The 144,179-nt window shown below is 42.9% G+C and overlaps 2 protein-coding genes and 2 long non-coding RNA genes across 5 annotated transcripts in view; 3 read left to right on the top strand and 1 right to left on the bottom strand.

Annotated features, from left to right (window-relative positions):
* Positions 1–1,923: 1,923 nt before the first annotated feature.
* On the bottom strand, positions 1,924–35,103 carry pdia4 (protein disulfide isomerase family A, member 4). The gene is made up of 10 exons (XM_055657131.1): positions 34,876–35,103; positions 18,277–18,445; positions 15,410–15,615; positions 11,862–12,000; positions 11,276–11,481; positions 9,022–9,180; positions 6,252–6,403; positions 4,887–5,043; positions 3,841–4,074; positions 1,924–2,603 (listed from the first exon to the last, which is right to left on the bottom strand). Exons 1-10 carry the CDS (start codon positions 34,955–34,957, stop codon positions 2,188–2,190), a joined length of 1,920 nt encoding a protein of 639 aa, XP_055513106.1. The 5' UTR covers positions 34,958–35,103; the 3' UTR covers positions 1,924–2,187.
* On the top strand, positions 35,088–47,700 carry LOC129710268 (uncharacterized). Of its 2 annotated transcripts, none has more exons than XR_008725650.1 (3): positions 35,088–35,222; positions 45,246–45,428; positions 47,393–47,700. It is a non-coding gene; the product is annotated as an uncharacterized LOC129710268 (long non-coding RNA). The 2 variants fall into 2 exon arrangements; XR_008725651.1 differs by lacking the exon at positions 35,088–35,222 and adding an exon at positions 35,236–35,311.
* An 8,803-nt stretch (positions 47,701–56,503) lies between these two features.
* LOC129710277 (uncharacterized) lies at positions 56,504–73,062 on the top strand. Its single transcript, XR_008725653.1, has 3 exons — positions 56,504–58,231; positions 58,881–58,951; positions 72,876–73,062. It is a non-coding gene; the product is annotated as an uncharacterized LOC129710277 (long non-coding RNA).
* An 18,834-nt stretch (positions 73,063–91,896) lies between these two features.
* Positions 91,897–144,179, top strand: part of LOC129710262 (receptor activity-modifying protein 3-like) — a 52,650-nt gene continuing 367 nt past the window's right edge. Inside the window, exons 1-4 of the mRNA XM_055657144.1 lie at positions 91,897–93,313; positions 94,684–94,713; positions 95,730–95,907; positions 141,688–144,179. The exon at positions 141,688–144,179 is cut by the window's right edge and continues 367 nt beyond it. Coding sequence (XP_055513119.1) covers positions 93,262–93,313; positions 94,684–94,713; positions 95,730–95,907; positions 141,688–141,943 — 516 coding nt within the window. The 5' untranslated portion in view covers positions 91,897–93,261 and the 3' untranslated portion in view covers positions 141,944–144,179. The remainder of the gene's footprint in view (positions 93,314–94,683; positions 94,714–95,729; positions 95,908–141,687) is intronic.

Here is a 144,179-nt window from a genome sequence, read left to right on the forward strand (position 1 = left end):
GGGGTATAACAGTCCGTATCTCAAATTTTTTATGTTCTTCAGTATTCTACTTGTTTCTGTAAACAACGCTCCCTTCTTGGCAACTTCCACAGGATAATCTCTAAATATACTAATCTTATCTCCTTCAAATACGAGATTTCTGCTTTGGGCAATTTTCTTCATCATATCATCCAAAACATGGTCATATTGCACCTTCACTATCAGTTGTCTTGGAGGGGCGCCCTCCCTTGGGCGACGTCTCGATACTCTGTGCGCTCGGGCAAGTAATGGTGCTTGATCCAGGTTCAAGACTTTTTTCAGTAGCTCTGCAGCAAATTCACGGGGGTCACGACTCCCCTCTCTGCCTTAGTGGACGCCCACGATTCTTAAATTCTGACGCCTCTGTCATCCCTCCAAGTCAGTACATTTTTTGGTTATTTGATGCAATAACTTTGATAGGCGTTTGTTCTCGGCGATAAGTTTTTTTGTAGTTTCGGTGCTTGTCTCAGCAATTTCCTCTAGTTCCTTTACAATCTCTTGGTGTTGATTTAATGTCTGGAGGATAGGTTCCAACTTAGAATCAAATTTAGATTCCATCTAAATTTGATTCTATCATTTACTTCTTCAATATTTTGAATCAGATTTTCTTCTATATTTAATTTCCAGTCTTCCAGAACTTCATGTACAATATCTGCAACCTCTTCTTTAATTTGTTCTTTAATTTCATTTTTTAAAGATTTCAGCTCTTCCTTGAAGTTCTGTTTAAGATTTTTTAGTTCTTCCATTAAATTAGAGATTTCCTGTGCAAGAACATTTTTTAAATCTTCCATTTCAGTCTTTTTCTTTTTGAGATATCTTCTTGGGATGCTGTTAAAACTGAGGCCGAGGCTTCCGTTGGGCCTACCTCTTTAGCCTTGCCGGTTTTTCTCGTCTTGGGAGGGGGAGTATGCTGTGTCGACATAATGCCGGTGTCGCGCGCCTGATGACGTCACAATCGGTGCCGTTTTCAGCAGGTAGGACCTGTCATTTCCCCCCGTTTTTAGCATTTTTTTCCCGGAGCTAGTTGGCGCGAGTCTCTCCTACTCCATAACGCCACCGGAAGTCAGACCATTTTAGATGGACATTTTATAGGGTAGAAATTCCATTATACTTGTCCACAGAATTTCACGCAGTTAATCCAGAGCATTAAGCATATTATGGATCTTGGATTGGCAAGGCGCAGGTTCTTCTCACTGAGTCCACTCATTTACTGAGGCATCATGAAAATGAACAGTTTCCTGAACGATGGTTGGGTCCAGCCAGGATAAAATGAGAGGGCTAGAAAACTCTACACATAAAAGTAATGTAGAAATAAAATAACAAAGCTACGTTATAAAAGAGCAGAATCTCCAGTTTTGGCTTCTGGAACTAGGGCCAGCTTGTTGGTAATCTTCACTTACAACAGCTTGGACACACTAGAGGCAGGAAACATGTTCCCGATGTTGGGGGAGTCCTGAACCATGGGCTACAGTTTAAGAATAAGGAGTAAGCCATTTAGAACGGAGACAAGGAAACACTTTTTCTCACAAAGAGTGGCGAGTCTGTGGAATTCTCTACCTCAGAGGGTGGTGCAGGCAGATTCTCTGGATGCTTTCAAGAGAGAGCTAGATAGGGCTCTTAAAAATAGCGGAGTCAGGGGATATGGGGAGAAGGCAGGAACGGGATACTGATTGGGGATGATCAGCCATGATCACATTGAATGGCGGTGCAGGCTCGAAGGGCCAAATGGCCTACTCCGGCGCCTATTGTCTAACAGGATAGTTAATATTGAGTGAAAGTACATCAAACCCACTTTTCAGCATCATTTTAAGAGGAGGAACAAACTAGTCCAACCCAAGTTTCTTCCATTATTCAAGCAGATAGGAGATGGAAAGGACTAGTAAATAAATTCAAACAATTATTCCCTGGATTACCTTTATTGAAGATTTTTTACCAAAATATAAAGATGACAAGCCATACAAACTTCACAAAAATTGTGATTTCATACATTCTCAGCAATTACTTTGATTACACTGGTTGTAACAAATCTCTTGTGGACAGGTTTTAATCTCAGATTGCCAGTGATTGCTTTAAGGAATTGTTTTGAAACTAGTCATTTCATCTTAATTCCCATACTGTTGGAAGTTCGTCCTTCCAAGTCTCCCTACTTCTGGATTTGGTACAGAATCCTTATAGCTCATCTTTGCTTCGCGACAGCTTGGTTGCATGTTCTTCCACAAATTTGCTCAAAGAGTCAAGATCCCGCTCACCCTTGTCATATTGAATAGGATTATTTTTATTGTTGCTTGGTGCAAAGTAAATAGTGGGGAAGCCTCCAGTTTTATATTTATCACTTGGTACATCATTTGCTGTTGCATCCATCTTTGCAATGATCAGGTTCTCCTCATTCTTGTACTTCTTACCGAGTTCCAAATACACAGGTTCCAATGTTTTGCAGTGTCCACACCAAGGTGCATAGAATTCTATTAGTACATCTTTCTTTTTGTCCATAACTATTTCATTAAATGTCTTGCCCACTACAACTTTTACCGGTCCTTTGTTACTCTTTGGGATTGGTTGAGATTTAACAACAGGTTTTAATTTACCTGAAAGGGAAAAAAAAAATGATATGAATGTATATGAAAAGATTGCAGTTAGCATTTCCAAGTGCAAGACCCCGATCACCAACTGTAGAATTTAAAATAACTATACAAGTAATGAAGTCCACAATAAACTTTTAAAAACCATGAACCAAATGTAATTTTGCAAGAATATTTTCCCACAGGATGGGTATTAATAAGTGATGTAAACAAGGTTAACTACTTTTTAAAACTTCAATATTAGTGACAAATACATAGAAACATAGAAATTAGGTGCAGGAGTAGGCCATTCGGCCCTTCGAGCCTGCACCGCCATTCAATATGATCATGGCTCATCATCCAACTCAGTATCCCGTACCTGCCTTCTCTCCATACCCCCTGATCCCCTTAGCCACAAGGGCCACATCTAACACCCTCTTAAATATAGCCAATGAACTGGCCTCAACTACCCTCTGTGGCAGAGAGTTCCAGAGATTCACCACTCTATGTGTGAAAAAAGTTCTTCTCATCTCGGTTTTAAAGGATTTCCCCCTTATCCTTAAGCTGTGACCCCTTGTCCTGGACTTCCCTAACATCGGGAACAATCTTCCTGCATCTAGCCTGTCCAACCCCTTAAGAATTTTGTAGGTTTCTATAAGATCCCCTCTCAATCTCCTAAATTCTAGAGAGTATAAACCAAGTATATCCAGTCTTTCTTCATAAGACAGTCCTGACATCCCAGGAATCAGTCTGGTGAACCGTCTCTGCACTCCCTCTATGGCAATAATGTCCTTCCTCAGATTTGGAGACCAAAACTGTACGCAATACTCCAGGTGTGGTCTCACCAAGACCCTGTACAACTGCAGTAGAACCTCCCTGCTCCTATACTCAAATCCTTTTGCAATGAAAGCTAACATACCATTCGCTTTCTTTACTGCCTGCTGCACCTGCATGCCTACCTTCAATGACTGGTGTACCATGACACCCCAGTCTCGCTGCATCTCCCCCTATCACAATCGGCCACCAATTAGATAATAGTCTGCTTTCCCGTTTTTGCCACCAAAATGGTAACCTCACATTTATCCACATTATACTGCATCTGCCAAACAAAATCCACAACTTCGCTATCTAGATAGTCTCCTTACTCGTGTTACTGTTTTGAAAGTGCATGTTTTTAAGAAATATAGGATAGTGCAACTCAACAAATGCCAAAAACAAAATTGACTGCAACAGTTTCCTTCATAATCACATTTAAATACTGTACCTTTTTTAAATGTTATTACAAATTCTCTCAGTGTATCCGAATCAAATTCATCTGGTTCCATTGCATATTTTTTGCCACTGACATCCAGAATTGCCACATTCACATCTTCACCACTGTCTCCAAGTCCCAAATCAATTAATTCTGTGGAATAGTCCTCTTCATCAGCAATTGCAAAAGTATACTCGGGGAAATCCCTTGCCACCTCCAATACCTTTTTTCTCCAGAACTGTGTAGCTGGCAGAAAAATATGATTTAACAATGATTAATATGCAAGTTGTAAACAATCCTCAAGTACACCAAAATCTACAAAATTTGGATGACACTACAAAAATAGCCGTTAAATTTATTGTCAATGACAACCATATGGTGCCTTCCACATAAATGCACGATGAAACAAAACCCAGAGAAAATTAGTGTGCACAGGAGATTTGGATAGGGCAATAATGGTTGGAACATGTTACTGAGGTAGAGTGAAACCATAATTAAAAAAGTAGGGACAGCAGGTACTGACAGTAAACAGATTGCACTGAGAAAAGTACTTTTCATTATTGCAGCACTGGAAAGAATGTGGTGTGTGGAGAGCAGAGTTTTAATGTAAATGAAAAGTTATTATGTGAAAATGTTTGTCCACCTATCTTCCCCCCCATCAAACAGCAATCAAGCTTTAAGTACACTATTGTAAATTCATTGGATCTCAAAATAAAGTTTTCAGTTTTTAAATATGGAACCTTTACAAGCGTTTAAATTCAGGCCAGTAAAACCAACATCCCAATTATGTTGGGGAAAGTTGATTTATCACTGAATTTATCACAGCCACTTTGGAATTGATGGCAAATTGCACATACATCGGAAATCCAGAGGAATGTTGTTTTGAAATGGACTGAAAGTTTGGGGCTGTCATGTAACCATTTTACACGAGGGCCATCTCAATTTTGTTTTCTCTTTCGTAGAGTAATAATGTGAACAGCCAGTTTTGACGTTACAAGATGAGAGCAATTATCTCCAACATCACAAAACTACTTATAAATTCCAGTCCCAAAACTTACCCACACGATAATCGAAACTGAAGTCCACACCATAGTATACCACAACTAATGGGCGCTTGCTGTATCTTTTTGCATCATTGCTTTGCTTACGATGTCCAACTAAAGGCACATTATTATTTGCAATGAAATCAGTCACATCTGACTGGGACATGTTCTCCTGTAATAAGAAGTTAAAGGACTGTTCATCTATCTATATAGGCTGTGGGCCGAGCATCAAAAATGTGTCTAGAAATGAGATTTTGTGACCCAAGTCACCAAACTACATGAAATTTTCACATATTGTGTAAAATAAATTATATAAATCACCTTTGAAACTCGATAAGAAGAAGACTTGCACATTTTTATTAAATTAGAGAAAAAACAGAAACATTTTGGGTATTTTTTGGTCCAATCAAAGCACGTTTAACATTGAGTTGTCTGCCAGTTGGCCAATCACGCGCTTTGTTTCAGGCTAGCACACAAAATGGCTGAGGGGGCTTCACAGATGCCTGTTTTACTGGAGATTCCGATTTGTTGTTCTGTGGAATAAATGTCGTGGAAACTTGCAGCAGGTAATTGTATTTAGTGGGAAAAGCATTAAAAAGGCTGAAGAAAGTGCTGCGAAGTGGATTAAAATGCAAGAAAGCCTTGAAAGCAAAGTCCCCGCTGAGGTCCTGGAACACAAAGATTTAGACAGCCAGGGACCAACTCTAACTAAAAGGTAAGATCTAAAGTCTGAATTTATGAAAATCTATCTGTATGGAGTTTAATTAATTTAATTGCACCCTTTTATAATGTGAATAAATTCATTCATTCACTTACTTCATTCATTCATTCATGAAGTTGAGGACCTAAACTATATGTATCCAAAACACAATAAACTAAACATTGTCACTAATGCCAGCCTGTTGTAGAGTAATAAGTTTAACAGCTAATCTCGGAGCTGCCTGCGAAACTTACCGGGAAAAAGTGCTCCGACCGCGGGACCTAGGTACTCGCGGTAAAGTGAAGCCGCGGTCTCAATTAATAAGCTGCCGATTCTTGAACGCGGAGCCGCGGACCATCTCCGCAGGCGGGCGGGAGGCTGTACATAGTGCCGTCTATAGCGGCCGTTATCAGACCCCGACAACGGGAAAAAAACGGAGGGATATCGATCGCTATTTATAGGCTTCCATTGCAGTGAGAAATGGTCAGATATCCCTCCGTTTTTTTCCCGTTGTTTGAGAAATTTGAGAAAGCAATCGTGGGCGGCAAAAGACCAATGCCTGTGGTGGGATTAAGTTGCCTTGTTGATAAGACAATGGTAGTTTGATGGACCAAAGTGAATATCCAGAGTCAGAGTCAAGCAGGCTCAGCAACATTTGATAGAATCAAGGGAATATTTACCGTGATAGTTAATGATTGCATTTTTGGTTCATATTGCGAATGAAATTTTTCAGGTTGCATAACAACTAGCTGCCCAGATGCTGCTTTTAAGAAATTTCGTATTTCACTACTGAAGGTATGATGTAATCTGTAGTCTTCACGGATGGAATTACCTAAAATAAAAAACATTTAAATTTATTCTGATACTAGTTGATATGCATTCCAGGTATCTTTTAAGACCTTCGAGTTTCTTGCTTACTAGCAATGCATTCAGAATTAGAATTTAGTTTAGAGATACAGCATGGAAAACAGGCCTTCATCCCACCAAGTCCACACTGACCAGGGATGACTCGTTTGCACTAGTTTTACGTTATGTCACTTTCATATCCACTCTAAGAAGCCTTCCTGACGGGCCGCGCAGCTGTGGACTGGAAACACAGCAGAAGCTTTTAACGAGGCGCTGCGGTCTCAACCCCTCCCGGATCTCCGTGTAGAAGCCTGGGTCAAGGCTCGGCCATCAGAGCCTCGCCTCGCAGGTCGAAGACTGGGTCTGCGGAGCGGCCGCGGCCCGGGTTGGCACCAGAGGCGTGAAGTGGGGTGTCGACAGTGGAGAGGCCTCAGCGGCAAAGGCTCGTGATAATGGGGCCTCAGCAGTAGTGAAGCTTCACGGGGCGACCCGCAGGGTGGGGGTAGGACGACGACAGTGGAGGACCCGGCGTGGGGGGACCGGGAGGGGAAGAATAATGGAGGACCCAGCGTGGGGGTGATCGCCACGAGGGAGGTCAATTGGGTAGGGAGAACAAAGGACAATGGGGACCCGACATGGGGGAGGAAGGTGAGGGGAGAGAACAAAAGGAGCCGGAGTGCTTTGTAACTTTGACAGCGCCGTAGGTGGCTGCTATTTGTATACATTGGGTATGCAAACAAAAAAATTCACTGTGCCTAATCACATGTGCCAATATTCTTATTCCCCTACATATTAGGCACAATTTACAGGGGCTAATTAACCTACAAACCCACACATTTTTGAAAAGAAACTGGGAGAATGTGCAAACTCCACACAAACAGCATTCTCTGTAAAGAGAAGGAATACATTACTCAAAATGTCCCATGGTTTTAGGAAATTCCTCCAGCCCAACAAAAGAAAAAAAATACTAAAGCACCTGTTCATTATTTTTTTCACAGGGGAAACAATTGAACACCTCATATCATTTTGTTGTCTTAACTTTTGATACGAATATTAAACATTCATTGAAACATTTGGCTTTCAATTATAACCATATAACAATTACAGCACGGAAACAGGCCATCTCAGCCCTTCTAGTCCGTGCCGAACGCTTACTCTCACCTAGTCCCATCTACCTGCACTCAGACCATAACACTCCATTCCTTTCCCGTCCATATACCTATCCAATTTATTTTTAAATGATAAAAATCGAACCTGCCTCCGCCACTTCCACTGGAAACTCATTCCACACAGTTACCACTCTGAGTAAAGAAGTCCCCCTCATGTTACCCCTAAACTTTTGTTCCTTAATTCTCAAATCATGTCCTCTTGTTTGAATCTTCCCTGCTCTCAATGGAAAAAGCTTATCCACTTCAACTCTCTCTATCCCTCTCATCATTTTAAAGACCTCTATCAAATCCACCCTTAACCTTCTGCGCTCCAAAGTATAAAGACCTATCTTGTTCAACCTTTCTCTGTAACTTAGGTGCTGAAACCTAGGCAACATTCTAGTAAATCTCCTCTGTATTCTCTCTCTATTTTGTTGACATCTTTCTTATAATTTGGCGACCAAAATTGTACACCATACTCCAGAATTGGCCTCACCAATGTCTTGCACAATTTTAACATTACATCCCAACTTCTATACTCAATGCTCTGATTTATAAAGGCCAGCACACCAAAAGCTTTCTTTACCACCCTATCTACATGAGATTCCACCTTCAGGGAACTATGCAGTTATTCCTAGATCCCTCTGTTTAACTGCATTCCTCTATTTGCTACCATTAGCACCATTAAATCTGTAAGCATACATTCACTCCTTCCAATTAAGTCAGGCAACTGAAGTGATTCTTTCAAGGTTATTACAGAATAACGGGATATACAAAATTTGCCTTGATTTCGACAGATAAATTGTATTAGACATGCAAACCACATATGTATAAAACAGTCTGAAGAAAGGTTTTGGCCCGAAACATTGCCTATTTCCTTCGCTCCATAGATGCTGCTGCACCCGCTGAGTTTCTCCAGCTTTTTTGTGTATCTATGTATAAAACAGTATACTTTGCATAATATTTGCCAAAAATTGCAGCTGTGGCAAAGAACCTATCAACAAAAAATCCTGTAACTTTAAAGGCAGGGGAGTACTTTTATTTATAATATAAGAAATGGAAAGTGTTTACTCTCATTCGAGCTTCAGAAAATAATAGTGCAGTGAAAATAATAATGCTAAACCTCTTCCCCATTACCACCCGCCCATCCTCACCAACTTCACCTCTCCCTTTTGGGTTTCATTAAAAGCTCAATACTCAGCCTCTCTTCCTTTATTTTTGAGCATTTGGCCACAGCAGATTAAAGTAAACATTCACCTCCCATTTTATATTTAAACTAAGAACATCTATTCAGTTCAGATGAAAACTAAAACAAATATTAAATATTTCTCCACCCATATAGCAATTGATCTGTATATTTCCGCATTTTCTATTTTGTTTCAAACTATCTAGGTTTAAACCAGAATTGCCATAGCATTTTCAAATAAACAATTCTACCACACTTCAAATTACTCACATGCATCTTGATAGATGGTATATGCTGGGTCTTGTTCTCCATTAAAAATTCCCACAATCACAACATCATCTCCATCCTTAATGAATTCCTGAATTTGCTTTACAACTTGAATTTGCTTGGAAGGCGGACCGGCCTGTTCAATCATATGTTCTATGATACCTGCATTTGAAAGATAAACATGAACATTATTTAAATGCTGATATCAGTAGGACGTTGAACATGTTTGTTATGATTGTGTTTATAATTTGTTTTGTTGTTTTGTTGTTTGTCTTTTGCACAAAAGTCCGTGAGCATTGCCACTTTCATTTCACTGCACATCTCGTATGTGTATGTGACAAATAAACTTGACTTGACTTGACGTACCGTACTCAAAAATTATGTATTCCATTTTCTCCCATAATGTTTCCTTGAGATTGTTGTGCAGTGGTAGAATGTAACACTTCCAGTAGAAGAAAAAATCTGGCATTGAAATTAAGTACACAGTGGATCTAAAGCTTTGCCATTGGTCACTCAATAGCTAGGTTTCTCATGGCAGAATTGAAGCCAAGTTTTGTACCACCCAAATTGAGATTAGTTAATCCATGTTAATTCAAGGACCTCATTTTGCAATGCATTTTAAAATAATGAAGTGAGTTAGGGTTAGAGCATGGTATTCTAAGTTTATTTATAACTAGAAAATATGTGACTTTACGTCAATTTGAGCTCTTGGTCAATCCGTAGCACTAGAATTACAAGTTCCAGCTAAAGGCATAGTATTTTCACAGAAATCATCTTTTGCCTTCTCAGAGCTCAACATCCAAATCTACAAGGGCCTCCTATCAATCTATGTTGAGAGCAATGGTGTATTAGTTAGACCCATTTCTTGTACTTCAGGATACTTTTGTCACACCTTACCTCGTACAACCGCTACAAAAGTTGGAGCAATTGGGGATTGATGCTGGCACACGTAACTGGGTCCTGAACTTTCTATCGCAACAGCAGCAGACAGTCAGGGTGGGCAGAAGGACATCAAAAACCATAGCCGTGACCACTGGCTCGCCCCAAGGCTGTGTCCTAAGCCCCCTGCTATTTAGTCTGCTTACACACGACTGTACTGCTAGACTCAACAACAACTTCATCAACAAGTTCGCAGATGATACAACAGTGGTGGGTCTCATCCGTGACAATGATGAGTCGGCGTACAGGATGGAGGTGGAGCTGCTCACAGGATGGTGCAAATCCCGCAACCTCATTCTCAACGTGGGAAAAATTAAGGAGATGGTGGTTGACTTCAGGAGGGCGGGAAAACAACACCATAAACCTCTGCACATCGATGGAGCTGATGTGGAAATGGTCAGCAGCGTGAAGTTCTTAGGACTCCACCTGTCAGATGACCTGACGTCCACGACCAACACCACAGCACTGGTCAAGAGAGCCCAGCAGCGACTACACCCTCTCCGAAGACTACGGAAAGTAGGTCTCCCCACTACACACCTACGAACTTTTTATAGGGGGACGATCGAGAGCACATTAACCTACGGCATCACTTCCTGGTTCGGGAGCTGCAAGGCTTACGAACGGCACCAACTAGACTGGATTGTGAAGACCGCCAGCAGGATTATTGGTGCTCCACCCCCTTTGCTGCTGGACATATACAGGAAGAGATGCATCAGCAGAGCCATCTCCATCATCAAAGACCCCTACCACCCATCGCATCACATATTCTCCATCCTGCCATCTGGGAAGAGGTACATGAGCATTAGCTGCAAAACCAGCAGGATGCTCCTCAGCTTCTTCCCGCAGGCTATGACTGATAAACGGACTTTGCCCCCTGCCAAAGTATCGCGCACCAACCACCAACCTGGACACACTGCAGCAGAGCCACTGTCGTGCCGCTGCCGATCGGAACGCCTGTTGATGTTTAGTAGAGAGTAGAGTGTTTAATTTGTTCATGATATATGTTTTTTTATTTCTATTTATTTTTTACTTCACACTGAATGGACACTGGTTGAGCAACGTTTTTTTGTTTACTCTGGGTATGTGAGTACTCAGGAAAATTACAATAAAGATATACTATACTATACATGGACAAAATCTGAACTGACTGATTCCTTGTTTAAAAAATCAAGCTCAATACCAACTATAGAGTGGGATGAATAATTAGAGCCGTCATCCGGCAAAATTAAGTTTAATTGATGATAATGAACATTCTCGTAGAGTAAACTCATACATCCATTGTTAATAATATTTAGTTGCGGTTCAGTTTTTACATTACCTTGTGTATCCCTTGGTCCATTATATTCAAAAGGTTTTCCCTTGCGGAAAATTTTCAGAGTAGGATAGCCAGTGACCTCATATTTGCTAGCAAGCTTTGATTGAGCAGTCGCATCCACTTTAGAAAGAAGAATGGGCACAGAACGCTTGCTGAGTTCCTGCGCAGCCTCCTCATATTGTGGAGCTAGCTTTTTACAGTGTCCACACCTGTAACAAAATGTGTTCAATTAGCATGCGACTTTATGATAGAATGTTTCTAGAATTGCAAGTTATTCACTGTGGATGTATCTTCAACAGTTCAAGGTGGGGGGGGGAGCCTCTGCACCAACTTCACAGGCAATTAAGGATGCCCAATAAATACTGGCTTTGCTTATAATACTGATCCCACAATAATTTAAAAACGCTTTGTTGTAATGGATTACGGAGTTATTTTTTTATACTATATACACCATTTATCCAAAATGCACGAATTACTAAAAAACAACTAGGTAATACTAAAACGTGTCAATTCCTTGTCTTGCATCGATTTCAAATAATGTCACTCTTTACACATAAAATATTAACTTTAAACAGAAGCTTGTGCTTACCACGGAGCATAAAACTCAACTAGGATGATATCAGCATCATTCACAACATCATCAAAGTTTTCCTCTGTCAAAGTGATGGTTGCTTCTGGCGGAGGAACCCAGTCGGGTGAAGTAACTTCTTTAACTTTAGATAAAATTCCTATACAAAGATTGAGAATATCAGAACAGAATTAAATGGAACTATGTAGTCTCAAAACAAAAGGTATAATTTATAAAATTGGAAATAGTAAGAACAGAATTAAATCAAGTCTACAAGGAGAAATTCAACTGAAGTTTCTTTAGCTGATTCTATAACTGGCTTCACAAAAAGATTAATCTCGAAAGGTGTAGGTGTTAACTGTGCTTTAAAAATAATTTATTTTAAATATGTGTGTTTTTACAATACTGGGTACAAAAAGTGTGACATCATACATAAAACTGAAGTTCACAAATCAATTATGTCAACATGATTCAGATTAATCAAAAACCCTCACAGCAGCAGTGCATGACACGGAAAGATAGTTCATGAAGTTTCAATTATGAACAAAATTCCTTGTTTAACGCGTTCCTCTACACTTTAGGTTTGGTGTCCACCATAACATGAAATTTAGAAAGTTTTAATTTTCTGAAGTACAATAGTTGATTCCTGGTGCTTCCAGTATTTCTTTTTTTGTAATTTATAGACAATAGACAATATGTGCAGGAGTAGGCCATTCGGCCCTTCGAGCCAGCACTGCCATTTAAAGTGATCAAGGCTGATCATCCCCAATCAGTACCCCGTTCCTGCCTTGCCCCCATATCCCCTGACTCTGCTATTTTTAAGAGCCCTTTCAAGCTCTTGAATTTTTAAGAGCCCTATCTTGAAAGCATCCAGACAACCTTCCTCCACTGCTCTCTGAGGCAGAGAATTCCAGATTCACAACTCTCTGTGAGAAAAAGTGTTTCCTCGTCTCCGTTCTAAATGGCTTACTCCTTATTCTTAAACTGTGGCCCCTGTTTCTGGACTCCCCCAACATCGGGAACATGTTTCCTGCCTCTAGCGTGTCCAACCTCTTTAACAATCTTATATGTTTCAATGAGATAACCTTTCATCCTTCTAAACTCCAGAGTGTACAAGCCCAGCCGCTCCATTCTCTCAGCATATGACAGTCCCGCCATCCCGGGAATTAACCTTGTAAACTTACGCTGCACTCCATTAATAGCAAGAATGTCCTTCCTCAAATTAGGGGACCAAACCTGCACACAATACTCCAGGTGCGGTCTCACTAGGGCTCTGTACAACTGCAGAAGGACCTCTTTGCTCCTATATTCGACTACTCTTGTTATAAAGGCCAACATGCCATTCGCTTTCTTTCGCATGTTTTAAATAAATTTTGTGTAAGTAATTGTCCATACAACTGCAGGTACAAAATTTGATGCTAAATGCTGGTGTTACGCGTGTGATGGAGGACACCAAAAATATTCACTAATTTTGGCATGCAGCAGCTTTTACAGAATCTTGATATTAAGGTTACTTTCTTCTCAAATTTCATTAACTATTACGTTCTTCAAACTAGAAAATGTTCAATCTTCTCGGAAAGTTCTTTGATCTTAATTTACCATTGTGGTGTAACGGTGGTTACTCTAAAATAGGGTGGACACCAAGAGTAACCACCGTTACACTGTTTGAAATATGGCCAGAGCACAATGACAAATTCATCAAAAGTTGTGCTTATTATTGTGAAACATGCAACAAACTTGAACATGTTTTGAATTATAATGAAATTAATGCAGAAATTGCCTCTATTTAATTGTGTCAAAGCATGGTCATATTTTTGGTGTCCTAAAAATTAATATTTTTGAGATATAAACTGGTTTAATCAAGGAATTAATTTAATTCTCAACTTGATTTTATCTCTACTATCTCTTGCACATTTGAATAACAATCCCTGAAAAAAATAACACCATACTACTTGAAACAGTGGAGCTATATGATATTTTTAATGTTCAGTGCTAAAGTCTCTCCGGTATTGTAAAAATACACATGATCCCCATCTAACATCCAAGTAATATTCACATATACTTCTGACCCTGCATCAAGAACAGGAATCAATGTACACAAAATGAAACAATGTTTACAAAATCACCATAATTCCTAAACATCTTCGCCTCTCTCAATAATCTCTATAGTAGGGATATTTGCTGATATTTACTAATGTTTAATTAAATCCACTACTCCTCAGAAAATGAAGCATTCCACCCTTGCATGTAACACCACCAACATTCAGGAACAGGACGCTAAATGGCAAGTTAAATATCCACCATACAAAATGTCAGGCAATAACTCACAAAAGGAGTCTTAACATTCAACTTCCGAAATTCAAAAGCATTATTATCTCCCCCTTCATTACCATTATTTGGTATTGTTACTCAAACACAAAAACAGTGGTGGGGCAATCAAGTTACAGTTACTAACCAAGAGATCTTAACCAACAATCCACAAATAAAAAATCATTTCGTAAAAGCCATTAAATTCAGGCCAATAACCTGGAAATTTGAAATATTGTTGCTAAGTCCACCTTGTGGGAGGAATTGTGCCACCTTTGCCAACTCTAGCTCTAGACCCATAGCAAGGAGGCAGCTATTACCTGCCTTTTGAATTCACCCAACAAGCCACTCAGCTGTTTTATAAACATGTTAAAAATTTATAAACGTTAAAAGTGGAAATGAATTGGATAGCCATGAAAGTGAATAGATAGATGCAAAAATGATAAAATATGGAATCTGGGGGTAGTAGTTAGAAAATAGGTCAGGCCAAGCCCTTGTGACAGTAAATCCCAAATCATGGATACCCCAAATTAATCCTGCTAGTAAAGCTAACCTAGCAACAGGTCAAACTTAGACTAACAAAGTCACTCAGATTCAAAAGATAGATCTGGGGTACTGAGTGTAAAGAGCTAGTGGGGGGGGGGGGGAAAGCAAGTGTAAATGGGACTCTGCTAACTCAAGCATTTTCTGTTGTATCATTCTATATTTTTATAAATCAGTTATTTTCTTTTCCCCTCTCATTTACTCCACACTTCCTATTCATATCCTACCATCAATTTAATCTCTATTCATGCTCAGGTGTATTGCTAGTTCTTGAAACATTAGCTTATGGCACAAACAAGAAATTCCACTGAAGGATCATAACTATAATAAAGATACATTGAGTAACATCTGTAGACGTCATTATATTAAGCATTAAGGAACGGAATATGATGTGTCAAATCTTTAGTGTCCTTAACACAAAAAGAGGTGCTCAAGTAAACAATTTATTGACCTTGGTTGGAAAGTGTAAAAATCATGGGAATATTAACTAGTAGGGGTTACTAAATTAAGAACTTAAAAACATTCATCTCAAAGGTTGCTATAGCAAAATAACTTTCCTTTGTATGAGATAACACTAAAGAAATGTACAACAATTAACGTGATAAAAGCATAAGATTAGCCCACATAAGTAGGCTTCACTGGTAACTTTGGTTAACCACTATTAGCAAGCACATTTTATAAAGAGTTAATGAGATCAAGTGATTAGAGTATGTTCTTACCTTCTTTGTCCAATGTTCCTTTATAATCAATTGGCTGTCCATTCTTCACAATTTTGAAAGTGGGGTACATACCAATATCAAACCTTTGGCCCAAACTAGTTTGTGATGTGCCATCAACTTTGGCAACTGGAATGGGAGGTTCATTTTCTTTTAGCTCAATGGCAATTTTTTCATATTCTGGTGCAAACCGTTTACAGTGTTCACACCTACAGATCAAAAGTTACAAAGATAAAAGATTTTTAGGCTGGTAAATGAAAGCAAACGTCATATATCTATACAACACTCAAAACAGCTAACGATATTTTAAAAAATCTCAAAATTATTTGAAATGTATAAAGAATAATTCGTTCAGAAAAATGTAGGTTTTCAATGTCCATATCGTCACAGAAATCCAAAAGCTATTTTTCTGAAAAGAGACAGACAGCAAATAAAATTAAATGCAGGAACTACAAAGAGTAAACTATAGTATTAAAATCCGATGGGTGATATAAACGGGGAAATTCTAAAAATGGCGAAGAAACAAAAACCCGGGAGTTAACAGACAAATTTTGTACAAAGTGGTTAGATAAATGAGAAGAAATTGCTTAATAGTCATGGGACCAGGCTTTATAAGTGAATGCATAGTTCAGAAAGAAATATTAAACAATGACAAATTTGCACTTCGATTTCAGCTAAAACATGGTGTCCTATTCCGAGTATCAGAAAACAGAAAGGATGCTGAACATCTTAAAATATGGGGCAAAATTTATCAGATTGGAATCAGGGTTAAGGGAATCAGGTGGAATTCAGTTTTCAAGCAAAATTGGAGCAAACGCAGAGCTGCCAGTATTCTAGTATCTGAAAATCAGTATTTTGCTGAGGAAATCAGTATTTTTACACGGTGCCATTTTGCTGAAATGTTTTTTTTTAATGTGCGGTCATACCCATGTAAGAGTACAAGAATGCATAACTTTATTATGTATTTGTAATACAGTTTATTGTATATTTAAAGACAGGATTGGATTCTAAGCCACCTGAGAGTCCATAAAAACAACAGAATTATCTATGGTAGACCATCATCCTCGACCACAAGGGATAGCCATGCCGATCGTGTATTATATGTCAGCTGCATTCTTGCATCTTTTTCTCTCTGTGTTGGCTGCAGCCATCGTCTGCTTCAGTAAGGGAAGATGGTCAGTGATTGGTCGCAACGCCCCTCGAAGACTGCATCTGATTGGCCGTGGAGAGACCAGGGCATAATGTGATTGGACACAATGCCCTTGGAGACAGCGGCTGATTGGACGGTAGAAGATCGATTTGTGGATTGGATGGGAATTTTTTTAAGGGAAGCTTGTCAGTGATTGGACGCAACACCCTTAGAGACAGCGGTTGATTAGCCGCCAAATAATCGGTCACAAAAAATTGACAAATACATAAACAAAAAAAAACAAAAAAATCGGAATTCCGATTTAAATCGGAAGAATATAATGTCTGATCTGCAGTTCCTTCCTATTGAAGAAGAAACAACTCCTAATCCATTCCCTCCACAGATGCTACCTAGCCCGCTAAGTTTCTCCAGCACACTTTTTTTATTCAACTCTGAAATTGAAGATGGACATAAACCTGGAGCAACTTAGCAGGACAGTGTAGTGAAATGCTTCTTGCCAATGCAGCACATAAAGAAAGAATACAGACATAACAATAATAAAGAAATTTAAACATAAAAACATCCCCCCACAATGGTTCCCATTATGAGGGAAGACACAGTGTCCAGTCCCCATCCCATGTCCACCCATAGTCGGGCCTATTGAGGCCCCCACAGTTGCCTTTAAGGAGGCCCGATGTTCCAGTCCGTTCTCGCCGGGTGATGGTGCTCCGGCGTCGGGAGAATCCTCTCAGCGGCATGGGAACCCTGGAACGGCCGCTTACCTTACTGGAGTCCGCGGCTTCCGAAGCCAACAAGGCCGCGCCGGTTGGAGCTCTACCACTGGCGATCTCATCGAGAGATCCCAGGCTCCCGATATTTCTGTTCAGCGCCGCTGCCCGCAGCGGGCCGCTCCACAGACCCGCAGCTCCACAATGTTTATCTCGGCATTCCGGAGTTCCAGCGTGGCGACCCGGGCAAGGCATCGCCCGCTCCGCAATAGTGCTCCAGCGTTGTGCCGCCGCCGAAGCCAAGGTACTGGGCGGTCCCCTCAGGAAACGCCGATCCAGGCCGCTGGTAGGCCACGAGAACGGGTCGAAAGTGCAGCCCGAAGAAAAGCTGCCTCTCCGACCAGGTAGGGACCCTGAAAAGTAGTTTCCCCCCCCCCCCCCAACATACAAAAGACTAGAACTCCAAAAACAAAACACTAAAACTCACTAAAAATTAAAAAAGAGTGAAAAACGAACAGCTGCAGGCTGGGCAGCCATACCACAGGACGGCGCCCCCAATATATGATCCCAAGACAACTCCACCGATCCACCACCCCTCCATTGGCGAGTGGCATGGTAACGAAACAGGAAGGCGGGCCAATCCCGGCCTTTCCCACTTGCCCGGTGCACCTCGTTGTTACGATTATCTATGGTCGATTTTGCGTTGTTAAATACGAACTTAACAATCTGTATTAACAATGCAAACCGTACATCCGTATTCTTATCGCATTTCCGTACAAAATACGTAAAATGCCTTCTACTTGGCAGCTCTGCAAATGGAACTGGTCTCCTTGTTGTAAAGAAGTTTTTGGAAACATACAAAAAAAATCTATTTTTATTTTAAGCTGGCACAGGTGAATGCTGAATGGTCTTTGTTGAAAAAAAGATTATGGCCAAAACATTAGCAACTTTTTAGAAATTATTCATATCCTGATACAAATAAATAGCCTTTTATCATATAAATACATACTTACCAGGGGGCATAAAACTCAATCAGCACAATATCTTTGTCTGTCATGAAGGTATCATAATTTGCATCTGTCAAAATCAAAACTCCATTTTCTTCCTTGACTGACTCATCATCCTCTTCTTCCTCCTCGTCATCTTCCCCCTCCTCCTCCACCTCTTCTTCTCCATCAAATTCTAGAAAAGATGTGAAGTACTATGTTAAGACAGCATTGCAATATGTCCATTTCCCTCCATAGATGCTGCAGTTCCTTCAGCAGTTTGACTTTTTGCAGCTCTTTCAGCAGTTTGACTTTTTGCTGAAGATTCCAGCATCTGCAGTTGGTTCTGTCCCGGTACAATCATTGGTTTTGCTCTCAATTCAGCACAGAAATGGGATGTTCAGTCCAACATTAATACAAGATTAATGGTCAAACTATTTTAAATCATGTGATCCCAAAGTCAATGTTAGAAAATGTAATGCTTATGACACCATTATAGCAATAGACATCTACCTTATCAAAAAATACACCATCTCAAATTTGACCTCAAACTAATTGCCTGAATATGCACTACAGTCATCACATTTTTGTTAAAAGATAACAATAAAGCATGGGAACAGGCCCTCTAACCCCAAATGTCTGTGCCAAACATGATGCCAAGACCAACTCTTTCTTATCTGCCTGCATATAATCCACATCCCTCCGCTCCTTACATATCCATGTGCCGAACGAAATGCTACCATTGTATCTGCCACCACAATCACCCTGCCAGCTTGTTTCAGGCACTCGCCATCCTCTGTTTAAAAAGTGCCATGTACATAATCTTTAAACTTTGCTCCTCTCACTTAAAGCTATGCTCTCTAATATTTGATATTTCCACTATTCTGACTTTCTACCCTATCTATGCCTCAATTTTTATATACTTTCAGGTCTCCCCTCAACCTCCAGCATTCCAGAGAGAAAACATTCCAAGTCAGTCCAACATCTCCCTGTAGCTAATACCCTCTGATCCAGACATCATTCTGGTAAATTTCCTCCACAGCTTTTCAAAAACCTCCACATCCTTCCTGTGATGGGACAACAAGGATAACCAATTATAATAACAAGACTCGAAATTAACGGTTGCCCGGGTGCCAATGACCACCCAAAGTGCCGCCGGGCAACCTAAACGCCGAGTCATTTTGTCCGGCTTGGCACTGCAGATACTGGTTTATACCGAAGATAGACACAACAAATTGGAGTAACTCAGCGGGTCAGGCAGCATCTCTGGAGAAAAGGAATATGACGTCTCGTGTCGGCGACGGCTGTAGTGTGGGGCAAAGATATTAGGTGCATGGTGACGAATGGTCGGAGCGAATGAGGGCCCCGCACAGCAGCAGCGATAGAAGCTCCACCTCCTCTTGCACCACGCCCACCCTGATGGTGATCGTTGCCTTCCACTCTGCCAACGGCGCTTTCAAAACAAACCCTCTCGCACACCGAGGTCGGGAGGCTTCCTTCCGCCGTTTGAAGCAGCTGCACCGCTCGGCCTCGCACCTTGCTGTTGGCTGGTGGCGGGGAGACATTGGCGAGGAGATCCCAACTGCCTCCTCCTTTGGCGGCGGCACTTGGCGGTGGACAGGGACGGCCAAGGCAGCGGGGCGATGTTGGCCGAGGAGCACTGACCTTCCTTCCTCCCCACCTCCCCTCTATATCTCTCTCTTGTACGCCCCCCTCCACCCCTCTTATCCTGAGACCCCTCCTCTCCACCCCGCACTGATCCCCATTCCCTCCTCTATTCAGTCCTCACTGACATCCCCTGTGTTCCCCTCCCCATCTACCCCCCCCACACCCCCATGTATTCATTCTGCGCTGATCACCCTATCCACCTCGCATTGATTCTCCTGCCACTCCCTATTCATCCTACACTGGTTCCCCAATTCATCCGGTTCTTACCCCCCTTCCCATTCATCTTGCACTTCTCCTCCATTCATCCTGCGCTGAGCCACCCCCCTCCATCCTGGACTGACCCCCCCCCCCCCATTCAAGAAGAATGGGGGGGAACAGTCTCGACCCGAAACGTTGCCTATTTCCTTCGCTCCATAGTTGCTGCTTCACCCGCTGAGTTTCTCCAGCACTTTGTCTACCCCATTCATCCTGTACTGATCCCCCCCCATCCACCCCGTGCTGATCCTTCCCATTCAACACCACTGACATCCCCCGTGCTCTCCCCTCACAATTTTACATACTCCAACCAACACGGACTAATTCACCTGCCTCAATCCATCCATTCCACACCGATTACCTTCTCAACCATCCCCCCCGAAAGACATTTCCAGCACAATAGGGTCGGGAGGGGGGGGGGGGGGATGGGGGGGGGGGGTTGTATGAATCAGTGCAGGATGGATAGGTGGCAGTGGTGGGGGGGGGGGGGTGCTTGAGAAGGCAATCGGTGTGGATTGGATGGATTGAGGCTGGGGAATTAGTGAGTGTAGGTTGGAGTAGGTAAAATTATGAGGGGAGAGGCAGAGCTGGGTTTTGCGCTGGCTGTGGGCCTGGGGGCACCGCGCCAGTTTGACTCCTGACGCCTCTGGCCACCTGGCTGCAGTGCAGGTCTGCCGAGAGTGTTTTGGCACGTCGTCCTCCTCCAATCATCCCCCCCCCACCCCTACTCTACTTCCGCCTCTGACAGACACCTCCCTCCTCCAAGGGTCTGTTTTGAAAGCGCTGTTGGCAGAGTGGCAGCAGCTGCTGCTAACAGGCCGGGGGCGGGGCCGGGTGTGGGAGGAGGAGATGGAGCCGTCGCTGCTGCTGCGCAGGGCCCGACATTCGCTCCGACCCTCCGTCACGCCACACTTAGCATCTTTCCCACAACTGTCACCGACACAAAACGTCACGTTCCTTTTCTCCAGAGATGCTGCCGGACCCGCGGAGTTACTCCAGTTTTTTGTGTCTATCTTCGGTATAAACCAAATTGCCAAGCCGGGCAAAATGACTCGCCGTTTAGGTTTCCCAGCGGCACTTTGAGTGGTCATTGGCACCCGGGCAACCGTTAATTTCGAGCCCTGGCCAGCACTCCCAAAAGCTTCTAAAATCCAAGACAACTAATGATAATTAACACTATTATATTAGAATGAAAAATGTCCAGGCCTACAAGAGGTAGCGACCAATGTCAATTTTATTAGAATATTATCATTGTAAAGCTAAAGCCTTACATAAACGTTTAACTGTCGGAATATACACTTGAAATAACAAGGATAACATATGGAACTGGGCATTGTGTACGATAATCAGAAAGTCATGCTGTATAAAATTTTGGCTGGACAACATTTAGAGTATTGTGTGCAATTATGGTCGCTGCAGTACAGGAAGGACTTGAGGGGGTGAAGAGGTTCAATAAGCGAGTTCGGTATTCCGAAAAAATGCAAGGAATCATGGGATTTGTCAAAGGTCATAAGCTGTAATGGTAAATAGATCTCAGCGCTATAGATACAGCGAGTATACTTTTGATCTGATTTTTTAAGCTTCTATTTGTCATGGCTGATTCAAAGTACCAAGATATGAAGCTGGAAGATTTTATGTCACAGAAAGTCGATGCTTTGAAGATTTTTTTTTAGTGCAGAGGGGTTAAAAAAAAAAAGGAAGAAATGTTGACCTTACAGCTCTTGCTGTAGCTGCAGCAGCCATGAGGAAGCCTGTGCTGCCAAATGCAGGTGAAGGAAAAAGGAGCAATTAAAATCTGTACAAATATATCGTTAAAGTCTATTGAAAGTTATAGAAATCGTCCATTTCATTCCCCCCCCCCACCCTTAAGGAAAAAACTAATTTATCTTCGCGATCTCGTTCACTTCCAGAGGCATGAACCAATAAAAGCGAGAAAAACATTGCAGCTTTGTACGAAGGCAAAATAAATGCAACTAATTAATAACTTAAAAAGTTATTTCCTTACCTAGAATGAAAGTGAAAATGGAGGAAATAAAGCCCTGTTTGCACAAAGCAGCTCAGCACAACTAAAGAAACGGGGGGATGGGGGGGAAATAAGGAGACCGGGGGGGGGAGAGAGGAGACTGGAGCGGCTCTCATTTGCAAACCGTGCCTCATTCGCAGCCAGGAACCCGTGGACAGGCAGAGCCGCTACAAGCCCGGGCCGCCTCGCCAGCCCAGGGCCACCCCGGGGAGGGGACGGCCCAGCAGCAACAAGAGCATCCCCACCCCGACAACGGACGAAATACAAGCCTGCACACAATGCAGCACCACTGTTGCCGAGACTTTACAACTAGTGAGCTATGACCTGGGCATGCTCAGTCAGAATACCAAACTCGCTTATAGAGGCAGGACAACTTTGAATGTTTTTTCTGGAGCAGATAAGTTTTGATAGAAGTATATAAAATCATGAAGTGCATTGATAGGGTAGATAGCAACACTGGTTTACCTCAGGGTGAAAATTTCAAATACCAAATAGGGCTTAACTTGAAGGTGAAGAGGGGAAATTTAATGGAGATTTATGCAGCAAAACAGGTGCCTGGAATGAACTGCCAGGAAATGTAAGAGAAGCAGATACAATAGCAATGTTTAAGAGGCATTTGGACAGGAACATACACGGACAGGGAATGGAAGGAAATAGACCATGTGCAGTTTAAATTGGCACCATGGTCGGCAGACATTATGGGATGCATGGTTCATTCTAGTGCTATATTTAGTGTTCTAAAAGATTGATCAGTTCAGGTTAAATACAAGTTAAAAGGATTCTTAAACATATCACAATCCATGCTACGCCAACTTTGTCATTTCCATTAAAGAAGCTATTAATAGCTTTGAAATTCTCAAAATATTAGAATTTGCAGGTTAGCGATAAATATGCTACAATTAATTTCCCATGCATGTTCTCAACTATACAGATTTTCAGCCTCGGGAACTTCCTACCTTCTTGCCAGGGCAAGTTGACAAGGCTGTTAAAAATAAAATGCAAAAATGGAACTGGAGAAATGTGGAGCCATGTAAGTGCAATTAATCATAATAGCTTCCTTCAATGCCGAATTACAATGATATTCACCTTGCCAGCATCCGAGTACTGAGGATAAAGATAAATTGCTGGAGTAACTTAGCAGGACAGGCAACATCTTTGGATAGAATAAATGAGTGACGTTTCTGGCCGAGACCCTTCTTTGGGCACTGAGTTATGTACAGATTGCAAATTGGTTTGGCTGACTGAATTTAAGCAAATTAATTCCAGCAACAATTTTTTTAATTTTAGAAATTCAAAGAGTATACTTTCTAGTTAAGTGTGTAAATAATCTTGAGTTACAACTTTAAATCTCAGACAATCTATGATGTGAATAGTTATAATTTTGAAATAGAAATTTAACTCATGAGAACATCAGAAGAAATTCTAATGGTCCAAATATCTGAAACCCTGCTCCTTGCACCACTCCTCAGCCTCATTTATCTGCCCTATTTTCCTATTCCTACCCTCACTAGCACTTGTATCCAGAGATTATGACCCTCAATGTCCTGGTTTTGTCTATACCCCTATATTTACTCTGCAGGACCTCATCCTTTTTCATACACGTTATTTGTGCCAATACGCATAACTTCTGGCTGCACCCCATCCCTCTTGAGAAAATTCTGCAGCCACCTTCGAGATACCCTGGGCCCCAGCATCAGGGAGGCAACACACCATCCTAAAGTCCAGTTTACTACAACAGAATCTCATCTGTCCCTCTGAGTAATATCTCCTGCCACTATAATCCTGTCTCACCTCACCCTATCCCATTGCACCTCATAGCCAGACTTGGTGCAACAGACCTGATAGATAAGAGCAGCAGTCATCCTCCACCCCAAACAATTTTGTTGTTCGAGGGGAATGGCTACAAGGAATTCATAAACTCTTTGTCTACCCCCTTTCCTGGTGGTCATCCGTCAATTTTCTGCAACCACTTTCCTGAGTCTTCAGACGATCACATGGTCATCCAACTGCAGTTCCAGTTAACTCATGCGGACAGTCAGGAGCTGCAGCTGGGCACACTTCCCACAGGAATAGTTCTCAGGGACAAGAAGTTTCCCAAACATGTCATATCTTGCAGGGGGAGAACACCAGTTTGCTGTCATCCCTACTGCTCCCAGTTACAAAAAATACTTAACTTATCATGCCTCCTAGCCAAACACTCAAGACTTGCCCACAAACACGGCACCTTAATACACAGCCTCTCCCAAAACTCCCAAAGGCCACTCCACTAGTGCCTGCTTTCCTCTTACCCACAACTAGGATCAATTACTCCACTACTGCTTTTTAAATCTGCTGCGCTGCTCCTCCTCACAGCTGCTCACTGGCAAGTGAAAACTAACCTGGCCTCAAGCTAGCAATTGTTTTCTTAAGATGGACACAAAGTGCTGGTGCAACTCAGCAAGCCAAGCCCCATTTCTGGAGAACATGGATAAATGATGTTTTGGGTCGAGATCATACTTCAGACTTTCTAAATCTGCTTCAGGCTTCTCATCTCAGTTCCTCACACACAAGTGAAACAGCTCTTGCTCTGAATTGTGTGTTCATATAAAAGATAATCTTGCAAGCTTACGTGGTCTTTAAAGAGTTTGGACTGTGGAGATTGTACATATTGTATTCTGTTACAAATAACAAGTATAGTTTAAAACAAAAGTCTGATTGATATATACTACCAGCCAAACAGTCCAAAGATGCACCACCACAAGAGGCTATGAATGACTCTTGGTTACAGGAATTCTGAATCTTTCCAAATATAATTATTGATTAAAGATGAAGTCTACTTGATAAATGTGGGCTAGGGAAGGTCAACTTGGTGCTTGATTTCTAGGGTGTGCTTTGTAAATCCCGAAAAGATAATTGCAAGTGATTACGGCCTTTAAAGGTGAGGGAGCAAACATTGAATGTTTTATAATTGCACTCTGTAAAATCAATCGACAGTCCTCCATAATAAATCATATGGAGCATAAAAATAGGCAGCTCACTAAGTAATGATTAGTAATGCAGCAACTCCCTACATGGCTCTCTATTGAATACGAACCATAAAACCAGAATGTGTAAATGAATAGATTATAACAAATTGTGAGCGTTACAAATAGATTATCAATGGAAAGAATCTAGGGAAGAAGTTCTATAATAACAGACCTTGCAGTGAGATCAACAGTGAGATCTTTTTAAATTTCCTTTGTTAGTCTTAAAGCAGTTAGTACACCTGTTAGGGCAGTTGGTATACTGCTCCTGCACGATGTGTGAAATCTGGAAATCTTCCAGTGTTGCCGAGGACTACACCTGTGTGAGGTGTGTCCAGCTGCAGCTACTGTTTGATCACGAGGGAACTGGCACTGGTCAAAAGCAAAATGATCCGGGAGGCTGTGAACCTCAGAGGAGTTTGACAAATGTGGTCACAGGCAGAAAGTAGCTGTGTGACCATCAGGAAGGAAAAAGGGGACAGGTAGCGAGTGAAGGAATCTGCTGTGGCAATTAAAAAAAATCAAGTATAGCCCTTTGGGTACTATGAGGGCAGGTGAAGGATATGACCATTCCAGGAATGCAGCAGCAACAGCCAGGTCTGTGACCCCAGACCTGGCTTTGAGGCACAGCAGCGTGGGGTAAAGTCAGATAGGGCTACAATTATATTAAATATAACAGTTAAGAGGGCAGACAGGAGGTTTAAGGCTGCAACTATGGCTCCAGGACGTTTTACCTTTCCGGTGCCAGGGTTGAGGATGTCTCGGAGTGGCTGCAGAACATTCAAGGAGGGTGAGCCGCCAGAATTGTTGTGCATGTTGCCACCAACGACAGAGGTCCAAAAAGATTGAGTTCCTGTGGAGTTAATATAGTTTTAGATACAAGGTTCAAAAGCAGGATCTCAAGGGTAGTAATCTCTGGATTACTCCCAGCACCACCAGCTATTGTGGGCAGTAATAGAGGGATAGGCCAGATTAATGCGTGGCTGATGAACTGGTGCAGGAGGCAGGGATTCACATTTTGATCATTGGGATTCAAGGCAGTACAAACCTGTACAAACGGGATAAGGTTGCACCTGAACTGGAAGGGGACCAATGTCCTAACACACAGGTTTGCTACTAACCACCAGGTGGCGCCCACAATGGCTGCCTCGCTACACTCTGTCTCGTCCTTTTCTTTCTTTGTTGTTTTTTTAGTATGTGATAAATGTATTGTGTTCTTTAGCTTTTTTGATATGGGGATGGGATGGGGAAACTTTTTTTAATCTCTTACCTCGACGGGGATGCGACTTTTTCCGTGTCGCATCTCCGTCCGCATTGCTGCCTAACATCGTGGAGCTGGCAGTCCCTTTGTCAGGGATCGACCTCGGGAGTTCCAACCGCGGGAGCCTGCGGACAACATCGTGGAGCTGGTGGTCCCTTGGTTATGGACAGACTTTGGGAGCAACTTCGTCGGGGCAAGCTTCTATCGCCCCGACGCAGGAGCTTCGATCGTCGGCTGCGGGAGCTACGATCGCCCCGACTGCGGATGGTTCGACTCCCCCGACCGTGGGAGAATAAAGAGAGAAGAAGAATAGACTTTGGGGAATGTGGAGAATCTGATGTGGTTGATGTTTATGTTAACTTTAATGTAGTTGTGTGTCTTGTTCCCTTTTTAGTATGGCTGTCTGGTAATTGAGTTCCGCTGTACCTTAATTGGTACACTTGACAGTAAACAGACCTTGAAACTTGTTGGGAAGGTTTAATCTAGGTTGATAGTGCAAGGATGCCAGCAGGAAGGAAGCAGATGTGAAATTGGGGGCAAATACCATGGTCAAAGTGAGCAAGATTAGCAGACAGGAAAGGCAGTTGCATGCCGAAGAGTGAGAGGAAAGAACAACGGTTTGAACTGCATTTATTCCAATGCTAGAAGCTTAGCAGGCGCTCTCAAGGCATAGATTGGCTCGGTGGACATATTATGACCATAACAGAAAAATGGCGAGAGAAAGTTAATACTGGCAGTTCAATGTTCCAGAAGATATCCTTGGGGATCGTTGAGACGGGCTATCTGGAACATGGAGCAATATAGCACAGTAACAGCACTGTCAGACCATTATGTTAGTGTCAGATATGATGCTAAGTTAAGCTCTTGCTTTTACATAATAAATATTCCTCCATCCCTTGTATATTCACATGCCTATCCAAAAGTCGCATAAATGCCACTACTGTATCTGCTTCTTCCGCCAACATTAGCATTCGTTCCAGACACCTACCATTCTGTTTAAAATAAAACATGCATCTCATTTAAACCTTGCCCCACTCATCTCAAAGGTATGCCCTCTGGTCTAACATTTTCACCTGGGGGGTGGGAGTTCTGACTTACCCATGCCTCAATTGTATGCACTTCTCCGCTCAACCTCTGAAGCTCCAGAGAAAATAATGCAAGGGAGTACTTTGGGAACAGTGACCAAGATGATCCACAAGTTATGATCCCAAATTGAGGAAAAGCCAATTTTGGTGGCATAAGGCGGGAACTTGCAGATGTCGATTGGACAACTCGTCAGGCAAGGGGAGTGTTTTTAAAAGTGATCTAACATGCGAACAGGGGCAGCATGAACCAGTGAAGGTGATGAGAAAGGCTGGCAAGCTTAGAGAATGCTATCTAACAGGAGACGGTGAGGCTCTGGTCTGATAAAATGGAGCTGTTAATGGAGATGGAGCTCTTAGGAGCAACACTAGCAAGTTTGCGGATGACACAAAGCTGGGTGGCAGTGTGAACTGTGAAGAGGATGTTAGGACGTTGCAGGGTGACCTTGACAGGTTGAGTGAGTGGGCAGATGCAGTATAATATAGATAAATGTGAGGTTATCCACTTTGGCGGCAAAAACGGGGCAGATTATTATCTCAATGGGGTTAGGTTAGGTATGGGGAGGTGCAGCGAGACCTGGGTGGCCTTGTTGGCTTACAGATACAGCAGGCAATGAAGAAAGCTAATGGAATGTTGGCCTTCATAACAAAAGGATTTCAGTATAGGAGTAAAGAGGTTCTTCTGCAGTTGTATAGGGCTCTGGTGAGACCACATCTGGAGTCTTGTGTACAGTTTTGGTCTCCTAATTTGAGGAAGGACATCCTTGTGATTGAGGCAGTGCAGCGTAGGTTCACGAGATTGATCCCTGGGATGGCGGGACTGTCATATGAGGAAAGATTGAAAAGACTAGGCTTGTATTCACTGGAATTTAGAAGGATGAGGGGGATCTTATAGAAACATATACAAATTATAAAAGGCTGGACAAGCTAGATGCAGGAAAAATGTTCCCAATGTTGGGCGAGTCCAGAACCAGGGGCCACAGTCTTAGAATAAAGGGGATGCCATTTAAGGCTGAGGTGAGAAAAAAATGTTTTCATCCAGAGAATTGTGAATTTATGGAATTCCCTGGCACAGAGGGCAGTGGAGGCCAAATCATTGGATGGATTTAAGAGAGAGTTAGATAGAGCTCTAGGGGCTAGTGGAATCAAGGGATATGGGGAGAAGGCAGGCACGGGTTATTGATAGGGGACGATCAGCCATGATCACAATGAATAGCGGTGCTGAATCGACGGTCCGAATGGCCTCCTCCTGCACCTATTTTCTATGTTTCTAAATGATATTTTAAATTAAGTTTTTAAACTGAGAAAAGTATCACAGAATCTAAGGATTTCAGGCATGCAAGTTATGATTTTTTAGACCATACACAAACTTGCAAAAGAGTTATTGGCAATTTAAAACTGCATTAAGGTGGATAAATCCCTATGGTCTGACCAAGTGTATCCTTGGACCCTATGAGAAGCTATGGAAGAAACTAGAGATATTTTCAACATCTTTAACCACAGGTGTAGTTCCAGAACACTAAAAACTAAAACACTAATGTTGTACCATTTTTTAAGAATGGCAGCAAAGTCAAGCCAAGAAATACAGGTCAGTGAACCTGACATCACTGTTGGAGGAGGGGATTCTGAAAAATGAGATTCACCAGCATTTGGACAGGCAAGGACTGATTAGAGATAGTCAGCATGGATTTATTTATGCACGAGAAATCATGTCTCAGGAATCTGAATATTTTGAAGAGGTCACCAAGAGGATAGGCAAGGGCTATGGTATAGAAACATAGAAATTAGGTGCAGGAGTAGGCCATTCGGCCCTTCGAGCCTGCACCGCCATTCAACATGATCATGGCTGATCATCCAACTCAGTATCCCGTACCTGCCTTCTCTCCATACCCTCTGATCCCCTTAGCCCCAAGGGCCACATCTAACTCCCTCTTAAATATAGTCAATGAACTGGCCTCGACTACCCTCTGTGGCAGAGAGTTCCAGAGATTCACCACTCTCTGTGTGAAAAACATTCTTCTCATCTCGGGTTTAAAGGATTTCCCCCTTATCCTTAAGCTGCGACCCCTTGTCCTGGACTTCCCCAACATCGGGAACAATCTTCTTGCATCTAACCTGTCCAACCCCTTAAGAATTTTGTAAGTTTCTATAAGATCCCCTCTCAATCTCCTAAATTCTAGAGAGTATAAACCAAGTCTATCCAGTCTTTCTTCATAAGACAGTCCTGACATCCCAGGAATCAGTCTGGTGAACCTTCTCTGCACTCCCTCTATGGCAATAAGATAATGTCCTTCCTCAGATTTGGAGACCAAAACTGTACGCAATACTCCAGGTCTTGGTCTCACCAAGACCCTGTACAACTGCAGTAGAACCTCCCTGCTCCTATACTCAAATCCTTTTGCTATGAAAGCCAACATACCATTCGCTTTCATACCATTTTGCTATGAAAGCCAACATACCATTCGCTTTCTTTACTGTCTGCTGCACCTGCATGCCTACCTTCAATGACTGGTGTACCATGACACCCAGGTCTCGCTGCATCTCCCCCTTTCCCAATCGGCCACCATTTAGATAATAGTCTGCTTTCCCGTTTTTGCCACCAAAATGGATAACCTCACATTTATCCACATTATACTGCATCTGCCAAACATTTGCCCACTCACCCAGCCTATCCAAGTCACCTTGTAGTCTCCTAGCATCCTCCTAACAGCTAACACTGCCCCCCAGCTTAGTGTCATCCGCAAACTTGGAGATATTGCCTTCAATTCCCTCATCCAGATCATTAATATATATTGTAAATAGCTGGGATCCCAGCACTGAGCCTTGCGGTACCCCACTAGTCACTGCCTGCCATTGTGAAAAGGACCCGTTTACTCCTACTCTTTGCTTCCTGTTTGCCAGCCAGTTCTCTATCCACTTCAATATTGAACCCCCAATGCCGTGTGCTTTAAGTTTGTATACTAATTTCTTATGTGGGACCTTGTCGAAAGCATTCTGGAAGTCCAGATACACCACATCCACTGGTTCTCCCCTATCCACGCTACTAGTTACATCCTCGAAAAATTCTATAAGATTCGTCAGACATGATTTACCTTTTGTAAATCCATGCTGACTTTGTCCAATGATTCACCACTTTCCAAATGTGCTGCTATCCCATCTTTAATAACTGACTCTAGCAGTTTCCCCACTACCGATGTTAGACTAACTGTCAAGAGAGTCAAGAGTCAATTTAATTGTCATTTGGACCCCTTGAGGTCCAAACGAAATGCCGTTTCTGCAGCCATACATTACAAACATTGCTGTGATGGAAGGCCAAAAAAAACTTCTCTCTCCACTGCACTCCCCCCCCCCCGATGTCAGAGTCAAAGTCAAAGCCCCCGGCTGGCGATGGCGATTGTCCCGCGGCCATTAAAGCCACGCCGGGTGGTGCAAGGAACTACTTCAGAATCTAAAGAGTTTTGAAAGATTATTACTAATGCATCCACTATTTCTGGAGATGCTTCCTTAAGTACTCTGGGATGCAGCCTATCTGGCCCTGGGGATTTATCGGCCTTTAATCCATTCAATTTACCCAACACCACTTCCCGACTAACCTGGATTTCACTCAATTCCTCCAACTTCTTTGACCCGCGGTCCCCTGCTATTTCCGGCAGATTATTTATGTCTTCCTTTGTGAAGACGGAACCTACCTTGGCTAGTCTTGAAGATTAAAGGGAATCCAAGGGAGGCTAGCCTATTAAATTCAAACTTGGATGGGGAGGAGCCGAAAGAGAGGGGTATTTTTACTAATAGGAGACCTATTACCAGTGGTGTATTGCAGCGATCAGTGCTGGGTCCAGTGTTGTTTGTTATCTACATTAACAAATTGGATGACAGTGTAGTTAATTTAGTCAATACATTTGCAGATAACACCAAAATTGTTGGTATAGTAGATATTGCGGAAGGACATTTAAGTTTAAAATAGGATCTACATCAATTGGGGAATGGCAAATGGAATTTAACTGACAAATCTGAGGTGTCACTCTTTGGCATGTCAAACCAGGGCAGAATTTCACAGTGAATAGTAGAGCCCTGGAGAGAGTTGCAGAATCGAGAAATCTAGGAGTGCATGTTCATAGTTCCCCAAAAATGGGAGGTTATTTTCACAGGATGGTGAAGGTGGGATTTGGCATGCTTGCCTTCTTTAGGGAGGGTATTGAGTACAAAGATTGGGACATTGTGGTGCAGCTGTACGTCGTTTATTGGCAAGACCATACTTGGATTGCTCCAGAAAGGATGTCATGGTTGGAAAGGTTGTCACTTGGACGTGGGCTTGATTTATACAGAGAGGTTGTGGAGGCTGAGACATTTTTACTTTTGAGCATAGGAGGCTGAGGGGTGACTTGATGAGTTGTACAAGGTCATGAGGGACATGGGTGAAGCGAACAGAAGGTTTTAAAACCCGAGGGCATAACCTCAAGACATCCCTCCCAAGATCACAAGAAATTGCAGAGTTGTAGCACAATCCATCACACAGACCAGACTTCACACATCGACTATCTACACTTTATGCTGCCCTGGAAAATAGTCATCATAATCAAAAACTTGTACCACCCCCAACCATTCCTTCTCCCTGCAGAAGGTACAGAGGCTTGAAAGCCCACAAATAAACCAGGAACAGCTTCTTCCCCTGTTATCAGGCTTCTGAACAGTCCTTCCATAAGGTAGGGTACTATCCAATTTACCGCTACTCTATGCACTACAATGCTGAAAACTGTATTCTGCATCTTCCCCTTTACTCCATCTATTGTACTAAAGTTTAACTTGATTGTATTTTTGTAAATTCCTACCTAAATACCCGACTGAAGAGCATTTGGAACAACACTTTACACTAACTCAGAACATGACATTAATAAACCTAAACCCAAGGCGAAACGAGAGAGGAAACTCAGTGGGTCGTCTATATCTGGAATGAGTTGACAGAATTTCAAAAGATATTTGGATAGACATATGATAGCAAAGGTTTAGAGGGATCTAGCCCAGAATGCCAGTTTGGTCAACATGGTGGGCCAAAGTGCCTTTTTCCATGTTGTATAGTTCTACGATTTTAATTTGAATTTACAAAACTGGGCTGAAACTGGACTGTTCCTGTGATCTGTTGTTCTGTGTGCTCTATGCTGTAAAGATCAAAGGGGCAATTCATGTTGACAGTAGTTTCAGGCATATTCAGAGTCCAGTGCCAAGAGCCTAGTTTTGCAGGAAATTTCAAACATCACAACATGCAAAGAAGCAATCTCTCAACCAGGCACTAGGTCAGACTCGGGTACAAAAAAAAATTGACCTCTATAAATGGGGCTTCTAAACATTCTTAAAATACAATTAAGAATTAATAAGTTGTCTTCTGTTTTATGGTTATTTTTAATTGATTAATGTTTCTGAACGGCAATGGCATTTTAAATCGTTTTTACTCTGATACCTATACATGGTTAATTCAACCAAACAAAATTAATGGGAACTAAAAAAACATTCTATTGACATAGACATGAGGATGTTGCTTTCAACTTCGATCATTGAGACTTTTCAATGCAATGTTTGACGGGTCCCGACCCGAAACGTCATAGATGCTGCCCGGTCCACTGAACTATTCTTGGTTTCTTGGTCCTCCAAAATATTCCAAATGGAATTTAAATTGGAGGTGGTGGAGAGAGGACTTAAGGCAGAAAGGGTTATTGGGAAGAAAGAGCTACTTTAAATGTAATTACATCTGGTTGGGTAACTATAGGGTGATTTCACTAAAGGTCACTGGAGCGTAGATCCGCACCCACGTGACCAAAATTCTCATGTGGAGGACACTCGAGGGTTCGGTACATGTTAGTGGATGGGAAAAAACGCATTTTCCCACCCGTTAAAAACATAGAAAATGGCGAGGTTGTGAGCTGCAATTTACTGTGCCAGTCGGGGTGACCGTGAGGCACAGCTACCTAGATTTACAGGAAGAAAAAAAAAGATAGCAAGTAAGGTAAATTCAAGAGGGAACTGGTGCCGCCAAACCGCCGCGGAAAGAAGCTGAACAGCCGACATTTGCCGTGGATATTTACAGGTCCAAAATATCGGGAATTATTGCGTTTGCTCGCTGAATTTCATCAAAAGTAAGGCATTATTAACTTACTTTTGATGAAATTCAGCGAGCAAACGCGATAATTCCCGATATTTTGGACCTGTAAATATCCACGGCAAATGTCGGCTGTTCATTTCCGCCGGTTTGGCGGCACCAGTTCCCTCTTGAATTTACCTTACTTGCTATCTTTTTTTTCCCCTGTAAATCTAGGTGGCTGTGCCTCACGGTCACCCCGACTGGCACAGTAAATTGCAGCTCACAACCTCGCCGTTTTCTATGTTTTAACGGGTGGGAAAATGCGTTTTTTCCCATCCACTAACATGTACCGAACCCTCGAGTGTCCTCCACTTGAGAATTTTGGTCACGTGGGTGCGGATCTACGCTCCAGTGACCTTTAGTGAAATCACCCTATAGGAGGCTGGAGATTATTCCATGCTTTAATTGCGCGGGGGAAGAATGAATTGCTGTACACATCTGTCTTTGTAGCTGGAATCACAAATTGGATCGAATGCCCTCGTCTGCTCCTAATTGGTTTGGGTTTGGAGTAGGTCTTGTAATCTATGTGGAGCTGACCATTTAACATTTTGTAAAAACAGGTCAAACGGTGAGCTTCACGTCTGTCCTGGAGAGGGTTCCACCCCAGAGAATTCAGAAGTTTGGTAATACTCGCTTCTCTCTCATAGGTGTTAGTAACAAATCGAGCTCCAACATTTTGTCTCTTCAATTTTTTTTTAAATTCGGCATCTGCAGCTCCTTGTTTCTACCCGATGCAAAATCTTAATAACTTTTCGTTAGCTCAAATGCTTTTTTTAATGATAAAAGGTTAACTTGAATCTGTAACTTTGTCTCCCTCCCTCCAGGCGCTGCCTGCCCTTCCCAGTACCTCCAGAATTCTGCCCCACTCCAAGACTCACTTTCTCGATCACATTAGACTGTAGGTGGGGTGTGAATTCAAAGTGAACCCCTCGCCCTCTGTTCCCCATCCGACCAGGCAACTAGACCTGTGTAGGAAGGCTTTGCAGATGCTGGTTTATACCGAAGATACACACAAAATGTTGGAGTAACTCTCACGCTCACACACACACAATGATGGAGGCAGCCTGTCCCGCTGAGTTACTCCAACATTTTGTCAGATGACAAGACCTCATGCCTTGCAACGCTGGAGTGTCCAACCCTATACCAAACCCGCACCGGTTAGCTACCCGGAGAGGTGCACACGGCGACCGATGCTTGCTTACCCGCTCCGTCCTCCTGGGCCAGCGCGGCGATGGCCAACTGCGCCGCCAGCAGCAGCAGCAGCAACACTTTCTTCAGCTCCATTGAACCTGACCGAGTGCGGCCGCCGGGCCCCCGCTAGAGCTGTGCGTCGCGGTCCGCGCTGTTGAGCTCACGCCTGGTCTGGTCTGGTCTGGTCTGTCCGCCTCGCTCCGTCTAACCGCCTCCCGTTCCGCGTCTCGTGCTGGTGTCGCGGATGTGGGTGCGCGCGCGCCCCCCGTCCCTCTCTTCACGTCCTCGGTTGCTCTGAGTTGCCCGTTTGCCATTGGCCCGCGCCACTTGGCGAGTGGCGGGCGCTGCGTGGATGTCGGTGAGTGGTGGAGCCGCGGCCGGGCCGGGCCGGGGCGGGGTAGGCGACGCTGATTTAAACTTGTGCTTGTGCTGGAGGAACGGTTTAATGTAAATATGTTTAATGTAAATATGCTGTACTGAATAGGCTCCTTTAATCCAACAAACGCATTGTGTTTAAATGTAGACACAAGCCAGGAACAAAGGATACCTGACCCCGTTGAGTTATCCAGCACTTTGTGTCTTTTCTCATATTTTGTTAAAACTGGAGGCTCATTGTAGCAATGTTACAAAATTTTGAGATTTAAGAAATCAAGTCTGTAATTTATCCCATCAGATAAAGCATAAAAAGAAGTTTAATTTGACACCTAATTCACTTTCATATCTCAAGTATTTAAAACGTTATGGCCATTTTCATACTCGGAAATTAGCATCTTGTTCCCTATTAGAAACATAGAAATTAGGTGCAGGAGTAGGCCATTCGGCCCTTCGAGCCTGCACCGCCATTCAATATGATCATGGCTGATCATCCAACTCAGTATCCCGTACCTGCCTTCTCTCCATATCCCCTTAGCCACAAGGGCCACATCTAACTCCCTCTTAAATATAGCCAATGAACTGGCCTCAACTACCCTCTGTGGCAGAGAGTTCCAGAGATTCACCACTCTCTGTGTGAAAAAAGTTTTTCTCATCTCAGTTTTAAAGGATTTCCCCCTTATCCTTAAGCTGTGACCCCTTGTCCTGGATTCCCTAACATCGGGAACAATCTTCCTGCATCTAGCCGGTCCAACCCCTTAAGAATTTTGTAAGTTTCTATAAGATCCCCTCTCAATCTCCTAAATTCTAGAGAGTATAAACCAAGTCTATCCAGTCTTTCTTCATAAGACAGTCCTGACATCCCAGGAATCAGTCTGGTGAACCGTCTCTGCACTCCCTCTATGGCAATAATGTCCTTCCTCAGATTTGGAGACCAAAACTGTACGCAATACTCCAGGTGTGGTCTCACCAAGACCCTGTACAACTGCAGTAGAACCTCCCTGCTCCTATACTCAAATCCTTTTGCAATGAAAGCTAACATACCATTCGCTTTCTTTACTGCCTGCTGCACCTGCATGCCTACGTTCAATGACTGGTGTACCATGACACCCAGGTCTCGCTGCATCTCCCCCTTTCCCAATCGGCCACCATTTAGATAATATTGATTTTCTATGGACATAACAAAAAAGCTGTGATCGTGTGCTGTCAAAAAGCCATAACCTTCTTAAAAATTAAGAGAATTGAATGAAATTTTCAGTTATCGTAGATTGAACCATTCTGAAACAAATATAAAATAATCTTACTTGGATGACCTGAAATTAAAACATATAATTAGTTAGTTACCCAAGTGTAGCTAATTTCAAACTTCAATTACTAGATCTAAACATCTATCCATTTCTTAATAAATGATTAACATTTTTAAATAGCCCAAGTGTCCAAATATTATTCATAAATAATTCTCAATAAAACATGATTTTTAAATCTCATTTACATTAATTTATAGGCCAAATGCAAGGAATTTAGTGTTCAATTGCTGTAAATTAAAGTCCATTTTAAATCAGCTTTCTAGTGAGATCCTATGAACGCGCTGGTTTAGAACGTTCACATTGCGGTGGATTTGTGCCTCAAATGCCCAGAAAAATACTGCGGGATATAATGGGCCCAAAATGAGCTACTCGCAATAGTAAACTTTGTATAAAGGGTTCTAAAGAAGCCTTTTTTTAATGTAAAAATAAGGTACATACCTTTAATTGTTTGCTTTATAAAACCCTGGGGCTGCGAGAAGTCGCGGGTTTAGAGAGTGATTTTTAAACTACAGGTGCACAACCTTTTATCCGGTGTTCCGGAAACCGAAAAACTCCGAAAACCGGCCATTTTTTCCAGGATGTCGTCTGCACACCAAAGCTCGCGTTTGGCGCCAAACTTGACCCGAAACGACCCACGGTCAACCCAGGTCTGTACTACTGTAGCGGCTGCCTCCTCCCCGGAGACCGGGGAGACACTAAAACATCTGTAAATCATTGCTTAAATGTTAGTCAGTTAGTTTGGAGGGCTTTTATGTGAAGGGGGGGTTGAAGGGGTAAACTTTAATTCTTAGTCCCCTACCTGGTCGGAGAGACGGGGAGCGGTCAATGCCTTACCGGGTCGCCGTGCAGTAAGCTCCACAGCGCTGTGGCTGACAACTCCCAGCTGGGGCTGCGGGCGGCGTCGGTTGGAGCTCCGACCCCGGCAACTCTACCCCTGGCTGCGAGGCGCTCCAAATCCACTGCCGCCCGCGGCGCTGGGATATCAGCGGGGAGCGGGCAATGCCTCACCGGGTCGCTGTGCGGGAAGCTCCAGGGCGCTGAGGCCGCCTTCTTCCAACATTCGCGGAGCTGGGGTGGGGGGCGTCCGACCGCGGGCGGCGCTGGATTTGGAGCACGTCGCAGCCAGGGGTAGAGTTGCTGGGGTCGGAGCTCCAACCAGCGCTGCCCGCGGCCGGACGGAGCCCCCAGCTCCGCGATGTTGGGAGTCGCCAACCAGGTAGGGGACTAAGAATCAAAGTTCCCCCCTTTACCCCCCCCCCCCCCCCCCCCCCCCCCCCCCCCCCCCACCACCACCACCACATAAAATCCCTCCAAACTAACTGACTAACATTTATGCAATGATTTACAATGATTCTCCAGTCTCCGGGGAGGAGGCAGCCGCTCCAGACTTTTCAAGCCGCCTGCGCTACCTTCCTAATCTACGCTAAAAATCTTCCATTCGGAAATCCGAAAATGTCCGAAATCCGACAAGTGTCTGGTCCCAAGGCTTTCGGATAAAAGGTTGGGCACCTGTACTATAACTATTATACAAGGCCATAAAAACTAATATTACCTTTTGCGACGGGGTCTTTCAGCGATTTTTCGTTAATGATTTACTAGGTTGAACATTTTCGATTGCAACAGTCTAGTGAAAATCGTGTTTTTAAAACCCGCCCCCTGATCAGGTCGAATGGCCTTATTTATTTTCGGTGATGGAAAAGATGCAGCTAGGGGAGAAATTTTGCACATGGATAAAACTGCTATACACAAATCCTACGGCCAGAATACTTACCAACCAAAGACTGTCATCTAAATTCAGTCTATCTAGAGGGTGTAGACAAGGATGCCCGTTATCTCCATTACTATTTGCACTTGCAATTGAGCCACTTGCAGAAAGAATTAGGGGGCATCCGGAAATATATGGGTATAACAGTAAAGACACAGTGAATAAAATTTCTCTATATGCAGATGACGTATTAATTTACATCACAAAACCAGAAATTAGTATCCCAAACCTATTAAAACTAATAAACCAATTCGGTGCACTTTCAGGATACAGAATAAATTGGAATAAAAGTGAAATTATGCCAATAAGGGAACATAATAAACAGATAATACAACAATTCCCATTTAAAGTAGTAAATGAAAAATTTAAATATCTAGGTATCTATGTAACTAAGATATATACATCATTATTTAAAGCAAATTTCCCCCCATTATTGAATAAATTACATAAGAATATCCAATACTGGAAAACAATACCGATTACAATGGTTGGTAAAATTAATGCCATAAAAAATGTTTTTTTTACCGCAAATATTATACCTTTTTCAGACGATTCCGATATACCTGGCAAAAAACTTCTTAAAAAAATTGGACTCTATTGTTAATGATTTTATCTGGGATTATAAGAATCATAGGATAAGCAAAAGACACCTGTGTAAATCAAAAAATAATGGAGGCTTGGTTTTACCTAACTTTTTGTTTTATTACTGGGCAGTTAATATTAAAAATATGAACTTCTGGTTGGGAGAAATAGACCAGCAACCAGACTGGTTAAAACTGGAAAGGGAAGATTGTATGCCTTATGATATTGGTGCGATATTATTTGCTACGTCTAAATTAAACAAGAAAATTTATAAGGAAAACCCTATAATATTTAGTGCTATAAAAATTTGGAAACAATTAAAAAAGACATTAAAATTAGATAACTTATCTCTTTTTCTTCCAATTGTGAATAACTCATTGTTTAAGCCTTCATGTTTAGACGGGGGTTTTACACAATGGAAGAATAATGGAATTAAAAATATAGGACACCTTTACAAAGAAGGCTCTTTTTTGACATTTCAGGAGTTGCAACAGATTTATGGACTTCGAGGAAATGATTATTTCAGATATCTTCAACTCAGAGATTATGTTAAATCGAATTCTAAAAATTTTCGAAATAGAAACCCAGAGATTCTAGATGAATGTTGGAATAAGCATCCTAATACAGAAAAATTAATATCTTATATATATAATATCTTATTAGATAGTGACATTCCTTTGACGGACTTACACAGACAAGCATGGGAAAAAGAATTAAACCAGGTAATAACGAAAGACACTTGGGAAGAAAGTCTACAACACATACATCAATGTTCACTAAACGCGAGACATTCTCTAATACAATTTAAAGTAATACATAGGTTACACTACGCCAAAACAAAATTACATAAAATTTTTCAACATATCTCACCTATATGTGATAAATGTCAACATTTAGAAGCTACGTTATCGCACATGTTTACAAACTGTACAAAAATTAAAAAATTTTGGGTAAATATTTTTAGTATAATATCCAAAGTAATCAACACACAACTGGAACCCAACTCAAAATTAATAATATTCGGAATATTAGAATCAAATCAAACACTTAGAATAACACAAAGAAACTTTATCGATTACAGTTTAATAACAGGAAAAAAATTAATCCTAAAATTTTGGAAAGGCCCTACGGCCCCCACAATCAAAATGTGGATTATAGAAATGACGGAGACCTTAAACATGGAAAGAATCAGATTTTCCCTGTTGGATAAACAGGAATTATTCGTTGGAACATGGTCTCCTTTTATTGATTATTTAAAGGGTCAGAATAGTTCAGCACAGGAACCTGACTAGCACCCGGACTAAAGATTGGATGAAATGCTATACTTCGAAATGTACGAACATATCTCGAATGATGTTTTTAAACTTTAACAAATTTTTCCATTCTTCTTCAACTACCTCTTTCACTCCTTTTCCTTTTTTTATTTTTTATTTTAGTTTTCTTTTTCCTTCTTCCCTCTCTCTATTTCATCTATCCCTTTAGCCCTATCTAGTTATAAAAAAAAATGAAGAAAAATGCAAAAAGTATTGGAGACAATGTAATAATAACTGACAATATTATCAATTTAAAAATGATGTAATAATGATGTAATAGATGTAATAGATCATGTACCTATCTCCAATAATAAAAAATTAAATACAAAAAAAAAAAAAAAAAATAAATAAACCCGCCCCCTCAAAACAGCGCCAAAATCACACACACGGGCTGGGGCAGATTTTCAACGACGCTTCAGGTACGCTTTGCAACATACCTTCTCATTGCAGCTATGAGGAGAAATACTTGATTCCTGACTTTCCAGGCACAATTTCTGGAAAAAGGGAAATGTTACCTTAGAAACATAGAAAATAGGTGCAGGAGTAGGCCATTCGGCCCTTCGAGCCTGCACCGCCATTCAATATGTAGCAATGTTACAAAATTTTGAGATTTAAAAAATCAAGTCTGCAATTTATCCCATCAGATAAAGCATAAAAAGAAGTTTAATTTGACACCTAATTCACTTTCATATCGCAAGTATTTAAAACGTTATGACCATTTTCATACTCGGAAATTAGCATCTTGTTCCCCGTTGATTTTCTATGGACATAACAAAAAAACTGTGATCGTGGACAGTCAAAAGCCCACAACTTTCTTAAAAATTAAGAGAACTGAATGACATTTTCAGTTATCATAGATTGAAGCATTCTGAAACAAATATAAACCAATCTTACTTGGATGACCTGAAATTAAAGCATATAATTAGTTAGTTATCCAATTTGAGCTAATTTCAAACTTCAATTACTAGATCTAAACATCTATCTATTTCTTAATAAATGATTAACATTTTTAAATAGCCTAAGTGTCCAAATAATATTCACAAATAATTCACAATAAAACATAATTTTTAAATCTCATTTACATTAATTTATAGGCCAAATGAAAGGAATTTAGTGTTCAATTGCTGTAAATTAAAGTCAATTTAAATCGGCTTTCTAGTGGGATCCTGTGAACGCGCTGGTTTAGAACGTTCACATTGCGCTAGATTTGTGTCCCCAAATGCCCAGAAAAATACTGCGGGATATAATGGGCCCAAAATTAGCTACTCGCAACTTTAAACTTTGTATAAAGGGATCTTAAGAAGCCCTTTTTAATGTAAAAAATAAACAGCCTACTTTCTGTTGTCTGCTGTATGAGACCCTGCCGGTTGCCGGTGGTCACGGGTTTAGAGGTTAATTTTTAAACTACTATAACAATTAGATAAAGCCTTTAAAACTAATAATAGCTAAAGCGACGGAATATTCCAGCGATTTTCCGTTAATAATTAACTAGGCTGAACATCCTCGATTGGAACAGCCTAGGGAAAATCGCGTTTTAAAACCCGCCCCCTCTAAACGGCGCTAAAATCGCACACACCCGCAGCGACAGATTTTCAGCGACGCTTCAGGTAGGCTTTGCAACATACCTACAATATGATCATGGCTGATCATCCAACTCGGTATCCTGTACCTGCCTTCTCTCCATATCCCCTGATCCCTTTAGCCACAAGGGCCACATCTAACTCCCTCTTAAATATAGCCAATGTTTCTTCGGGACAGGGACGATGGTGGCACTCTTAAGACAGTTGGGCACTACTGCCTGGCTGAGTGAGATGTTAAAAATGTCTGTGAAGACATCTTTCAGTTGCTTGGCACAGTCTCTTAAAACGCATCCAGGAATGTTGGCCGGCCCTGCAGCTTTGCGTGGGTTGATGCTGGCAAAGGCCTTTTTAACTCCGGCTGTGGACAGCCTGAACGACTGGTCACTGGGAGATGGCAGTAGTGCACGTGTCTGGGTGCTGTTTTTAACCTCAAACCATGCGTAGAACTCGTTCAGTTCATCTGGTAGAGAGGGGTCGTTTTGGCATATCCGCAGCGGGGGGGGGGGCTTGTAGTCAGTGATGGTATGAAATCCCTGCCACAAGCGACGTGTGTCTTTGTCATTTGCGAAGTGGCTATTAAGCTTTTGTCCATACAGCCTCTTCGATTCCCTGATCCCCCGGGATAGGTTACCCCTTGCCAGTTTGTATGCCGCGTTGTCCCCAGATTTGAATGCAGCATTCCGGATTCTCAGTAGGGAACACACTTCCCCAGTTAGCCAAGGTTTCTGATTGGCACGCCTTCTGACGGTTTTTACCACCGTTACATCATCAATACATTTATACAGGTACACAACCTTTTATCCGAAGATCCAAATAACGGAAACCTCCGAATAGCGGTCGGTCCTCGATGAAAGGGGAACTAAATCCCCATTCATAAAAGAGAAGGTGAGGGTATATTGCGCGGGAGGGTTAATAATTGACAATATGCTGCTACCTGCCCGCTGAGTTAAAAAGTTCCCACGGTAACCAGTGTATCGTGAGTCTTGCGTGGGAACTTTTTAACTCAGCGTGCAGGCAGCAGCAGATTGTCGCTCCCTTCAGTTTCACCCCACCTACACCCCTCTGCTTCCCGGCCATGTGTGTGACCCCATCCCTCCCCTCTCTAGCTCCCCGCTCATTGCACCGGCGCGGGGGCTTTGTACTGTCTTCACGTCGGCGATGGCAGCAGGTCAGTGCAGTCACCGGAGACGTCAGGACCAATTGGACGTCGACCACCAGGCCCACCGCAAGCACGGAGAACCCAGAGACCCACAACCAGCAGCAGCCCAGCCCAGCCCCGCTCCGCTCCAACTACAGAGGAACCTGGGTTGCGGATGACGGGGCGCAGCTCGGGGCGTCGTAGGGGCCCATCGGGGAGCGGGTTCCTGTTGGTCCTGACGTCTCCGGCCACCTGCTATCCTCCGGGAACTGTACCGCCCTTGCAGGAGAGTGGGGTTGTTTGCAGTTGCAGAGGGAGGGGGCAAGGGCGGTACAGTTCCCAGTCTCAGCTCCAGTCCAGGGGGGTGGCCGGAGACATCAGGACCAACGGGACACCGACCCCCAGGCCCACTGCAAGCACGGAGATCCCAGAGACCCACAGCCAGCAGCAACTCCAGCCCAGCCCCGCTCCAACTCCAGAGGAACACGTAGGGGCAGAAGCTGATGGTGTGCAAGGTACGTCTTGTTCTTGCGGTGGCGGATGAAGTGGCGCAGCTCGGGCTGTGGGCAAACTGCCACTTGTCGCCATAGCGGCCCATCGGGGAGAGGATTCCTCTGGAGTTGGAGGGGGATATTGTGCTGTTTGTTCGCCCCCTGCTATCCCAGGGACAGGGAGACACAGCGGTTTTTTAGACTGGTGGGTAATCACTTCCAAAGTTCTGCCCACACAGTCAGTACACCTCTCCTACACTGCATTTCATACAAACATTTATTCTGCAAGAAAAAACTACATTGAAGACTCAAACTCGCGACCGAGTAACTGCCAGGATCGAGGCGCAAACGCGCGACCTAGCTCGGGGATTAAAGAATCCCCGAGCTAGGCCGCCTAAGGGCATGTATTCCGCTAGGGTGACATGAGTGCGAGAGGTGATTCAATGCTGCGGGCACATTTACAAATTCAGGAATTCATTCAACACACTGCATTTCATACAGACATTTATTCTGCAAGAAAAAATGACATTGAAGACTCAAACTCGCGACCGAGTAACTGCCAGGATCAAGGCGCGACCTTGCGGATATGAGCCGAGCACTCTACCACTGAGCCAACCATTAAAATCTACGCAAAAAAATTTCCATTCCAAAGGCCGACAAATTCTGAATTACGAAAAGTGTCTGGTCCCAAGGCTTTCGGATAAAAGGTTGTGCACCTGTAGATGTATCCGATGACGGATTCTGTGTATTCAAAGAGTAGGGATTAATGGGTCCCTTTCAGAATGGCAGGCAGTGACTAGTGGGGTACCGCAAGGCTCTGTGCTGGGACCGCAGCTATTTACAATATACATCAATGATTTGGATGAAGGGATTCAAAGTAACATTAGCAAATTTGCAGATGACACAAAGCTGGGTGGCAGTGTGAACTGTGAGGAGGATGCTATGAGAATGTAAGGTGACTTGGACAGGTTGGGGGAGAGGGTAGATGCATGGCAGATGAAGTTTAATGCCGATAAATGTGAGGTTATCCACTTTGGTAGCAAAAACAGGGAAGGCAGGTTACTATCTAAATGGCGTCAAGTTAAGAAAAGGGGAAATACAACGAGATCTGGGGGTCCTTGTACATCAGTCTATGAAAGTAAGCATGCAGGTACAGCAGGCAGTGAAGAAAGCGCATGTTGGCCTTTAGAACAAGAGGAATCGAATATAGGAGCAAAGAGGTCCTTCTGCAGTTGTACAGAGCCCCAGTGAGACCACACCTGGAGTATTGTGTGCAGTTTTGGTCCCCTAATTTGAGGAAGGACATTCCTGCTATTGAGGGAGTGCAGCATAGGTTTACAAGGTTAATTCCCGGGATGGCGAGACTGTCATATGCTGAGAGAATGGAGCAGCTGGGCTTGTACACTCTGCAGTTTAGAAGGATGAGAGGATATCTCATTGAAACATATAAGATTGTTAAGGGCTTGAACACGCTAGAGGCAGGAAACATTTTCACGATGTTGGGGGAGTCTAGAACCAGGGGCCACAGTTTAAGAATAAGGAGTAAGCCATTGAGAACGGAGACGAGGAAACACTTTTTCTTACAGAGAGTGGTGAGTCTGTGGAATTCTCTGCCTCAGAGGGAGGTGGAGGCAGGTTCTCTGGATGCTTTCAAGAGAGAGCTGGATAGGGCTCTTAAAAATAGCAGAGTCGGGGGATATGGGGAGAAGGCAGGAACGTGGTATTGATTGGGGATAATCAGCCATGATCACATCGAATGGCGGTGCTGGCTCGATGGGCCGAATGGCCTACTCCTGCACCTATTGTCTATTTATAACTTTTTTTTTTACGCAGCCTTAAATGTCTTTGAAAACGTGGTTATGAGCTGCCTTCAAGAACAGCTGCAGTTCTTGTGATGAAGATGGCAGCTATCAGATACCATATTTTCAAGTTGGTGCTTTCACACACCTGCTTGGTATGGGAGTTCCTGTCTAAGAAGCTGTGACGTGTTACTCGCTCCATTACAACTCATGGATGGTAAACTAGCAAGTTTGATGTTTATCAACTGCCTAATTGTCTTGAAGTGAAGGATTTGTAATGTGATAAAGTCAAACCGTGGACAATTGGAATAGATGATGTTTCTTCCTTAGGTTCCTTTCAAACATCAAAAATCTTACACTTTGTACACCTTTTGCATTTTAATATTCTTCCTGATCTATCTCCCCTTTCACTTTCGCCAGACCAGTCTCATCCACTGCAGTGTTTTCATCCTCACTTCTGCCCTCCCCCTCCCTGGCTGCGGAGGGGCGAGATGTTCACTTTGAATTCATGCCTCATGTACCTTCTAATCTGAATGAGAACGCAAGTAGTACAGATAACCGTGGGTGTCAGTTAATAGTATGCCCCCTGTGATAAAGACAATGATCAGGAAAGGGAAGAGAGGTGTTAGAGAGAGTCTATGTGAATTCGAGGAGTATCATGTGTAAAACATTTGAACTTAAAAAAGCCTCGATCAGTGCTTGGAACAATGATGTTGTCACTGTTACGGAGACTTGGATATGAGAGGCACAGGACTATCAGAATGTTTGAGTTTTGATCTTTTGTACATGATTGAGAGGGAGGTAAAAGAGGCGAAGGAGTTGCTTTTTAAATCAGAGGGAATGTCACTGCAGCAGTCAGAGAGGACACATTAGAGTGTTCATCCACTGAGGCAATATGGGTGGAGTTCAAAAATAAGAAAGGTGCTATTACTCCATTGGGATTGTACTAAGTCCCCCCAGTAACCAGCAGGAGATAGAGGATCAAATATGTAGACAGATTACAGAACGATGCAAAGCAACAATTTTATCGTAGTAGGCAACTTTAATTTCCCCAATATTGATAGTGTCATTCTCAGTACAAAAAGCTTAAATGGTGCAGAATTTGTTAGAAGTGTCCAAAATAGTTTCCTCAAACAGTATGTTGATAATCCAACTCGAGGATACTTGACATTGTACTGGGAAACAAGCCTGGCCAGGTGACAGATGTTTCAGTGGGAAGTCTCACTGCATTTCCACAATGCCTACCACATCATAGTCTCAAGCTCCAATCCAGTCTCTAGGTTCATCTGCATTCCCCACAATGCATCACACACTACAGTACATAATGCAGAAAATTACATTGTACAAAATATGTTGTATGACGCATAGGCTGTAAGGCTGTAATCAGTAAATAGAAAATACAAATGAATACCTTGGGAATACACTACTCTGTAAAACAGTACTTTGCCTACCTGTAATTATTCATACTCATATCTTGGAGCAGAGCTTCTGTTTTCTGTGTAGTCAGGAACAGTAAAGGGTTCTGGCAGATACTATTCAAATTCTTACTAAAATAAATCTTAATATTTGTAAACACACTTTCCAACAGTCAGTGTAAATTGGTTCAAATCAATCTCTGCAGTGAATCAATATGTATATTGCTGTAAACTAATTTGGAACATCCCGATGAAAAGAAATGCAAATGTTTCCCTTTATGCTTTCTGAGCCATCTGGTAGTTTTGTAAGCTACATATTATTTTGAGATGCACAATTGTTCAGAATAAACCTATTATTGTCTGCACATTTAAGAAAGTGGCATTTAACTATTCCTAACGCATTCAGTTTGCAGAATCTTGCAACTCACTTGGGGTTGTGGCCAACTTTGTAGGCAGGGCCTCTGCTGGGTCACGAAGTTTCATTAAAAAATTGGCATTTTATGAGCACATTTAAAGCACACTCTTTTATTTGTTTCAGTGTTGCTGAAATGGCCACATTTAAGTAACCATGCGAAAGTCTTAAACTACTGAGGTTCATGTAATGAAGTTACTCCTGCAGTGGGTTTAGGTAGTGGCAACTGGCATTTTGACTCAGCTGCGAAAAAGAATCATAAGTATATTTATGTGAAAGGAACTCACAGATTGTGTGATTTTACAATGATTTATATACAGCCTTTTTATGAAATGTTTTTTTTTTTTTAAACAGGATTGAAACAAGTTACCACTACTGGAGAACTATACCTGCATTACCCAAGTATGCAAAGCTTTGCCAAGTTACTACAAGGTCACGCAAGATGTTAATGTGTGCTGTACCATGGTAACCATGTAACCCGATTAACTTGATGAAAATGTGTTAAGTTTTTTAAATATGTCACTTCATACTCTGCCTGCACTCTTGGGCGCACTTTATGCATTTATTTGTTGAAGAATTTTGCACACGTCAGCAAATGCAAATTAAAATAAAAACACATTTACTTATGCAAATTAAAATAAAAACAGGTTTACTTATGCAAATTAATGTGTGTATTCTCTTGCCATACTCCAAGGCAATAATTCTCGTGGAAGAAATAGATAAAATAATTTGGAATTACAGGTGGCTTGCTTTGTATGGTTGCTTCCTAATCAAGGTACACAAACACAAATCTGTTCAGCGTGTCCTGTAATACATCATTAACCATGCCTTGAAAAACTGCTGGAGCATTAGTAAGACCAAATGGCATGACCAAATATTCATAATGACCACTGGGTGTGTTACACGCAGTTTTCCATTCATCCCCCTCCCTTATCCTCACCAGATAATCATTTCTAAGATCTAACTTAGTGAATACTTTAGCGTCTTTTAACAGTTCAAATGCAGAGGAGATAAGAGGAAGAGGGTATCTGTTTTTAACAGTAATGTCATGGAGTCCTCTGTAGTCAATGCAGGGCCGAAGTGTTCCATCCTTCTTATTCACAAAGAAGCATCCAGCTCCTGCAGGTGAAGAGGAAGGGATGCCTCCCTGGTGCCAGGGTCAGGGATGTGTCTGAACGCGTCCAAGAAATCCTGAAATGGGAGGGAGAGGAGCCGGAGGTTGTGGTACATATAGGTACCAACGACATAGGTTTAAAAAGAGAAGCGGTCCAGAAAGAAGAATTTAGGGAGTTAGGTAGAGAGTTAAGGAGAAGGACTGCAAAGGTAACAATCTCAGGATTACTGCCTGTGCCACGCGACAGTGAGAGTAGGAATGGAGTGAGGTGGAGGATAAATGAGTGGATGAGGGACTGGTGCAGTGGGTATGGATTCAAGTTTCTGGGTCATTGGGATCTCTTTTGGGGAAGGTGCGACCTGTACAGAAAGGACGGGTTGCACTTGAACTCGAGGGGGACCAATATCCTGGCGGGGAGATTTGCAAAGGCTACTGGGGAGACTTTAAACTAGTGTGGTTGGGGGGAGGGACTCAAATTGGGAAAGCTAGCAGTCAGTGTGTGAGGCAGGAGGCAGAGAATGGTAGCACTCTGACCCAAAATGTAGGGGAGAGAGAAGAAAAAGACAATAAACAGAGAATAAGAGAGGGTGGTTCTTAAATGTGTATATTTTAATGCTAGGAGCATTGTAAGAAAGGTGGATGAGCTTAGAGCCTGGATTGACACCTGGAAGTATGATGTTGTGGCGATCAGTGAAACATGGTTGCAGGAGGGCTGTGATTGGAAACTAAATATTCCAGGATTTCGTTGCTTCAGGTGTGATAGAATTGGAGGGGCAAGAGGTGGAGGTGTTGCATTGCTTATCAGGGAAGATATTACAGCAGTGCTTTGGCAGGATAGATTAGAGGGCTCGTCTAGGGAGGCTATTTGGGTGGAACTGAGAAATGGGAAAGGGGTAGCAACACTTATAGGGGTGTATTATAGACAGCCAAATGGGGAGCGAGAATTGGAAGAGCAAATATGTAAGGAGATTGCAGATATTAGTAGTAAGCACAAGGTAGTGATTGTGGGAGATTTCAATTTTCCACACATAGACTGGGAAACACATTCTGTAAATATAACCATATAATAACATATAACAATTACAGCACGGAAACAGGCCATCTCGGCCCTACAAGTCCGTGCCGAACAATTTTTTTTTCCCCTTAGTCCCACCTGCCTGCACTCATACCATAACCCTCCATTCCCTTCTCATCCATATGCCTATCCAATTTATTTTTAAATGATACCAATGAACCTGCCTCCACCACTTCCACTGGAAGCTCATTCCACACCGCTACCACTCTCTGAGTAAAGAAGTTCCCCCTCATATTACCCCTAAACATCTGTCCCTTAATTCTGAAGTCATGTCCTCTTGTTTGAATCTTCCCTATTCTCAAAGGGAAAAGCTTGTCCACATCAACTCTGTCTATCCCTCTCATCATTTTAAAGACCTCTATCAGGTCCCCCCTTAACCTTCTGCGCTCCAGAGAATAAAGACCTAACTTATTCAACCTATCTCTGTAACTTAGTTGTTGAAACCCAGGCAACATTCTAGTAAATCTCCTCTGTACTCTCTCTATTTTGTTGACATCCTTCCTATAATTGGGCGACCAAAATTGTACACCATACTCCAGATTTGGTCTCACCAATGCCTTGTACAATTTTAACATTACATCCCAGCTTCTATACTCAATGCTCTGATTTATAAAGGCTAACATACCAAAAGCTTTCTTTACCACCCTATCTATATGAGATTGCACCTTCAAGGAACTATGCACGGTTATACCCAGATCCCTCTGTTCAACTGTATTCTTCAATTCCCTACCGTCCTATTTTGATTTGTCCTGCCAAGGTGTAGCACCTCACATTTATCAGCATTAAACTCCATCTGCCATCTTTCAGCCCATTTTTCCAAATGGCCTAAATCACTCTGTAGACTTTGAAAATCCTCTTCATTATCCACAACACCCCCTATCTTGGTATCATCTGCATACTTACTAATCCAATTTACCACACCTTCATCCAGATCATTGATGTACATGACAAACAACAAAGGACCCAACACAGATCCCTGAGGCACCCCACTAGTCACCTGCCTCCAACCCGATAAACAGCCATCCACCATTACCCTCTGGCTTCTCCCATTCAGCCACTGTTGAATCCATCTTGCTATTCCTGCATTTATACCCAACAGTTGAACCTTCTTAACCAACCTTCCATGAGGAACCTTGTCAAAGGCCTTACTAAAGTCCATATAGACAACATCCACTGCTTTACCCTCGTCAATTTCCCTAGTAACCTCTTCAAAAAATTCAAGAAGATTAGTCAAACATGATCTTCCAGGCACAAATCCATGTTGACTGTTCCTATTTCTACGCTAACTTCCCTCAATGTCCTAGGGAATATCCTGTCAGGACCTGGAGACTTATCCACTTTTATATTTTTCAAAAGTGTCAGTACTTCTTTTACTTTGAACCTCATAGTATCCATAGCTACTCTACTAGTTTCCCTTACCTCACATAATTCAATATCCCTCTCCTTGGTGAATACCGAAGAAAAAAAATTGTTCAATATCTCTCCCATCTCTTTTGGCTCTGCAGATAGCTGCCCACTCTGTCTCTCCAATGGACCAATTTTATCCCTCGTTATCCTTTTGCTATTAATATAGCTGTAGAAACCCTTTGGATTTACTTTCACCTTACTTGCCAAAGCAACCTCATATCTTCTTTTAGCTTTTCTAATTTCTTTCTTAGGGGCTGGATGGGTTGGAGTTTGTAAAATGTGTGCAGGATAGTTTTTTGCAGCAATACATAGAAGTACCTACTAGAGAAGGGGCGGTGCTGGACCTCCTGTTAGGAAATGAGAATGGTCACGTGGCAGAGGTATGCGTTGGGGAACAGTTTGGGACCAGTGATCACAATACCATTAGTTTCAATATAATTATGGAGAGGGTCAGAACTGGACCTAGGGTTCAGATTTTTGATTGGAGAAAGGCTAACTTTGAGGAGATGCGAAAGGATTTAAAATAAGTAAATTGGGACAGTTTGTTTTATGGGAAAGATGTGGAAGAGAAATGGAAGACATTTAAAGGTGAAATTTTAAGAGTACAGAATCTTTATGTTCCTGTTCGGTTGAAAGGAAATAGTAAAAATTGGAAAGAGCCATGGTTTTCAAGGGAAATTGGACACTTGGTTCGGAAAAAGAGAGAGATCTACAATAATTATAGGCAGCATGGAGTAAATTAGGTGCTTGAGGAGTATAAAGAATGTAAAAAGAATCTTAAGAAAGAAATTAGAAAAGCTAAAAGATGATATGAGGTTGCTTTGGCAAGTAAGGTGAAAGTAAATCCAAAGGGTTTCTATAGCTATATTAATAGTAAAAGGATAACGAGGGATACAATTGGTCCATTAGAGTCAGAGTGGACAGCTATCTGCAGAGCCAAAAGAGATGGGGGAAGATATTGAACAATTTATTTTCTTCGGTATTCACCAAAGAGAAGGATATTGAATTATGTGAGGCAAGGGAATCGAGTAGAGTAGCTATAGAAACCATGAGATTCAAAAAAGAGGAAGTACTGACACTTTTGAGAAATATAAAAGTGGATAAGTCTCCAGACCCGGACAGGATATTCCCTAGGACATTGAGGGAAGTTAGTGTAGAAATAGCAGGGGCTATGACAGAAATATTTCAAATGTCATTAGAAACGGGAATAGTGCCGGAGGATTATCGTACTGCGCATGTTGTTCCATTGTTTAAAAAGGGGGCTAAGAGTAAACCTAGGAATTATAGACCTGTTAGTTTGACGTCAGTGGTGGGCAAATTAATGGAAAGGATACTTAGAGATAATATATATATAAGCATCTGGATAAACAGGGTCTGATTAGGAACAGTCAACATGGATTTGTGCCTGGAAGGTCTTGTTTGACTAATCTTCTTGAATTTTTTGAAGAGGTTACTCGGCAAATTGATGAGGGTAGAGCAGTGGATGTTGTATATATGGACTTCAGTAAGGCCTTTGACAAGGTTCCTCATGGAAGGTTGGTTAAGAAGGTTCAATTGTTGGGTATTAATGGTGGAGTAGCAAGATGGATTCAACAGTGGCTGAATGGGAGATGCCAGAGAGTAATGGTGGATGGTTGTTTGTCAGGTTGGAGGCCAGTGACTAGTGGGGTGCCACATGGGATCTGTGTTGGGTCCATTGTTGTTTGTCATGTACATCAATGATCTGGATGATGGTGTGGTAAATTGGATTAGTAAGTATGCAGCTGATACTAAGATAGGTAGTGTTGTGGATAATGAAATAGATTTTCAAAGTCTACAGAGAGATTTATGCCAGTTGGAAGAGTGGGCTGAAAGATGGCAGATGGAGTTTAATGCTGATAAGTGTGAGGTGCTACTTCTTGGCAGGACAAATCAAAATAGGACGTACATGGTAAATGGTAGGGAATTGAAGAATGCAGGTGAACAGAGGGATCTGGGAATAACTGTGCACAGTTCCCTGAAAGTGGAATCTCATGTAGATAGGTTGGTAAAGAAAGTTTTTGGTGTGCTGGCCTTTATAAATCAGAGCATTGAGTATAGAAGTTGGGATGTAATGTTAAAATTGGACAAGGCATTGGTGAGGCCAATTCTGGAGTATGGTGTACAATTTTGGTCGCCAAATTATAGGAAGGATGTCAACAAAATAGAGAGAGTACAGAGGAGATTTACTAGAATGTTGCCTGGGTTTCAGCAACTAAGTTACAGCAAAAGGTTGAACAAGTTAGGGCTTTATTCTTTGGAGCGCAGAAGGTTAAGGGGGGGGACTTGATAGAGGTCTTTAAAATTATGAGAGGGATAGACACAGTTGACGTGGCTTTTCCCACTGAGAGTAGGGAAGATTCAAACAAGGGGACATGACTTGAGAATTAAGGGACAGAAGTTTAGGGGTAACATGAGGGGGAACTTCTTTACTCAGAGAGTGGAGGCTGTGTGGAATGAGTTTCCAGTGAAGGTGGTGGAGGCAGGTTCGTTTTTATCATTTAAATATAAATTGGATAGTTATATGGACGGGAAAGGAATGGAAGGTTATGGTCTGAGCGCAGGTATATGGGACTTGGGGAGAATACGTGTTCGGCACGGACTAGAAGGGTCGAGATGGCCTGTTTCCGTGCTGTAATTGTTATATGTTATATGTTATATGCCTGATGTTGGCCAGCAGCAAGGGCGTCGTCAATGTACTTTTCCATGGTGAGCCGCTCAGTTGAAGACAAGGAATAGAGATGACCCTAAGGAGGCGCTGTACCTGGCAGAAGGTCGATGCAGCAGTTGTACGGTCTATGCGGCGGAAGAGATGTGGCCTTGGCCTTGTTGAACACCTCCTTTAGGTCTAGATAACATGAGGGAACCTTGGTGAGATCTGGAAAATCCCCCTCCCTTGAACGGGGAGGCTGCCAGAGGGTGGTCCTGGAAGATCTCAGCAACCTGCTCCTTGACGGATCCTTCATAGACTCAGGAGAAGAATCATGCAGATAGATGAGTTTACAGTTATTCCCCCAAGAAATTACTTCCCCAGTTCATGTGAGGATTATGGTAAGACAGCCAAGGGAGCCCCAAAACCAGAGGATGAAGAGGACAGTCGAGGAGATGAAAACTGATGGTCTCAAGGTGATTACCTGCCACGATGAGTTGAACAGGTTGAGTTTGGTGAATTACCCTGTACAGTAGGTGCCCATCCAGTGCACTAGCCTCCAGAGGATCTTGAAGTTGTTCACGTTCCAGCTTCAATTCATCAGCCAAGCGAATGTCCATGAAGTTCTCATCTGCCCCAGAATCAACCAAAGCCAGCAGGGAGTGCCACTGGGAATGCACCAACAATTGTACCATCTAGAATTGACGAGAGGAACGGAGCATAGGAGTGGTACAACTCACCAAGTCCTCTCTTTCATTGGTGAGCCTTGTCTTTTACTGAACAGATGTTCAATAAATGTCCCAGTTCACCACAGTAAAAACACCTCCCCTCCCTTAGGCGGCGCTGCCGTTACTCCGGGCTGAGTTTGGCTCGTCCCACCTGCATGGGCTCCTCCGAAGAGACAGGTGGCGCTGTAGGCTGACTGGACCAGCCGAGAGGGAAGAAGTCCCGAACGGAAGGTGAAGGGTGACGCTGCCGCCACGGCTGGGAGGAGGACCGAACTGCCGCCGATTTCCTCTGTCGCTCTCTTTCTCTGAGCCTAGCGTCAATCTGGACAGCCAGAGAAATCATAGACTCAAAGTCGGAAGGCAGGGTAAGTGGAGCCAATTGATCTTTGATAGCTTCATACAATCCATTGTGAAAAGCATCCAACAAAGCAGCCTCATTCCATCCACTCTTAGCAGCAACAGTTCGAAAGTCAATAGCAAAATCCATAACTGAGCGATTACCTTGTTTCATGGAGACCAGGTTCTGTGAAGCCTCTTGGCCAGGATTGGAGTGATCAAACGTGCGGGACAGAGCTTCCATGATGCGAGATGTGCTCCTCTTGCTTCTGGAGCGCTGCACGAAAAGGAGCAGAGCCCGCTGAGTCCATGGTTGGCCAGTTCGTAATATCAGAACTGAACGAGGAGGAGGACACAAATGCAGGCTCAGACACAGGGCAGATCAGTCTTCAGAGTTTAATCGGTCCATGTCAGTTCACAGGCAAGCAAAAACGGAGGCAACAGTACAATCTAGGAGCAGGCAAAAAACAGTGGTCAAAAAACAGGCAATGGTCGCGATCACAAGGTCACAAGAGTTCTAGAGCTGGAATGAGGTGATACCAAGTAGCATACACAACGAACTGGCAATGAGAACTTCTACTTCTTCTTCTTCTATGTAGTGTTTTTTGGCAGTTGGCAAACAACTCTTTTGGTGCATTACCGCCACCAACTGGCATGGAGTGTGGATCAAACAACACCATTACATATACTAATAACCTATATCCTTCTGAACAAATTGGTTACCCCAAGAAAAAGCAACAGGATTTGATAGCACTTATATGAACTCCCTTGCAAAATATCTACCAAACCAAATTGTACTCTTTCTTTTCTGAACTGCTCACTCATCCGTCCTCTCTCCTCCTCATACCTCTCACAATGTACAGTGACATGCTCTATTGTCTCTTCTTGCCCACAGTATTCACATCTGCCTGTATTATGCTTGCCTATTATAAAAAAAGTGTACTGTTCAGACCAGTGTGTCCAAATCTAATTCTTGAAATTACTGTCTCCTCTTTTCTGTTTTTTTCCTGCACATCTCATTTCTCCCACTTTCCTCTGGACTCTGTAGAACCACCGTCCTTTCCGCTCTTCCTCCCATTGCTTTTGTCGTCTTTGCTTAATAATGTCTTTGGGCAATGAGAACTAAAACACAAAGCGCTTAAATACAGACTAGCAGGGGATAACGAGACACAGGTGAAAACACATCAGGGCGGGGCCAACAATCACATGAGGGTAAACGACCTGACAGGAAATGGGACCTGAAACAAGAGGAGATGTGAGACACCAAAATAAAACAAGAATGCAAACTCTAATACTAAAAACCAATAAGAAACAGAAACTAGATCAAACGCGAGACCTGACAGAAGGAGAAGAGAGAGAGAAAAGAAAGAAAGAAAAAAAAGAGAAGAGATATATCTGTCGACCCACGTATGTGCCCGCTCACCCAGCCCTATGATCAGTTTCGAATTTGTGTTCAACCATTGTGTTGCTCAAGAAATTCAATTAAAGGAGACCATATTTATTAAAATTTGTTCCAGTTTATCATTCAAGACAAACCTAATTCTCTCTAGATTTAGTGTATCCACCATTTCTGTAATCCACATCTTCACTGAAGGGACTGCAGTCTTTTTCCAGAATTTTACTATAACTTTTTTTACTGATATTAGACCGTAATCGAGAATCTCACTAGGGCCCTGTACAACTGCAGAAAGACCTCTTTGCTCCAATATTCAACTCCTCTTGTTATGAAGGCCAACATGTCATTTGCTTTCTTTCACTACCTGCTGTACCTGCATGCTTACTTTCATTGACTGATGAACAAGGACCCCTAGATCCCATTGTACTTTCCCTTTTTCCAACTTGACACCATTTAGATAATAATCTTCCTTCCTGTTTTTGCTACCAAAGTGGATTTCACATTTATCCACATGAAACTGCATCTGCCATGCATGTACCCACTCACCCAACCTGTCCAAGTCATCCTGCATTCTCATAGCATCCTCCTTACAGTTCACACTGCCACCCAGCTTTATGTCATCTGCAAATTTGCTAATGTTACTTTAAATCCCTTCATCCAAATCATTGATGTATATTGTAAATAGCTGCGGTCCCAGCACCGAGCCACGCGGCGTAGTCGTCCGCGTACTGAAGCTCCATGATAGCGATGTTACTGACTTTGCTCTTGGCCTTCAATCTTCGCAGTCAGTTCTGTAGAGGATTGGGATCCCCTATGGCAGTTCTCCACCAATGAGGTGAAGTATGGCAGCAATGAAGACGACAAACAGGATGGGTGCCATGATGCATCCCTGTTTGACCCGTTTCTACAGTGAAGGGCTCGGACTCAGAGCCGCAGTTGCTGAGCACTGTGACCATTATGTAGAAGCCTCAATATTCTGATGTATATCTGATGTAGACACTTCCGGTGGTGCCATGCTGGACTAGCAGTCGCAACATTTAGCTCCGCAGCTGAAAATTCGCGATTTTTTGCGTTAAAATCGGGTCTAGAGGTCGGGACCGATTCAAAAACTTACCGGAGCCCCTGGACGTCGCGCTGATGACGTCATCAGTAAGCGCTGTGAATTAAACGGAGGTTAGAAGCTTTTAAATGTAAAAAACGTCTCCAGCTCAGAGCCCTCAGAGAACAATCTCAAAACACCTCCTGAAAAGCCAGAAACCTGAAGAACTGACCTCTGAAGTGGCCTCTGTAATGGCTACAAGATCCAAGACTGAGATGGCTACTAAGGATTAAAATGAACTTGAGGAGATAAAGAATTTGGTAAGAGAACTGAGAAAGGATATTGAGGCTGGAAATTCAAAAATGATGGAAAATATGTCGAACATGAATGCCAGCAATCAAAAAGTTATTGATTGCATTGGCATTTAAAAAAAACGAATTGATGATGTGCAAGAGGAGCTAACGGGGAGAATTGATAAAGTGGAATTAGATTCCACAAAGAAGTTTGAGGCTGTGCATGAAACTGTTTCTTCATATCCAACTGCAATGAGAGGCATGGAATCATCTATGGTAAAAATGTCTGAAGATATGCAGAGAATGAAGCTAGAACAAGACAGCCTCTAGAGTCACCTGGCGAAAGTCTCGGATAAATGCCTCGATCTCGAAGCTCACTCAAGACGCAAAAATTTAAGAATACTGGGAGTAACAGAGGGAGCAGAGGGAAACAACCCCCCCGTGAGTTTACTGTCAACTTAATTAAACATGCACTCAATTTACCCGTGGAACCGAAAATTGAAGTGGCACATCGAGTACCCAGATTTAAGTCAAGATCACAAGTAGGTCCAGCCCGTCCATAACAGATCATAGTCAAACTTCGGGACATTTCAGCACTGGAAGAGCTGATGAAAAAAATCAAACACGGAGTGAAGATGACGTTTGGAAACAACTCTATCAAACTTTTCAGGGATTATCCCTATGAGATCGTGCAAAAGAGAAAACAGTTCTCACAGACAAGACAGATTCTCCAAGGAGTTCAAGATGTCAGATACAGCGTTTTTTATCCAACCAGGATGCGAATTACTTAAAAGGGAAAGGAGAAATTGTTTATTAATCTGGAGGCAGCGCACAAATATGCCCAAGAAATTGTGGCAGAAACAGATGATTAATGAATGCAGCGGGACGGTATGGACAAATTCTTTCTCTTTATTAGTTCACAGAGAACGCCCGAAGATAAGGGAAGAAACACCATTCTCTAAAAGTCTAAAATGGAGGAGTATCTCCATGTGTGCTGGTCTAGACACCTTATCTGTTTCGGACGCTTTGGAATTTAACTCAAGGACATTCTTTGTTCAAAATGAAGGAAAGACTGATTAACAAGGGAGCGACGAACAGGAGAGCCGAACGTGGAAAACATCACAAGGACAAATGGAGGTTTAAGATTTTAAAATAGTTTCACAAAACATAGAGAGTTAACAATAATTAACAACACTAATATAGAAATAGAAATGGAAACTAACCAGAACTATATAATGGGGCAAAATGTAGTAATGTTTTATAAAGACAGACTATCCCGTATATAGAGGGGGACAGTTAAGCAGGGATAAAGAAATAACAAATTTTAGAACTAACGTAGATAATATCATAAGTTTTAGTGCTATGCACTTCGGGTGGGGAAGGGAGGAGAATCAGGCACCTGGCATAGTTCCAAGAGCCTGATTCTGGTTAACCCCTTCAGCCGACAGCTGACTATTATCGAAGGTATAACTATAAATAGTTAGCAGATGAAAGTGTTAGATATATAAGTTTCACAGTAGCTGAACATACGATTTGATAAGTCTTAATGAAATATATATATAGTGTAATCGGGTGAAATACAACTGAGGTCCCGCCCTCCTATGCTAAGAGTAATAAAGGGAGCGTAGCTAATTGTATAACATCAACAGTGGAAGTCGAATTGATGTCAAATCCCACAGACGTGTGGGACACTTACTACAGTGTCGACCACTCTAGACACTGTAATTTCACTTGTTCAATTTTTTTTTAATCACAATATGTCACAACCATGTGTTTTTTTTTTAAGGAGAATCGCAAAAGGGATCTACCAAAGGAATTTAGTAGCGTAAACGTTCCCCAAATATCCAGAGACCTGAGGTATGGATGCACCATAAGAATTAAGGGTATTAAAATCAGTGAAAATGCAAGACGATAAACAAAAGAAAATGTGAGGAATCACATTCTGTAGCTGGAACATAAGGGGTATTAATGAACCAATCAAAAGGGGCAAGATACTAGCTCAGTTGAAATCATACAACACGGACATTACTTTTTTTTTTACAAGAAATGCATCTTAAACACCAAGATCAGATGAGATTTAGGGCGAATTGGATAGGCCAAACATATCGCTCTTCACACACCTCGAAATCCAGAGGTACCGCAATTATTATTCGCAAAGGAATACCATTTAAATCAAAGAACATTATATCAGATAAGGAAGGGAGATATCTTATAGTTACAGGAGAGATCCATGCTACGCCAATCACCTTGGTAAATATATATGCACCCAATTTTGATAATCCTCAATTTTTTAATAAAATCTTGAATACAATCGCAGAGTTCAACTACCAAAATGTTATAATTGGAGGAGACTTTAATTGTGTTTTAGACCCGTACTTAGATAAATCGATGCAAAAACAGAGAGGTATTATGAAATCTAAAACTAGTGACCTCTTAAATACATACACAAAAAATACAGACATAACAGACGTTTGGAGGATCGCGAATCCAACTGGAAGGGAATACTCGTTTTATTCAATGGTACACAAAACATACTCACGTATAGATTATTTCCTAGTGGATACAAAACTAATCCCTTATACTATGAACCCTAAATATCACACCAATACGATTTCAGATCACGTCCCGCTAACTTTCTTTTTAAAACTGGAAGGAATGTCTACGAATAAATCGTTTTGGAGGTTTAACTCGCAAATTTTAAAAGACCCACAAGGGAATATATATCTAAAAAACAGATGGACTTATTTTTTGAGATAAACGATACACCAGACATATCGCCCACTTTACTATGGGAATCCTTCAAAGCATTTATTAGAGGAGTCATTATCTCATACCAAGCTTTTCAAAACAAAAAGAATAAGAACGAACAAAGACAATTAGAAGAACAAATCAGACAACTAGATATAGATAATGCTAAAGATCCAACTATGGATAAACATAATAAAATATTAATATTGAAATTTAAACTAAATAAGTTATTATCAGATAAAGTTATAAGACTATTCCAAATTACAAAACAGGAACACTTTGAATTCGGGGATAAACCTCACAAACTTCTGGCATGCCAACTGAAAAAACGGGGAAAAAACGTGCAATTTTAAAGATTAAATCAGATAGAGGGGAATTATTAACACTACCTAATGATATCAATAAAAGATTCGCTCAATTTTACCAGAATTTATACACATCCAAAACGCTAACAGACAATAATAAAGTTTCAGAGTTCCTGGACAATTGTAAGCTTCCAAAACTAGGGTCTATTTCTTAACTTTCTTCTCTAACTTTCTAATGGGCTTTCTTTTCCCAATACTTTCCTGCACTATCACGACTCTTTCTCACTTTCCTTACTTCTTTTATTTCTATCTTTCTTAAAGCTCAAAAAATGACGGGGTACAACAAATGTAAGATATATGTGGTGTGTATTACTGTGACAACCGTACCTTGATAGTATGCTCCAAAGAGCCTGGCAGTCTACTGAGTCAAAAGCCTTTGTCAGGTCTATGAAGGCCATGCCCTTGTTCACGGCATTTTGCTTGGAGTTGGCGTGATGTGAATATCATGTCTGCTGTACCTCTGGGTGGGCGGAGGCCACATGGTGATTCTGGGAGTGTAAATAGCTCGTTCTAAGCCTCACCCCCAGTCTAGTTTCAGTCAAAAATCACTGAGTCAAGCATTTGCGCATCTAAACTTTATTTTGACAAAACACAATTACAGTTCAACTACTGCACCTGACCACCGCGGGTTCGATCCTCTTATCTGCCTGATCAAGCCCTCTTAGCCTCGCTAAAACAGAAACACTCCAGAAGGTCGCGTAGTCCTAAGCGCTCTCCCAGAAGATCGACACAGGACCTCGTGGCAGCAGACTTTTATAGGTCCCCGGACCTCGAGGGACCGAACCACATGGGTTGGTCTCTTTACAATCCAATTACAGATATCGATTAACCACATACATGACAGACATTTCCCTAACCCAATAATACAGTGGCTAATACATTGTACTCAAACAGTGTTTCTCAGAGGAAACTTGCAACCTTGCAACATTTGCCCAGATATGCAAGAAAGCCAGGCAAGGCTCAATGCTTAATCCAATCGACATTCAGCAAAGTAAAGCTTTGCAACATTATTTACAATTATTTACAAAGTGTACGTCTGGTTTGCATTCATCCGATCCATTCTATACATTTTGGACATAATTGTCAGGGTCTGCAGATGTTCCCATTCTCTTCCTGCAGCTCTGATCTAGGCTCTAGACAAACTGGCATCACTCTGCAGCTTGTCCCATTTCTACAGAAAGCACTTTTAAATTGACCAAATGGCCAAGCAGCCCTGAAGCCTTTACTGAATTTTAAGGTCCTGGCCTCCCCAATTTAACCAGGATTAACAGGAGTACCTCCGTAGACAGTGGTAGAAGTCGGTTTGCAAGGTCACGAACTAGGACTTTGCTTGTTGTTGACAGTAGCGATATGCCCCTAGAGCTTCCACATGCAGTCTTGTTCCCTTTCTTAAAATAGGTCACCATTCGAGCATCGCTGAGTTCTGATGGAAGTTCTTCTTTTTCCCAGACCATGAGGAGTAGGGTGTGGATGTGGTACAGGAGCTCCGGTCCACCTTCCTTTAAGATCTCAGCTGGGATCCCATCTGGACCGGTGGCCTTGTTGTTCTTAAGGCTCTAGATGGCATCTTGAACCTCTGTCACAGTGGGAGGTTCTTCCATGTCCTCTCTGATGGGGCTCTGGGGGATGTGGTGGGTAATGTCTGGTTCAGTTGTGCTGTCATGGTTGAGGAGTTCCTGGAAGTGCTCTTTCCATTGGGTGTTAATGAACTTATTGTCCTTCAGCAGTTCTTGTCCGTCTTTTGAGCGCAGGGGGGTTAGGCCGCGGTAGCTTGGACCATAGACAGCCTTAATAATGCTAAAGAAGCTTCTGGTGTCTCCCAAATCTGCCAGTCTCTGGATTTCCAGAGCTTTATCTGTCTACCAAGAGTTCCTAAGCTCTCTCACCCGGCTCTGTAAGTCTGCCTTGGCTCTGGAGTGAGCCACTCTTTTGGTCTTGCAGGTCACATCATTTTGCCAGGCACAAAAGGCTTTCCTTTTCCTGGAGATGAGCTGTTCTAACTGTATCATTCTCATCAAACCAGTCCTGGTGTTTTCTGGACTTGCACCCAAGGATGTTTTTACAGGTATCAAGGATGGTGGATTTGAGCCGACTCCAGTGCCCTTCAATGTCATCAGGATATTCCTGTTGGAGGCTTTCCCCAAGAGAATCCTGAAGTCACATCTGGGTGGCAGTTTCCTCCAGGCTTTCAAGATTCAGCCTTAGCCAGATCTGCTTTGTTTGAATCCTCCTCTTCCTCTTGAGTTTGATGGACATCATGGAGCAGATGAGGCGATGATCTGTCCAGCAGTCATCTGCATCGATCATTGCCCTTGTGATGTTCACGTCACGGCGGTCCCTGGCTCGTACAATGACATAATAATAATAATAATAATAATAAATGTTATTTATGGGCGCCTTTCAAAAGTCTCAAGGACACCTTACAAAAATTTAGCAGGTAGAGGAAAAACATGTAAGGGGAATGAAATAAATAGTAGAGACATGACTAGTACACAAATTAAAGACAGAATTCAATTCAAAACACAATATGAGGCAATTCATGCACAGATGAAAAGGGAGGGGGACGTGGGGCTAAGGATAGGCAAAGGTGAAGAGATGGGTCTTGAGGCGGGACTGGAAGATGGTGAGGGACACGGAATTGTGGATCAGTTGGGGGAGGGAGTTCCAGAGCCTGGGAGCTGCCCTGGAGAAGACTCTGTCCCCAAAGTTGAGGTTGGACTTGTGGATGGAGAGGAGACCGGCTGATGTGGATCTGAGGGACCATGAGGGTTGGTAGGGGGAGAGGAGGTCAGTGAGATATGGGGGGGCCAGATAGTGGAGGGCTTTGTAGGTGAGGACCAGGATTTTGTAAGTGATCCGGTGGGAGATGGGAAGCCAGTGAAGTTGTTTGAGGACTGGAGTGATGTGATGCCAGGATTTGGTGTGGGCGGCTGCATTCTGGACCAGTTGGAGTCGGTTGATGTAGGTGGAGCTGATGCCAAGGAGAAGTGAGTTGCAATAGTCCAGTCAGAAGGAGATGAAGGCATGGATGAGTCTTTCAGCAGCGGGAGGTGTGAGAGAGGGTCTGAGTTTGGCGATGTTGCGGAGATGAAAGAAGGAGGTTTTAATGACATGGCGGATGTGAAGCTCAAGGGAGAGGGTGGAATCAAAGATCACGCCAAGGATGCGGGCCTGGGGAGATGGGGAGACAGTGGTGCCGTCGATGGTGAATGAGATAGTCAATGAGATGCCACTGTTTGGAGCGTGGGTGTCTCCAAGATTCCTTAAGTTTGTTTTTCTGGCGAAAGAGGGTGTTACTGATGATGAGGTCGTGGTGAGCACATTTGCTGAGAAGCAGAGCTCAATTGGAGTTGATGTTCCTGATGCCTTCCTTTCCTATGGTACCCTTCCAGAGGTGTTGATCCCGGCCGACCCTGGCGTTGAAATCTCCCAGGAGAACATCATTCTCCCTGGGGATTTTAGACAGTGTCTCATCCAAGCAGGTGTAGGTCTCTTTTGCTTCCTCCTCAGAGTCTAAGGTAGGGGCATAGGCACTCACAACTGTTGCCAAGCACCAGACGGATGGTCATGAGATGCTCATTGATTCCCACATGAAGTTCAGAGAGGTGGCTGATGAGCTGGTTCTTTATGGCAAACCCAACACCATGGATCCTGGGCTTATCAGCAGCTTTTCCTTTCCAGAATCCTGTACCTTCTTAGTTCTCTTGCGATGATCGCGGTTCTCCCCTCTGGTCTGTTACTGGTTGCGCTGTCCATCAATGTGCGCACATTCCATGCTCCAAAGTTTATATTCATATTTCTGTGTTTCTGACCACGTGTGGTGATACCTCTGGACGTAGTAATCCAGTCGGTAAGTTTGAGGCAGGCTATTTTTAGGGCACCTTTTCTAGCCCTTTCCCCAAGTGGGGTGATCAGAGTGGATCCTAAAGAGGACTGCTCAGTCGTTGGAATAGCTGCCGAAGGGCTCTTCTGTCTCGTTCCATGAGTTCAGCAATAGAATCTAGCACCCACCGCCTGATGTGCCAGCTCATGACTAGGGGCTTCCAGATCTCACAATCCTGCCCACGTCACCACTTGCTGATCGCCATAGGACTTAATCCAGGGTGTTATGGTGGATTCCCTATATGGAGGACACCTGTGCGTGACTTTGTTTAACTTGGGGAGACTGGCGCACAGACAGCCACCACACGGTTCTTGACAGATCTGGGTCAGGATCCAGTGGCATGGAGTCCAAGACGACCGGAGATACTTTTTTGCTGCAGCTTTTATACGCTTTCCCAGCCGTTGTGACGCTCCACTATAGTGTGCCATCATCCTCCGCCTGTTCCACCATTGAGGTCTTAGTTGGATTGCTCTTTATCAGAGACCTCCCCCTCGACCTTACCGCCATGGGTGGCCCTACCAGGAGCATAGCTCCAGACTGCATCGTTCTCAGGATCTCAGGACCACACAAGCTTCTCCACCACGACAAGGTGACAATCTGCTTACCTAAAGAAGTTTTTACTATCCTCATTTATATTCTTGGCTAGCTTACCTTCCTACCTCATCTTTTCTCCCCGTATTTAGTTATCTTCTGTTGCTCTTTAAACGTTACCCAATCTTCTGGCTTCCCGCTCATCTTTACTACGTTGTACTTCTTTTGTATTTTTATACTGTCCCTGACTTCCTTTGTAGGCCACGGTCATCCCTTACTCCCTTTGGAATCTTTCTTCCTCTTTGAAATGAACCTGCACCTTCTGTATTATTCCCAGAAATACCTGCCATTGTTGTTTCACTGTCATCCCTGCTAGGGTATCTTTCCATCAACTTTGATCAGCTCCTCCCTCATGGCTCCATAGACTCCTTTGTTCAACTGTAATACTGACACCTCTAATTTACCGTTCTCCCTCTCAAATTGTAGATTAAAACTTATCATATTATGGTCACTACATCCTAATTGATCCTTAACCTCAGGTTCCCTTATCAAATCCGGTTCATCATTACACAACACTAAATCCAGAATTGCCTTCTCCCTGGTAGGCTCCAGTACAAGCTGCTCTAAGAATCCATCACAGAGGCTCTCCACAAACTCCCTTCAGGTCCAGTACCAACCTGATTTTCCCACTCTACCTACATGTTGAAATCTCCCATAACAACCGTAGCATTACCTTTGCGACATGCCAATTTTAACTCTTGATTCAACTTGCACCCTATATCCAGGCTACTGTTTGGGGGCCTGTAGATGTCCCATTAGGGCATTTTTACCCTTACAATTCCTTAGTTCTATCCATACTGACTCCACATCTCCTGTTTCAATGTCACCCCTTGCAAGGGACTGAATTTAATTCCTCACCAACAGAGCTACCCCACCCCCTCTGCCCACCTGTCTGTCTTTTCGATAGGATGTATACCCTTGAATATTCAGTTCCCAGCCCTGGCCCTCTTGCAGCCATGTCTCTGTAATTCCCACAACATCGTACTTGCCAATTTCTAACTGAACCTCATGCTCATCCACTTTATTTCTTATACTTCGCGCATTCATATACAACACTTTGACTTCGGTATTCACCTCCCCTCTCACTCCCCTATTGGCCTTATTGGCCCTGACCTTACTCTCTTATCCCTTCTCGAACTTTCCTTCCCATTAATTTGGGAGTGTTTTGTAACTTTTCCTGTACTCACTTCCCCTTTAACTCCATCTTTATACTCCCAATTTGTCAACCCCCCCCCCGCACTATTTAGTTTAAACCCACACATGTAGCCCTAGCAAACTTGCCTGCTAGAACATTGGCCCCCCTCCAGTTAAGGTGTAACCCATCCCTTTTGTACAGGTCACCCCTACCCCAGAAGAACCCCAGTGGTCTATAAAGCTAAATCCATGCTCCCTGCACCAGCCCCCCAGTCACACATTCAGATCCCCTATCTCCCTGTTCCTGACCTCACTAGCATGAGATACTGGAAGCAAACCAGAGATAACCACCCTAGAAATCCTGCTTTTCAGTCTTCTTCCCAACTCTCTAAACTTGCGTTGCAGAACCTCCTTCTTCTTCTTCCCAATGTTGTTTCTGCCCACGTGCACAACTACTGCCGGCTGTTCAGCTTCCCTCTCGAGGATGTTCTGAATTCAGTTTGTGATATCTTGAACCCTGGCACCAGGGAGGCAACAGACCATCCTCGCGTCTCGCATGCCGCCACAGAATCTCCTGTCCACACCGAGGACAATGGAGTCACCCACCACCATGGCTCTGTTCGACGTCGGTCTCACCGGTCGAGTCTCATCGCTAGGATTGGAGCCACCGACCTTTCCGCTGCTCAGACTCGGACTCAAACCCCAGAAGGCGTACCTGTTTTCATTAGGCACAGCCGCCTGGGTCTCCTGCACTCCACGTTTACTCCCCTTTCTCTCTGTCGCCCACCTTCATTCTTCCTGTATCCTTGGCGAGACAACCTCACTGTAGGTCCTGTCCAGGAAACTCGTTTTCCTGGATGATCCTGAGGTCATCACGTTGCTTCTCCAGTGCCCCAACACGGTCCTTCAGGAGCTGAACCTGGCCACAGTTACCCCAGTTGTAGCAGCCAGAGGCACCACGAGTTTCGACGAGCTGGTGGAGAAGATCTCCTAGAGGGCAGTGAGGGTGAGTTAACGCAGCGGTGGCGGTGGAGACGGACAGTCGCACACATTCACCCGGGGGGACCGGTAGACGGGACCGCCATTGCCGCAGAGGGTGGGCGGGGGAGAGGGGAGAGTGAGGGAGAGAGAGACGGGACCAGGGCCTCTACTGACCCCCCCACCCCCGGGGAGACGGTAGACAAGTTACTGTGAGGAGGGGAGAAAGGAGTTTGTGAGTGAGGCGGGAGAGGGAGCAGTGCTGGAAGGGGCATCACTGCCTCGGTTGAGTGACAGGGCGCTGACTGACTAATCTGTGCATGGCGGTTTTTAAGATTTTTAAACGATAACTTTTGTATTATACCACCGATCGGAACAAAACATGTTGCACTTGCAGCACAGGAGAATGATGAGTAAGGTGGCAAAAAAACATAGCGCTATCGGGTACCGTTTCTGCGCAGATGTAAAGAAACCCAAACCGGAAGAGCACAAGTTCAGAGTTTTAGTTACAGACAGACAGACAGACAGACAGACAGACAGACAGACAGACAATAAGATCACCCCTCAGCCTCCTGGCCTCCAAGTAATAAAGTTTGGCCCACCACTCCCTATAGCCCCAATCCCTCGAGTCCAGCCAACATCCACATAAATCTTCTTTGCACACTTTCTTGCTTAATGGCATCTTTCCTATAGCAAGCTGAGCAAAACTGAACACTACTCAAAATACGGCCGCATAAAGTCTTATATAATTGTAGCATACCACTTCAACTTTATACTCATAGCCCTGACTGATAAAGACTAACATGCCAAAAGCCTTCCTCACCACCTGATCAACCTGTGGCCCCGGCATCTTCAGGAAACTGTGTGCTTGTACTCCTCGACCCCTTCGCTCTCCAATAAATCCCTACAGTTCAATGTGAAGGTCCTATCCTATTTGTCTTCCCAAAATGCAACACATACATTTAAAAAAAATAAATGCCATGAGAATTCTTTGGCCCAGTTGATCACGATCCCACTGTAAACAACCTCTACCACTACCCTCTGCTTCCTATCATAAAGCTCATTCTGTATCCAAATTTGAGTGAAAGGCAAGGTGTAAGAAACTGGATAATGAGATAAATTGTGCCTTTGGTGAGGACAAAGGAGACATGGGTAAAGTAAAAGCAGTTGGAATCAAGTATCGCCGGGGACTGAGGAGGCATAAGAAGGAAATCAGGTGGCAAAAAGGGGACATGAGGCACATAAAATCAAAGAGAATACAAAGAGATATACGTATATTAAGGATAGGGTAACTCAGGAGAGAATAGCACTCCTTAGAAACCAAAGTGGTCATCTGTATGTGGCATCGCAGAAGATGGACAAGATCCTCAATGAATAACCCTCTGTTCTTGAATCCATTAGAATTGTGCACTCTAGTTTATATTATCTCTCGTTTCTTCTATCAAAATTTAATATTTCACTTTTTCCAGCATTAGTTTTAATCCATTAACTCAATTCCTCCACCTGAGTACAGAGAGTTGTGAGACTGTGGAATTCTCTGCCTCAGAGGGCAGGGGAGGCCGTTTCTCTGGATGCTTTCAAGAGAGAGTTGGACAGAGCTCTTAAGTATAGCGACGTCAAGGGATATGGGGAGAAGGCAGGAATGGAGTACTGATTGTGGATGATCAGCCATGATCACATTGAAAGGTGGTGCTGGCTCGAAGGGCCAAATAGCCTTCTCCTGCACGTATTGTCTATTGCCTATCCCATTGCTCAAGACATTATCCTCAAGAAAAACTATAATTTAACATATCTGCCTTGAAAGCACCAAGGGACTGTGATTAAAGCCCTTGGATAACTAGAACCAACTTTCATCATTAGATATGACGAGGCACTGAATGTTTTGTCCTCAGTTTTGCTGAGGTTCCTTGACTTGCACCTCATACATTCTCTCTTGTGAGCTTCCATCTCTGTGTTACAATTTCACATCATAGAAGCACTGACTTTTCTTGGCTCCATCTGCTGTTTTAAAGTGATAGATTTTGTGATTTGTCTTCACTCCACTAGGTAGAGATTGTTAACAAACTGCAATGATTCATGGGAATACATGGAACAATGAATTTGTGGCGTCACCTGATGGTCAGACCACTTACGGTCGAACCCTCGTCAATGGTTACGAGGACTGTCACGTGACGTCATGGGTTAAGGAGAGTGTCCTAGTACTTAAGCAGATCCCAACTGGAGATCAGGAGTTGACAGGTAGCTGAGCTCGAGACAACACCCTCGCTCAGCTGCAGCAGCAATGACAATATGTTAGAGGACCAAACGTGTATGTATTTCAAACCTATTATGTCTGAATAAAGCAACTGTTTATTCACCACGTTTGGTGCCCTTACATTGGTGACCCATGACGATCCAAATTTGGGATTTTGGATTTCTCCCAACACACGCAGCCTTGGGAGACCTGATGTCTGCAGCCATCAGCCCAGCGCTGCTGAACGACGCTGCCACCAACCTGGCCATACTGTAAGGTGTGCCGTAGGCTGCCTGGGTCAATGGGCGCGGTCCGGGCCTTGTGTGACGGCTGCCAATCTCTCCCGCATGACCTGCCCGGAGCCGACTACTGGGGCTGAGAGGCTACGGCTGCCGCCACTCCCCCACCAGCTGCTGCTCCCATATCTAAGGGAACAATGACATGCCATGAGGAGCACATTAAAGCCTTAATTTCCTTCCTAATGTATGATGACTGTAACCATAGACATATAACATATAACCATATACAATTCTATTCTTATGATCCCAACAATGTATTATATTATATGACATCATTTTTAAATTTATATTATATTTATATTATATGACATCATATTTTATTTTTATATTAATGTCTCTGTCCAGCATCCTATTTGCTTTATTAATTGCTCTGTCAACCTGCCCCACCTCCTACAAGGATTTATGCACCTGCTGTGCAATTTTGGTTTTGTTCTTGTTGTATTGCATGCATGCTAGTGTAAGAAGATTTTAATAAACTCTTCTACATTTAAGATAAATTGACATATTAGAAGAAAAATGCATCTTCAATATACATGTCTCTCCCCACCCCTGAAAACAATTTTTGCATTTAAGTGATATGTCGTCCAATCTGCCGGTATGTAGTTATATGTAGTTAGGAGACCTGGCTGAATCAGAACATCACAGACGCTGCGATCCAGTTGGAGGGACTTATGCTATACATAGCTGATAGAGTAGCTTCGCTAGCTGGTAAGGCAAGAGGAGGGGGACTGGCTGTGTATGTGAACAGATCTGCTGAACGACGCTGCCACCAACCTGGCCCTAGTATGTGAACAGATCATGGTGCCAGGATGCTGTGGTGATTTCCACTTACTGCTCACCCCATGTAGAGCTAATGACTGTGAAATGCCGACCCTTCTACTTACCCAGGGAGCTAACGGCAGTCTTCATAACGGCCGTCTATGTACCACCGAGCGCGGACGTGAAGGATGCTATGACAGAGCTCTACAACAACATCAGTGAGCAGCAGAGGGAACATCCAGATGCTTTCTTCATGGCAGCTGGGGATTTCAACCAGGCAAGTCTTACATCTGTTCTGCCTAAATTCTACCAGCATGTGAACATTGCAACCAGGGGAAAGAACAAACTAGATCTCGTGTACACCAACATTAAAGATGCATATAAAGCAGCCCCCCTCCCCCATATCGGCAACTCTGACCACCTAGCGGTTATGCTCACACCTGCATACAGACCCAGGGTGAAACAGGACAGGCCAACGGTCAAAGAAGCCAGAACATGGCCACAGGGAGCTACCACAACACTACACGACTGTTTCGAAACCACACAGTGGGCCATTTTCAGAGAGGCAGCAACAGATGACAGTGGCATCAACCTCCAAGAATACACAGAATCCATCATCGGATATGTCAATAAATGCATTGATGATGTAACGGTGGTCAAAACCATCAGGAGGCGTGCCAATCAGAAACCTTGGCTAACTGGGGAAGTGTGTTCCCTACTGAGAATCCGGAATGCTGCATTCAAATCTGGGGACAACGCAGCATACAAACTGGCAAGGAGCAACCTATCCCGGGGGATCAGGGAAGTGAAGAGGCTGTATGGGCAAAAACTTAATAGCCACTTCGAAAATGACAAAGACACACGTCGCTTGTGGCAGGGATTTCATACCATCACTGACTACAAGCCCCCCCCACTGTAGATATGCCAAAACGACCCCTCTCTACCAGATGAACTGAACGAGTTCTACGCACGGTTTGAGGTTAAAAACAGCACCCAGACACGTGCACTACTGCCATCTCCCAGTGACCAGTCGCTCAGGCTGTCCGCAGCCGGAGTTAAAAAGGCCTTTGCCAGCATCAATCCACGCAAAGCTGCAGGGCCGGACAACATTCCTGGATGCGTTTTAAGAGACTGCGCCGAGCAACTGAAAGATGTCTTCACAGACATTTTTAACATCTCACTCAGCCAGGCAGTAGTGCCCAACTGTCTTAAGAGTGCCACCATCGTCCCTGTCCCGAAGAAACCAAACCCAGCCTGCCATAATGACTTTCGACCAGTGGCTCTAACACCCATAGTAATGAAGTGTTTTGAGCGACTGGTTATGCAGCACATCAAAAAGAGTCTACCTGCTGACCTAGACCCACTGCAGTTCGCCTACAGAGCCAACCGATCCACAGAGGACGCAGTCTCAACAACACTGAACCTCGTACTGTCACACCTTGATCGGAAAAATACTTAAGCCAGGATCCTCTTCATAGACTTCAGCTCTGCGTTTAACACAATCATTCCGCAGCAGCTGGTGGAGAAGTTGGAGCTATTGGGGGTTGATGCTGGCACATGTAACTGGGTCCTGAACTTTCTATCACAACGGCAGCAGACAGTCAGGGTGGGCAGTAGGACATCAAAAACCATAGCCGTGAGCACTGGCTCACCCCAAGGCTGTGTCTTAAGCCCCCTGCTGTTTAGTCTGCTTACACACGACTGTACTGCTAGACTCAATAACCACTTCATCAACAAGTTCGCTGATGACACAACAGTGGTGGGTCTCATCAATGACAATGATGAGTCGGCGTACAGGATGGAGGTGGAGCTGCTCACAGGATGGTGCAAATCCCACAACCTCATTCTCAACGTGGGAAAAACTAAGGAGATGGTGGTTGACTTCAGGAGGGCGGGAAAACAACACCATACACCTCTGCACATCGATGGAGCTGATGTGGAAAGGGTCAGCAGCGTGAAGTTCCTAGGACTCCACCTGTCAGATGACCTGATGTCTACAACCAACACCACAGCACTGGTCAAGAGAGCCCAGCATCGACTACACCCTCTCCGAAGACTACGTAAAGTAGGTCTCCCCACTACACATCTACAAACTTTTTATAGGGGGACAATCGAGAGCACATTAACCAACGGCATCACTTCCTGGTTCGGGAGCTGCAAGGCGTATGAACGGCTCCAACTTGACAGGATTGTGAAGACCGCCAGCAGGATTATTGGTGCTCCGCTCCCCTTCTTGCTGGACATATACAGGAAGAGATGTATCAACAGAGCCATCTCCATCATCAAAGACCCCTACCACCCATCGCATCACATATTCTCCATCCTGCCATCTGGGAAGAGGTACAGGAGCATTAGCTGCAAAACCAGCAGGATGCTCCTCAGCTTCTTCCCGCAGGCTATAAGACTGATAAACGGACTTAGCCCCCTGCCAAAGTATCGTGCACCAACCATCAACCTGGACACACTGCAGCAGCTGTCGATCGGAACGCCTGTTGATGTTTAGTAGAGAGTAGAGTGTTTAATTTAAATTTGTTCGTGATATAGGTATTTTTATTTCTATTTATTTGTTGTTATTTGTACTGCACACTGAATGGACACTGGTTGAGCAACGTTTTTTTGTTTCCTCTGGGTATGTGAGTACTCAGGAAATGACAATAAAGGTATACTGATACTGATACTGATATAATCAAATTTGTTCTTATAAGTTAATCCTATATGATATTATTATGTTAATCTTATAATAAGATTGTTCTTATAAGTTAATCCTATATGATATTTTCTATAATTTCAGAATATCGACAGTGGGTCCAGAATACTCATCGACAAGATCGCCAACACCGAACTACGGAGTACTTGTCAAAGAACTGCCGTCATTGGTTAGCTGATATTCGAAATACTGCATCCCTGTATATCTCGCACACAAAACAATGTCAACGATGTAAATCTTACCATAAATGACAGAAATAAAAAGTGTTATCCTTGTTTATGAATTTCGATGTTGAATTATTTAAAATTGAGTGGGTTGCTGCATAATCCATAAATCACAATAAAAAGCCACAGTGTGCCTATGTTACAAACTTAAACAGGCATGGGGGTGGTTTATTGATGTGGATAGAGTAACTGGCTAGGCAAACAAGAAGCAAAGAGTAGGAGTAAACGAAGTCCTTTTCACAATGGCAGGCAGTGACTATTGGGGGTTACTGGACCCTCCCGATTTACATATATATTGATGATCTTGATGATGGAATGAAGCATATCTCCAAGTTTGCGGTATCTGGAGATGTTATCTGCTGCTAGGAGACTGCAGACTTGGCTCGGCTGGGTCCACAACGCAGGGAGAATCTGGCCCAGGTCAGCACGGCTGGGCCAGCACCAAAGGTAAAGTTGCAGAGAGGGCAGGAGTGTTGAGAGGGAGGGTTCGGGGGATCATGCCAGCAACTCACTCAGTAGCTCGGGTTGCTGCGAGAGTCCGCCGGGGCCGGACAGCGGAACTGCAGCTAGACCAGGGGCTCACAGGTGACCTGGGAATTGCAGCTAGACCCGGGGCTCACAAGTGACCTGGGAGCTGCAGCTAGTCCTGGAGGGTCCTGGCCCCTTTGCAAAAAAAGGTTGCCGACCCATGGACGAAACCAAACCCTTGATCCTGTCCCACCAGCCTTTGTATTCAGTGATATTTTATTCACAATATTAGGATTTCATAGAGGGAGAGAGAGGGGGAGAGAGAGAGGTTGAATGAATTAAAGAAAGAAAGAAAGAAAAAGGTTGCTCAACAAATAATTAGAGATCCCAAGAAAGAAACAAGAGAATATATATATATGTGTGTTATATATTTATGTACATATATGTCACACATATATAACATGCATTATATATATATATTATAACATGCATTATATATATATACATACATACACACACACACACACACACACACACACACATACATCATATATACAGTGGCTTGCAAAAGTATTCATACCCCTTGAACTTTTCCACATTTTGTCACGTTACAACCACAAACGTAAATGTATTTTATTGGGATTTTATGTGATAGACCAACACAAAGTGGCGCATAATTGTGAAGTGGAAGGAAAATGATACATGGTTTTCAAATTTATTTACAAATAAAAAACTGAAAAGTGTGACATGCAAAAGTATTCAGCCCCCCTGAGTCAATACTTTGTAGAACCACCTTTTGCTGCAATTACAGCTGCAAGTCTTTTGGGGGTATGTCTCTACCAGCTTTGCACATCTAGAGACTGAAATTTTTGCCCATTCTTCTTTGCAAAATAGCTCAAGCTCAGTCAGATTGGATGTAGAGCGTCTGTGAACAGCAATTTTCAAGTCTTGCCAGAGATTCTCAATTGGATTTAGGTCTGGACTTTGACTGGGCCATTCTAACACATGAATATGCTTTGATCTAAACCATTCCATTGTAGCTCTGGCTGTATGTTTAGGGTCCTTGTCCTGCTGGAAGGTGAACCTCCGCCCCAGTCTCAAGTCTTTTGCAGACTCTAACAGGTTTTCTTCCAAGATTGCCCTGTATTTGGCTCCATCCATCTTCCCATCATCTCTGAACAGCTTCCCTGTCCCTGCTGAAGAAAAGCATCCCCACAGCATGATGTTGTCACCACCATGTTTCACAGTGGGGATGGTGTGTTCAGGGTGATGTGCAGTGTTAGTTTTCCGCCACACATAGCGTTTTGCATTTAGGTCAAAAACTTCAATTTTGGTCTCATCTGACCAGAGCACATTCCTCCACATGTTTGCTGTGTCCCCCACATGGCTTGTGGCAAACTGCAAACGGGACTTCTTATGGCTTTTTTTCAACAATGGTTTTCTTCTTGCCACTCTTCCATAAAGGCCCGATTTGTGGAGTGCACGACTAATAGTTGTCCTGTGGACAGATTCTCCCACCTGAGCTGTGGATCTCTGCAGCTCCTCCAGAGTTACCATGGGCCTCTTGGCTGCTTCTCTGATCAATGCTCTCCTTGCCCGGCCTGTCAGTTTAGGTGGACGGCCATGTCTTGGCAGGTTTGCAGTTGTGCCATACACTTTCCATTTTCGGATGATGGATTGAACAGTGCTCTGTGAGATGTTCAATGCTTGGGATATTTTTTTATAACCTAACCCTGCTTTAAAATTCTCCACAACTTTATCCCTGACCTGTCTGGTGTGTTCCTTGGGCTTCATGATGTTGTTTGTTCACTAATGTTCTCTAACAAACCTCTGAGGCCTTCACAGAACAGCTGTATTTATACTGAGATTAGATTACACACAAGTGGACTCTATTTACTAATTAGGTGACGTGAAGGCAATTGGTTGCACTGGATTTTATGTAGGGGTATCAGAGTAAAGGGGGCTGAATACTTTTGCACGCCACACTTTTCAGTTTTTTATTTGTAAAAAAATTTGAAAACCATGTATCGTTTTCCTTCCACTTCACAATTATGCACCACTTTGTGTTGGTCTATCACATAAAATCCCAATAAAATACATTTACGTTTGTGGTTGTAACGTGACAAAATGTGGAAAAGTTCAAGGGGTATGAATACTTTTGCAAGCCACTGTATATGAAGCATATATACATATATATATATATATATATATATATATATTATATATATATATATATATGTGTGTGTGTGTGTGTGTGTGTGTGTGTGCATATATATATATATATATAATATTCCACCTCTCCACCAATTCCAATACTCGTGGCCAGTGGGGAGGGGGGGGGGGGGGGGGGGGGGGGGGGGGGGGTGCTTTCTGGAGCGCTAGCATGGGTGTTGTGGGATGAAGGGACTGGTTTCCAGAGGGTTAGTGTGGACATTGTGGGCCAAATGGATTATTGGGGTGGCAGCTCAGTCATTCCAGCCTGATGTGCTGGCAGCTCACTCACGGCTGGTGGGCTGGCAGTTGACTCATGGCTATTCCTTGAAATTCCACTTCAAGCAGGGTGTAAGGCCACCGAATTCAAATGTAGTTTCCTACCATTTCAAGCAGGGTGCAAGGCCACCAAATTCGAGTGTAGTTTCTTACCACTTCAAGCAGGGCGCAAGGCCACCGAATTCAAGTGCCGTTTCATACCACTTCAAGCAAGGTGCAATTAATCAATCAATGAAAGAATTTATTGTCATTCAAAAAGTTCACAACAAATGCAAGTCTGAACGAAATTTCATTGCATCTTGCTCACCGTGCAACATAAAATAACAAAAGGATAAAATAGATAAAAAGTTAAAATAGATAAAAAATAACATAGATAATAGTGGCAGCACATTATATGGAATTCAAGAGTCTGATGGCTCTGGGGAAGAAGCTGTTGCAAAACCTGGCCGTTCTGATACCTTTTGCCCGAGGGCAGCAGAGTGAACAGTCCATGATGAAGATGTGTGGGGGTCTTCTATTCCTAATTTGAGGAAGGACATTCTTGCTATTGAGGGAGTGCAGCATAGGTTTACAAGGTTAATTCCCGGGATGGCTGGACTGTCATATGCTGAGATAATGGAGCAGCTGGGCTTGTACACTCTGGAGTTTAGAAGGATGAGAGGGTTCTCATTAAATCATATAAGATGGTTAAGATTTTGGACACGCTAGAGGCAGGAAACATGTTCCCGATGTTTGGGGAGTCCAGAACCAGGGGCCACAGTTTAAGAATAAGGAGTAAGCCAATTGGAGAGGAGGAAACACTTTTTCTCATAGAGAGTAGTGAGTCTGTGGAATTCTCTGCCTCAGAGGGCGGTGGAGGCAGGTTCTCAGGATGCTTTCAACAGAGAGCTAGATAGGGCTCTTAAAAATAGCAGAGTCAGGGGATATGGGGAGAAGGCAGGAACGGGGTACTGATTGAGGATGATCAGCCATAATCACATTGAATGGTGCTGGCTCGAAGGGCCAAATGGCCTACACCTGCACCTATTGTCTATTGTCTGTTCCTCATCTATCCTGTGGCTTTTGCGTTGGACTCCTTGCACCCCTCGGCATACGGCCGGGATGCGCCCGCAGGCCCCACCGTCCCGACTCATGGCCGGGGTGACCCTGACCCACAGCAGGAGTCATCCTCGACCATGCTTGCGCACCTTCCGGTAGAAGGTGAGCACGCTCTATCCCTTTTCGACATCTGCACTCACGGTCTGCCTGTGTGTTTACGAGTTCAGGCTGCCGCGTTTTGTTGACCTGCTCGTTTTCCTGCCTCCAGTTCTGGGGGGGGGGGGGGGGGGGGGGGGTGGTCCTGTGGCGGCACCCAGTGGTTAGGCCACTTCCTATGCGAACCCTCGGCAGTCAGGGATAGGGTCACTTAACTGGGCAATGGTGGGAAGGAGTTGTCACGGGGTAAAGGGATGTGCCCTAGTATATAACAAATCCCGGGTCAACCTTCCCTTGCTCTTCCTCTTCTCTCTTCGCGTGAGTGTCTTGCCACATCAGCAAGAGCCCAGCTCGAGCCCACGAGGCAACAGCCTCGCAGCAGCAACAATTACTTTTATGTTAGAGGACTAAACGTGCATATATATCTAACCTATAATGCCTGAATAAAGAAACCGTTTATTCACAACGTTTGGTATCTCAACAAATGTACGTTTATATACCTTTTATATAAGGTATGTTTTTGAGTGTTGTCTGAGACTTGGAAGTAAGATTAGGTGGGTTGGGTCTATGTTGTTTAGAATTTAGAAGAATGAGTGCTGTTCGGGCCACCTCATTACAGGAAGGATGTGGAGGCTTTGGAGGAGGTGACAAATGGTTTACAGAATGTTGCCTAGACTAGAGGATATTAGTTACAGGAAGAGGTTGGAAAAACATAGATTGTTTTCAAGAAGCAACAGAGTTTGAGGGGAGACCTGATAGGTCTATTAAATATGAGAGGCGCATATAGGATGGACCCTTTTTCCCAGGGTGGAAATGTAGAGGGCACAGATTTAAGGTCAGAGTGGGTACGTTTAAAGGAGATATGGAGGGCAATAGTCTCACATAGAGCTTGATAGGCTCCTGGAGCATGCTGCCAGAATAGTGGTGGAAGCAGATACAATATACTGTAGGTATTTAATGCAGGCAGAGGAGATTAGTTTAACTCGGTATCATGCTCAGCAAAGACATAATGGGCCAAAGGACCTATACCTGCACTGTACAGTTCTATGTTCTATATGGCATCTCTGGATGATCCCCAATAATATCCTCTCGTAGTTATCTCCCCCCCCATTCAACTCTTGCTGGGATGCAGTCCCCTGCCATTTGTTATAGTTTGAATTTGGGAACAGCGCTATTGGCCAGGACTTATTTCAACACCTGATTTCTTACCTGTATGAAGGCAGGCACAAGCAAGCGAGAAGTTAGTTCAAGTTTATGTATGAGAGGGGTTCACCGACAGGCTGAGTCGCGATCAGCGCTGTGGATGGAGGCAGAGAGAGTGAGGGACGTGTGCTGCTGTAAAACTGACCCCGTGCATACCAAGACAAGGATTCTTTTTGTTCTCTCTTTTGCCAATAAATCTGATGTGTTCAGTACGAGAGGGGTTCACCAACGAGCTGTCGTGATCAATGCCGCGGATGGAGGCAGAGAGAGAGAGAGAGATGTGTGCTGCTGTAAAACTAAACCTGAGACAAGTATTGCTTTTGTTTTCCCTTGCCAATAAAACTGATTTGCAATTAAACAGACGAGTGAGTATTTTTCAGTTCTACTAATCAGATCCTTGAACCTGTTCCTTTGTAACAGCCTTTCAACATTCATGCTGTCGGGATGCAGTTTTCCCAGGTGTAATATGAGGTGCTGTTTCCCAAGTTTGTATCCGGCCTCAACCTGGCAGTGGAGGTAGTTGAGAACAGATAGGTCTAATGGGAATGGGAAAAGGAATTAAAATGGCTTATGGAGCACCCATTCCATCTGTGCATCACCCACACACTCCTCCCACTATGTGCAACCCCCCCCAAACACACATACACTCTCACTCCCTCATTTGGTTCCGTGTTTCACTTTCCGTTTCCATCGGATTCCATCATCTGCAGCCTTTTGTTGGCTCCACCTATCACCTCTCAGTCTCCGTTGCTATTCCCAACGTTCCCTCCCCCACCTGATTCCATAGGGTGGCAGATGGCACATCTGGTAGAGATGTTGCTTTATAGCACCAGAGACCAGGGTTGGATCCATCCTGACCTCAGGTGCTCTGTGTGTGGACTTTGCATGTTTTCCATGGACAAGTTGGGTTTTCTCCCAGATCCCAAAGACATGCTGGTTTGCAGGTTAATTGGCCTCTGTAAATAGCCCCTGGTTTGTGGGAAATGGATGCAAAAGTGGAATAACATAGAACTAACCGGTGATCAATGGCTGGTGTCGATTCCGTGGGCCGAAAGCCTTATTTCCTTGCTGTATCTTTCAATCAATTCAGTCTACTAAACAATCTCTCTCACCTGCATCCACCTATTGCTTGCCAGCTCTTGCCCCACCCTCCTATCACTTCTTTATACCGGTTGTCTCCACTCTACCCTTTAAGTCCAGATAAAGGGTCCCGACCCAATATGTCAAGTATTCATTTCCCTCCACAGTTGCTGCCTGACTCGCCGAGAGCCTCCAGCAGATTGTTTGTTTAAGTTCGTTCAAGTTCAAGTTCAAGTGAGTTTATTGTCACGTGTCCCTGATAGGACAATGAAATTCTTGCTTTGCTTCAGCACACAGAACATAGTAGGCATTTACTACAAAACAGATCAATGTGTCCATATACCGTAATATAAATATATACACACATGAATAAATAAAATGATAAAGTGCAAATAACAGATAATTGGTTATTAATAATCAAAGTTTTGTTCAAGCCAGGTTTAATGGCCAGATGGCTGTGGGGAAGTAGCTATTCATGAACCTGGTTGTAGCAGTCTTCAGGCTCCTGTACCTTCTACCTGAAGGTAGCAGGGAGATGAGTTAGCAGGGAGATGAGTGTGTGGCCAGGATGCTGCAGATTGCTGGTTGCTCCAGATTCCAGAATCTGCAATGTCCTGTGTCTTCATTTCCCACATTAAATTACATCTGACCATTTGTTGTTACTAATTTACTTTACCACATTGCTGTAAGTAACTGTAGGTCATTGTAAAATATAAATGCTGTACATTAAACATAAATTGGACATAATATTCAATCCATCTAGACCTGTTAATAACCAGCAATTGTACCTTTAAATCATCAGCATCAAAAGTAACTAAGCTGCTTGCATATTTCCAATATAGAAGTGGTTACGATTACTTACCTCTGCCCACCACAACTTCCTTTACAGTGAGCTACACATTTTAAAAGTTGCTTCCTTATTAAATGTTGTTCCCTCAGCCCACACACCTTGTGATAGTATCTGGATGAGTTTTTCATATACCAGTGAAATCAAGAGGTGGGGCTTACAGAAGAAACTCAGCACCTCTCGTGTATTAAGCTACAGACACGTGTGTACATACCTGTGAGTGCAAAATCATGTTTTCATTGAGATCAGAAAATTAGGTTCCACAGTTCTTTAAAACCATTCACAAAGTATCACTAGATGGCACTCTAACATTAAATCCTGACTTGTAGTCAGGCAAACTCCAGCCCCATTTGTGCATACAGTACTGTACTTTTAAAAACACATTAATGGAATTACCGAGCATGGTCAGGCCATAGATAAATATTGGATTTATGTACTGTAGATCCCTCTATGTCTGTTCTAGATCAACATCAGAAAGTGGAATCTTCTGAGGTGGTCTGGTTGCTAACAATCTGGTATGTAAATCAAAGCTGCCTTTTTCCTGTCGAATGGCTCTTTCTCAGAAACGTGTTTTTTACTGTATATGTGCCCCTAGGATGTTTCTGTTCTTGTAATTTCCTTTGTTTTCAGAGACTACAAAACTCCCAGAATTATATGAGTTTGCTGATTATTTTGCAAGTGCTCTTAACCCAGCATTCATCTTTCCAGACTGAACATTTTACGGTATCCTTTAGAATATTTTGCACAAATTTTGACAAGAGAACCATTTCTCAAGTACGTAATTTAACACAGATAGGGCTATTACTGATCTATATTTCCCTCTCAACCTACTCTTCTGCATTCACCTTGTATTTGACACCTCTATTATTCAAGAACCTGTTAATCTCCTTTTTTAAAATACCCAATGACTAGGCTTCCACAGTGATCTGCGGCAATTAATTCCATAGATTCACCACCTTCTGACTGAAGAAATTCCTGCTCATCTCCTTTTTAAAGGTGAGTCCTTTAGTGCTGAGGCTGTGCACTCTGGTCCAAGACTCTCCCACGAGTGGAAATATCCTCTTCATATTCCACTCTATCCAAGCCTTGTACTATTCGGTACGTTTCAATGAGACTGCCTCTCATCCTTCTAATCTCCAGTGATTACAGGCCCAGAGTCATCCAATGCTCATTACACGTTAACCCAATCAGACCCGGTTTCATTCTCATAAATCTCCTCTGTACCCTCTCCAACGCCAGCACATTCATCCTCAGATATGGGGCCTAGAACTGCTCACAATACTCCAAATATGGTCTGACTAGTGCCCTTTCTATATTCTATATTCTAGTCCTTTCAAAATGAATGCTAACATTAATAATAATACATTTTATTTATGGGCGCCTTTCAAGAGTCTCAAGGACACCTTACAAAATTTAGCAAATAGAGCAAAAACATGTAAGCGGAATGAAATAAATAGTAAAGTCATCACCAGTACACAAATTAAAGACAGAAATCAAAAACACAATATGAAGAGAGAGCAGCGGCAGCTAAAGCGCGCCAGTGTCCACTCTCCCTTCCGGCAGCCATCTTGGACACAGAATAAAATAATCATTTACACACAAAAAATCATCCCCCCACAATGGTCACCACTGTGGGGGAAGGCACAATGTCCAGTCCCCATCCCCAGTTCTCCCATAGTCAGGCCTATTGAGGCCTCCACAGTTGCCTCTATGGAGGCCCGATGTTCCTGGCTGTTCTCGCCGGGTTGGTGTTGCTCCTGAGTCGGGAGAGTCCTCTCAGCGGCATGGGATGGCTGGAACGGCCGAATCCCTACCGGAGTCCATGGCATTCAGAAGCCGACAGGACCGCGTCGGTTGGTGCTCCGAGGCTCCCAATGTTAAAGTCGGCGCCGCCGCCCGTGGCTGGCCGCTCCACAGTCCCGCAGCTTGATGGTGTTGATCACGGCGGTCTCAACATACCGGAGCTCCAGCGCGGCGACCTAGCGCGGCGACCCAGGCAAGGCATTTCCCGCTCCGCTCCGCGATAGCGCTCCAGCGCTGTGCCGCCACCGAAGCTGAAGGTGCTGGGTGGTCCCCGCCAGGAAAACGTTGCTCCACTCCCGCTGGTACGCCGGGTCGACGGTGCAGCCCGGGGAAAAAGCTGCCTCACCGACCAGATAGGGACCTAGAAAATAGTTTCCCCCTTCCCCCCCACATAAAAAAGTCAAATTCCCCAACAAACATAGGACAAAATTCACTAAAAACTAATAAAAAAAGTGAATTGAACGGACAGCTGCTGGTTAGCAGCCGTTCCCCAGGATGGCTCCTCCTCCTCCAACATTGCATTTGCCTTCCTTACTACTGATTCAACCTGCAAATTAACCTTTTGGGAACCCTGCTCTAGTACTCGCGTCCTTTTGCACTTCCGATCCTTGAATCCTCTCCCTATTTAGAAAATAGTCTATGTCTTTATTCTTACTACCAAAGTGCATGACTGCACACTTTGCTGCACTATATTTCATTAGCCACTTCTGTGCTCACTCTCCCAACCTGTCCAAGTCCTTCTACAGACTCCCTGCTTCCTCTACACTACTTACTTCTCCACCTTTGTTCATATCATCCACAAACTTGCCCACTTACATACTTGGATTTTGTGGCATGAATGTTACCTGAATTGATCTTTAGTCTAAGTGTAGAAGGAAGGGTCCGAAACGTCACCTGTCCATGTTCTCTGGATGTGCTGCCTGACCTGCTGAGTTACTCCAACACATTGTGTCTTTATTTTACTATCCCTAGAAGGGTTTGTACAATTCACCAGTTCTTGATATTCAAAAGTATTGCTGTCGTTAATATTCTGAGAATCATGATTGTTCAGATGCTCACTTGGGCCTCCTACACAAACACTGTGGCTACAAGGGCGTTTCAGGGGCTAGGTACAGTAGCTTGTGGGCAATGATTCACCTCCTGACTGGCCAAAGTATTTCCTCTATGTATGTGGCACAAGACAGGAGTGTGAAAGGATACTCTCCACTTGCCTGGGTGAGTGAGACTCCTACAATACTCAGAAAACACAGCAACATCCAGGACAAAAGAGCTTGTTTGATTGTCATATCTTGAACTACCCTTAATATTAATTCTTTCTGCTGGTGCACAGTGGCTGTAATGCGAAACACCTACAAAATCTAATGCAATGACTTGCCTGGGCTACTCTTCAGTGGCATGTAAACTTGTGACCTCTTCCAGCAAGAAGTCTGGGGCAGCAAGCACATGGGAACACTGCAACCTCAAGTCACACTTTATCATCTCTGGATCTAAAGCCTGGAACTCCTTCCCATTCTCACTCTTGGACTATCTTCACCCGAAAGAGTGCAGAAATTAAGAACCTGTCACATTATCATAATCTTAAAGGAAATTAGAGATAGGCAATAAATGCTACTCTTGTTAGTATTTCCTCTATTCTGAAAATGAAAAATTAATTGCTACAGAAACAAAGATACCAAAACATTAACTCACAGTCTGGTATTTTATTTCCATTTGATAGCATCGTTGGTTTCTGGAGCTGAAATAGGGGGAAAAAATTAATACATAAAAGGTAAATAATAAGTACCAATTGGTTATGATCATTGAGATTATTATTTTTAAAAGAAACTTCAATTTCTCTGGTTTCAAGGGTTGTGAACATATGGAAGTACTTTCTTTTTGTGCTATTTTTAGAACGAAGTGCTAAAAGTATACATAAATTCCTTCCTGGGTTATTTAATTGCAGTGGTTATCTTGAGCAAATTCAGTTTGCTAATACTGTGTTTAAAAATAGTCAACAACAATTAACATACACATGATAAACACATTGAAAACAGCAAGAATAAAAAAATAAACTTACATCCTCTTGATTGACTAACTAGTATAACTCATTATCTTGCATTACAACATATCTGCACATCTTGTTTTATTTGTATCGATTAACATGCAGATGTTCATTATTATATTAATAATGAGAATGAAAATTCTTCTGCTGTGTGCTTTAATCCATCTAGAAATATTTAAATTAATTCAGATATAATAATAATAATAATAATAATAATAATAATAATAATAATAATAATAATAAAACTTTAATTGTCATTCAGGTATACACATAGACACAGTGCACATTGAACGAAATTTCGTTGCATTGACTCTTCAAAGTAGCAGCAGAATATAACATTTATATCAGGCGATCAGTAAAAGTGCTTAGTGTGCCCATAAAAAGTGCTTCATGTGCATAGTTCTGTAAAATAGATATATAGGAAAGTTTTTAAAAGTGGCAATGTATAAGAAAGTTCTAGCATCGGTTTGATTGTGAGTTCAATAGTCTTATGGCCTGGGGGATGAAGCTGTTGCAGAACCTGGTTGTCCCGCTCTTCATGCTGCGGTACCTCCTCCCAGAGTTCAGCAGTGTAAACAGTCCATATTGTGGGTGTGTGGGGGCTCTGGTAATGCCCTTAGCTCTAATCAGACAGCGTTTGTAACCAATGTCCATGATGGAAGGAAGGGAAGTCCCAATGATTTTTTCCGCTGTCCTCACCACTCTCTGAAGGCACTTCCAGTCCGCAGCTGTACAGCCGCCGCACCACATAGAGATGCAGCTGGTCATGACTGATTAAATGGTGCTTCTGTAGAATGTGGTGAGGATGGGAGGGTGGAGGTGTAAACTTCTCAACCTGCGGAGGAAGTACAACCGCTGCTGTGCCCGTTTTACCAGAGATGTGATGTTTGTAGTCCAAGTTAAGGTATCCGTTATATGCACCCCCAGGAACTTGATGCTTTTCACCTGCTCCACTGCTAAGTTGTTGATGCACAGCAGAGTGTGACTGGGCTGATTTTTCTTTCTGAAGTCGACGACAATCTCCTTGGTTTTGTCCACATTTAGGAGAAGGTTGTTCCTGCTGCACCAGCTCACCAGCTGCTCCACCTCCTCTCTGTATGCCTGGTCGTCATTGTTGCGGATGAGGCCCACTACTGTTGTGTCATCCGCGTATTTGATGATATGGTTAGTAGTGGACCTGGTGACACAGTCATGTGTCATCAATGTGAAGAGCAGCGGACTCAGGACACAGCCCTGAGGGGAGCCGGTGCTCAGTGTGATGACCGAGGAGGTGTTCTTCCCCACCCGCACAGACTGGGGTCTTTCAGAAAGGAAATCCAGGATCCAGTTGCATAGTCTGGTATTGAATCCTAAGGGTGCCAGTTTGCTCACCAGATGCTGGGGGATTATCGTGTTAAATGCTGAGCTGAAGTCAACAAACAGCATCCGCACGTGGGTGTTCCTCTCCTCCAGGTGTTGTAGGCTCAGGTGGACTGCAGAGGAAATAGCATCCTCTGTGGAGCGGTTCGGGCGATAAGCAAACTGGAACGGGTCAAAACTGGAGGGGAGTTTAGAGACCATGTGCTGCTTAATAAGCCTCTCAAAGCACTTCATTATTATTGGTGTGAGTGCTACGGGGCGGTAATCATTTAGGCAGGTTATTGTGGACTTTTTGGGAACTGGTATGATGGTGGCTGTCTTGAAACATGATGGAACAATGGCCTGGTTCAGGGAGGTGTTAAAAATGTCTGTCAGAACCAGGGCCAGCTGGTCGGCACATCCCCTAAGCAGGCGCCCCGGTATGTTATCCGGTCCGGCTGCCTTTCGCTTGTCAATGCCCTCCAGGATTCTGCGGACTTCAGCAGTTTCAAAAGACAGTGTCTGTTCTCCTGGTTGTGGCTCTAATTTCCTCACTGTAGTGGTGTCCAGTGCCTCAAACCTGCCGAAATGATTATTGAGTTCATTGAGAAAGTCTGTGTCATCCTTACAGATATTTTATTGCCAAAGCAACAGCAAATGATACATTGATCTTATTCATGTTAACAAGCATCAACTATTTCTCTGGCTTAATTCAGCTGCATTTACCAAGTAAATTTCTTTCATTTGAGTGTATGAGATATGTCAGTAACAGCAACCTGTGAAAAGTAATTGAATATGGAAAATTGAATAATAATTCATGCAGAAATACAAGCAAAGGGGGGATAAAAAGGTTGAACAGGTGGACGCTGGCATGGGCAGTCATTTCTGTCAACAGCTGCCAAAGTATCTCTGACCATTAGTTGTCACTAAGCTTTTAGTCAATTAGGTAACAAATACAAATGCATCTGTTCTATGCAGTGTTTTAGGACACCAGCAATGATAAAGTATAATGATAAATCATTAATTTTCAAAATGTATTTAATTAATTCATCTGATAAGCTTATGTTTCTTGAAGATTCACTACTTTCATCATGTTTGGATGAGAGATTCTTGAAAATTATGAATATTTATCAGATTTTTACAATTAAAATGCTGGAAACATGGAACAGGTAGCAAAAATGGAAAAAAATGATTGACTTTTAAATGTCATCAATGTGAAATATAGGCTGTGATATTTACGCAGGTGTGAGTTCAGAACTTCTTAGAAGATGTCATTGTCAGACGAAGTAGAATGCATTTCCCTGAATTCAATAGGATTTTAGACATTCGCTATTTCAATCCTGAACATCCTTCTGGGGAGGAATTCATTTCATGAAATGATGTGGTCTTGGAATGGTTGAAAATGGATGGAGATGAGGAGGAATTTCTTTAGCCAAAAGGTGGTGAATCTGTGGAATTCATTGCCACAGATAGTGGTGGAGGCCAAGTTATTGAGCATTTTTAAAGTGGAGAGAAATAAGCTCTTGACTAGTAAGGGCATCAAAGGTGACAGAGAGAAGTCAGAAGAATGGGCTGGAGAGGGAAAAATAGATCAGCCATGATCGACTGGCAGACCAGATTCAATGGGCCAAAAGGCCTAATTCTATACCTTTTTAGTTTTAGTTTAGAGATACAGTGCAAGTAAAGTACAGTACAGTGGTCCACCGAGTCCACGCCGACCAGCGATCCTCTCACATTAACACTATCCTACACACACACGGGACAATTTACATTTATACTAAGCCAATTTACCTGCACACCTGAACGTCTTTGGAGCGTGGGAGGAAACCGAAGATCTTGGGAAGTATGGGAAGAAACATGAACACCTGGAGAAAACCCACGCAGGTCACGGGGAGAACGTACAAACTCCATACAGACAGCACCCATAGTCAGGATCGAATCCAGGTCTCCAGCGCTGCAAATATATTTTAGTGGATGTTGTAATGAACAGTTAGATCATAGAGAAGTGAAAAGATTCTTATCAGGGAGACCACCTGATGTGGGTGTGATAAAACCATGGGGGAGGGCAGAGTTTGCAATGAAGAGCAAATGACATGTGATGGACCAGGGATCATAGAAACATAGAAAATAGGTGCAGGAGTAGGCCATTTGGCCCTTCAAGCCTGCACCGCCATTCAATATGATCATGGCTGATCATCCAACAGTATCCCAACCCTGCCTTCTCTCCATATCCCCTGATCCCTTTAGCCACAAGGGCCACGTCTAACTCCCTCTTAAATATAGCCAATGAACTGGCCTCAACTACCTTCTGTGGCAGAGAATTCCACAGATTCACCACTCTCTGTGTGAAAAATGTTTTTCTCATCTCGGTCCTAAACGACTTCCCTCTTATCCTTAAACTGTGACCCCTAGTTCTGGACTTCCCCAACATCGGGAACAATCTTCCTGCATCTAGCCTGTCCAACCCCTTAAGAATTTTGTAAGTTTCTATAAGATTCCCCCTCAATCTTCTAAATTCTAGCGTGTACAAGCCGAGTCTATCCAGTCTTTCTTCATATGAAAGTCCTGACATCCCAGGAATCATGAGGGGAATGGTAGTCCCATGTAATGAGTAAAGGGATTGTGAGGTTGGAGTGAAGAGAATGGGGAAGAGATCACGGAGGGGGATTACAAAGGATCATGAGAACAATTGTGAGCCTCATGATCATTGAGAGAGACGAGGGATTGGCAATTCTGTGGTGTCTGGCAAGATTATTTTGAAAGGATTGAGGGCAAGGGCTGGTTTATAAAATGGCTTGCTGAACTTCAATTAAATTCCTTTGCTCCTCTTCAGTGTTATTTATCCTTCTTTTCTCCTTTCACCTGCTGGTGTCCTGAAACCAGGAAACCCCTTTAAAAGTAGATGAAAATGGAAATCTTGTTAAGAGAGACATGCAGCCTCTTTTACTAAAAGACCTGCATCCCACAAATATATCAGTTTCAAGTTCCTCCCCAAATCTGCCAGAAACAGAGGTTGGAGGGTTTGGATTTGTTGGGAAAACCTGTCCTATCCATGTACCTGTCTAACTGTGCCTTAAACATTGGGATAGTCCCAACCTCAACTACCTTCTCTGGCAGCTTGTTCCATATACCCACCACCATTTATGTGAAAAGATTACCCCACAGATTCCTATTAACTCTGTTCCCCTTCACCTTAAACCTGTGTCCTCTAGTTCTTGATTCACCAACTCTGGGCAAGAGACCCCATGCATCTACCCGATCTATTCTCATGATGTCATAATATTCCTCACATAATAGGTAGTTCCTATCCACCTATTAATTGTCTCTCTCTCCCACCCTCTTTCTCTCCCTCTCTCACACTTTCTCTCTCTGCTGTTGTTTTCTGATCTGCAGTGCATTATCATCATCTCTTGATTTCATTTGGACTGCAACGGTGTGAGAGACAGATCACTATCCCTTTCTCGAGGACGGGGGAGAGAGGGAGGGGGGGGGGCAGAGAGGGAGGGGGTAGAGACAGAGGGGGAGGAGGTAGAGAGGGAGGGGGGTTGTTTGCTGCCTTTTGGAGCTGGGGTTTCTGATTCTTCTCGGTCAATTCGGCTGCCACAGTCCAGGTCCCGACTTCATCTCCTGGCAGGCCCCGACTTCATCTTTGTTCCATCGGCGGCGTCTTTTCTGGTGGTGCCATCATAGCTCAGAAACATTGCTTCGCTGCTTGATCTCACTCATTTTCTTTGAAACGTAAGCCTGGAAAAAAACAGTCCAATAGTCCCGACTTCATCTCTGGGCTCGTCCTTCCTTCCACCAGCGGCGTCTTTTGAATAACCCAGGCGGGGGGGTGGGGGGGGGGGGGGGGGGGGGGGGGGGGGGGGGGGGGGGGGGGGGGGGGGGGGGGGGGGGGGGGGGGTTGGGGGGTGACGTCACTCAAAGCACGTGGAAGATTCTGTGTGTGAGACGGCACCGAGCAGACCCATTGTGACATCATCAGTGAAAGCTGGTCATTTAAAAGTCTTGATATTTTTAAACATTTTCAGTAATGTCGAGAAATAAAGCATGAAATGTTCAGATAAGGTGCTCCTGGCCTCGACGGCAAAAATGTGAACTGGAATATGTAAAAATGTTATCGTTACAGTGTAGTTTTTTCGCAAAGTTGTAAGGACACACACATATACACACGTACAAGATCAGAGTTTTAGGGTTATATAGATGAGAAATTAATCACAAAACTTGAAGTCGAAGGATTGTTTGGACAATTAGGATACACTAGACCAAGTGGGACCCGTTGGGTCCCTGTCACACGGGAGACCTGGTCCCCCAACGCAACCCGTTACCTCAATGCAATATTCCATCAATCACCCATTCCCCCAACGCAACCTGTTCCCCAAACACAGTATTCCACCTCTCACCCATAGCCCCAACTGCGCAGGGGCGACTCATTTTCCATTATCCCCCAGCAATACCCCTCCTTTTCAGCCTCTCTGTTTATAAGTGGCAGGAATCAGTGTTCTGTGATTGCAACATTGTTGCAGGAAGGGTCAGCAAGGAGTTGGATCCCATTGTGATGTCATAGCTGTAACTGCTAGTGTGCAGATGGAAAACATTTTTCTCAAACTGGATTTTGTAAAGTTAAAAATGTGAATAACTTATAAAATATAACATCAATCTGAACGAAGTTTGTTGAAAACACACCACAGGACAACTGTGAGTAAGGTGGTGGAAATATTGTAGCACTGTTGAGACCATTTTGGCATAATTTCAGGATCTCACTCACTCAATCACTCACTCACACACTCTCACTCACTCAGACGCAGACATCCACTCAACAAGATGAGAGTTGTTGGACCCGTTGGGTCCCTATCACACAGGAGGCCTGGTCCCCCAACGCAACCCGTCCCCCAATGCAATATTCCACCACTCACCCATGCCTCCAACGCAACCCATTCCTCCAATGCAATATTCCACCACTCACCCCTAGCCCCCAACTGAGCTGGAGCGGCTCATTTCCCCTTATGCCCCAGCACTCTTCAGCCTCCCAATTGCACTTGCTGCCAGGACTGTCAAAAATAATCCAATTGCACTTCCCCTGCCTCCCCCAGCACTCCAGCTCCCCCCCTCCGCCCCCCCCCCCCCCCCCCCCCCCCTTCAGCCTCCCTATTTTTAAACTTTTAAAACTTGCTGACAGGGCTCAGTGTTCTGTGATTGCAACATTGTTGCAGGGAAGGCCAGCAAGGATCTGGATCCCATTATGATGTCCTAGCTGTAACTGGCAGTGTGCAGATGGAATACATTTTTCTCAAACTGAATTTTTTAAAGTAAAAAATGTGAATAACTTGTAAAATATGACACCAATCTGAACAAAACTTGATAAAAACATAGCACAAGACAATTGTGAGTAAGATGGTCCAAAAATTGTAGCACTATTGTGTACTGTTTGGCATAATTCAGGGCATGACTCACAGACAGACAGACAGACAGACAGACAGACAGACAGACAGACAGACAGACAGACAGACAGACAGACAGACAGACAGACAGACACTCACAAACAAACAATATGAGAGTTTTAGTAATATATAGATTATGTTCTAAGGGGAAATATTAATAATCTGTTAATAATTAACTTTATTCAGGACAGTCACCGATTTACGCCCCTCAAACAATGGAAACAATGTGCAATTACTTATTCTATAGAATTTCTTGAGCAAATGACTTACCTTAAAAAATGAACCCATTTGGCGGGAGAATGGGGGGGGGGGACAACATTAATGCTAGAGAATACTGTGTAACGTGTTTCTATTTCATGTACTATTACTACTTTAACCCCAACTCCTCTGATCCTTTCCAGACACTTTAGTAACTAAAAGCTCAATTATGCTTCCTGTTCTTTATCCCACCAATGTGCTTGATTCCCAACCTACGGGATTTCTTCTCTCCGAGTGGAGCACTTTGCCCATTGATTTAATTGCACCTGGCAACCACAGATTATCAAGTTTTACGTTTTAACTGCCGAAATGGTGTCTGATTCTGTCGTAAATCTTCATAGAATTGAGTTGGGACTATCCTAAACTCAAACCTTCTACATATACTTCCAAGTTTTTTAAATGTAAAAAAAAGCATATAATTTGGAACTGAGAGACAAGAGCCTGCGGATGCTGGAATCTTGAGCAAAGTGCTGGAGGAACTCAACCTGGCAGGCATCATCTGGGTACCGAATCGACAGGACGTTTCGGATCGGGATCCTTCTTCAGATTGGCATGCATCATGGATTTGTTCCATGCATATAGTTAGTTGATTCCAACGCATGAAACGTACCTGACAGTATTGGTAAATCGACGAAGTAGTGGAAATATCTGATATTAACTACCTGTGCCCTTGTAGTATTTTATTTTCATTTGTTTAGTTATTAAATGCAGACTATTATATTTGTAATGACATTCTTAGGGACATATACATGCGGGATAAAACCACACTGCATGCACAAGGACGTAGATGGGGTTTCGTCAATTCTGACTCGGATTTCCGTGTTTGGCAGGATCTACAGAGCTACATTGTCAAAACTGGGACTATGCAGACTGATGATAGAATTTAACGTTAATGGTTATTTACTCAATCTGAAGGGTCCCGACTCGAAGCATCACCTGTCCATTCCTCCCTAGATGCTACCTGACCCACTGAGTTCCCCCAGCATGTTGCGCATTTCTTAACATCCCAGAATCTATAGTCTCTTGTGTCACCAATGTCCATTTAATGTTGGAGATAAATGTGGTCCAGAAGTTCTGATAATCCATCAACAGGTCACATTTGTTTTAACCGTGCAACAGGCTTGGAGACAACTCAGTGTTAATATTGCACCGAGATGAGGGTCGCTAACCTTGTATCTTCCGTTTCCCAATCCAAAATCATGCCCATTTGTGCAGCGCCCGATATTTAGAAAGAATGACAATGGCGGTACCTTATTATCGCATGGAAGTTCCATAAATGTGTTGCAAGATTGGCCCGTTTTACTTTCCAGGCCTTGGCATAAAAACAAAGGAGAATGCAGAGAGCTATATGTGATTAATAAAGATATCAACAACTCTTCCTCTTCGGAACCCAGTGGCGCGGCAATGAAGCAGCCACCCGGCTCAAAGCCGAGAACATCATTGCTGCTCTGCTCTTGGTGTTCCTCTGGGCTGTAGGGACCCCGGGGTTGCAGCGAGAAGTGAGATAAGTGTGACTGGTGAGTCCATCTCACCCGCTTCTCCCCCTCCCTGTTGATTTTGCAATATGTGAACAATTACTGTGGAAACAATTTCCATTGTCCTAATGCTTGGGAACTTACAGTGGGGGTTGAGCTGATGAAAACTGTTGAGGCAGCAATGCCCGAGGTGAGATCCGAGCCCCTGTCCCGCTGGTGAACTGGGACTGGGGGGGAGCGGTGGCTTTATTTTGACAATGGCCATGTGATCTTGCGCCAGCAGATCGATTGGAGAAGCGAGAATCGCAAGAGGGGGGAAAAAGGAAGCTCAGGCATCGAGGGCTGACAGCGAGCGCGAATAAAACAAAACGCAAACACGGCGGTGTGATTTGGATTTACATTCGATTAAAAACTGCCAGCCTTGAGCCCGAGTGTTGGGGGGGATCTCGTTGCGCAGATCACTGGCAGCGAGCGAAGACTCGAGTGTTGGGACTCGGAGACAAAGTTGCCGGAGCATCTTGGACTGTGGGGGGTGGACGGAGCGAGAGCGAGAGCGAGAGAGAGGGACCCAGACCTGCCCCCCTGCTCAATGCAGCCGGCTCATCGTGATGGACAAGGATGCCCTGCTTCTTGTGCAGTTCCTGGCTTTCGCGGTTTGGGGTAAGGCGGATACTTTGTTTTGCTCCCTCGAACAGCAGCACTGAGGTGGGCAGCCGCCCGGGAACCGGCGACATCTAACCCTTGCCTCCCTCTCCCAAGGCTGCGTCCGGCCGACGGCAGTACCCCTGTCGTCCCGGGACAACACAGCGGGGAGAGGCCCAACATGTAGTGAGCTGTCTTACCTTTGTATTTGTAAACATTCATTTTGGCCATTCTGTTTTTCTTTTTCTCTTACCTCTCACTTGAGTTGCATTAGTCGTTCTTCCAATGTACACAACACAACGCGCTAAAGTAATTCAACGGTTCAGACAGCATCTCTGGAGGACGCGGATAGGCGACGTTTCTATACCCATGTCTTTTACACAGCCCACGTCCTCCAGAGATGTTGCCAGACCCGCTGATTTCTTCCAGCACTTTATGTTTTACTCAAGATTCCAGCATCTGAATGTGATTGCAGTTTCTTGTCCCAGGGAAACAAACAAACAGAGAGCGAGCCAACATTTTGTGGGGCTTATCTTTATATTTGTAAACTTAAATTTTGGCCTTTCCGGGATTTCTATTTGCTCTTGTCTCTCACTTCAGTAAATTAGTTTCATTCGTCCTTCTTCCAATATACACAATGCAGAGTGCTATAGGAACTCGTAGGGCCAGGCAGCATCTGTGGAGAGAATGGACAGACAGCTAAGGGTCGGGACCCTTCTTCGGACTCTGAGTGATGCTGCCTGAGTGACTCGCTGAGTTCCTCCAGCTGTTTGTGTTTTGCTCAAGATTTCAACATCTGCAGTTCCTTGTGGCTCCAATGTGCACGCTTCTTTTGAGAGACAAAATAATTAATTTACTCTTCCTCTGTCCACATTAAAAATAAACCCTTCGATCAATTTATTTTATGGCTTCCCCGCCTTGGTTTTGTTGTCTTCAAATGTAGACAATCCTTCTCCCCACGCTGAAAATGTCCCAGGTTTGTATCGGTGTCGTCCGGTAACGCGTAGGAAGGAACTGCAGATGTTGGTTTACACCGAAGATGGACACAAAAGGCTGGAATTACAACGGGACAGACAGCTTCATAGTCTGAAGAAGGGTCTCGACCCGAAACGTCACCAATTCCTTCTATCCAGAGATGCTGCCTGACCCGCTGAGTTACTCCAGCATTTTGTGTCTATCGTCCTGGTTCGCGATCCGACCCGCACAGTAATGAACAAGGATCACAGAGATGCCTCTCCGAGAGAACATACCAACAGTATAATTGCGTTTACATCGGCAAAAAGAATCGAATCGGTCGTGTTCCATTTTTGTTTTGTTTTACAAACTAAGTACTCTAGTAAACATCATCTTCTAATGTCATCTTCTAATGCTTTTTGTATGTTTTGTAGGTAATAGTTTGTTGACACCTGGCTTTGCAGGTAAGAGGAAACCACCGGATTGTCATTGACCTATAACGCGTAATGCATGTTTGTGCCTTCTAGCTTTGCAAATATTCTGTTTTGTCCTATTTGATTCATTCCTGGGTATTTGTAAGTTAGTGTTACTTACAACACTAGTAACACTATTGTTACTAGTGTTGTAACAATATACGTATCAGAACTACTCCTGTATAAAACATTACTATTTGTAATATTGTTCACACGACTGGCGTCTGCAACAGAAAGGCGTGAATTCAGTTACTGGTTCCAAAATTCATCATATTCAGTAACTGGTTAATAACTAAAATGTCAGATGTTGCAAATTGCACCTGGGATTCCGCCACTTACGAATGAGTGTAAACTCCTGCACTGCACTTTTGTGTGTATCTAGAGATTCAGGTTGTTTTCTATGCAAAGTTAAACGTAGAGTGTAAGATTTCAGATGGGAATATAACATAGCGAAATGAACAGGTTATTAGTACTTATCCTGATGGGCACAATGTAATTGTAAATGATATAAACTTCTGTCAAGAGGTTCATGTTGTTTTTTTTAATGCAAAGTTAAATGTAGAGAATAAGATTTCAGATGGAAATTTAATATAAAATGAACTGCATTTACTAGTAATTATCCTGATGGGTACAATATGAATAAAACGCTAAGTGTTTGAAAATTATTGCAAAACTCCTCATTGTTTTTAAAGTTCTGAAACTGTCAACTGAATATTTACACAGCATCATTAATTTTATGAACAATGCTACTGGAAATGGCCATTCTGATTGGAATTTATTAGAACAATAACCTATTTTGGTTATTAATAACCTAATTAGGATTTTGTTGCAAGTTGGCTTGGGATTGGTTGGATGGGTTGATTAATGCAGGAAATGGAACATCATTGATCATAATTATAATGTGAAAACTCTCAGGTTTTGCTTTCAAAAGTATTTCAATTCTTAGAAAAAGTTAATTGAAAAGTTTTAAATGTTCTAATCAAATGCATTTTCTTGTTTGTTTTCAGCCAAGGATTTTGCAAACTCGCAGAATCAATTACAATCAAACCAGTCAGATGAAAACATTTTAAGGATCTGTAATGGGACAGCTATGCTCGAAAAAGTGTACTGGTGTGGAGATCTGTTTGCAAGCCAACTCAATGAAATGAATTCCAGTGATTGGTGCAACTTTACACTCATTGCAGAGTAGGTTCTTTTTAAATACCTTTCTGATTTGCCATTTTCAAGCTTTTAAAACCCGATGCACAAATTAGGAATAATTGTTGCATGTGTATTTTTTTAATGGTGATTGATGCAAAATGTTTTGACATTTAAAATGGCTTGATGGGCTAAAGGGCCTGTTTCCATGCCGTCTAAATGACCCTTATGCCTAGCATCAGAGGGCAGCACAGCGGCGCAATGCTAGTGCTGCTGCCTTATAGCTCCAGAGACCCCAGTTCGAACCTGACTGAGGGTGCTGTCTGTACAGAGTTTGTATGTTCTCCAGTTTGGGTTCTCCAGTTTCCTCCCATCCTACAAAGACATACACATTTGTAGGTTAATTGGCTTCTGTAGATTGTAAATTGTCCCTGATGTGTAGGATAGTGTTAGTGTATGGGGCGATCGTGGTTGGTGAGGATTCGGTGGGCTAAAGAGCATATTTCCGCACTGTATCTCTAAAGTAAATTAAAAGTCTAAAGAATGGAATCTACACATCTTTAGATATAATTAAATGATGCAACATTGTGAAAATTAAATTCTAGACCAGAATTTTTTTTTTTATCAGACCTTTACCTAAACGAGAGTAGATTTTAGAAACCCGTATTGTACCAGTTTATAAAATAATTGAGTCTCGTCATTTTCTGTGGTGGAGGTTGCTATGGTTTTATAATTAAATTGTATGGTCAAGAAATAATAACTGAAAGATCATGGAAAAATAAAAGTATTGAACTGAAAAATATTTAATGAAATATGTCATGTACAAAAAGTGCAATTATAACCCTTTCCAGTAGAACAATTCTAAATGGATCTGATCCTAATCAAAAACCAGGATGGCTGATTACTTCTAGAGCTTTACTCTGCTAAACACATTATATTTGCAGTTAGGGAATATAATCCTAATTCTATCACATTTGTGTTAAAATATGTAATCACTTTGTACAGCAATGGCCTCTACTCTCCCTGCGTTTATTGCCTCTCCTTTTAGAGGATCCATCCAATCTCTTTATCACCCTTACTCTTGATAGTGTTCATTAAAGCAGATTTAGGCATCTAGAAAATACATGCTGGAGGGACAAGTGTAAAATATGACAAACTCTTCTGTAAAATGTGCCTTTATGTCTGTGAACCCTAACCCCCCCCCCCCCCCACCCATCCCAGAGATTTTGTGTATATTGCAAATTTTAAACTCTGCCATTTGAAATGAAAGTTTGTCATATTTGGCAATCAATATGTGCTCAAGTCTATGCAGAAATCCTGTTTCTTGCACTTGTATGTTTTTATATTCAGATGCACTTTAGATTGATTTTTCTACATTAGAGGAGTGGCCACTTGTCAAAACAATTTAATATCCAGAAATCTTGAAAGATGTTACATAAATGTAGGTCTTTGTTTTTCTTTTCGTGAATATATAAGGAATGTTGCAGTGAGGTTAGGATCAAGAAGTGTGAGAGAATTCAAGGACGGGTGACTGATGGCCAGTGTGGATCACGAGGATGGATGGACTATACTGCTGTATTTTTCAAGGAGGGGAAATGGTGGTGTTCATGGCTCCCTTATTATAATTTTTGTCAGTTTATTAGTTCTTGGGTATGTGGGATAGATAGATAAGAAGATCTCTGGAACCAGAGACCACAGCAAATATTTAGGTAGGATGTGCTTTGCTCAGTTTGAAACATGGTGAAATTAAGATCACATGGACACTCATGTAGTTTGTTTGCTTTCTGAATAAGAATCTTGTTGTCATCCGTCTTTTGAATTTAATTGGGTATATGTACATATCATTTTTACATAACATTTTTATAAAAGCCACTGCATGTAAACAGATAACTCATCCTTCCTGATCATGCAATATTTATATAAAACACTGGGCTGCCTACAGTAGGCATCGCAAGGAACTGCATTAATGCCACCACTGTTCTGTCCTCCAAATTCACTGGAAGGATAGGGGTCAGTGTCCTCTCCCAGACTAATGTCCCAAAACTGAGGATGTAGTTACACTCTGTAGGCTACTAGGATAGCTCTTGTTTCCCTTCCCATGACTCTCAGTCTAAAGAACGGTCTCAACCCGAAACTTCACCTATTACTTTTCTCCAGAGACGTTGCCTGACTTGTTGTTACTAGCTTTTTGTGTCTATTCTGTCTATTGTGCCCTACATCAGTTTCTGGAAATGGAGACTGTATTCTGAGCTTGATTGTCGGAAGAGATTGTTTGGGAATGGTGGAAAAGGTTCAATGATAATCTCAAAGTCTCCTTAAAAAAAGTGACATCTCCACTGGGAATCACCACTCAATGTGGAGCATTGAGGATGGTATTGAGAACCAAGGATTCTCACTGCAAAAGAGGTCAGTATGCAGCCAAAGGAGTACACCACTTCAAAAACTGTCCACTGGCATCCCCATCGCCATCTCCTGCCCCATCTGTTGAAGCGTCTCCGATTTCCACATTACTAACTTCAGAACCCACAAAGGTAGGCAGGTAATAAGACATTCTCAAACAAAAGGAATTGCCTAAAATAAAAGTGTATACAGCATCCTACCTTTCAACCAAGAGAATGAATGTTGATCATGGAGTAAGTATCAAAGTTTAAAAAAATGCTTTATGATTCCCATTATTATTTTATTTCATGATATTCAAGAGAAACAAGACAATTCATAACATATTTAAACACATACATTTATGGATTGCCATGAACACATGTCAGGCTAGGCAGAGGGCTTTTGATCAAAGATTCTTGTTAAAAAACATTGCAGCCAATATAATAATTCATGTTATTTGAAATATTTCCTTTGTTAACACCTCAGGAAAAATGCTTAAATGCTTAAATTTTTAACCATCTTAAACTATTTTATTTTTACACTGTTAATCATACAATAAATGTAAATAGCAGATTCTGGCATTTCTTTAATTAATATATTTCTGTTTGCACAGTTTTTTGGGTGTTGCTCATTTTCTACATATTTTGCAAATTTTCTCTATGAAATCATCTGAATGTATTTCCGGAATCAATGAGCCAATTATTGTAGCAGGTTGCAATTATTTTGTTTTTGGAGTTAGTTAATTGATATCTAGGTCAAGAGTATTGTTAATTTGTTATGGGTTATTGAGGAAAGAGAGAAGACTGCTTTTTTTTCATGGATCCCACTAAATTACCACATTTATTTATGTTAAGTCTAACAACGTATGGCAGAATTCTTCTACTATACTCTTAAATATTTCTGAAGGCGGCACTGTTGTTTGACCAGGCTGTGGTTCATACACAGCAGTTGTTTATTTGTGGTTAATTTTGTAGTGTATTGGAAGAATTTTTGTATTACATTATGGTAATTCTATGAACATCCATTTTAGTTTTGTGCTATAATCGTATGGCAGTTATGTATTTTGCTGAAGTAGTATTAAGCTACAGTTTTATCCAATGTATTTGTTGAGCCCCATACGAAATTATGGGTTTTGGTGTGAAGGAGTAGGAAATTTGGGACATTTAGGAGTGGGGTTCAAAGGAGAAAGGGGGATAATTAGTGACTGGATTAGTCGCAGATGATCCTATCGACACCTATTGTCCTGACCCAATAATGTGTCTGAAATATATCTGGTGTTCTTGGGATAAGTGATGCATTTTCCTTAAATTAGTCATGTACTTCCATTTTCTGCCTGAATGATTATGTTAAGAGAAGGAAGTTCTCCAACCGTAGCTGCTTGTTTAACCAGAGTGTACTGGAATCTCTCTCTTCCGGAGATATAGATGGAAAATTCATGAAATTTTATTTCACCGAGGGCTGGAGTAATGATTTGTTTCAATGTAGTTCCCAATGTATTTTTTATTGGAGTCACCAGATTGGAATTCTATTCAGCCCTCATCTGTATTGTGCATTGCTTCAATGATAAATGGAAGATTAGTATTTGTATGCCCAAAGGAGTGATATATATTTGTAACCCAGAACAGGGTTGTAACCTTCTGTTTTGTCAATGAAGAGAAGGAAATTACAAGTTGACATACCATTTAACAATAGCTCTATCATTAGTAGCACCTCTAGCTTAGAAAGGGTTTGAAAATAAAATCTAATGTTAATACCTTGTCCTGATCTCTCACAAATAGACCAAATGGCACATAGCTAGTGAATTTCCTCCTTTTAGTGGTTCATAATTTCCTCATAACTATCAAGTTTCTAACATCTGATTCTAAATTATTAATATTCGGCAGTGAACTCTCTGTTGATTATGTAAATTTGCTCAGCATTTTGTTAAAGTAACATTTGCCTTTACAATTAAAAAAAAACATTTAATAGGTTAATAGGCAGTCTATTTATAGCAGTTCTTTGCATTAGATTCCCCCAAAATGAGTATTCCCAGTTCAAATGTGATGTATCCTGTGCCAAGAAAGTGTTCAGATACTGTAACAAAAGTAGGAAGTTGGATACAATTGCTTTGCCAATCCTTTTTAAGCAAAGAAATATGGTCAAGTTTAAAGTAGTAAAATAATTAGAAACCTTGAATTATGGATAATGTGTATGTCTCTCATGTTGTTTCACACGGAAAAGTTACTGTATGTGTCTTTCTTTAAAAATAATATTTAACTTGTTGGTGTTGGATTACTGTAGTTCCTTTCTGGTATCTTAGATTGATTAAAACATCTCTTGAGTATCACAGTTTAATGTTGCTGTCCAGTGGTTTTTTGCTGCAGTGCTAAAAATAATTTGCTGAGTTATGATGTCAACATGTTTTAATCTGAGAGAAACTAACAGAAGTTAGACAGCTATCTGCAGAGAGAATTCAATAATGCCGAATATTGAAGTGTTAATAAAACACAAAGCCCAAATTCTACCTGATGCGTAACCAGTGATTTGCAAAGGGTGTTTGCAATATTTTGCACCTCGATTTACAAAGTCAAGTATCCCCTTAACTTTGATACCTATTTTACCAACTTGTGTCATCAGCTTGAAAACATTTTGAATTCATTGCCTCCATGTGCTTTTGCATCTTCAATGTAGCACTCTTCAGATTCTTCCCATATTCTTCTTACAGAGCATCAATTGAAACTTACCTACGTGAAATGCATCCGTTACATGTATGTCCATGTGGCCATTTTGATGTATCCTCCTGTAGTCATTGAGAATATGACTTACTACTTTCTGTGCAGATGATGTGAAAGTAAGCTGTTGCAGGCTGATAAAGCACGACAGTCAGAAAGAGGTCAAAGCAATCACATAGGTTAAATTGGCAATTTTAGCATTACAGCTGTATTTATAAGAAATCAAAGTTATTTTCTGCCCCATGTGTAGCCAAGTTTTGGTTCACCTGCAAAAATGTACTCCTTTCATCAAATTGTAGACCATTTATATACGACGAGAGAAATAATGGCTCTAATATTGATCTTTGGCAATTCCACCGTATAATTCTCCCCAGAGTGAACATCCATTGTTCTGTCTCCTTTTCTTTAGTAAATTGCACAAATTATCTGCATTGCTTTAATAGCACATGCTTCAAATGTCTCATTAAATCTGTTGGATTGCTTTATCAATGCATTATTCAAGCCAATATAAATGACCAGTGGCAGCACGTTTACAAAACTTTTATTCATCAAAATACTTAATCAAATTACTTAGACATGGCCCAACCATAATTTACAGTCAATCGTTTCCACATTGATACTCCATATTAATATTCCATATTAATCATTATCTGTCATAGATGGACCCCTCACCCGCATCTCCTGTGTCCTGGTTCTGCACTTGCTTCTCAGCTTTCACCATCCTCCACGTCCATCACATCATCTTCTGACATTTACAATAGACAATAGACAATAGGTGCAGCAGTAGGTCATTTGGCCCTTCGAGCCAGCACCGCCATTCAATGTGATCATGGCTGATTATCCCCAATCAGTACCCCGTTCCTGCCTTCTCCCCACATCCCCTGACTCCGCTATTTTTAAGAGCCCTATCTAGCTCTTGAAAGCATCCAGGGAAAACCTGCCCCCACCGCCCTCTGAGGCAGAGAATTCCACAGACTCACCGCTCCCTGTGAGAAAAAGTGTTTCCTCATCTCCGTTCTAAATGGCTTAATCCTTATTCTTAAAATTCTTGTTGCCTCCAACATGATGCAAACACCTGTCACATCTTCCCATCGCACCCCTTTCTACTCTCCATAGTGAGTGCTTCCTCCACACCTCCTTGGGTCACTCATTGCTTCCCACCCAAATGAAGTCTTCCCCAGTTATTTTCTCTGTAATTGGCTTTGTTCCAACCATCTGCCTATCAAAAAACTCTCTTGCCCATGTCCATCTATTACCCGCCACGCATTGTCTTGTGTCTCCTCTCCCAGCTTTATTCCCCCCCAACAATCAGTCTGAAGAAGGGTCCCGACCTGAAACATCACCCATCCATGTTCTCCAGGGATGCTGCCTGACTGCTGAGTTACTTCAGCACTTTATGTCTTTTTACATAAAGTAACATCTGCAGTTCCTTGTTTCTTCTAATATGGCATAACCTTTAATAAATAAATTCTGGTTGTGTCTTATCTGGTTGGGTCTCAGGGTTCCTGAAGCAAGAATTACTTTGCCCTTGACAACATTTTCTGGTAATTTTTGCACTTCTGATATTGGACTCACTTAGAAGGTTTATCTTCCTTTCACAATAGGGATACAACATTCGTAATACGCTATTTGATAGTCATTCAACATGCAAAGAAGATTGCCAGAGTTTTCCCCAATGACTTTGGACATATACATTGGCTCCAGATGACTTGCTAAATAACACCTCCCTTTTGTGCCTGATTTTCTAAAACAAGATTGATGTATTTTGGTCTTTTAACATGGATAGGATACTTTCTTCTTTCATACATTGAATGAATTACCATAGCAAGCATGAATAGGACCCCTAATTTGGTCCCCTATTTGAGGAAGGACATTCTTGCTATTGAGGGAGTGCAGCGTAGGTTTACAAGGTTAATTCTTGGGATGGCGGGACTGTCAAATGCTGAGAGAATGGAATGGCCAGGCTTGTACACTCTGGAGTTTAGAAGGATGAGAGGATATCTTATTGAAACATATAAGATTGTTACGGGTTTGGACACGCTAGAGTCAGGAAACATGTTCCCGATGTTGGGGGAGTCCAGAACCAGTGGCCACAGTTCAAGAATAAGGGGTAAGCCATTTAGAATGGAGACGAGGAAACACTTTTTCTCTCAGAGAGCTGTGAGTATGGAATTCTCTGTCTCAGAGGGCAGTGGAGGCCGGTTCTCTGGATACTTTCAAGAGAGAGCTAGATAGGGCTCTTAAAGATAGCGGAGTCAGGGGATATGGAGAGAAGGCAGGAACGGGGTACTGATTGGGGATGATCAGCCATGATCACATTGAATGGCGGTGCTGGCTCGAAGGGCCGAATGGCCTACTCCTGCACCTATTGTCTATTGTCTATTGACATTACCTTACATGGATAGAACAGGTTTAGAGGAATATGGGGCAAACACAGGCAGGTGGGACTAGTGTAGATAGATGTTGGTTGACGTGGGCAATTTGGGCCGAAGATCCTGATTCCATGCTGTATGACTATAACATTGATTTTATTTCTTTCTTTTGTAATTTTCCAATATTTGTTAGCTCTCAGCCATCACCAACGTCTCCAGTTGGCCCTGCCATTCCTTTAACTTATAATAGGTTTCAACAAACAGAAATAGACTGAATCACACCAATTGCCTGGGCTCACTGAGCATGACTCCTGCTTGCCTAGACATGGTAATTTTTCATGTGGAGGGCAAAGCCACTCCCATGAGGCAGAAGGAACCCTAGGCCACAACTTGGCTTCACGTGAATTGTCTCCAGAGCGTTCTACTATTTAGAGGCATTTAAAAACTCTTTATATAATTGTAAATAAAATGTAAAACTAAAAGCAATTCACCCTAAACACTATAAAACACTGACAAAGATATTTTAAGTAAAGAGCACATCTCTGACCTCTTTCCATTTTTACACTAGCCACTTCTACCATCAATTGAAGTGGCAGGTGTAAAGTGCTTCTGTCTTCTCTCCCTATCATCACCATTGTCCATTGTGAGAGCAGAAGATTGGATGCATGGTATCTGGCTTCCAGGTCATTTTGGGCTTGTGCATTTGGCCAAGCCAGCATATAAATCAAATGCAAAATTGGCTGTGAATGGCTGATAACTGTCCCTGGCAGTCAGTCTGTTTGATTTGACCCAACGAGATATATCATAGATAATGTATTTGCGGTGGTGTCTGGTAGAGTATACAAGTTAACCAGGATTCTGGTTGAACATCCCAATCTAAATAAAAAATGTTATATTTTGTATCCACCACCATGCTTGCTACAGTCATTAAATTCAATGTGTGAAAGAAGTTGTCACCCTTTATGATATGGCTTCTGAAGGATTTTGACATTACATCAATAACCTAGGAGTATTATAAAGGATGATTTACGTTAACACTCATTAGAATTCATTACATCGTAGGAATTAAGCTCCTTAGCACTGTCTGGTTTGCTACATTTTGGATCAATGATATTCTTACTCATCTGCTATTTTCAGCATTTTTCCTTACACATGAATGCTGAATATTATTTAAATGACTTAAGTGGAATAACATTTAATCAAGCAATTTGCATACTCAGAAAAAAAGTGCTGTGCTATAATTTAGATGCAGTCGAAGCATGTATTGGATAAATATTGAAGAGATGTAGAGGCATTAGAAGTCATATTTTAAATGAAACATAAAATATTCATAGGATCAAAAATACATTCCTACGAAGATTTAAAGCTCTATTCACTCTGCAGGTTGAACAGATCATTCTTAAGTTTAGTGTTATAAATTTTCTTTTTTTTGAACTGCAATCATTAAAGTTAAGGAAAATAAGGATTCACCTGTCACAGTGACATTAATGCAAATTATTTTTTTAATTTTTCCAATTTAATAATATTGAGCCCGATTTCAAATTCATAATATGGTTTTATACTCCAGCAAATTGCCCATTTTGAAAGACTGAAAATAGTTTGTACTTTCCTCTGCCTCATAATTTTTTTAAATGTCTTTGCTAACACTGATATGATCACCAACTAAGTGGAAGAGATAATCTTTCCAAGTATTGTCAGAACCAGCGGTTCAAGCAGCATCTGTAAAGAGAGTAACACAGCTATCATGAACTTGAAAAGTTTATTCTGATTCTCTCCCTACAAATGCTAACCCATCCACTAAGTATAACCAAACACTATTTGTAAGCTTCACACCATTGTAGTGTTTAGCTTTAAAATTGATCTTTACGGCCTTTATTGCATTATCCTTTTTAAGTAAAGGGCCTGTCCCACTGTATGAGGTAAATCAAGAGCTCTCCCGAGTTTAAAAAAAAATCAAATTTGTGGTAAGCATGTAGAATGTACGTAGAGGGTACGTCGGAGCTTGGGACGTCACTTAGCGGCTCGTAACGCTAACGGCAGGTACTCGGGAAAAAGCGGTAAGCTCGTGAAGACTCGTGAAGATTTTTCAACATCTTGAAAAATGTCCACGAGAGCCCCGAGTACCTACGAGCAGCTATTACCGTAATTCTCCGAGTTCAAATCAGGGGAAACTCGGGAGAACTCTTGAATTAGCTTGTACAGTGGGACAGGCCCTTAAGGAATGTAGGGTGTGGAAAGCTGGTGCTGGCTTACATTAGTTGTCCTCTCCTTTTACGGAACAAATCTAATATTGTCAATACGTCTTCATATCTAATTGTACTAATAGTTCAGATTACAGTATCATTTTCATTATTACTCCATGTTCTCAAATTAAGTTCAGTGTTCAATAGTAAACATTTTCTATTTGTTGTATGCACTTTTGCTTTTTATTGCTGGTATTTCATGTTGCAATGACATTGTCAAATGCACAATGAAAAATCTTGCTTAGTACAGGAACCTGGAGCTGCAGAGAGAGCAGTCAGGTTTGGACTGCTGCCTCCTCACAGCCTCAGTGATCTGAGCTCAAACCAGATCTCTAGTTTTGTATGACGTTTGCTTCCTCTCCTTGTGACCACATTCAGGTGTTCCAATTTCCTTCCGCATCCAAAAATCACGTGTAGGTGTTAATATGCCATTGTAAATTGTCTCAAATGTGTAAAGATGTCAAAAGGCATAATTCTTCAATAATGAGCTCAGAAATCATAGAAAGAAAAATGTGGGGTTAGGTCATTCGGCTCTTGCACTTTACCTCCACCAGTCAATTTGATCATGGCTGATCATTTTTTCATTTTCATTCCTACTCTTTCCGCTTATCACTGTGTATTTTGTATCTATAAATATACAGTGCCCAACATAATGTTTGGGCCAAAGACCCATCATTTATTTATTTGCCTCTGTACTCCACAATTTGAGATTTGTAATAGAAAAAATCACATGTAGTTAAAGTGCACATTGTCAGATTTTAATAAAGGCCATTTTTATATATGTTGGTTCACCAGGTAGAAATTACAGCAGTGTTTATACATAGTTCCTCCTATTTCAGGGCACCATAATGTTTGGGACACAGCAATGTCATGTCAATGAAAGTAGTCATGTTTAGTATTTTGTTGCATATCCTTTGCATGTAATGACTGCTTGAAGTCTGCGATTCATGGACATCACCAGTTGCTGGGTGTCTTCTATGGTGATGCTCTGCCAAGCCTGTATTGCAGCCATCTTTAGATTATGCTTGTTTTGGGGGCTAGTCCCTTCAGTTTTCTCTTCAACATATACAAGGCATGCTCAATTGGGCTCAGATCGGGTGATTGACCTGGCCACTCAAGAATTTACCATTTTTCAGCTTTGAAAAACTCCTTTGTTGCTTTAGCAGGATGTTTGGAATCATTGTCTTGCTGTAGAATTTTGAGGCATTTGTTTGAACTTGAGCAGATAGGATGTGTCTATACACTTCAGAATTCATTATGCTCCTACCATCAGCAGTTGTATCATTAGATTAGATTAGATTAAATTAGATTAGATTCCTTTATTTGTCATTCAGACCTTTCCGTCGGAATGAAATTTTGTTGCCTGCAGTCATACATATAATAATAAATAACAAAACACACAATAAGCACAAATTAACATCCACCACAGTGAGTTCACCAGGCACCTCCTCACTGTGATGGAGGCAAAAGTCTGAAAGTCACGGTCTCTTCCCTCCTTATTCTCCCTCTGCGCTGAGGCGATCCAGGCCTCCGATGTTGTTACCCCACCGAGGATGGTAATTCAGTCCCGCGGCTCAACCGAGCTCCGCGAACGGGCCGGTTCAAGCTCCGCGGCCCGGGGTGGTCGAAGCTGCCGAAGATGCCGCCCTCCAGTCCAGCGGATGCAGCTGTTGCCGCGGGAGCTCCGTAAAAACAGTTCACCAACCTGTGACCTGTGAGCTCCCGACGATGTCATCCACTGGCCCATGGCCGAGCCCCGGATTCAGGTCGCCGCCGCTGGAACGCCGCCTCAACCACTGGAGCACCGCCTCAGCCCCGAGGCATGCCGCTGCCACCGGAACGCCGCCACAGCCCCGAGTCATGCCGCTGCCACCGGAACGCCGCCACAGCTCCGAATTCGGCCAGCCTCGCGCTGGTGAGTCCTGGCTGGCTCTGCTTCCGGACCTCGAGGTCGGTCGTAGTTGGAGGCCGCCAGCTCCGCCATTAGGCCTCAGCGCAGACGGATGCAGAGAAGGGAGGACAGAAAGAGTCGCATTCCCCCGAAGGAAGAGACAGAAAAACATGTTTCACCTCCCCCCCCACACATAACACAACCTAATAAACTAAAATGTAATTAAAACAAGACAAAAAAAAACAACAAAAAAAGTAAAAACAGACGGACTGCAGGCGAGCTGCAGCTGTTCAACAGCGCCACCACTTTCATCAATGACGATAAGTGAGCCAGTACCTTCAGCAGCCATACATTCCCAGACCATAACACCCACACCACTGTGTTTCACAGATGAGGTGGTATGCTTTGGATCTTGGGCAGTTCCTTCTCTCTTTCATACTTTGCTCTTGCCATCACTCTGATATGTTAATCTTCGTCTCATCTCCACAAGACCTTTTTCCAAAACTGTGGTTGCTCTTTTAAGTACTTCTTGGCAAACTGTAATCTTGCCATCCTATTTATGTGGCTAACCAGTGGCTTGCATCTTGCAGTGTAGCCTCTGTATTTCTGTTCATGAAGTCTTCTGCGGACAGTGATCATTGGCAAATCCACACCTAAAGAGTGTTTCTGATGTCGGAAAGGTGTTTGGGGATATTTCTTTATTAGAGAGAGAATTCTTCTGTCATCAGCTGTGGAGGTCTTCCTTGGCCTACCAGTCCCTTTGCGATTAGTTATCTCACAGTTGATTTTGGTAAGCCTAAGGTTTGGCTGATGTCTCTAACAGTTTTATTCTTGTTTCTCAGTCTCACAATGGCTTATTTGACTTTCATTGGCACAACTTTGGACCTCGTGTAACAGCAATAAAAGTTTCCAAAGGTGATGGAAAGACTGGGTGCTGAGAGATCTCTTATACAGGGCCGGATTTACGTATAAGCTAGCAAGCTTAAGCTTAGGGCCTCGAGATCTAGGGGGGCCTCGGCCTGCTCCACCAAGGTGTATAAAACTTTTGACATAGTGGCGTTGTTACAAAACCTTCCATCAGTGGCGCTGTTTCTACGCTGCAGACTCCAACTCCCCTGAGTTTGACTGCGTTGGGTCCTAGTGCTAGCCCCCAATCCCCCCCAACCCTGGTAACCTCAGTGGCTGTTCCATTGGGTCTTCCCCATTCCACTCAAGCCATGTGACCCCAGCTCTTCCCCATCCACACTATAATCCTCATACCCCCCCCCCCCCCCCCCCCCCCCCCCCAGACATCGCCGCGGCATCAGTCTACTCACCTGCCTTCCCCCGGCCCCAACTCCCATCCCTGCCGTGTGTTCATCATCCCCCCTGACCTCCCCCTCTCAGATACCAAACGGTCTGTCCTCAGCAGAGGCCTCACCTTTGTCCCCCTCCATCCTCACCTCAATGAGTTCCGCGCCCGCCACGATTTGGAGCTCTTCTTCCGTCGACTCCGCCTCACACTGTTCTTCCATGGGAAGGAGTCCTCGCCCCCCCATTAATGGTCCTTTTACCCGTCTCCAACGGACCCCCTCCTATTGGGCCCCCCCTCATGGCCATCTTCCGGCTTTAGACCATTTTATTTTAAACTGCCGGCGGGGCATCAACCGCATCAACAGTATATAATACCATGTAATTCTGTGGCCAAGGGAAGTGGAGAGAGGACAGCCATGTGTCTGTGTTGCTCTCTTGGCTGCGGTTTGTTTTCCTTGCCACCTCCATCGGCCGATAATTAGTAAAGTTTTGAATGGTCTACCAAACTGCTTTGTGAGTTGTCTGTTTATTAAGAAGTGAACCTGTTTGTTTAGTTATAAGTTAGCCTTTTTCAAGCAGATTTGATTCAGATTTGAATCAGGTTTGCAATATAATTGTCAATAAGGAACAATTCTTTAAGAAATAGTTCCCAATGGGAGGCACATGCAAAAGCCATAGAAGCTATTTTGGAATGTTACAGCGCTATCACTGATGCCCTCAGTCATTTGTACTCTGATGTTAATGTGAAGGGTGATACCAGGCTTCAAGCTAACAATCTTTTGCAGAAAATGGAAGAACTGGAATTTGTGTTTATGCTGCATTTTTGGACCCATCTCAGATTCAGATTCAGATTCAAATTTTATTGTCATTGTGCAGTGTACAGTACATAGACAACGAAATGCAGTTAGCATCTCCCCAGAAGAGCAAACATAGAATAATAAAAATATATACGTACATATAGTTGTAGTAATGTAATTTTTCTGGGGGAAGGATTGTCTGGGGGGTTGACTAGCAATCACCGAGGTACAGAGTTAAGTAATGTAACAGCCGCAGGGAAGGAGCTGTTCCTGGATCTGCTGGTCTGTCAACGGAGAGACCTGTAGCGCCTCCCGGATGGTAGGAGGGTAAACAGTCTGTGGTTGGGGTGAGAGCAGTCCTTGGCGATGCTGAGCGCCCACCGCAGACAGCGCTTGTTTTGGACAGACTCAATGGAGGGGAGTGAGGAACCGGTGATGCGTTGGGCAATTTTCACCACCCTCTGCAGTGCTCTCCGGTCAGAGACAGAGCAGTTGCCATACCATACTGTGATACAGTTGGTAAGGATGCTCTCGATGGTGCAGCTGTAGAAGTTCACCAGAATCTGAGGAGACAGATGGACCTTCTTTAGTCTCCTCAGGAAGAAGCGACGCTGGTGAGCCTTCTTGACCAGTGCTGAGGTATTGTGGGTCCAAGAGAGGTTATCGGAGATGTTGACCCCCAGAAACCTGAAGCTGGAAACACGTTCCACCTCCGTCCCGTTGATGTGGATGGGTGTGTGTGTGCCGCCCCTAGACCTTCTGAAGTCCACAATGAGCTCCTTGGTCTTCTTGGAGTTAAGGGCCAAGTTGTTGTCAGCGCACCATGCTGCTAGGAGCTGGACCTCCTCCCTATAGGCCAACTCATCATTGTTGCTGATGAGGCCAATCACCGTTGTATCATCTGCATACTTGATGATGGTGTTAGTACCATGTACAGGTGTGCATGAAGAAGAGGGAGTAGAGGAGGGGGCTCAGCACACAGCCCTGTGGAACGCCGGTGTTCAGGGTGAGGGTTGAAGAGGTGTGCTTGTCTAACCTAACAGACTGGGGTCTGTTGGTTCGAAAGTCCAATATCCAGTTGCAGAGGGAGGGGTCGATGCCCAGGTTGCTGAGTTTGGTGATCAGTTTTGAGGGTATAATGATGTTGAATGCTGAGCTATAATCGATGAACAGCATTCTTACGTAGGTGTCTCTGTTGTCGAGGTGCGAGAGGGCGGAGTGAAGTGCCTTTGAGTTGGCATCCTCCGTATTCCTGTTCTTGCGGTAGGCGAACTGATAGGGGTCCAGTGTGGGAGGTAGGCAGCCTTTGAGGTGTGCCAGGACCAGCCTCTCGAAGCACTAGGTGATGATGGGAGTAAGTGCAACTGGGCGGAAGTCGTTGAGGCTCGCTGCAGTAGAGTGTTTTGGCACCAGCACGATGGAGGTGGTTTTAAGGCACGTGGGGCCAACTGCTTGGGCAAGTGACAGGTTGAAGATGTCAGTCCAGACGTCTGCTAGGTCATTTCCACAAGGTCAACAAGGTCATTCAGAAATCCAAACTGTTATTGAGTACTTGTGCAAGTTTGTACAGTTCACTTCAGCATTTTGTAAGCAAAATTAGAAAAGATTTTGATGAGCTTGAGTGATAAGCAAAGGCCACCTTGCCAGATGTTAACTACAGAACTATCACAGGGAGACAAATAGTGAGGAAATGGCAAGGAAATGATGGAAGTGCACCTGGTCCTGATGCTTTAGATAAACTATCTTCAAGAGATAAGTTTAGGATAAAATTATTTATTTCGATACGAGATGCACTTGAAACCAATTTAAAAAGAAGAGGTATTGTGTACAGTGAAGTTGCACAACAGTTTTCCTTTCTTGCTAATCTGACCGCATCTAAGCAGGAAATTCAGCAAGGTGTTGAACTGTTGATGGAAGCATATCCAGAAGATTGTTGACCTGAAACTTACTGATGAACCTTTGCACTTTCACTCGTACGTGAGACATAGGCATACAGAAGAGCACTCTCTGTCTCATACAGACCTTTATCAAATAATATACAAGGAAACAATTCAGATGGCCTTCCCTAATGTGGAAGCAATCTTGTGGCTGTTTCTTAGCTTAATAGTTACCAACTGCTCGGGAGAGAGGTATTTTTCAAAACTCAAAAGAATTAAAAATGAATTAAGGACCACAAAGTCTCAAGAGAGGTTGTCTGCAATCAGCGTTCAGTGCATTGAGAGTGTCAAACTTAAACAAACAGATCTTGGTGAACTTCTGGATGACTTTGCTGTGAAGAAGGCGAGAAAAAACAATTTTGCTCTTAGTGTATTTGTAGTTTCTTTATTTCTTAATATTCAAGATTCAATTCAAGAGACACTTATTGTCACATGCACCAATTGGTGCAATTAAATTTGGGGTCACCAACCGACGTCGGAACGGGAGAACATTCTCAGCGGCTTGGACTTCCGAATCGGCCACTTCCTACCGGAGATCGCGGCTCCCGAAGTCCACAGGCTGTGCTGGGCGGAGATTCATGCTGGCGGCCCTCGGCAAAGGGATGTTGAAATCAGCATGGCCCGAGACTGGGAGCTCTGCAAACCACAGCTCCATGATGTTGAAGCAGCAGGCCCAGCACTCCAGAGCTTCAAACGGCGATCCAGGTAAAGCATCGCCCGCTCCGTGGTGAATCCAATATGTATTTTAAAACCAGCTGTTTAATGACAACATACAGTAGGATCTAACAGTGTCACAATGTCACTGTCGGCTAGACATGGTCCTCTAGTCTTGGGGGTGGGGGATTGGGAGGTGGGGGGGCCTCACAAGTGAAATAGCTTAGGGCCTCTTTTCATCTAAATCCGGCCCTGCTCTTAACCTGCATTAAACAATTACACCTGAGCAATTACAAACGCCTGTTAAGCCATGTGTCCCAAACATTATGGTTCCCTGAAATGGGGGGACTATGGATAAAAACTGCTGTAATTTCTTCATGGTGAAAACCAAAATGTATAAAAATACCCTTTAACAATGTGCACTTTAACCACTTTTTTAATTACGATTTTTTTATTACAAATCTCAAATTGTGGAGTACAGAGGCATATAAATAAATGATGGGTCTTTGTTCCAAACATTATGGAGGGCATTGTGTCCATCTCCTTCTTCAGTGCCTCGTCCATGGCCCCACATGATAGTGTCCTTCACGTTCATTACCTTTTGAGTGAAGACATTTTTCCTTTTCTACGTCCTAAATCATGTGTCTTCTTCTAGAACCCCAGCTAGGAGCAACATCATCTTCACAATGCCAAGAGTATTATGTTTCAGTGGCTTCTCCTCTAATTCCTCTATGTTTCAGTGAATCCAAACCCAGTCAACCAAATCTCTGGACACACATATCTGCAGATACTGGTTTACAAAAAAAGACGCAAGGTTCTTGAGTAACTCGGCAAGAGTGGTGAATCTCTGGAATTCTCTGCCACAGAATATAGTTGAGGCCAGTTCATTGGCTATATTTAAGAGGGAGTTAGATGTGGCCTTTGTGGCTAAAGGGGTCAGGGGGTATGGAGAGAAGGCAGGTACAGGATACTGAGTTGAATGATCAGCCATGATCATATTGAATGGCAGTGCAGGCTCGAAGGGCTGAATGGTCTACTCCTGCACCTAATTTCTATGTTTCAATGTTTCTATGTTTCTCGCTCTCCCCTTCTCTCCCCCTTCTCTCTCTCCTCCGTCTCCACCTGCGGGAGCACCCCACAGTCACTGACCGTAGTCGAGGGGTAATCGCCCTGGTGTGGACGTTGGGGTCTGATGGCGGTGCATCGCGGTCAGTGACTGTGGGACGCTCTTGCGGGTGGAGACGGAGGAGAGAGAGAAGGGAGAGAGAGAAGGGGGGAAATCACCCTGGTGTTGGGGTTGAGGTCCGATGGCGATGCATCACGGTCAGTGACTGTGGGACGCTTCCACGGGTGGAGAAGGGAGAGAGTGGGGGGTGGGGAGAGAAAAGGGGGAGAGAGAGAAGGGAGGGAGAGAGAGGGGGGGGGGGGAGGGTGAGGAGGGGAAGAGAAGAGGAGAGAGAGAAGAGTGGAGAGCGAAGAGGGGAGAGAAGAGAGAGGAGGAGAGAGAGAGAGAGAGAGAGAAAGAGAGAGAGAGAGAGAGAGAAGAGAGGAGAGAGAAGGGGGAGACGGCAGTGTGGGGTTCATTTTCCCACACAAGCCATAGGTGATTGAACAATCTGAACCCAAGCACCAAGTTGAAAGTGGCCGAAGGTGTGCATCCCTTGGGACAGCCCCACTCTCCCATGGCCACCCTCCGCGGGCTGCGGGTCGGGTGGAGCGGAGGTTTGGGACAATATTCATGCCTTCACAGTGATGCGATGGACACGGGAGTCTGGACCAATCGCTGACAAGTCCCGCCCCCTGGCAACGTCATGTCCATTATTGGACTTGTCAGCGTCATGTCCGTTATTGGACTCTGTCGGTCCTTTGGCTTGTAGGCGGCACCACCTTTCGGGTAGGTGCGTTTCGACAGAGCGGCCATTTGGTAAGTTTGCTTTTACATGACGCAGCTTTTCGGTTTGTTGGCTTCTAGGTGTCCCGCCCTTTCGGTTAGTTTGCATTTAGGCGTCCCATCCTTTCAGTTAGTAGGCGTTTCATCTTCAGATTCTTTTGGTTTATTGGCGTTTCGGCCTCGTTTCCATTCCATTCTTTGGCTTTGACTTCTTTGCTTCGGCTTCTTGCCTGTTGGCGCCACGTCCGGGTACTCAACAGAGTCCAAGACCAAGCTGAAGTTATACCAGAGCTGTGTCCTCTCCACCCTCCTGTGAGGCTCGGAATGCTGGAGAATGACAGCGAGTGACATCAACCAGCTCTCAGTCTTCCATACTAAGAACCTGAAAAGAATTATTAGAATCTTTTGACCAAACATCATATCCAACCAAGATCTCCTTGCCCAATGCCAACAAGAGAGCATGGACACCATCATCATGAGAAGGCGCTGGAACTGGATTGGCCATATACTGAGAAGAGAACCAGACAGCATCCCAAGAATAGCCCTGCACTGGACACCGGAAAGGAAAAGGACAAGAGGGAGACCCAAAACCACCTGGCATTGAACTGTTGAGGATGAAATTAAAACAATGGACCTGACCTGGGGTGGTGTCCAGATGCTAGCCCAGAACAGACAGGAGTGGAGGACCTTCGTTGCTGCCCTAAAAGCCAGGAGGCATAATAGGCAGTAAGTAAGTAAATAAATAACTGCGGTCCCAGCACCGAGCCTTGCGGCACCCCACTAGTCACTGCCTGCCTTTCAGTGACCCGTAAATCCCTACTCTTTGTTTCCTGTCTGCCAACCACTGTTCTATCCATGTCAGCACCCTACCCCCAATACCATGTGCTCTAATTTTGCCCACTAATCTCCCGTGTGGGACCTTATCAAAGGCTTTCTGAAAGTCCAGATACACAAAATCCACTGGCTCTCCCTTGTCCATTTTACTAGTTCCATCCTCATAAAATTCCAGAAGATTTGTCAAGCATGATTTCCCCTTTGTAAATCCATGCTGACTTGGACTGATCCTGTTACTGCTATCCAAATGCTCCGTTATTACATCTTTGATAATCGATTCCAACATCTTCCCCACCACCGATGTCAGGCTAACTGGTCTATAATTCCCTACTTTCTCTCTCCCTCCTTTCTTGAAAAGTAGGATAACATTAGGTACTCTCCAATCCACAGGAACTGATCCAGAATCTATAGAACATTGTAAAATGATCACCAATGCATCCACGATTTCTAGAGCCACCTCCTTGAATACTCTGGGATGCAAACCATCAGGCCCTGGGAATTTATCAGCCCAGTCCCATCAGTTTACCCAACACCACTTCCTGACAAATGTGAATTTCCTTCAGTTCCTCCATCACCCTAGGTCCTCTGAATGCTATTTGATTTTTGGGGCAACTTTCTGCTTCGGAGTAGTATGATCTGACAGGAAAGGTAAAATAAAATTACAAACGATGGTGCTCATTGTAAATTGCACCATCCAGCAATTTCTGGTGCACATAGAATTCCAAGAGCTGGCTGGTCCATCTGTGCTAAATTACTCAAACTTGCAGCAAGGAAAACTATGATTTTAATAACTGTAGATCAGAAGTAGAAACTCAATTAAATATCTAAATATATGTGCTACATGAACCCTAAGGGCCTGTCCCACTTGGGCGATTTTCCAGCAGACCGCAGGCGACTGTCAAGTTGCCAGCAGTCGCCTGAAAAACTGGGAACTGGAACGGTGACTGTCAGAGTGGAACACACACACACACACACACACACATTGCTTCCTTCATCAGCCCGTGTGAATTTTTTAGACACTGCTCTGTCTAAAATATTCACACGTTGCAAAGCCAAGGTGATACAGACACACACGTCAATGAACAGGAAGGTTGGCGCTGTAAAAAGACAGCTAAAGCACAGGTTACGGTAAGTCCTTTAAAAGAGGGAGGAGAGGGGGGAGAAGGGGGTGGGGGGGGGTGGGGGTAGGAGTGGAGACAACTTTTAAGAAGCCAGAAATACACGGCTGTGAAGCTCGGCGGACATTTAACATTACCGGTCGGTTATCCTTAATTCTGAAGACTACTGCTTACCTTTTTTTCCCCAATGAGCCAATGAAGTTCACTGGTCAGCACCGGCTACAACCTATGAGAACCTCCGAGAACCTTTGACCTCCTGCCAACCCACTACGACCTCCTGCCGACCCACCTACGGCTCAAGAATTCTCGCTACTCTCCATGGTCACCGCTAATTTTTCAACATGTTGAAAAATTCACGGTGGACCATAATGAAGCCGCGACTAATTCCCAGAATGCGGGAACTCCTCACGACTCACGAAGGCGACTGCCCGGCAACCACCCACGAACATGTGGCAACCATGTGGCAACTGCATAGTCTCCTGCAGTCACCTGAAAAGTCGCCTAAGTGGGACAGGCCCATTAGAATCATTTCAAGACTTTTTTATACCTTTGTAGGGCAGTCAAAAGGAATATGTAGGATTTTTGACTCTCTTTATTTGCACTTCAGTTTGCAGGTGTGACTAAAATATAATAACTTGCAATATTTGATATATCTGTTACTGGCTATACTCTTAGTTACAAAAATATTCATCAAAATGTATTGTCATTTTTTATTTTCATTGTGGTCATAAAATATTTCATTTTGCTTATTTGTACCATAAAATAATAACGTTGGAAAACATGCAGTCGTTTAAAACTGAATAGAAACAATCTCTGCATATGATCTAAGTTAAATGCTGAAAATGTCAACAACAGTCACGAATGTCAGGCATGGGTGACCACAGCAATCCCAACTATTGTTCTGCAACAATATATATTTGTTCGAGTTGCTGATGCATACTGTGGCCATTTCACAAGTGTTCATTTTTTGCACAGGCAACTTATCAGTTCAATTGTTGATTATATTGAAAGTATTGTAGACATTTTATCTTAATCCTGTCAGCTGCATTTGTTTGATATATTGCCTGAAGCTTTGGGTACTTTGTTGCTGCTTGCTCAAAACCAATTAAAGTAGAATATTTTAAAGCATAAGAATTGTTGTCACGGAATTCACCTCTGATTGATGGTTATAAATGTGCTATGTTGCTATGTCAGCACATTGCACTGTAACTCCAAAGTTTATTTAATTGACATTTCAATGCATACATTTTGGATTTAGAGCAATGTGCTGACATGGCTGCAAAGCATGTTTAATATTATCAACGCAAGATGGATGTACTAATCTTCTGGCTCTAACATTCTCCTTCAAAGTATGACAATTGTTTAGCTTTGAATTAATTTGGACTTTCAACACTTTTGAGTAGCAGATGGCGCTCAGGCTTTTTATTTATGCTTACATAACAGAAATTAAATGCTTGATGCCTCCTGAGTATACAATAGTATAGTTAGTGAGTTTATCCAAAAAGATTGCTGTTTTATTTAGTGATATGTGACTATTCTGATGTTCATTTATGCTTCTTATGCATCATTGCAAATTATCTTTGTCATGTTTGTGCAAATTGAAAATCTCCACCTGGAGTAGAAAAAAGAGCAGAAGTTAATCCATTGTTACATTGAATGCTACATCTGAAATTTTATTTTTATTGATTTCAATAGCACTGAATTTCTGGAACTCGCTTCCATACTCACATGACATTGTACCACAGAGCAAGAATTTCTATTCTGAAATTATTGATCTTCACTCAAATAATTTGGCCTCTAATGTTTTAAAATCTGAATATATATATTTAATTATCAAACCGATGTATAAGATACTGCCATGATTAGTTACAAAACATCCATTTAGTATAGTAACAAAATAGAAGAAACATTTGATGAGGTAATATCTGGGTATACAGACATTCAAATACTATTTTGCTATTTTTTCTTTTTAAGATGAAATTTTGAAATTCTAAGCATTGAACATGTCTTTAGTACTGTACTAAACATAACTGTGGATTCATCAGTGTCCTTGTCAGCATATGTTACCTTAAGAGGCAAAGTTAATTTTGATGGATACAAACATACAGTTCCTCAATACATCTTTTGGATGAAATGTGTATGTTCGGGGAGTACAAGGTTGTGCCGTCTCCCAATCAATGATAAAATGATTTAGATTTGTATAGTATTTATTATTGGCATTTGGCATAATGATTAGATTCAATACCCTCAAACTATCCATTTGATACCAAATTAATTTTAACTGGATAGAGGAGCCCAATTTCTCAAGTGGCTTGAGACTGAAACAGTGGATTTTAACCAAATACAGCGTCAAAATAACATCCAGACAATACATAACAAGTGTTTTTGAACTCTGAGTAGTCCTCTTTGAATGATTTATTGTCATCATACTGTTAAATTGCCTCATCATTGCAATGCCTCCAAATATCTCTGATGATCACTGTAAATGGGAACACCCTATGAAATCAGTTTAATCAGCCATCTTTCATAATGAACAGGCCACGCCTACCATCATTTCGTGTCAGCCCTGAACAGCAACTCTTGCCTGATTACCGATAATTCTAACATGTCCCAAGACAACTCTTGCCACAATTCTGACCTGCCTTGAAAGACAATAGGCCAGCACTGCCATAGACTCGGCACCCCCATTAAACAGCCCTGTTACAAGGCGCTGCTGGCGTGGGCTCTCCCATAGTCCCACGCTGACGCAACATCCTGCTGTTGGAGTGTATCTAGATGGAGTCTCCTCTCCATTAGGGGCTCCATCCTGGCCAACCTCCAAATTTTCTAATCACCGGAAAGGAACCCTCCTGGCACCAGGGCTGACCATTTTGGTCGGTTTACCCCATATCTTGGGGACTACTGCGGTCTGGGCACCGCATTGCTGCTGCATTTCCCCTCCCTGGGAATCCCAGTGTCTATATGTATTACCGGAGGGAAACCCTACCGGCACCAGGGCTGACCGTTCCGGTCCGTTTAACCCCATATCCTGGGGACCCCTGCGGTCTGGCAGCCGCATTACTGCTGGATTTCCCCTCCCCGGGAACCTCAGCATCTATATGTATATCAGAGGGAAAAACCCTCCCGACACCCGGTCTGCTGGCTGTCCCCTCCCCGGGAACCCCAGCGTCTATATTCATATCGGAGGGAAACCCTCCTGGCACCCGGAGTGCCTGGAAGTCACTGACCACCTTGTCAGTGACTGAATTCGCGAAACCCGACATTCCCCAGCTATCAGCTTCCGCGGCGAGAACCGGGGTTTCCCCACAGCCCATAGCTGGTTCCCTCGTCGTCCCTCGCAAAGCATCTGGCAAGAAACCTCTGCAACAAGAGGTTCCTGCAAGAAAACAAAACAGGTAAGAAATACAAGCTTACCTGAAGTTTAAACTTACCGCTGGAAGAGCTCTGCTGCTCCAACCGGTCGCCTGCACCAATGCGTCTGATGTAATGACGCACGTGCGGCTGGACGGGGTTCTTCACGTAGTCACTCACGTGACTCCGAAGTAAAATCTACAATTTGAGAGGGAGAAGGGAAAATTGGATGTGTCAGTATTACAGTTGAACATAGGGGACAATGGAGCCATGAGGGAGGAGCTGGCCAAAGTTGACTGGAAAGGTACACTGGTAGGGATGACAGCGGAACAACAATGGCAGATATTTCTGGGAATAATACAGAAGGTGCAGGATCAGTTCATTCCAAAGAGGAAGAAAGATTCCAAGGGGAGAAACAGGTAACAGTGGCTGACAAGGGAAGTCAGGGACAGTATAAAAATAAAAGAGAAGTATAACATAGCAAAGATGAACGGGAAGCCAGGGGATTGGGAAACTTTTAAAGAGCAACAAAAGATAACTAAAAAGGCAATATGGGGAGAAAAGATGAGGTACGAAGGTAATCTAGCCAAGAATATAAAGGAGGGTAGTAAAAGCTTCTTTAGGTTTGTGAAGTGGAAAAAATTAGTTAGGAGCAAAGTTGGACCCTTGAAGACTGAAACAGGTGAATTTAATATGGGGAACAAGGATATGGCAGATGAGTTAAACAGGTACTTTGGATCCGTCTTCACTAAGGAAGACACAAACCATCTCCTTGATGTACTAGTGGCCAGAGGATTTAGGGTGATGGAGAACTGAAGGAAATTCACGTTGGGCAGGAAATGGTGTTGGGTAGACTGAACAGACTGAAGGCTGATAAATCCCCAGGGCCTGATGGTCTGCACCCCAGGATACTTAAGAAATCGTGGACGCATTGGTGATCATTTTCCAATGTTCGATAGATGCGGGATCAGTTCCTGTGGATTGGAGGGTAGCTAATGTTATCCCACTTTTTAAGAAAGGTGGGCGAGAGAAAACAGGGAATTATAGATCAGTTAGCCTGACAGGGGAAGGTGGGGAAGATGCTGGAGTTAATTATAAAAGATGCAATAGTGGCACATTTGGATAGCAGTAACAGGATCGGTCCGAGTCAGCATGGATTTGCGAAGGGGAAATCATGCTTGACTAATCTTCTGGAATATTTTGAAGATGTAACTAGGAAAATGGACAAGGGAGAGCCAGTGGATGTAGTGTACCTGGACTTTCAGAAAGCATTTGATAAGGTCCCACATAGGAGATTAGTGGGCAAAATTAGCGCACATGGTATTGGGGGTAGGGTACTGACATGGATAGAAAATTGGTTGGCAGACAGGAAACAAAGAGTAGGGATTAACGGGTCCCTTTCAGAATGGCGGGCAGTGACTAGTGGGGTACCGCAAGGCTCGGTGCTGGGACCGCAGTTATTTACAATATACATGAATTATTTAGATGAAGGGATTACAAGTAACATTAGCAAATTTGCAGATGACACAAAGCTGGGTGGCAGTGTGAACTGTGAGGGGGATGCTATGAGGATGCAGGGTGACTTGGACAGGTTGGGGGAGTGGGCAGATGCATGGCAGATGCAGTTTAATGTGGATTAATGTGAGGTTATCCATTTTGGTGGCAAAAACAGGAAGGCAGATTATTATCTGAATGGTGTCAAGTTGGGAAAAGGGGAGTTACAATAAGATCTGGGGGTCCTTGTTCATCAGTTACTGAAAGTAAGCATGCAGTGAAGAAAGCAAATAGCATTTTGGCCTTGATAACAAGAGGAGTTGAGTATAGGAGCAAAGAGGCCCTTATGCAGTTGTACAGGGCCCTAGTGAGACCACATCCGGTGTATTGTGTGCAGTTTTGGTCTCCAAATTTGAGGAAGGGCATTCTTGCTATTAAGGAAGTGCAGCATAGGTTCACAAGGTTAATTCCCAAGATGGCGGCTGTCATATGCTGAGAGAATGGAGCGTTTGGGCTTGTATACTCTGGAATTTATAATGAGAGGGGATCTTATTGAAACATATAAGATTATTAAATGATTGGACACGCTAGAGGCAGGAAACATGGTCTGGATGTTGGGTGAGTCCAGAACTAGGGGCCACAGTTTAAGAATAAGAGGTAGGCCATTTAGAATGGAGATGAGGAAAATCTTTTTCACTCAGAGAGTTGTGAATCTGTGAAACTCTCTGCCTCAGAAGGCAATGGAGGCCAATTCGCTGGATGCTTTCAAGAGAGTGTTAGATAGAGTTAAAGATAGCGGAGTCAGGGGATATGGTGAGAAGATAGGAACGGGGTACTGATTGTGGATGATCAGCCATAATCACAGTGAATGGCGGTGCTGGCTCATAAAGGGCCAAATGGTCTACTCCTGCACCTATTGTCTATTGTCTAATGTCTATTGTCTTAAAGCCTCTTGAAATGAAAATCAATCGAAGGAGAAATATAGCAAGCATCTGATTTTATATTGGTTTAGAATATGATTAAAACATTCTGAAGAAGGGAAACGACCCGAAATGTCACCTGTCCATGTACATAAGGTTATAAGGTCATAAGGATTAGTAGAATTAGACCATTCGGCCTATCAAGTCTACTCCGCCATTCAATCATGGCTGATCTATCTCTCCCTCCTAATCCCATTCTCCTGCCTTCTCCTCATAACCTCTGACACCTGTACTAATCAAGAATCTATCTCTCTCTGCCTTGAAAAGATCCAATGACGGCCTCCAGAGCCTTCTGTGGCAAAGAATTCCACAGATTCACTGCCCTCTGACTAGAAATTTCTCCTCATCTTCCTAAAATAACATCCTTTAATTCAGAGGCTATTACCTCTAGTCCTAGACTATACGACTAGTGAAATATCCTCTCCTCATCCACTATATCCAAGCCGTCAGTATTCTGTATGTTTCAATGTGGTCCCCCCTCATTCTTTTAAACTCCAGCGAGTACAGGCTCAGTGCCGACAAATGCTTATCATAGATTAACCTACTCATTCCTGGGATCATTCTTGTAAACCTCTTCTGGACCTACTCCAGAGCTAGCACATCCTTCTTCAGATATGGTGCCGAAGATTGCTCACAATATTCCAAATGCGGCCTTATTTACACATCAGATCTAGTTTTGAATACATCTGCAATGGAAACAGACTCTGGCTATCTACCCCATATATGTTTCTCATAATTTTAGATCTCTACCATGTCACATCTCAGCCTCTTTTGTTCCAGGGCAAACAGATGCATTTGTTGCACTCTCTCCTTATAACTTGAGCCGTCTAATCCACCTAACTTCCTTGTGAATCCTTTCTGCATCCTTTATCAAGCTTAATTACATTTTGGTTAAAGTGTGGGCAGAACTGCATACAATTTACAAATACAGCCTAACCAATGGTTTGTACAAGTAATAATAATAATAATAATAATAATAATAATATTTATTTATATAGCACTTTTAAACAAAATCACTTTGAACCAAAGTGCTTTACAGAGATTGATCAAATTAATTGAATAGATTCAATGTCACAAATTCATACAAAATAAAAAAAGAAAAAGAAAAAAGGAAAAAGGCACAGAACAGTACACTATAGAAATCAACAAGAAACGTCCCCCCACAGCAGAATTCACTGTGAGGGAAGGCACTGAAAATATTCAGTTCTCCTCCTCATAGTCCACCCGAGGTTGGGGTCTATATCTGGCCTCCTCAGCCAACCCGGTGTTTTCAGGCCCTCTTGCCGCGAAGCTGGATCATCGGCGTCGGGTGAACATCCTTCAGCGGCTTGGACTGAAGCGGCCGCTTCCTCCCCGAAGACTGTAACACACTAATTACCAAGTAACATTTATCAGCTCTAGAAACATAGAAACATAGAAATTAGGTGCAGGAGTAGGCCATTCGGCCCTTCGAGCCTGCACCGCCATTCAATATGATCATGGCTGATCATCCAACTCAGTATCCCGTACCTGCCTTCTCTCCATACCCTCTGATCCCCTTAGCCACAAGGGCCACATCTATCTCCCTCTTAAATATAGCCAATGAACTGGCCTCAACTACCCTCTGTGGCAGAGAGTTCCAGAGATTCACCACTCTCTGTGTGAAATTTTTTTTTCTCATCTCGGTTTTAAAGGATTTCCCCCTTATCCTTACGCTGTGACCCCTTGTCCTGGACTTCCCCAACATCAGGAACAATCTTCCTGCATCTAGCCTGTCCAACCCCTTAAGAATTTTGTAAGTTTCTATAAGATCCCCTCTCAATCTCCTAAATTCTAGAGAGTATAAACCAAGAGTAGGAAAGATAAGCATTTTTGCGTTGCAAAAATGATTCTGATTTTGTGAAAAAATATGAAATTTCTCTCAAAATATGTTATCTAATGAATCGTGTGACTGATGTGATATTTTTTTCACAAAATGAGAATAGTTAAGAACTGTAGTCAACTTAATTCTCCAGTAAGCTTTAAGTTTACAGAATCTTGGCGATTGAATAATAGTGCACAGAATCTAAACTACAGAATCTAGACTATCGATTGATATGAAGGGTCGAGGTGGATAGCTCTACTTTTAGACTCAATGGGCCAAATGGCTTCATTCTGCTCCAATGCCTTGTGTCTTATATCACCAACCAAGCTGACCACCAACTTCCAGCTTTCTTGCATAACCTACTTCTGCAGAAATTTCAAAATTAGTCTGCTCCCTGTGATTATCAGGATTATTCAGATTAATATTCCAACGCATTAAAATAAAACCCTGCCATTTGCCATTGAAGTGAAGTGCTGCTTTCTCCCATTGTTCCCATTAGGAATTACTTTTTTTGAAAGGCAAGGTGGAATTTTGTTTGGCATTCACCATCAACTAGCTCCCACTGGGACGTGTACAAATGCAGCACGGTGATGTTACTCTCCTGGTAAGCAATTAGTGACAATCAACACCATTCCATTGACACATTAACAACCAAGTGAATTTGCCAGATGTGAGCCAGCTTTTATTGCCTAAATTAAATAGCCCTTGCAATAACTGTGGGCCATCTTTTTGAATCTCAATATGGATTTTTATGAAGTACTCCCACAATGCTGTTGGATAGGGAATTGTGGGATTAAGCAGGGCTCGAAATTAACAGTTGCCCGGGTACCACAGACCACTCAAAGTGCCGCCGGGCAACCTAAAAGGCGAGTCATTTTGCCCGGCTTGGCAACTTGGTTTATACCGAAGATAGACACAAAAAACTGGAATAACTCCGCGGGTCCGGCCGCTGCTGCCACTCCGCCGACGGCGCTTTCAAAACAGACCCTTGGTGGAGGGTGTCGGTCAGAGGCGGAAGTAGAGTAGGAGGGAGGGGAGGCTGAGGATAGAGCGCGGTGATTGGAGGAGGGAGACATGCCAAAACACTCTCCGCAGACCTGCACCACAGCCAGGATCAATCCCGGTCTCCGGCGCTGCAATCGCTGCCGATCCGACACTGGATCATCTCCCCCCCCACCCGAGAGCCCCCCTGGGGGTGGCCAGAGGCGTCGGGTCAGACGGGCGCGGTGCCCCCAGCCGGCTCAGAGAAGCAGCGTTAAACCCAGCTAACTCTGCCTGTCCCGCCAGGTTAACCAACAGCCTGCCTGGATTGAGACAGGGCTGTAGGCGAGACAGGCAGAGTTCAGCTGAAATTACCGTTCACAGAAGCCTCCGAATCCTCGTGCGTGTGTAGGCGCGCGCGGCCGCCAAGATATTCTGTCCCCTGGTCCCCTCTATATTTTGGTTGCGATTTTCGTGCCTGACAGGTGTTGTCCGAGGAGCGCTGGCCTTCCTTCCCACCTCCTCTGCTCTCTCTCTCTTAATTGCAATGTGTAAAAAGAGTTGAGATACCGTATTATAATTTTGCAGCATGTCATTGTGGTATATATCATGTCTTGATTGGTGAATATGTTAGTTTGTAACTTTATTACATCTTGATGGTAGATGTCAGGTGTTTGAGATGTACTGGTGGATTAGCCCAGCCGAGTAACTCCACTGTATTTCTAGTTGGGACACACAGAAGTCAAGGTGAGCATGTGGTGAAGAGCATGAATGTTTAGCACAGTTTATTGAGTGCCAGGTACGCAGCTGTTTTATCCTAGGTCAACACAAGATGTTGGTTAGTTTTGTTAGTGCACTCATCTAGGCAAGTGGAGAGGATTCCATCACACTCCTGACTTATGCCTTATAGCTGGTGGCAAGGTTTTGGGGAATTAGGATGTGAGTTGCTGACTGCAGGACACTCATTGTCTGATGTCTTCACTTCACATTCATAAGCTATAGGAGTAGAATTAGGCCATTCGGCCCATCGAGTCTACTCTATCATTCAATCATGGCTGATCTCCTCTGCCTCCTAATCCCATTTTCCCACCTTCTCCCCATAACCCTTGACACTTGCGTTAATCCAAAATTTATCTATATCTGCCTTAAAAAAATCCACTGATATTCCACTGCCTTCGCTTATAGTCATAATATTTATATGGTTGGGTACCTGCTGAACAGTGACTTCCTCAGTAGGTTGCGTCGGTGGACTTGGCGATGATAATGACATTGAACAGTTATTTTCTCATTGTTGGGTTTGGTCATTGTCTGGCCCGTTTGTGACATGAGTGACATCATGTCACTTACCTGTCCGTGCCTGAAGACTGTCTAGGCCTTGCTGTATGCATGCAGGGACTGCTTCATTTCCTGAAGTTTATGAATGGAATTGAACATTACACAATCACCAATCAGCATCCCCACATCTGATCTAATAATGGTAGAATGCCATTGATACAGCAGTTGAAGATGCTACTCCTAGATCATTGCTCTAAGAAACACACTGTGGTGAGCTGGGATGGGATGATTGACCTCTAATAACTATAACCATCTTCCTTTGTGCAAGGTATGACTCCAACCACTGAGTCTGAAGAAAGATCCCAACCTGAAACATCACTTATCCATGTTCTCTAGAGATGCTGCGTGACCCACTGAGTTACTCCAGCACTTTGGGCCCTTTTTTTTATTATAAACCAGCATCTGCAGTTCCTTGTTTCTACACTTTAGCCATTGGATTATTTTCGTTTTACCAGGGCTCCTTGGTAATTGCTAGTAGAGTTGCTAACACACAGCTCCAGAATGTTGTCAAATCCTGACCTCTGCCGTTTTCTGCGAGGAGTTTGCACATCGTTCCGATGACTGTATGGGATCTCCTGTTTGCTCCCATTTCCCAAATGTGTTTGGATTGGTAGTTTAATTGATCACGGTAAATTGCCCCGAGTGTATAGAGAGTGTGAGAATCGGCAGTGAGGCAGCAAGTTAAACCGCTGTACAATGAGGTGATAATCTTTACTTTAGATACAGCGCAGAAACAGGCCCTTCAGCCCACTGAGTCAGTGTCAACCGATCACCTTGTACACTAATACTATCCTACACACTAGGGACAATTTACAATTTTGTTTAAGCAAATCAACCTACAATCCTGTACGTCTTTGGAGTGCGGGAGAAAACCAGAGCACCTGGAGAAAACTCACAAGGTCACATGGAGAATGTATAAATTCCATACAGACAGCACCCATAGTCAGGATTGAACCCAGACCTCTGGCGCAGTAAGGCATCAGCTCTACTGCTGCACAACTGTGCCGCCCCTGTTGTTTGTGTACTGAGACCAATTGACAATTTGAAATTTTTAACTGAATTTCACAGTCAGCAATCTGGGTTTTGAACTTATTATTTCCAGATTAGTTATCTGGAAATTTGACCACTGAACAACCACTGAACATGGTGTTAAATTTTCCATGTAGGCAATTTCATATTTTTCCTGTGTGGGAAGGAACTGCAGATGAAGGTTCAAACTGAAGATAGACACAGAAGGCTGGAGCAACTCAGCGAGTCAGACAGCAACTCTGGAGAAAAGGAATTGGTGACGTTTCTGGGTCGAGACCTTTGACTCTCAGTCTGAAGGATAGTCTCGACCCGAAACATCTCCTATTTCTTTTCTCCAGTGATGCTGACTGATCCGCTGGGTTACTCCAGCTTTTTGTGTCTATCATCAACTTTTTCCTGTCAGGTGCTTTGAGGAAGCACAGTTGTGCACTGTCGTTTTGGGGTGTGGAGTCGGAGAACTTACTGATGACCTTTTGTGCTCTCATGCAGAATTCTATGAGCTTTGCATGTAGGAAGTAATCTATCAATGCATAGCTTCTCAGTGGTAAAACTGTCAAAAACCGCAACTCTGAGCTTAACCACTAAGTCAAATGTGCTAAAGTGTGGGCGGGCAAGGGTCATGCTTGTTTTATTTGACACAAATAGGTTGCAGAGATACTGTGGAAGACTGGGGGACATGATTAACTGGATTGCAATCATCACAAAAGCCCACGGGTTCCTTCTGTGTAGTGCTCTTCAGTGATTCTATGATTTTTATTTCCAAAACTCAAACCTATCAATGCCTGTTATCCAGGTCTGGAATGAAATAGAGGGCTATGATCTCAATGAAACTTCACCTCAGGGTAAATTGTGCCCTTCAAAAACTAGATGAAAATTAAAAATAAAAGTTTGTTAGAAGTTTCTTTATGGCAAAATGAGTAAATGGACTGCGTGGTCTGGCGTTATACTTCTCAGTTTCATTTTCTGATTATGATTATGTGAGTCGACCTTAGCACAGACAGCAGTGGGGTGACAACTATTGACAACTGAGCTTTATTCCAAGGGAACAAAGTTAATATCTTTATTGAATTTATGTTTCTGATTTTTTTACTCTATTAACTTAACACTGAAAAATCTTTGCAAATGAATTGAAGGCAAGGGCAGGAATGGGCTTATTCAGGGTAGCCTTCCTAATCAAATAGCCATCTAACGGTTTAGTTAGTGTGCTTGAACAAAGAATAGCCATTTGCATCAAGCATCATTGATAAAATGCTCGCAGAGTTTTGCTTCAGTTGAAAACAATACCTTCACCAAAAAATATATCGCTGTGATTTTGTGACCTGCGAACAAATGTCTTAAGCGGGGAGAGTTTCTCACGTTCCTATTAGTTTATTGTGCACCAGGATGTTTCCTCTAAAAATAGAACAGCTACTTCCTTCTGCACATAACCCGGGAGAAGGCAGCATTTTGGCCACATGCTTTGGCAGTTCTTTTCTTACTCAAACTGGCTTTCCTAGTTCAGTAAAACCTGGTGGAAGGGAAAGATAGGTTTTAGACAATCTGGCAGCATCACACCTGCAAAGAGACGGCATTTTGTTTGGGAGGTTTCCCTGGCATTGCTGCTATTATTACACCAGGAGAGTACAGTAAATCTACTTTCAGTTGTAAGCAGAACTTCCAATGCTTTTGTCTTGTTTTGTGATGTTATGGACAAGGAATTAAACAGCCTCCGTCATGTGGACAACCTCTACTTCAATGGTTTTTTTCCACTATTTCTTTATTTCATTACAGAATGTAAGGAGGCCATTCAGCCTATTGAGTATGCCAGCTCCTAGCGTGATCCCATTCCTTCTTCACAAATTTTTGCTGTAACCAGTTCTCCCCTCATTCCGATTAACGGTCCTCCAGATTCTGCCACTTACTGACACACTGCGAGTTAATTTACAGTGGCCAATTCACCCTTACTTCTGTGGGATGTGGAATGAAACTAGAACACCTGGAGGAAACCCACACACAGTCACAGGAAGAAAGTGCAAGCTGCAAACAGATTTCACCAGAGGTTAGGATTGAACCTGGCTAGCAGATTAAATGTGTAGGAAGGAACTGCAGATGCTGGTTTATGCCAAAGATAGACACAAAGTACTGGAGTAAAACATCACCCATTCAATTACTCCAGAGAAAACGCCTGACCTGTTGATGTACTCCAGCTTTTTGTGTCTGGACAGGAGTAACTTAACGGGTCAGGCGGCATCTCTGGAGGAAAAGGGTGGGTAATGTTTTGGGTTGGAACCCTTCTTTAGATTAGCAGGTAGCAGATTTACCAACTACACCATTGTGTCACCACATATCTATTTCATCGTTGCTTAGGTCATGAGGACATCATGACTGAATGCTCTGACCTCATGATTACACTAGGGGAAGTTGCCGTGACCAATTAACCTTCCACGGTCTCCTCATCACAAGAAGAAAAGCAGTTTTATATCCTTCGCCTCATGCTGGTGGGCACCTGGCGACGTGAGTGTGGTTTCCATACCAATGCTGTGTGGAGAGGCAATCACTGGAAAGGAGTCTGGCAGAACATTCCTTTTCCTAATTTCACAGAGAGGTTTTAAACTTCTTGACTGTAGGTGACTGACGAATCCCGAGTTTGGAGCATTCAACGGAATGACCATTGAATATCAATTTTAAATAATACACCTCCACCCCATTCCCTCTCTCTTTCCTGAGCTCTCCTCACCCTGCTGCCCACCCATTTCTCCCACTACCCCACTCTTAACCTCCCCCTCCTCCACAACTCAATATCTCCTTCCACCTTTATATCTCCTTATGGTTTAACATTTCACTCATCTTCTCACCATATCTGACACCATTTTGTCTCTTTTTCATCTCTCTTTGTCACTTATCCCACCCATCTGCCTATCAACCCCTTGCCCCTCACCTGTATATCCATCTATCACTTGCCTGGCTTTGTCCTACCCAGAATAGAATAGAATAGAATAGAATAGAATAGAATAGAATAGAATAGAATGAATAGAATATAATTGTCATTCAAACAGACATGGTTTGAACGAAATTTCATTCCTACAGTCATGACATTACAAAAACAAAAGACACACACTTAACACAATTTACACAAACATCCATCACAGTGAATCTCCAACACCTCCTCACTGTGATGGAAGGCAAAAGTCTATCTCTTCCCTTTGTTTGCCTCCGTGGTCCAGCAGTCCAACTGCAGTGTCGAGGCGACTGGGGGGTCACGATGTTAAAGCCCCTGGCGGGCGATGGTAAGTCCCGCGGCCGTTTAAGCCATGCCGGGCGATGTTAGTCCCCGCTCCGTGTCATTTAAACCCCGCGATTCCGGCGGGAGAAGTTGCCGTTGCAGGTGCTCCGAAAAGCGGTCTCCCACCAAGGACCTGCGAACTCCCGATGTTCCTGTCCACCGGGCCTGTGGCCGGAGCCTCCGAAGCTCCGAAGTCGGGTTGCAGCCGCATGCCACCACAGCTCTCCCTGCTCCGAAGTCGGCCAGCTCCGCGATGGCGAGTCCACAGGCTCCCCGACTGGAGCCCTCAGGCTGGTTCCGGTTGGAGGCCTCTGCCGGTTCCACGATGTTAGGCCCAACGACACTGGAGACTCGACAGGAAAAACGTCGGGTCCCCGTACAGGGAAGAGATTAAACGGTAATCCAGTCAACTAAAATATGCAGAGTGGAACCATTTTGCAAGGAGACTGTGTACTTGATACCCCACTGCTAAATCAATTAGTTTTCAAATTACTCTTCCCCAATAAGAAAGACCCAATGCTCAACAATTTATGCATTGAAATTTAGAACAATCTATTTTTCACAGCTTTTCCACTTGCTGTTGAGGTGGAAACCTCTGTGATTTGCTCTCGAGCTTTTGAAGATGGTGCCTTATTATGTAGAATGATGCCACTCAGAAAGCTAAAACTCTAAATGCTTATTTCATCAGTCTATCATGAAGCAGTGCCGATTACAGATGAAGGGAGGTATTTAGGGATGACCATTTTGCACACCTGAGAAATGACACAGGTGTGGCGTCAGCTGATACACAGACCACTTATGGTCGAACCCTTGTCAGTAGCTACGAGGGCTGGCACGTGACGTCACGAACTAGGGGGAGTGTCCTGCTACTTTAGCTTATCTCACCTTGAGACCGGGGGAGTCAACAGGCAGCTGAGCCCGAGAGAACAACCTCGCTCAGCTACAGCAGCAATGATAATTACGTTAGCGGACCAACTTAACATGTAACACCTGAATAAAACTACTGTTTGAACCTGCCTGATGTCCGGCCTTATTCACCATGTTTGGTGCCGCTACACAGGTATGGTATTCTTTTATAATGAAAATACATTTTTAACCCAAATTGAACTCAAAAGGAACTAGGCTAGAAATTCCGCCACACCATACCATGTTTATGTATGCCAAAAGATTCATTGTGAAACCGACTGCTAAAAACAACTGGTGCTTACAGTATATTGCCACACAAATGCATTGGAATTTCCCCAATAGGCAGAGTTGCATACAATGCAAATGTGGATGTCTCATCAGCTAAATCCAGTCACGTGCATATAGTCTGTGCTTATTCTGTGCTTAGTTTGGCCACTCACATAGCATAACAAATGTGAAAATTGCTTCCATTACAATATAAGTATGCGAGTATGAGGATAGCTCCCCTCCTTGCTATTTGTTTTACTGGCTTTATGATTCATGGCTTGTTACCAGACTCAATGTTGTCTGTCCTGTTAGTGCCGGTCATTAAGGACAAAGCTGGTAAAGTAGGCAGCCTAAATAATTACAGGCCCATAGCTTTAGCCAGCATATTGTCAAAAGTTTTAGAAAGAGTTCTGCTGGATAGAATAAATGAGTTTGTTAACTCCACAGATAACCAGTTTGGCTTTAAAGCTAAACATGTCACTGACTTATGCATATATGCCCTAAAGAAGATTGTAAACAAATATAGAGGCAAAAACTCTTCAATCCTTGTGTGCTTTATTGATGCTTCCAAAGCCTTTGACCGTGTTAATCACAGAAAGCTGTTTGGTAAAATGAGTCAAAGAGGGGTGCCTAAATACATTGTTAGAATTCTGGCCTACTGGTATGCCCACCAGACTATGCAAATAAAATGAGGCAATAGGGTCTCAGCCCCATTTGGGGTTAGCAATGGTGTTAGACTAGGGGGAATTTTGTCCCCAGTCCTTTTTAATCTATATATTGATGATCTGTCTAAACAATTGAAAGCCTGTAACACTGGGTGCGTGATTGGTAATATTTTAGTGAACCATATTATGTATGCAGATGATCTTGTGGTCTTTAGTCCATCTAGCGCTGGTTTCCAGCAGCTCCTTACTATATGTTCTGTGTATGGTGTGGAACATGACATTAAATATAATGTTAGTAAGAGTGCTGTCATCTGTAGAACCAAAGAGGATAAATGTCTAAAATATCCTGATTTTAAATTGTCTGACAATAATCTTAGTGTCTGTAATAAGGTAAAATATCTAGGGCATATTATTACAGAACAAATGACAGATGATGAGGATATTTATAGGCAATGACGCATGCTGTATGTACAGGCGAATATTCTCTTGCATAAATTTGGTGTGTGTGCAGATGTGGTGAAGGTGTCGCTATTTAGAGCATACTGCACACCACTCTACACTGCGCACCTATGGTCGAACTATGGAAAGACAAGTATGCAGAGACTAAAGGTGGCATATAACGATGCCATGAGAACACTGCTAAGGCAACCTAGATGGTGTAGTGTGAAGCTATCCTAAGACATCACATGTATAAATTCATTTGCAGGATAAATGACTAAAAATGTGCTTATTGTGGCCTTGTCAAACATAAGGGTTAGCACTACACGCTACGAATCCCAGCTGTGGAGACACTGGTATCGTTGTCTCGTTGTAGGACATTGATCATTCTTTTAATCTGGATTTTTAACTTATGTATTGTGTTTTAAAAAAATATATAAATTATGATGTTTTTATAAGTGATATACCAAGATTTTATATGTATTTATAATATTTAATATGCAATGCATTTTTAATGTAATGTTGCCCCTTGTCTGGACCTTGAGTCCGTAATAAAGTTTATTGTTATTATTATTATTATTATTATTATTATTATAGGGAAGTAGCCCATGTAGATCTAAGGCCATGAAGTCTGGCACTTGAAATGAATTGTGGGCAAATCCTTTTTAAGTTCTGAACGTGGTCGTTACTAGAGATCACTCTTGTGTCCACCGGTATCATTCACTGACATGATGATGATTTCAAAACCCACCCTACCCCAGCCCAGACTTTGCCCTCAGTTGTCTCACTGCCCTGGCCTCATTCTTAAAATACTATTTTATCCTTAAATATCGAATCAAAGAACTGCAGATGCTAGTTTATACCAAAGATAGACACAAAGTGTTGTTGAGGTAACACAGCGGGACAAGCAGCATCTCTGGAGAAAAAGCCCTCTGAAGTGGAAGCATTCTACATAATAAGGCACCACCTTCAAAAGCTTGAGTGCAAATCACAGAGGTTTCCACCTTACCAGCAGATGGAAAAGCTGTGAGAAATAGATTGTTCTAAATCTTGATGCAAAAATCTTCAGAAGGGTCCTGACCCGAAACGTCACCCATCCTTTTTCTCCAAGATGCTGCCTGACCTGCTGAGTTACTCCAGCAATTTGTATCAATCTCATTTTTCTCTAGGAAAGAACTGCAGATGCTGGTTTAAATCAAAAGTAGACACAAAATGCTGGAGTAACTCAGAGGGACAGGCAGCATCTCTGGAGAGAAGGAATGTTTCCTTCAGAGATGCCGCCTGTCCCACTGAGTTACTCCAGCATTTTGTGTCTACCTCATTTTTCTCTACTTCCGATCACTTTGTCTCTCCCCCTGCACCTCACCTCAATCTCCTGCAACTTCTCCCTTCCACCCACTATCATGATGGTTGATATGAGGTTCTTCTTGAGCATTGCAATGCAGAGACAAGGGATTTATGCATGTTGGGTTGGGTTCCTGCATTGGCACAGACATAAAATGTTTTGGCCCTACTGTGGATTGCATTTTCTCCAGAGGGAAGTTTTTCCATGCCTATTTATATAACATTGGATCAAAATGAGTTGCAATCAAGACCTTTGCCTGGAAATTTCTCTGCTCATAAAGTGCAACATTCTTACTGTACTACACATGAGGCCAGGATATTGCATGTAGTAGATTTGATTTGCACTCAAACACGTACAGCAGCTTTGGTGATGGGAGCAGCAGAGCAACTGCGGAAAAGTGGGAGGTCATGAGTCAAAGTTTGCAGGTGGTGTGGTTGAGAGAGAGGGGTGATGGGGGATGTAATAAGTGTTTGATTCATGGGGCATCATGAATTAGAGGGTTAGAAATGGGCATCAAGAGGGAGGCTTGAATTTGCCTGTGGTGCAATGGGAAGTTGAGGTCACACAAGCCTGTTGTGGCGCCTCTTGCATGCTGGATCAGTAGATTATTTTCTGTGCAATTAGCAATTGTCGTTCAAGCGGGTATGTGCTTAGGTACGACAATACTCCACTGGACTGTATGATGAGAAAGATATTTCACTGTGCATTTGCACCGCCCATGTGTCAACAAAAGCACCATTGAACCATTGGTGGATTGGTAGCTGTTTGCAAAAGTGCCAGGTGAAATTGTGTGGGGCTGCGATGACAGTAATGGCAAAAGCACACAACATGACCAAGACGTAAGTAACAATCTCACTGGTTATCCACCAGAATGAAGAACCTTGCAAGGACTTTGTGTAAATGAATGGCCCTTGCTAGTGATTTAGTTTAGTTTAGAGAAATAGAAACAAGCACTTTGACCCACTGTCCACCAACCATTGATCACCCTCACACTAGTTTCATGTTATCCCACTTTCTCAACCTACACACAATGGTCAATTTACGCGCGAGTTTTCCTCAGGTGATCCGGTTTCCTCCCACTCTCTAAAGACGTACGGGTTTGTAGATTAATTGGAAATTGGTAAATTGTCACTAGTGTGCAGGACAGTGCTAGTGTATGGGGATCATTGGTCAGCGCAGACTCAGTGGGCTGAAGGGCCTGTTTCTATGCTGTATCTCTAAACCAAACGAAACTAAACTAAACTACTGAAGCCAATTATCCTACAATTCTGCACATCTTTGGAATACAGGAGGAAACCAGAGCACCCTGAGAAACCCCACGTGATCATAGGGAGAACGTACACCTGCGCAAAGACAGCACATGTAGTCAGGATCGAACCACCACTGTGAGGCAGCAGTTCTATTCCTGCGCCACTATGCTGCCCGCCCGAAGGGCGATTTGTGCCAGTAAATATTACCATGAATGTTTAAATACCTTTGTGCATAAATGATTCATGCACAAGGACGACCTGGAACATATGTAGCTCTTAGCAGCCATCAGAGCAAGTACTTAATTCTATTTTTGATTAAATTTCTTTGCAGTGCACACAATAACCTTGTGCCCTGTGACTGAATTTTGAGACCTACTAAAGGTGGCGACCAACCTTTATTTCCTGTTCTGGGAATAGACCTCTGGTATGATTGGGAATGGCTGGAACTGGCAGAGGATAGCATCTTGATACAGTTCACTGAAACATTATCTTAGTTTGTGTGTTCAGTTCCCTGCGGCATGTCTCGAACCATTACATTTTGCTTGAGAGATGGGACTTGTTCATGAAACTGCACTGATGAAGATAAAGATGGTTGGGAGTTTCTTCCCCAAATTGGATAGGAGGTTGAAATCTGCCCAGCCATGGCACATTGAAGCAGAACGTCTATAAATAAAAGCATGAGGTTGGCATGTCCAGCCCTCACCTAAGCTTTGAAATGAATGAGGGCTTGGGCTGGAGTTTCCTGATAGACACAAAAATGCTGGAGCGGGTCAGGCAGCATCTCTGGAGAAAAGGAATAGGTGACGTTTAGGGTTGGAACCCTTCTTCAGATTGAAAGATAGAGAAGGCCAGAACAAAACATAGCTGGCATCAGCGAAGTATGAGGTGTTGTATTTTGGGAAGACTAACATGGGCAGGACCTATACAGTGAATGGTAGGGCTCTGGGGAGTGTTGTAGAGCAGAGGGATCTAGGAGTTCAAGTGCATTATTTCTTGAAGGTGGAGTCACAGGTACATAGGGTGGTCAAAAAGGCGTTTGACACATTGGCCTTCATCAGTCAGAGTATTGAGTATAGAAATTGGGAGGTCATGTTGCAGTTGTAAAAGACGTTAGTGAGGCCCGCATTTAGAGTATTGTGTTCAGTTCTGGGCACCATGTTCTAGGAAAGAAGCTGTCAAGTTGGAAAGGGTACAGAGAAGATTTACAAGGATGTTGCCAGGGCGAGAGGGTCTGAGCTACAGGGAGAGGTTGAGCAGGCTGGGACTCTATTCCTTGGAGTGCAGGAGGATGAGGGGTGATCTTATTGAGGTGCATAAAATCATGAGAGGAATACATCTGGTAGATGCACAGTCTATTGCCCAGAGTAGGTAAATCAAGGACCAGAGGACATTCTGTAGGTTTAAGGTGAAGGGGAAAAAATGTAATAGGAATGTGAGGGGTAACCTTTTCACACAAAGGGTGGTGGGTGCATGGCACAAGCTGCCAGAGGAGGTAGATGAAGCAGGGACTATCCCAACATTTAGGAAACAGTTAGACAGGTACATGGATAGGACAGGTTTGGAGGGATATGGACCAAACTCAGGCAGGTGGGACTAGTGTAGCTGGGACATGTTGGCCGGTGTGGGCAAGTTGAACCAGTTTCCACACTGTATCACTCTATGACTCTTATGACTCTATAACAGATGACCTCAGGATGGTTGAAGTCCATAATGGCCAATTGTTGGCTAGATTATGTGCTAACGACAGGGATACATGGTTGCGAACAGTGGAAGTAGTAGGACGACTAGAGTGGGGAAGTGGGGAAGAGAGGAGGAGGGGGGAAGGAATGCAGGAGTTACTTGAAATTAGTGAAATCAACATTCATACTGCTGGGTTGTAAGCTGCCCAATTGAAATATGAGGTGCTGTTCCTCCACTTTGTGTGTGGCCTAACTCTGACAGTGGAGGAGACCCAGGATAGAAAGGTCAGTATTGGAATGGGAAGGGGCGGTAAAATGTTTGGCAACCGGCAAACATTTGTGATTCCCGAGTTTCCTAATGTTGGTACATGCACAGCTGTACTGCTCCATGACTGGTGGTGTCTCAGTTGAAAGCAAATGTACCGACTCATAAGATGACAAAGGTAGCAGATCGTACGCTCTTCAGGCCTGCTCCACCATTCAATAAGAACATGACGGATCTGAACTTTGGCCAGCCCAGTCTCTTTCAGTTAGATCCCTTGTCATCGAAAAATCTCTCTATTTCAGCCTTTTGACCTTTCATACTTCAGCTCCAAATCTCATCAAATGGCTGCGCTGGATTTCAGGTTGGGATTGCAGCCTATGTTTTCTGAAAATAAAGTGATAGAGCTTTTTCAATCTTTGCAAAATGAATGGCTGGCAACAGTTGTTTTTCAGAAAACATCCAACTTGCTAGACTTCTTCTGATGTTTATACACATTTCAGATTGCTAAATATTGAATTGGGGCTTTGGCGGCATGAGTTTCCATTCGAGGTATCAAATTAAGGGATCTATTTGGCATTAATAAGGAACTGCAGATGCTGGAATCTTGGGCAAAGCACAAAGTGCAGGAGAAACTCAGCGGGTCAGGCAGCATTTGTGGAGGGAATGGACAGACAATGTATTTAGCTGGGATCCTTCTTCAGACTGATTGCCAGATTCACCGGCAGATTATTGATTATAAACTATTCAAAAGTTCTGCTTCCACATCCCATTGATGCAGGGTATTCCAAAGTCTCATGGCACTCTCAGAAATAAAAAAATATATATCTTTTTGATGGGTGACCTATTATTTTTAAACAGTAATACAGTTCTCATACCTAGGTCTAGATTCTCACACAAGTAGAAATGTTCTCTCAACATCCACCCCGAGGATCCTACATGTTTTAGTCTTCACTTCCTACACTTTTAAACTGGCATATACAAGCCAGCTTGTTCAAACTTTCATCATAAGATAACCCAGTCATTTCAAGAAGAAACAAGGAACTACAGAGGCCTAACTCAGTGCGTCAGGCAGAGATGCCTGGGAGTTACTCCAGTCATTTCAATATTAGTCCAGTAAGCAATTTGCTAAACTGTTTTGATACAGGTCTATTATTGTCACACATAACAAGGTATAGTCATAGAGTCATAGATTGATACAGTGTAGAAACAGGCCCTTAGGCCCAACTTGCCAACATTGGCCAACATTGTCCCAGCTACACTAGTCCTACCTGCCCGCGTTTGGTCCATATCTCTCCAAACCTGTCCCATCCATGTACCTGTCTAACTGTTTCTTAAATGTTGGGATAGTCTCTGCCTCAACTACCTCCTCTGGCAGCTTGTTCCATACACCCACCACCCTTTGTGTGAAAAAGTTACCCCTCAGATCCCTCTTAAATCTTTTCCACTTCACATTAAACCTATGTCCTCTGGTCCTTGATTCATCTGCTCTGGGCAAGAAACTGTGCATCTGCCCAATCTATTCCTCTCATGATTTTATACACCTCAATTAGATCACCCCTCATCCTCCTGCGCACCAAGGAATAGACTCCCAGCCTACTCAACCTCTCCCTATAGCTCAGACCCTCTAGCCCTGACAACATCTTTGTGAATCTTCTCTGTACCTTTTCCAGCTTGAAAAGCTTTGTTAAAAAGCTTTGTTTTGCATACCATCCATCGTCAAATAATGCTGTACATACTATGCATAGAGTGAAAGGAAAGAAACATAGTGCAAAATCTAGTTTTCATTGTAGCGCAGCAGTTCCAGAGATAAAGTCCAATATTCACAATGAGGTAGGGGAGAATTGGACAGTACCCCAGAATTGGACAGTACCCTAACTGTTCAGAAGCCTGAGTGCTTGAAGCTGTTCCTTAGTCTGGTGGTGTATGCTGTAAGCTTCAGCATATTTATGCTTCGTTGAATAAGGAGATCAACACTGTTTGCATCACTGCAGATGTGGTCTCAGCAATGCTCTCTGTAATTGAAGCATAATCACGCTACTTTTGTATTCAATTCCCTTAGCAATAAACTGTTAGCTCTCTGAATAATTTGACAAACCTGCTTGCTTATTTTTTGAGAAACATGCTCTTGAAGAACAATGCAAACCAATGCTCCTTTTTAAAAGATTTCTGGCAAAGTAGACAACTTTAAATATTCACAGGTACACAAAAATGCTGGAGAAACTCAGCAGGTGCAGCAGCATCTATGGAGTGAAGGAAATAGGCAACGTTTCGGGCCGAAACCCTAAATATTCACACACTATGATCCACTTGTCAGATTTTTGCCAATCTAACCTATCCTTTTGTCGCAGTGAGAAATGATTATAATGCAGCCCTTTGGACCCAGTCGGCACAGGGGTGAGATTTTAAAGCACAGCTGCACATATTGCAACATCTTTTGCTTTCACGTTTATTATTAAATTTGTACATTTATAATGAGATGGGAAAATATAGCTGGCAGTTCACATGTCAGGATAAATGATCAGGCATTTTTCACTTTATGAAATAAAACAAAAATATATAGCTCTGATAATGTATTAAATCTTTTTATATTGTCATCTTGCAGAATGTAATCTTAAATTCCTACAGTTTCTTCCTCCTTTCAAAATTGTGAGGAACAGAACAATTTAAATTGTGAACATTCTAACATACTGAAATCAAATGATTAAATAATCTAACTGGAAATACTTGTATGGTTGCATTATGGAAAAGGCATGTAAGATTTTTTGTTGTGTCATCTCATCATAATGGTGATTACAAAATGGCTGGAAATTCAAACTAAAGACTGTATCTTGGACTGAACAGGTAAATGAATAGGAAAGGTTTGGAGGAATATGGGCCAAACATGGGCAGGTGGGACTAGTGTAGATGGGAGCATGTTGGGCTGAAGGGCCTGCTTCCATGCTGTATGATTCTATGACTATAAAGACTATTGAACTCACTTCCAATGGAAACGAAGGGAAGTAATTCACAAACATAAACTACTACTCCACTATCAAGGTTTCACAAACCTATACCCGCATCGCCACCTGTGGTGGTGCAAGAAGCAAAACAAATTTGGCCCAGTAGGTGAGTGGTGCACCCTGATGGAAGATTCATCTCAGTAGAGTGTATCTCAGAACAGATAACATTATTGGCACATGCCCCCGCTATTTGTTTTACAAATCAACAAAATACAGACGCTGAGTTCGAAACAGGAAATGCTGGAAACACACAGCAGGTCAGGCAGCAACTGAAAAAAAGAGTTATATTTCCAGCTATGTTAAATAGCTGAATAATGTACTTCAGTGGAAGTGCCATGGCCTGAAACATTAACTATTTTTCTCTTTCCACTGATGCTAACTGGCCCATTAAGTTCTTTTGTCATTTTATCGTTTAATGCAGTTTCCTTCTTGCAATGAAGGACTAACTTTCTAATGTTAGCTGTCCCAGTTACTCACTGAACCTGCTTAATGGCTTATTGTAAATCGTACAGTAGGAAACACAGATCCCTTTGTATCTCAGAGACAGATCTACAATCCTTCACTATTTTAGATAATATGCTTCATTTTTTTTCCATGAAAGGTTCCATTTGCCAGAAGGAAGAGAATGCAGACAAGTTACAGTAATGTAATGTAGTTACTAGTCTTTCCACTGAAGGTAACATAGCTACACAGGTGCCTCACTACATGTAGCACCATGTGATGAGCCCATAGTAAGCCTGAACTTGTAAACGTGCTCCAGCATTCGAGCTTCCTGGCCTTTGGTCTTCTTGACTTGCTTTCCTTGAAGCCTACTCATTCATGCTTCAGAATATTATTAAAAAACATTAGCTACATTAGAGTGTACATTTTGGATAGAGGTTGAGTATATTTATCTGTCTACAGTTGATATTAACGGCTTATAACAAACCTTTGATAATTAAACATAAAAATATATATTGTGCAGATTTTGGTAAAAAATGTCTCCCTCTTTGCAAAATGACTCAGTGGATCAGACAACATATGTGGAGGGAAAGGATAGGTGCCATATTGGGTTGGGACCCATCTTCAGATGCTTAAGAATGATCCTGACCCGAAACATTACCTGTTCATTCCCTGCACAGATGTTGCCGGACCCGCTGAGTTACTTTGTGCTTACTCAAGAGTCCAGCATCTGCAGTTCCTTCTGCCTATTTAATGCCTATTTATTGTAGATAGCAGGTATTCAGTTTAGTTTAGTTTAGATTAAAGATACAGCGCAGAAGCAAGCCCTTCGGCCACCAAGTCTGCACCGACCAGCGATACCTGAACACTAGCACTATCCTACGCACTAGGGACAATTTACAATCTTTACCAAAGCCAATTAACCTACGAACCTGTATGTCGTTTGAGTATGGGATGAAACTGGAACACCCAGGGAAAACCCACACTGTTACGGGGAGAACATACAAACTCCGTACAGACAGCACCCATAGTCAGGATCGAACCCGGGTCTCTGGCACTATAAGACAGCAACTCAACCGCTGCGCTGCTTTATCATAAAGTTAAAAAAAAATCTAACTTGTTCAATGTATTACTTCTCAAAATATGTCTGTTAATTATCTCTGTCTTTATCTTTTCAGCTATTACAGTTCATTCTCATTCTGCATGGAGTTTTCAACAGAAAGCGTTTTTTGCTACTGGCCAAATCCACAAGTGGAAAGCTATGTAATTAATATTCATAAATTATTTTTTTCAAACTGCACTTCTGAAATACTAATATTTCAGGACCCTCCTGACAACATCCTCTTTGCCCTCATTGCAGTGCCTATCTGTCTGACTGTTGTGGTGATAGCTGTAGTGGTGTGGTGCAGTAAGAGGAGCGATGTGCTGGTGTAGATTTAAGGAACAACATTGTGCTGCAGTACCAAGCAGTTACTTTACCTTAATGTGATTTAAGTCGACTGTACATCAATGTTCATCAGCTTCAGTTGGAAGACAAGGGCCATTTTGAAGTTCACAGAACTATAATATCATTGGCCTGCAACAAATATGTGTTAAAAATATGAACACGACTGGAAAATCGACTGTGTCTGATTGACTGAAAGACAAAGGGTTGACTCCCCAAACAACCCCACCTTGGACTTGTGCTTCAAGCATACTGCACCTTAAAATGAGTCAACAATCTAGCAGATTATATTCCCTAGTCAGCATCATTAATAGCACTTGCAACAGACCCAGATCTCCGGTACAGTAAGTCACGACCAGTAAGTCAGGAGGGACATTTCCTGGAGATAATTGTACGAAGAAGATATTAGCACTTGTTGAAGAAATCTTTCCCAACCCACCTTGGGATAACTTCTTGGAGTTGCTGGGTGTGGAGCAAGCACGAGGAAGGATGTTGAGAGTGCTTCCTGCAGCAGAGAAGAATGAAAGGAAATAGGTCGACTGGTACGGGAACAGACAAGAGCTCTGCGTTTCCTAAAACCTTTATTATGACTTAAAATTAAATTTGCTGCTCATCCCCTCCCAGTGCATTTTGCAGCAGAAGGAAAATGATCAAGGATAAAATATGATGCTATTAAGAACACTGTATAAAAAAGACTTTACAAAGTGGATAATTGTTACTATAAAATGAACAATTGCAGAATACACTAGCTTCAGCCCAGGCTGAGATTGCAGTGTTACAAAGAGAAGTGAAGGTTGCTGAGCAATTTGTTATTTTCTGTCTGAAATGACATACCTGTATACCAGTTTGTATATATTTTAAACTAATGACCTTGTCAAACAATGGTAGGAAATTAGTGCGTTCCACTTAGGGCTAAAACATGTCTTTTTGGCAAATCCCTGACATCCAAGCTTCACGCAACTACAAAACATCTGAGTTAACATGTTTAGTGATTGCCTTAACAACTTGCAAAGCTTTTTTTTTTAAAGACCAGAGAATCATGGTGATTTGATCTTGGTTATTAAAGCTAATGGCTGGGTGTAGAGATGTGTTATTACTGTGGACTACAATGGAATCAACGGGATCTTAATAACTCATCAACAAAACGTTAAACCCAAAGAGGTTTAATGAGCACGCTTTAAGAACACTGCAATCTCATGTGACTCAGCAATCCAACAGATGTGTTCACTCGTAAGCATCATGAATAAAACCTGTAACTAATTCAAATCTCCATTACAGTTACAAGGAACAAGACAGAAAGGACAACTTTGGAGATAATTGTAAAAAGGTTGTTAGTACCCACTGTGAAAATGTTTCTTAGTCCACCCACCTGTAATTTTTGTTGTCAAATTCATCATTATGTATTGGGGAAACAAAGAAGTTACCCAGTTCAAATGGCTCTGATTTGGATATACCTGCCACTCAGGTGCTTCTTGGGAACTCGCCTTCTAATGAAGACAGTCAAGTCCTTGTAAGGAGACAGATTTATCATAACCAAAGCTACACTGCCTTGGAGTCATTTGGAGTCATCTGCTGATGCATCTTATACCAAAGCTGGGATGTAGACATTTTTTTCGATTGAAGAGCGTTGCCGTGGCTCTGGTCCCACCCCAACACATTAATGTTCTTGTTTAGGACAACTGGAGGAACTTCTATTAGATGAAGACTATAAGAAACATCAATGAATGGTTAGAACAAATATTAAGGACTTCATTTAATTTTTGATTTCCTGCTGCACTTCACTTACTATCATGATTACAGTAGAATTTCACCAAAGGGCCAAGGTGCTTTTTGTTGCTTCTAACTCCAGTGTATAAAGAATTCCATGTCCTATGAAAGAGAATTGGTTGTTGTTTACAAAATTTCAAACGATCTTTTGAAGAAATGTTATGTTTATGTTGCAAATTTTAAACCACCTGGGGCATGAATGGTATTTGTAATGGTGAAAAGTAACATTTACACCTATTTGTGAGGATATATTAATTATGTTTAATTTGAATTTTGCTGTGCTGACTTGGTGTAGGACACAGGTTTATTGAGAGAAAAGGTCAGTTTCTTGGGTTTTGTTCCAGAATTAGTTTTGCAAAAAGCACCCTTCTTCAAAAAGTATTAGATACAGAACAGAGCAACAAAATATACTTGAGAATAATATATTTTTAATATTCATCGTAATATTATTTAAATATA

This window comes from Leucoraja erinacea, chromosome 2 (genome assembly GCF_028641065.1).
Source record: "Leucoraja erinacea ecotype New England chromosome 2, Leri_hhj_1, whole genome shotgun sequence".
In the NCBI taxonomy this organism is placed as follows: domain Eukaryota; kingdom Metazoa; phylum Chordata; class Chondrichthyes; order Rajiformes; family Rajidae; genus Leucoraja; species Leucoraja erinaceus.

What these genes read in the sequence shown, in the direction of transcription:
- pdia4 (XM_055657131.1), bottom strand. Translation starts at nt 34,957, where the DNA reads ATGGAGCTGAAGAAAGTGTTGCTGCTGCTGCTGCTGGCGGCGCAGTTG. An exon ending in GGCCCAGGAGGACGGAGCGG is followed by an intron (nt 18,446 to 34,875) that starts GTAAGCAAGCAT and finishes CATCTTTTCTAG; the next exon opens with AATTTGATGGAGAAGAAGAG. An exon ending in TGTAATAACATTTAAAAAAG is followed by an intron (nt 2,604 to 3,840) that starts GTACAGTATTTA and finishes TTTCCCTTTCAG; the next exon opens with GTAAATTAAAACCTGTTGTT.